This window comes from Salvelinus fontinalis, chromosome 15, assembly GCF_029448725.1.
Source record: "Salvelinus fontinalis isolate EN_2023a chromosome 15, ASM2944872v1, whole genome shotgun sequence".
Lineage (NCBI taxonomy): Eukaryota > Metazoa > Chordata > Actinopteri > Salmoniformes > Salmonidae > Salvelinus > Salvelinus fontinalis.
In genome coordinates, this window is record NC_074679.1 from 7,199,549 (window position 1) to 7,343,727 (window position 144,179).

The following is a 144,179-nucleotide window of genomic DNA, read 5'->3' on the forward strand; positions in this document are numbered from 1 at the left end:
GCAAATAAAGACTGTGGCTAAATGGAGGGCAGCCTCCCCTACATCTAATAAGGAAGCAAATAAAGACTGTGGCTAAATGGAGGGCAGCCTCCCCTACATCTAATAAGGAAGCAAATAAAGACTGTGGCTAAATGGAGGGCAGCCTCCCCTACATCTAATAAGGAAGCAAATAAAGACTGTGGCTAAATGGAGGGCAGCCTCCCCTACATCTAATAAGGAAGCAAATAAAGACTGTGGCTAAATGGAGGGCAGCCTCCCCTACATCTAATAAGGAAGCAAATAAAGACTGTGGCTAAATGGAGGGCAGCCTCCCCTACATCTAATAAGGAAGCAAATAAAGACTGTGGCTAAATGGAGGGCAGCCTCCCCTACATCTAATAAGGAAGCAAATAAAGACTGTGGCTAAATGGAGGGCAGCCTCCCCTACATCTAATAAGGAAGCAAATAAAGACTGTGGCTAAATGGAGGGCAGCCTCCCCTACATCTAATAAGGAAGCAAATAAAGACTGTGGCTAAATGGAGGGCAGCCTCCCCTACATCTAATAAGGAAGCAAATAAAGACTGTGGCTAAATGGAGGGCAGCCTCCCCTACATCTAATAAGGAAGCAAATAAAGACTGTGGCTAAATGGAGGGCAGCCTCCCCTACATCTAATAAGGAAGCAAATAAAGACTGTGGCTAAATGGAGGGCAGCCTCCCCTACATCTAATAAGGAAGCAAATAAAGACTGTGGCTAAATGGAGGGCAGCCTCCCCTACATCTAATAAGGAAGCAAATAAAGACTGTGGCTAAATGGAGGGCAGCCTCCCCTACATCTAATAAGGAAGCAAATAAAGACTGTGGCTAAATGGAGGGCAGCCTCCCCTACATCTAATAAGGAAGCAAATAAAGACTGTGGCTAAATGGAGGGCAGCCTCCCCTACATCTAATAAGGAAGCAAATAAAGACTGTGGCTAAATGGAGGGCAGCCTCCCCTACATCTAATAAGGAAGCAAATAAAGACTGTGGCTAAATGGAGGGCAGCCTCCCCTACATCTAATAAGGAAGCAAATAAAGACTGTGGCTAAATGGAGGGCAGCCTCCCCTACATCTAATAAGGAAGCAAATAAAGACTGTGGCTAAATGGAGGGCAGCCTCCCCTACATCTAATAAGGAAGCAAATAAAGACTGTGGCTAAATGGAGGGCAGCCTCCCCTACATCTAATAAGGAAGCAAATAAAGACTGTGGCTAAATGGAGGGCAGCCTCCCCTACATCTAATAAGGAAGCAAATAAAGACTGTGGCTAAATGGAGGGCAGCCTCCCCTACATCTAATAAGGAAGCAAATAAAGACTGTGGCTAAATGGAGGGCAGCCTCCCCTACATCTAATAAGGAAGCAAATAAAGACTGTGGCTAAATGGAGGGCAGCCTCCCCTACATCTAATAAGGAAGCAAATAAAGACTGTGGCTAAATGGAGGGCAGCCTCCCCTACATCTAATAAGGAAGCAAATAAAGACTGTGGCTAAATGGAGGGCAGCCTCCCCTACATCTAATAAGGAAGCAAATAAAGACTGTGGCTAAATGGAGGGCAGCCTCCCCTACATCTAATAAGGAAGCAAATAAAGACTGTGGCTAAATGGAGGGCAGCCTCCCCTACATCTAATAAGGAAGCAAATAAAGACTGTGGCTAAATGGAGGGCAGCCTCCCCTACATCTAATAAGGAAGCAAATAAAGACTGTGGCTAAATGGAGGGCAGCCTCCCCTACATCTAATAAGGAAGCAAATAAAGACTGTGGCTAAATGGAGGGCAGCCTCCCCTACATCTAATAAGGAAGCAAATAAAGACTGTGGCTAAATGGAGGGCAGCCTCCCCTACATCTAATAAGGAAGCAAATAAAGACTGTGGCTAAATGGAGGGCAGCCTCCCCTACATCTAATAAGGAAGCAAATAAAGACTGTGGCTAAATGGAGGGCAGCCTCCCCTACATCTAATAAGGAAGCAAATAAAGACTGTGGCTAAATGGAGGGCAGCCTCCCCTACATCTAATAAGGAAGCAAATAAAGACTGTGGCTAAATGGAGGGCAGCCTCCCCTACATCTAATAAGGAAGCAAATAAAGACTGTGGCTAAATGGAGGGCAGCCTCCCCTACATCTAATAAGGAAGCAAATAAAGACTGTGGCTAAATGGAGGGCAGCCTCCCCTACATCTAATAAGGAAGCAAATAAAGACTGTGGCTAAATGGAGGGCAGCCTCCCCTACATCTAATAAGGAAGCAAATAAAGACTGTGGCTAAATGGAGGGCAGCCTCCCCTACATCTAATAAGGAAGCAAATAAAGACTGTGGCTAAATGGAGGGCAGCCTCCCCTACATCTAATAAGGAAGCAAATAAAGACTGTGGCTAAATGGAGGGCAGCCTCCCCTACATCTAATAAGGAAGCAAATAAAGACTGTGGCTAAATGGAGGGCAGCCTCCCCTACATCTAATAAGGAAGCAAATAAAGACTGTGGCTAAATGGAGGGCAGCCTCCCCTACATCTAATAAGGAAGCAAATAAAGACTGTGGCTAAATGGAGGGCAGCCTCCCCTACATCTAATAAGGAAGCAAATAAAGACTGTGGCTAAATGGAGGGCAGCCTCCCCTACATCTAATAAGGAAGCAAATAAAGACTGTGGCTAAATGGAGGGCAGCCTCCCCTACATCTAATAAGGAAGCAAATAAAGACTGTGGCTAAATGGAGGGCAGCCTCCCCTACATCTAATAAGGAAGCAAATAAAGACTGTGGCTAAATGGAGGGCAGCCTCCCCTACATCTAATAAGGAAGCAAATAAAGACTGTGGCTAAATGGAGGGCAGCCTCCCCTACATCTAATAAGGAAGCAAATAAAGACTGTGGCTAAATGGAGGGCAGCCTCCCCTACATCTAATAAGGAAGCAAATAAAGACTGTGGCTAAATGGAGGGCAGCCTCCCCTACATCTAATAAGGAAGCAAATAAAGACTGTGGCTAAATGGAGTGCAGCCTCCCCTACATCTAATAAGGAAGCAAATAAAGACTGTGATTTAAAACTACTCCAAATGGAGTGCAGCCTCCCCTACATCTAATAAGGAAGCAAATAAAGACTGTGATTTAAAACTACTCCAAATGGAGTGCAGCCTCCCCTACATCTAATAAGGAAGCAAATAAAGACTGTGATTTAAAACTACTCCAAATGGAGGGCAGCCTCCCCTACATCTAATAAGGAAGCAAATAAAGACTGTGATTTAAAACTACTCCAAATGGAGGGCAGCCTCCCCTACATCTAATAAGGAAGCAAATAAAGACTGTGATTTAAAACTACTCCAAATGGAGGGCAGCCTCCCCTACATCTAATAAGGAAGCAAATAAAGACTGTGGCTAAATGGAGGGCAGCCTCCCCTACATCTAATAAGGAAGCAAATAAAGACTGTGGCTAAATGGAGGGCAGCCTCCCCTACATCTAATAAGGAAGCAAATAAAGACTGTGGCTAAATGGAGGGCAGCCTCCCCTACATCTAATAAGGAAGCAAATAAAGACTGTGGCTAAATGGAGGGCAGCCTCCCCTACATCTAATAAGGAAGCAAATAAAGACTGTGGCTAAATGGAGGGCAGCCTCCCCTACATCTAATAAGGAAGCAAATAAAGACTGTGGCTAAATGGAGGGCAGCCTCCCCTACATCTAATAAGGAAGCAAATAAAGACTGTGGCTAAATGGAGGGCAGCCTCCCCTACATCTAATAAGGAAGCAAATAAAGACTGTGGCTAAATGGAGGGCAGCCTCCCCTACATCTAATAAGGAAGCAAATAAAGACTGTGGCTAAATGGAGGGCAGCCTCCCCTACATCTAATAAGGAAGCAAATAAAGACTGTGGCTAAATGGAGGGCAGCCTCCCCTACATCTAATAAGGAAGCAAATAAAGACTGTGGCTAAATGGAGGGCAGCCTCCCCTACATCTAATAAGGAAGCAAATAAAGACTGTGGCTAAATGGAGGGCAGCCTCCCCTACATCTAATAAGGAAGCAAATAAAGACTGTGGCTAAATGGAGGGCAGCCTCCCCTACATCTAATAAGGAAGCAAATAAAGACTGTGGCTAAATGGAGGGCAGCCTCCCCTACATCTAATAAGGAAGCAAATAAAGACTGTGGCTAAATGGAGGGCAGCCTCCCCTACATCTAATAAGGAAGCAAATAAAGACTGTGGCTAAATGGAGGGCAGCCTCCCCTACATCTAATAAGGAAGCAAATAAAGACTGTGGCTAAATGGAGGGCAGCCTCCCCTACATCTAATAAGGAAGCAAATAAAGACTGTGGCTAAATGGAGGGCAGCCTCCCCTACATCTAATAAGGAAGCAAATAAAGACTGTGGCTAAATGGAGGGCAGCCTCCCCTACATCTAATAAGGAAGCAAATAAAGACTGTGGCTAAATGGAGGGCAGCCTCCCCTACATCTAATAAGGAAGCAAATAAAGACTGTGGCTAAATGGAGGGCAGCCTCCCCTACATCTAATAAGGAAGCAAATAAAGACTGTGGCTAAATGGAGGGCAGCCTCCCCTACATCTAATAAGGAAGCAAATAAAGACTGTGGCTAAATGGAGGGCAGCCTCCCCTACATCTAATAAGGAAGCAAATAAAGACTGTGGCTAAATGGAGGGCAGCCTCCCCTACATCTAATAAGGAAGCAAATAAAGACTGTGGCTAAATGGAGGGCAGCCTCCCCTACATCTAATAAGGAAGCAAATAAAGACTGTGGCTAAATGGAGGGCAGCCTCCCCTACATCTAATAAGGAAGCAAATAAAGACTGTGGCTAAATGGAGGGCAGCCTCCCCTACATCTAATAAGGAAGCAAATAAAGACTGTGGCTAAATGGAGGGCAGCCTCCCCTACATCTAATAAGGAAGCAAATAAAGACTGTGGCTAAATGGAGGGCAGCCTCCCCTACATCTAATAAGGAAGCAAATAAAGACTGTGGCTAAATGGAGGGCAGCCTCCCCTACATCTAATAAGGAAGCAAATAAAGACTGTGGCTAAATGGAGGGCAGCCTCCCCTACATCTAATAAGGAAGCAAATAAAGACTGTGGCTAAATGGAGGGCAGCCTCCCCTACATCTAATAAGGAAGCAAATAAAGACTGTGGCTAAATGGAGGGCAGCCTCCCCTACATCTAATAAGGAAGCAAATAAAGACTGTGGCTAAATGGAGGGCAGCCTCCCCTACATCTAATAAGGAAGCAAATAAAGACTGTGGCTAAATGGAGGGCAGCCTCCCCTACATCTAATAAGGAAGCAAATAAAGACTGTGGCTAAATGGAGGGCAGCCTCCCCTACATCTAATAAGGAAGCAAATAAAGACTGTGGCTAAATGGAGGGCAGCCTCCCCTACATCTAATAAGGAAGCAAATAAAGACTGTGGCTAAATGGAGGGCAGCCTCCCCTACATCTAATAAGGAAGCAAATAAAGACTGTGGCTAAATGGAGGGCAGCCTCCCCTACATCTAATAAGGAAGCAAATAAAGACTGTGGCTAAATGGAGGGCAGCCTCCCCTACATCTAATAAGGAAGCAAATAAAGACTGTGGCTAAATGGAGGGCAGCCTCCCCTACATCTAATAAGGAAGCAAATAAAGACTGTGGCTAAATGGAGGGCAGCCTCCCCTACATCTAATAAGGAAGCAAATAAAGACTGTGGCTAAATGGAGGGCAGCCTCCCCTACATCTAATAAGGAAGCAAATAAAGACTGTGGCTAAATGGAGGGCAGCCTCCCCTACATCTAATAAGGAAGCAAATAAAGACTGTGGCTAAATGGAGGGCAGCCTCCCCTACATCTAATAAGGAAGCAAATAAAGACTGTGGCTAAATGGAGGGCAGCCTCCCCTACATCTAATAAGGAAGCAAATAAAGACTGTGGCTAAATGGAGGGCAGCCTCCCCTACATCTAATAAGGAAGCAAATAAAGACTGTGGCTAAATGGAGGGCAGCCTCCCCTACATCTAATAAGGAAGCAAATAAAGACTGTGGCTAAATGGAGGGCAGCCTCCCCTACATCTAATAAGGAAGCAAATAAAGACTGTGGCTAAATGGAGGGCAGCCTCCCCTACATCTAATAAGGAAGCAAATAAAGACTGTGGCTAAATGGAGGGCAGCCTCCCCTACATCTAATAAGGAAGCAAATAAAGACTGTGGCTAAATGGAGGGCAGCCTCCCCTACATCTAATAAGGAAGCAAATAAAGACTGTGGCTAAATGGAGGGCAGCCTCCCCTACATCTAATAAGGAAGCAAATAAAGACTGTGGCTAAATGGAGGGCAGCCTCCCCTACATCTAATAAGGAAGCAAATAAAGACTGTGGCTAAATGGAGGGCAGCCTCCCCTACATCTAATAAGGAAGCAAATAAAGACTGTGGCTAAATGGAGGGCAGCCTCCCCTACATCTAATAAGGAAGCAAATAAAGACTGTGGCTAAATGGAGGGCAGCCTCCCCTACATCTAATAAGGAAGCAAATAAAGACTGTGGCTAAATGGAGGGCAGCCTCCCCTACATCTAATAAGGAAGCAAATAAAGACTGTGGCTAAATGGAGGGCAGCCTCCCCTACATCTAATAAGGAAGCAAATAAAGACTGTGGCTAAATGGAGGGCAGCCTCCCCTACATCTAATAAGGAAGCAAATAAAGACTGTGGCTAAATGGAGGGCAGCCTCCCCTACATCTAATAAGGAAGCAAATAAAGACTGTGGCTAAATGGAGGGCAGCCTCCCCTACATCTAATAAGGAAGCAAATAAAGACTGTGGCTAAATGGAGGGCAGCCTCCCCTACATCTAATAAGGAAGCAAATAAAGACTGTGGCTAAATGGAGGGCAGCCTCCCCTACATCTAATAAGGAAGCAAATAAAGACTGTGGCTAAATGGAGGGCAGCCTCCCCTACATCTAATAAGGAAGCAAATAAAGACTGTGGCTAAATGGAGGGCAGCCTCCCCTACATCTAATAAGGAAGCAAATAAAGACTGTGGCTAAATGGAGGGCAGCCTCCCCTACATCTAATAAGGAAGCAAATAAAGACTGTGGCTAAATGGAGGGCAGCCTCCCCTACATCTAATAAGGAAGCAAATAAAGACTGTGGCTAAATGGAGGGCAGCCTCCCCTACATCTAATAAGGAAGCAAATAAAGACTGTGGCTAAATGGAGGGCAGCCTCCCCTACATCTAATAAGGAAGCAAATAAAGACTGTGGCTAAATGGAGGGCAGCCTCCCCTACATCTAATAAGGAAGCAAATAAAGACTGTGGCTAAATGGAGGGCAGCCTCCCCTACATCTAATAAGGAAGCAAATAAAGACTGTGGCTAAATGGAGGGCAGCCTCCCCTACATCTAATAAGGAAGCAAATAAAGACTGTGGCTAAATGGAGGGCAGCCTCCCCTACATCTAATAAGGAAGCAAATAAAGACTGTGGCTAAATGGAGGGCAGCCTCCCCTACATCTAATAAGGAAGCAAATAAAGACTGTGGCTAAATGGAGGGCAGCCTCCCCTACATCTAATAAGGAAGCAAATAAAGACTGTGGCTAAATGGAGGGCAGCCTCCCCTACATCTAATAAGGAAGCAAATAAAGACTGTGGCTAAATGGAGGGCAGCCTCCCCTACATCTAATAAGGAAGCAAATAAAGACTGTGGCTAAATGGAGGGCAGCCTCCCCTACATCTAATAAGGAAGCAAATAAAGACTGTGGCTAAATGGAGGGCAGCCTCCCCTACATCTAATAAGGAAGCAAATAAAGACTGTGGCTAAATGGAGGGCAGCCTCCCCTACATCTAATAAGGAAGCAAATAAAGACTGTGGCTAAATGGAGGGCAGCCTCCCCTACATCTAATAAGGAAGCAAATAAAGACTGTGGCTAAATGGAGGGCAGCCTCCCCTACATCTAATAAGGAAGCAAATAAAGACTGTGGCTAAATGGAGGGCAGCCTCCCCTACATCTAATAAGGAAGCAAATAAAGACTGTGGCTAAATGGAGGGCAGCCTCCCCTACATCTAATAAGGAAGCAAATAAAGACTGTGGCTAAATGGAGGGCAGCCTCCCCTACATCTAATAAGGAAGCAAATAAAGACTGTGGCTAAATGGAGGGCAGCCTCCCCTACATCTAATAAGGAAGCAAATAAAGACTGTGGCTAAATGGAGGGCAGCCTCCCCTACATCTAATAAGGAAGCAAATAAAGACTGTGGCTAAATGGAGGGCAGCCTCCCCTACATCTAATAAGGAAGCAAATAAAGACTGTGATTTAAAACTACTCCAAATGGAGTGCAGCCTCCCCTACATCTAATAAGGAAGCAAATAAAGACTGTGATTTAAAACTACTCCAAATGGAGTGCAGCCTCCCCTACATCTAATAAGGAAGCAAATAAAGACTGTGATTTAAAACTACTCCAAATGGAGTGCAGCCTCCCCTACATCTAATAAGGAAGCAAATAAAGACTGTGATTTAAAACTACTCCAAATGGAGTGCAGCCTCCCCTACATCTAATAAGGAAGCAAATAAAGACTGTGATTTAAAACTACTCCAAATGGAGGGCAGCCTCCCCTACATCTAATAAGGAAGCAAATAAAGACTGTGATTTAAAACTACTCCAAATGGAGTGCAGCCTCCCCTACATCTAATAAGGAAGCAAATAAAGACTGTGATTTAAAACTACTCCAAATGGAGGGCAGCCTCCCCTACATCTAATAAGGAAGCAAATAAAGACTGTGATTTAAAACTACTCCAAATGGAGTGCAGCCTCCCCTACATCTAATAAGGAAGCAAATAAAGACTGTGATTTAAAACTACTCCAAATGGAGGGCAGCCTCCCCTACATCTAATAAGGAAGCAAATAAAGACTGTGATTTAAAACTACTCCAAATGGAGGGCAGCCTCCCCTACATCTAATAAGGAAGCAAATAAAGACTGTGATTTAAAACTACTCCAAATGGAGTGCAGCCTCCCCTACATCTAATAAGGAAGCAAATAAAGACTGTGATTTAAAACTACTCCAAATGGAGGGCAGCCTCCCCTACATCTAATAAGGAAGCAAATAAAGACTGTGGCTAAATGGAGGGCAGCCTCCCCTACATCTAATAAGGAAGCAAATAAAGACTGTGGCTAAATGGAGGGCAGCCTCCCCTACATCTAATAAGGAAGCAAATAAAGACTGTGATTTAAAACTACTCCAAATGGAGTGCAGCCTCCCCTACATCTAATAAGGAAGCAAATAAAGACTGTGATTTAAAACTACTCCAAATGGAGGGCAGCCTCCCCTACATCTAATAAGGAAGCAAATAAAGACTGTGATTTAAAACTACTCCAAATGGAGTGCAGCCTCCCCTACATCTAATAAGGAAGCAAATAAAGACTGTGATTTAAAACTACTCCAAATGGAGGGCAGCCTCCCCTACATCTAATAAGGAAGCAAATAAAGACTGTGGCTAAATGGAGGGCAGCCTCCCCTACATCTAATAAGGAAGCAAATAAAGACTGTGATTTAAAACTACTCCAAATGGAGTGCAGCCTCCCCTACATCTAATAAGGAAGCAAATAAAGACTGTGATTTAAAACTACTCCAAATGGAGGGCAGCCTCCCCTACATCTAATAAGGAAGCAAATAAAGACTGTGATTTAAAACTACTCCAAATGGAGTGCAGCCTCCCCTACATCTAATAAGGAAGCAAATAAAGACTGTGATTTAAAACTACTCCAAATGGAGTGCAGCCTCCCCTACATCTAATAAGGAAGCAAATAAAGACTGTGATTTAAAACTACTCCAAATGGAGGGCAGCCTCCCCTACATCTAATAAGGAAGCAAATAAAGACTGTGATTTAAAACTACTCCAAATGAAGGGCAGCCTCCCCTACATCTAATAAGGAAGCAAATAAAGACTGTGATTTAAAACTACTCCAAATGGAGGGCAGCCTCCCCTACATCTAATAAGGAAGCAAATAAAGACTGTGATTTAAAACTACTCCAAATGGAGTGCAGCCTCCCCTACATCTAATAAGGAAGCAAATAAAGACTGTGATTTAAAACTACTCCAAATGGAGGGCAGCCTCCCCTACATCTAATAAGGAAGCAAATAAAGACTGTGGCTAAATGGAGTGCAGCCTCCCCTACATCTAATAAGGAAGCAAATAAAGACTGTGGCTAAATGCCTGTTATGTCATATTGTTTCACGATTCGGCGTACCACAAAGTTATAATAAAGATAGGGGGACACTTTTCACCTGGAAGATAATGAAAGAATTGTGTGACGTGATGCAAGTTAAGAGAAATTTGCATGTACCGTTTCACCTGGAAGGTTCTGGACTTGTAGAACGCTACAATGGTGTTCTGAAAAATAAAACGGACAAAAAAATATGTGCGAAAACAGGACTTACCTGGGTGGATGTGCTACCCATTGCCATGTTTCAATATGTTTCACCTCAGTCCAGGAAACTGGCCTCAGTTCACATGAGGTACTGATGGCCCATCCCTTGAGGACCCCCGCGTCACCACCAGCTACAGTCCCAGATCTGCATCTGTTGGATGACACTATGATGAAGTATACCTCTGACCAACTGTATTCCAGCTGTTCAGTCACAGGTCTCTGCTGCCCAAACTCCCCTTGATGACCGTCCCCATCCCGATCTCCAGCCTGGAGATTGCGTAGTGGTCAGGAGGCAACAAAAAGGTAAAGAACCTTTAAAACCCAGGTGGAAGGGACCACTTCTGATTGCCCTCACCACCCCAACAGCGGTAATGTGCATAGGGAGACACCTGGTACCACACCTCCCACTGTAAGCAAGTAGCAGAGCCAGAAGAAGACTATCTAAAAGAAGAAGATGTTACTCCTTTTACTCCTACAAGAAGGGTCACTCTGCTTACCCTGGCTGTGGGCATCCTCTGGGTGGTGGCAGACTTTGAGCAAGAGGCAGGTGAACGTGCTAGTAACCTCTCCCCTACATATCTGCTCCAACGAGGCCCGCATTCCACAGGGGGAAGCCCAGAACCAGATGACCCCGCTGACCTGAACCCTGATCCCCAACTAAAATGTCCATAACTAAAGGTCCGTAAATTAAATATACGTCACAAAAGCTCCGTCACAAAAAAAGGTCAGTAACTAAAAGGTCCGTAACTAAAAGATCCCCAACTAAAAGGTCCCCAACTAAAATGTCCCCAACTAAAAGGTCCCTAAGTAAAAGGTCCCCAACTAAAAGGTCCGTAACTAAAAGGTCCGTAACTAAAAGGTCCCCAACTAAAAGGTCCCCAACTAAAAGGTCCCCAACTAAAAGGTCCGTAACTAAAAGGTCCCCAACTAAAAGGTCCCCAACTAAAAGGTCCGTAACTAAAAGGTCCGTAACTAAAAGGTCCCCAACTAAAAGGTCCCCAACTAAAAGGTCCCCAACTAAAAGGTCCGTAACTAAAAGGTCTCAGATTACACCTGCTCACTTTCGGTTGTTTGAAAAGGAAATAATCTCCAAAATATCTTTATTTTTTAAACAAGCCTTAACTTTCTAATTTGCAATTTCAGTTTAATCCACCTGAAAGGACGGAACAAATAGTACAACAAATATTGTGGTTAAATTCAAATATAGTAATTGATAAAAAAACTGTATTTATCGAAGAAATTTTTAAAAAGGGTGTAATTTTTGTGAATGATATCATAAATAGGACTGGTGGAGTAATGTCACACATGCAGCTAACACAGACATATGGAAATGTCTGCTCTACCCAAAATTACAACCAATTAATTGCGGCATTACCACAAAAATGGAAGAGGCAGGTGGAAGGGGATAAAAGTAAGGAACTTGTATGTCGGCCCTGTATTAAAGAACATAAATGTTTAAAGAAAAGTGTGATAAATAAAAACATATACCAATTTCATTTAAGGACCAAAAAACTGACAGCTGTGCCATATAAATTGCAAAATAGTTGGGAAGAGATTTTCGATGTACCCATTCCATGGCACATGGTTTATGAATTGATACGCAAAACAACGCCGGATTCAAAACTTCACATTTTTCAATTTAAATTATTGTACAAAATTCTTGCAACTAATAGAATGTTATATATATGGGGGATACAATCTTCCCAGCTCTGCAGATTCTGCTGTGAGGAGGCAGAGTCATTAGACCATTTATTTTGGTATTGTCCGCGTGTAGCTCGTTTTTGGTCACAGGTCCAGGAATGGCTGAAGAATTGCAACATTTGCGTAGAACTAACGCTACAGATAGCAATACTGGGGGATTTGAAAAGCCATAGTCAATCAATCAATAATATAATAATTATTTTAGCAAAAATGTTTATTTTTAATTTACAATCCGTGGAAGCTATGAGAATAGGAAGATTCAAATCTTTTGTGAAGCATCACAGCACAGTTGAAAAATATATGGCAAATAAAAATCCGAAATGGATGATGTTGGAAGATAGATGGGAAGGGTTGAGTGGAGCTGAAGGGTGGGACTAATAACAAGATAAACAATGTAGGGCATACGGGATCTGTGAAATGTGTATAGGTGCGAAGCTATTGTGAAATAGCACAGTTACAAGTGGAAATCAAACTGGATGGACAACAGAAATAGAGGAAGGACTAAGAACAAACAAGAGAGAACTATTATAAAGTAGACTGTGTCTGTAAAATGTGTATAAGATGTATAAATTGAAGGTAAAAACAGAAATGTTTATCAGTTTACTCCAATTGGGGGATTGGTGGTAGGGTTTGCGGGGAATAATAATAAAGGTATATTCTTTAAAAAAGTATGTATGTCTATATAGGTATGTGTATGTATATATGCGTATGTGTATGCATAGGTGTATGGATATATATATGTACCCCAAAAAATATGGGGGATTGGAAATGATGCATACAATTACATTGGAAGCAACATTCTTTCCGCAATATTAAGCTGATCCACCCCCCCCCCTAAAAAAATAATAATAATAATAATAATAATAATAAATAAATTAAAAAAAATGTAAAAAAAGTTCCGTAACTAAAAAGTCCCCAACTAAAAGGTCCCCAACTAAAAGGTCCGTAACTAAAAAGTCCCCAACTAAAAGGTCCCTAAGTAAAAGGTCCCCAACTAAAAAGTCCCCAACTAAAGGTCCCCAACTAAAAGGTCCGTAACTAAAAGGTCCCCAACTAAAAGGTCCCCAACTAAAGGTCCCCAACTAAAAGGTCCATCACTAAAAAGTCCCCAACTAAAAGGTCCGTAACTAAAAAGTCCCCAACTAAAAGGTCCCCAACTAAAAGGTCCGTAGCTAAAAGGCCCCCAACTTAAAGGTCCCCAACTAAAAGGTCCGTAACTAAAAGGTCCCCAACTAAAAGGTCCGTAACTAAAATGTCCCCAACTAAAAGGTCAGTTACTAAAAAGTCCCCAACTAAAAGGTCCCCAACTAAAAGGTCCCCAACTAAAAGATCCCTAACTAAAAGGTCAGTAACTAAAATGTCCCCAACTAAAAGGTCCCCAACTAAAAGGTCCCCAACTAAAAGGTCCCCAACTAAAAGATCCCTAACTAAAAGGTCAGCAACTAAAAGGTCCCCAACTAAAAGGTCCGTAACTAAAATGTCCCCAACTGAAAGGTCCCCAACTAAAAGATCCCCAACTAAAAGGTCCGTAACTAAAATGTCCCCAACTAAAAGGTCCGTAACTAAAAGGTCCATCACTAAAAAGTCCCCAACTAAAAGTTCCCCAACTAAAAGATCCCCAACTAAAAGATCCCTAACTAAATCATGTATTTTATGTCCCTCTAGCTATAGGGTATTTCCCATTTCATTTGATGTAATGTACCCTCCTAACGTACAATATATTGTGTACACAGGTCATTGGATTGGTCTAACAGAACACATATGTAATGGGATGCCTTTTCTCTTTCAGAAAGCCACTCCCCTCACCCCAAGGGGGATATTCTATTACCAAGACAAACAGCCTCAATGAAAGGCTTGGCCAACAAGTGTCTCGCTGATTTGGAAATATTCTTTCTCTCTCTGTGAGGAATTCTCTTTTCACTCCTCTTCTTTCCTCTCTTCTGACCAGATCCCATGACAGGCAGCAATGGTTCTTTCTCCTAGCTGTTAGCCTCATGTTACCTGCACACCTGGGTTCAAATATTATTAGAAATCTTTCAAATACATTGAGCGTTTGCTCTAGTCTTCCTGGAGTGCCAGATGGGCGGGGTTTGCCGTTTGAGATTATTCTATTGGTCCATTGAGCTAGGCAAGCTCAATCAAGCACAGATTAAGTATTTTAAATGATTTCAAACAGTATTTTTGACCAGGTATATTTACCTGTGCGAGGCTAGGTGGTGGCCCTCTAGGACTCCAAACCTATTTACTTACTTTACCTCTTTTGTGAGAAAGTGTAACTGAGTCATTAAACTTGACAGGAATTGTTCTTCTGCCCGCTCCCAATGGGCTAAACTCTGTTTGCCTGTTTGCTTGAAAAGTTCCCATACGGGAAAAAAATGTTGTTTAACATAAGGGTTATTAGATAAGCCACTTCTGAAGATCTAAATTAGATTTCACACAGATGCAGGAGAAGAATGAATGCATCTTTCAAAATGGCATCCCTTTTATGTTGATCTCACTCCAGTACAAACAGACGGTGGGTGATGCAGTGACTTTGGATTGTTGATTTCTTACTGATTAATAGCTTGAAATTCATTAACGATTAATCATTGAAAATGAACACCATGCTACTCTGCAGAGATTGGTTATGTCATATTCTTTAATATATGTCAGTATTAATTTTTGCTTTGTTGCCATTGAGATATCACACCACTATATGGCTATTTTGATTGCTAGTTCAGCCCCTACATACAGAACTAAATATCTCTTACAGTACGTATCATGTTTCCTATGATAGTTTCCATATATTCTACACAAACAGAAATCTGCTACTTCAGTACAGTCAAAGGGGAGTCAAAGCGGCTTTACAATAGCAAGTCAACGTTTGTGCACTTCTCCCACCGGAGGTGTAGATTAAAGTGTTGCCATTAGCCTCCTTCCTCTGCCTTTATCTCTTCATGGCATTAAAAGCTTCTTCTCAACACGGTCAAGGCAGACAGACGAGGTGTGACATGACAGGGACCTGCAATAAATACATATTTGTCCTATTTTTTTCTAATGTAGGCCTAGTGTTCATTGAACGATTTAGCTAATACTCCAAAACATTATGGGCCAGTTTCCCAGAAACAGATTACAGTAAACCTACTCCTGGACTAAAAAGCAAGATCAGAGAGAATCTCCATTAAAAAAGTATATAGGCTCAATCTGTGCCTGAGAAACCGGCCCAATTAGAATTTGACGGTACTGAAAGAATACATGGTCAATGTACAATTCAAACAATGAGGAATCGTGAGGGCCTTCTACAACCTTCAAAAAAAGGCCTAAGAATAAAAAAAAAAATTGTTATAGTTTTAAAATACACATTTCAATTTAAATTCAGTTTAATCTTTTCAATAATATTTCAATGGGTTTCTAATTATATCATTATTTTTCAATTATATTCTGATGTCATTTCTTCAGGTTGTGTTGGAAAGGAAAGGGTGACACTGAAGAGAAAAAAATATCCAAATCAGGATTTTTCTTTTGTGATCTCAGCCATTAGCTAGGCCCTCAGAAGCTAGATTAAAGGCATCTGACTTGTAATGGCTGGGACCATTTTTACAAAAATATATGGAAACGTCCACCTTCTCGAAGGCCGAAATGTCAAATAAAATAAAGTCGTACAAAGATTTGCAGATGTTATCGCAGGTTTCTAGCTTCAACAGTGCCGTTATAATATCTAGAAAACAATATGCACTTAATCCAAAAGTAAAAAGAAAGAAATCCTTAAAAGCTGGTGTAACTGAGTCAGGTTTGTAGGCCTCCTTGCTCGCACACACTTATACAGTTCTGCCCACAAATTTCTATAGGATTGAGGTCAGGGCTTTGTGATGGACACTCCAATACCTTGACTTTGTTGTCCTTAAGCCATTTTGACACAACTTTGGAAGTATGCTTGGAGTCATTATCCATTTGGAAGACCCATTTGCGACCAAGCTTTAACTTCCTGACTGATGTCTTGAGATGTTGCTTCAATATATCCACATAATTTTTCTGCCTCATGATACCATCTATTTTGTGAAGTGCACCAGTCCCTCCTGCAGCAAAACACCCCCACAACATGATGCTGCCACCCCGGTGCTTCACGGTTGGGATGGTGTTCTTCGGCTTGCAAGCCTCCCCCTTTTTCCAAACATAACGATGGTCATTATGGCCAAACAGTTCTATTTTTGTTTCATTAGACCAGAGGACTTTTCTCCAAAAAGTACGATGTTTGTCCCCATGTGCAGTTACAAACCGTAGTCTGGCTTTTTTTATGGAGGTTTTGGAGCAGTGGCTTCTTCCTTGCTGAGCGGCCTTTCAGGTTATGTTGATAAAGACTTGTTTTACTGTGGATATAGATACTTTTGTACCTGTTTCCTCCAGCATCTTCACAAGGTCCTTTGCTGTTGTTCTGGGATTGATTTGCACTTTTCGCACCAAAGTACTTTCATCTCTAGGAGACAGAGCGCGTCTCCTTCCTGAGCGGTATAACGGCTGCGTGGTCCCATGGTGTTTATAGTTGCGTATTATTGTTTGTACAGATGAACGTGGTACGTGGTGTTTGGAAAATGCTCTCAAGTATGAACCAGACTTGTGGAGGTCTACAATTTTTTTTCCTGAGGTCTTGGCTGATTTCTTTTGATTTTCCCATGATGTCAAGCAAAGAGGCACTGAGTTTGAAGGTAGGCCTTGAAATACATCCACAGATACACCTCCAATTGACTCAAATGATGTCAATTAGCACATCAGAACCTTCTAAAGTCATGACATCATGTTCTGGAATTTTCCAAGCTGTTTAAAGGCGCAGTCAGCTTAGTGCATGTAAACTTCTGACCCACTGGAATTGTGATACAGTAAATTATAAGTGAAATAATCTGTCTGTAAACAATTGTTGGGAAAATTACTTGTGTCATGCACAAAGTAGATGACCTAACCAACTTGCCAAAACTATAGTCTGTTAACAAGATATTTGTGGAGTGGTTGAAAAACGAGTTTTAAGGACTCCAACCTAAGTGTATGTAAACTTCCGACTTCAACTGTAGTGTAGCATATGTCGTATATTTGAAGATACAGTACATTCAGGGCAAAAGGAAAAATGGATTATGCCGGAGCTTAAAAAACACAAACTCCAAACATCTTTAAGAATAGTTATTTATGTATTTCTCATGTGAAACGAATGACAATCATACCACACAAATATAAGCAAGTACTGTTGTAACAGTCAGAGAAAACAACTCTGGAAATTAGTACACAACATAAAATACAGATACCTGTATATACCTGTAAATTATTGCTTGATTGCTACTTCGTTTTCTGGATAACTACAGTACTAGACATAATATTCAGATTTCAACAGAACAGTATACAACAGTAACGGACGGTATTGACCGTTTTGTAGACGTTCCAAAAAAACAAACATTTAAACTGAGTCAATTTTTAACACGACACAATAAGAATTGATTTGATCGAGCATTTCAGAACTTTTTATTTATTTGTATCTTTACATCAACATAAAATTAGAAGCCCACATTTTTTTAGCTGCATACTGGAACTGGCGTCGGCAACAAAATCACTATAAATGTTTCTCGTTTCGCCTGCGACCCAAAATGCTCGAGTTTCAGAGACAGCAGTCAGTAGAAAACATCAGATCAGCCTCGTCAACGTAATCATTATCTTAGTCATCAATCAGCAATATTATCACCAGAAAGTGACTAGAAAGACTAGAAAGTGTCTGTGCCATTGCATTGTGTTTCAACACTCGCTGGCTGCTTGATTTTTAGAAGTCACCTCTGAAAGAACAAAGCTTGCACTTGAAATTATGTTCCAGGGACAAACACTAACAAAAACACACATGTGTTCTGTGGGTGCAACCAACCATCATCTCAAAAGACACATTTTCCTGTTCTTCCTACCACACCTATTCAGTAGTACACTCCTGCACATATATCCAAAGGCCTCCGAGCCTTCAAACCCCCACTAGCGAGAGATGATGAGTGTTAAACGCACGCTGCTCTGCTAGTGAGAAGGCTACCCGGGTGTTTATTTTGAAAAACAGAAGATTTTTTTTTTAAAGAACAAAAGAAATATAGAACATTCTCTCTAGCAAGACTGCCTTTACAGTGAGAAGAAAAAAGACTGCCTCTACAGTGAAAAGAAAAAAGACTGCCTCTACAGTGAGAAGAAAAAAGACTGCCTTCACAGTGAGAAGGAAAAGACTGCCTTCACAGCGAGAAGGAAAAGACTGCCTTTACAGTGAGAAGGAAAAGACGGCATCTACAGTGAAAATAAAAAAGACTGCCTTTACAATGAGAAGGAAAAGACTGCCTCTACAATGAGAAGAAAAAGACTGCCTTTACAATGAGAAGAAAAAGACTGCCTTTACAATGAGAAGAAAGACTGCCTCTACAGTGAAAATAAAAAAGACTGCCTTTACAATGAGAAGGAAAAGACTGCCTCTACAGTGAAAATAAAAGACTGCCTTCACAGTGAAAATAAAAAAGACTGCCTTTACAGTGAAAATAAAAAAGACTGCCTCTACAATGAGAAGAAAAAGACTGCCTTTACAATGAGAAGAAAAAGACTGCCTTTACAATGAGAAGAAAGACTGCCTCTACAGTGAAAATAAAAAAGACTGCCTTTACAGTGAGAAGAAAAAAGACTGCCTTTCCAGTGAGAAAAAAAGACTGCCTTTATAGTGAGAAGAAAAAAGACTGCCTTTACAGTGAGAAGAAAAAGACTTCCTTTACAGTGAGAAGAAAAAGGCTGCATTTACAGTGAGAAGAAAAAAGACTGCCTTTACAGTGAGAAGAAAAAAGACTGACTCTACAATGAGAAGAAAAAAGACTGCTGACAATAAAGTGCTCGCATGCAGACAGACCATCTTTTGTTTACTAATATGAGCAAAAATATCTGTCATTTTTCATGCACGGAAACACGGAAAAGGTTTAGGTTAACCGCCGAGGCCCACCGGAACACTCCCCCTCAACGGTTGGGCTTTTATTTTGGAATGAAAAAAAAACACTGGTTTCAAAACACCTTTTCAGGTTGGGAATGAAATCATTGACTCTTACATGGAAAATGCTGTATACAACAGACTACATGGAATTGTCTGTATACAACAGACTCACTATATGGAGAATGTTTGTGAAAAAACTAAAACATGAGGGACTTTTTATGGCATCAAATCATTGTAATAACAGACACATGACATTATAGTTGACATGTTATGCTTGTTGTTATTCAAAGTGCATGGTCAGGAGAAACGTCTATCATTCTGGTAAAAGTTACTCTTAAATTTAGATATTTAGGATTAAAATGAATGACTAAAAGCACACTTAATTAATTAATTCTTAATTTTATTTGGGAGTTGGAAAAAAACTTGTTGTGAGCAAATAAACAACTGTTAATGCAGCAGTATTCCAAATTGGAGTAATTTGCTCTAGGGGCGCTGTACTACTATGGCTGACCCTGTAAAACACATTTCATGTGACAATAAAACTCATTTTTAATAACATTTTTAAAAACTTTCTCTTTAGTTTCCAAAGGTTTGTGCTGTGACTGCAATGTGAGATGAAGGCATTGGTTGCTATCTCCAGAGGCTGGGTGGCTAATTAAACTTTTTCAATTTCTCAGCAACGCTTAATGTCAATCATTAAAACCTAATGGACTATTTCCACCTACTGACTATTGAGCTATTTACAGCAAGAACTAAGAAGCAGTCTTCAACTTTTAAGAGCTGACAGAGGAAAGTCAGGACATTCCTTTAGTATAGCTCCAGAGATAGAGAGATTCTCAGTGTAAAACAAGCCATATAGGTCTGAGAAGAAGACAGCTGTGTTGATATCATAACAAGACCCCAAAACATTACCGGAAAGATGGAATAAACATAAATGCCCTCCGAAAATGTCAACACTCCTGTAGGAGATTAGTCTTAGCCTCTACTTCTATCCTAAAGCCCAACTCTTAGGCGTTACTCCTATCCTAAAGCCCAACTCTTAGGCGTTACTCCTATCCTAAAGCCCAATTCTTAGGCTTTTACTCACACTGTAAAGGTCTCATTCACTCTGTCTTTTCACTCACTCAGCCAGCCTCCCCCCTCACACCTGACACTATAAAACTAGAGATATGCGTGTCGTCAAAAGCGTCATTCCATTTCCCTGTCGTCTTGACCAGTATAAAATGCCTCAGCTCCCGACTACGTTAGTAAGCATGCAAAAAAACAATTGTTTGTGGTATCAAATACATTTTAAGAAGAATGCACACCTAGTTCAGCAACACTTCAATAGACACCTCTCTGATTAAAAGGACATAAGCAGACCCTCCCCAAAATGTAAATAAAATGCAAACACCACCATAACTTTGATGTTACCACATGGCCACCTGTTGCTATGTAGTGTGACCTCCGTAGGTTCCTTTGCTTTATACAACAGTTTAGTATTTGAGTCTCTGTAGGAGTATGTTCTTATATATACATGAAGACAAGAAGAGGAATACCAGACAGTCATCCTCATTCTGTGTTAGCAGAAACAACCAATCAGCTGATATCATAAATAGCAGAAGAAGAACAGACTAACAATCAGAAGAACAAATTTATATAAAAAAAGTAAAGAAACTCAAAAACCTTGTTAGAGGTATTGCATGTCCCCGAAAGACCACTGCGCGACACAACTAACCAGTGACAGTAAGCAGGAAGGAAATAAGTACTACTAGAGAGGAACTACTACAGATGAGAGCTGAGTGTATAATCTATGACAGGGTGCCTGCTTTAGGAGGACAAGGTGTTACATACCCGCCCCTGGCTGATCCGAGGTCAGGGGTCAAGAGTTAGGCACCCCCCCCCCTCCCTTTCCTTTGAGTGTGATGAGTGTGTGTAAATCTCATCCATCCTCCATCGTCCATACAGGCCGCCTCATCCCATCCAATAGCCATGCTCCCTCCACAAACACCACCAACTGTCTGCTGTTTGTGTGTTTTGGGTTGAACTGAAATGAGGGGCGTTGCCTTGCTGTGCTGTGCGACTGCAGAGACAGAGAAGACAGGGCTTGGTGCGTGTGTGTGTTGCGGTCGTAGGAATGGGGTCTGTAACGAGCGTCCTAGTTCAGGACTTGCGACGGGCCGTCGGGGCGCCGGGTTTGGACGATCTGCTGTTTCTGCTTGGGCCGCGCTTCGTCGTTGTCATCCTCTGCATCGCTGTCGCACACATGAACCACAACGCTGGGGGTTGACTCAGTGCCCGCATGCAGTTCATACTTCTCCCCTAAAGAAGGAGAGGGTAGGGAGGGATGGAAGGAGAGAGACAGGGAAGGATGGAAGGAGAGAGAGAGAAAAGGGGTAGAAAGGGGTTTGAGAAAGAGAAGAGAGCGTGAAAAAGAGAGAGGAAGAAAAACCGACAAAGACTTTAATCCACCAGACTTGATTTGCCTTTAGAATGCTACACATCCATCAACAGCCCTACAGCCGCATTACAGGTTCAATCTCTTGATTAGATGGCCAATGAAAGTCTGATCTACAATTGAAGCAGATTGATCAGACTGCAGGACAGATCCAAGTCTATAGTACCAGAGGTAGAGGAGCCTGTAAATAAGCCCGACAGACATTAAAAAAACAACGCTAACCACTAAGCCGCAGGATCAGAAAATAAAAATGAAATCACATTTGATTGGTTGCATACACATATTTAGCAGATGTTATCGCAGGTGTAGCGAAATGCTTGTATAACATGGCTCCTCTAGAACTATGAACTGAGTGTTAGCCTAGCACTAGATGAAAGAGGGAACCTCCCCTGCGATGGCTGACGTTATCAGCTGGAATAACACTGGCTGTGTTAATGAAATGTACTTCAGGCTAGGATAGGTTCACACTGGCTCTTGTTGCTATCGTGTGCCAAACTACTCCAATAGAGGAGACAGAATACATATATATATATATATATATATATATATATATATATATATATATATATATATATATATATATATATATATATATATATAGAGAGAGAGAGAGTTGAAGTAGGAAGTTTACATACACTTAGGTTGGAGTCCTTAAAACTTGTTTTTCAACCACTCCAAAAATGTGTTGTTAACGAACTATAGTTTTGGCAAGTCGGTTAGGACATCTACTTTGTGCATGACACAAGTGATTTTTCCAACAATTGTTTACAGACAGATTATTTCACTTATAATTCACTGCATCACAATTCCAGCAGGTCAGAAGTTTACATACACTAAGTTGACTGTGACTTTAAACAGCTTGGGAAATTCCAGAAAATGATGTCATGGCTTTAGAAGCTTCTGATGGGCTAATTGACATCATTTGAGTCAATTGGAGGTGTACCTGTGGATGTATTTCAAGGCCTACCTTCAAACTCAGTGCCTCTTTGCTTGACATCATGGGAAAATCAAAAGAAATCAGCCAAGACCTCAGAAAAAAATTGTAGATCTCCACAAATCTGGTTCTTGGGATCAAATTCCAAAAGCCTGAAGGTACCACGTTCATCTGTACAAACAATAGTACGCATGTATAAACACCATGGAACCACGCAGCCATCATACCGCTCAGGAAGGAGACGCGTTCTGTCTCCTAGAGATGAACGTACTTTAGTGCGAAAAGTGCAAATCAATCCCAGAACAACAGCAAAGGACCTTGTGAAGATGCTGGAGGAAACAGGTACAAAAGTATCTATATCCACAGTAAAACGAGTCCTATATCGACATAACCTGAGAGGCCGCTCAGCAAGAAAGAAGCCACTGCTCAAAAACCGCCATAAAAAAGCCAGACTACGGTTTGCAACTGCACATGGGGACAAAGATTGTACTCTTTGGAGAAATGTCCTTTGGTCTGATGAAACAAAAATAGAACTGTTTGGCCATAATGACCATCATTATGTTTGGAGGAAAAAGGGGGAGACTTGCAAGCCGAAGAACACCATCCCAACCGTGAAGCACGGGGGTGGCAGCATCATGTTGTGGGGGTGCTTTGCTGCAGGAGGGACTGGTGCACTTCACAAAACAGATGGCATCATGAGGCAGGAAAATTATGTGGATATATTGAAGCAACATCTCAAGACATCAGTCAGGAAGTTAAAGCTTGGTCGCAAATGGGACTTCCAAATGGACAATGACCCCAAGCATTTTTCTAAAGTTGTGGTAAAATGGCTTAAGGACAACAAAGTCAAGGTATTGGAGTGGCCATCACAAAGCCCTGACCTCAATCCCGTAGACAATTTGTGGGCAGAACTGAAAAAGTGTGTGCGAGCAAGGAGGCCTACAAACCTGACTCAGTTACACCAGCTCTGTCAGGAGGAATGGGCCAAAATTCACCCAACTTATTGTGGGAAGGTTGTGGAAGGCTACCTGAAATGTTTGACCCAAGTTAAACAATTTAAAGCCAATGCTACCAAATACTAATTGAATGTATGTAAACTTCTGACCCACTGGGAATGTGATGAAAGAAATAAAAGCTGAAATAAATCATTCTCTCTACTATTATTCTGACATTTCACATTCTTCAAATAAAGTGGTGACCCTGACTGACCTAAAACAGGGGATTTTTACTAGGATTAAATGTCAGGAATTGTGAAAAACTGTGTTTAAATGTATTTGGCTAAGGTGTATGTAAACTTCCGACTTCAACTGTATATATTAATACTATATACTACTAAACTACACTTATCATTTTTATTTATTTGTCACATGCTTCATAAACAACAGGTGTAGATGAACAGGGAAATGCTTACTTACGGGCCCTTCCCAACAAACAACTGTATATATATATATATTTACTACCATTCAAAAGTTTGAGGTCACTTAGAAATGTCCTTGTTTTTGAAAGAATAGCAATTTTTTTGTCCATTAAAATAACATCAAATTGATCAGAAATACAGTGTAGACACTGTTAATGTTGTAAATTACCATTGTAGCTGGAAACGGCAGATTTTTTATGGAATATTTACATAGGCATACAGATCTACATTGCATCATGGAGTCGCCTCCACTGTTGACGTTGAAACTGGTGTTTTGCGGGTACTATTTAATAAAGCTGCCAGTTGAGTACTTGTGAGGCATCTGTTTCTCAAACTAGACACTCTAATGTACTTGTCCTCTTGCTCAGTTGTGCACCGGGGACTCCCACTTCTCTTTCTATTCTGGTTAGAGCCAGTTTGCGCTGTTATGTGAGGGAGTAGTACACAGCGTTGTACAAGTTCTTCAGTTTCTGGCAATTTCTCACATGGAATACCCTTCATTTCTCTGAACAAGAATAGACTGACGAGTTTCAGAAGGAAGTACTTTGTTTCTGGTCATTTTGAGCCTGTAATCGAACCCACAAATGCTGACGCTCCAGATACTCAACTAGTCTAAAGAAGGCCAGTTTTATTGCTTCTATAATCAGAACAACAGTTTTCTGCTGCGCTAACATCATTGCAAAATGGTTTTCCAATGATCTACTAGCCTTTTAAAAGTATAAACTTGGATTAGCTAACACAACGTGCCATTGGAACACAGGAGTGATGGTTGCTGATAATGGGCCTCTGTACGCCTATGTAGATATTCCATAAAAAAATCTGCAGTTTCCAGCTACAATAGTCATTGTGCTTATACAGGTTCAGGAGTAATGCTGGGAAAGGTACTTTCTTGTATACCGGAGCCTCAGAATGGAATGAGTTGCCTCTGCCTATAAAAACAACGCCCTCTCTGGACAGCTTTAAAAATAAAGTACAAATATGTTTGATGTCCTCTGTGCCCATATGAATAACCCCTATGATGTAACTGGAATGATGAGATAGATGTTCTTCTTTTATGTTTTTGTTTTATTATTTCACTGCCATACTGTGTTCGATCTTGTCTAGCCATCTTGTCTCAAGAGGACCACAATGGAAATAAGTCCCAGACTTTATTGTGTGTTATCCTCTATGATTTTATTCATGTTTTTTTAAATGGTCAAATTAATAAACTAAAACATTTTTTTACAACATTAACAATGTCTTCTCTGTATTTCTGATCAATTTGATGTTATTTTAATGACATAAAATTAGCTTTTCTTTAAGAAACAAGGACATTTCTAAGTGACCTCAAACATTTGAATGGTAGTGTGTATATTTATACATACACACATTTAATCCATGCCATAATGGTAATGTCCTGGCATGGATTAAATATTATACGATTCCTAAAAAATACAGCCAGTATCAGTACATCAAATTGAGGTATCACAGATAAGATTTGATGTAGTCGGTGCTGTTTGATTCCGGAGAATTCCAGGGTTAAGCAACACAAATGCCCCTCATCACAACCTCCTGAAATACATATGCAGATTGCATCACAGTTGCCATGGAGACCAGACAGGGCCAAGAGAAACATGAGAAGAGGTTTCCCACACTGCCGTCTGACAGAAAAAAGTCCTGTTTTGTTTTGGGAAGGTCACTACCACAGGCGGCCAGCAGAGAGCGGCAGCGGGCCACACTGCAGCAGAGCACTAATATGATTTAGAGGCAGGCTAAAGAAGCCCCAGCAAGAGCCAAGGCCTATTTCCTGATGCCTTCTGGTGTTACCATAGTAACAGCACCGTGGTGGTGGGTCTTCACTGCAACATGGTAAATCATGTAACGTAGGAATCATGATTTTTCCTGTAATGCATTATGCTTAGGGGCTGGGGGCGGTGCATAAAAGATTAAGCCAAGTCAAAGCAATGCTCAATGACATCATCTTTGACAGCCGTTCAGGTTTGTAGGTAGACCAAATAGAGGCACTCAAAGTGCTGCAATATTCAGATGTCTGGATTTCCAGACAACCACAGACAAGAACCCAGGCTGGGATTGGCCAAGACAATCTCTTTGCCTCCTGAACCTACTAAATCATATAATTGTGTAACTAACTATAGCGTCTGTCTGCCGTTAAGTTCGCATATTACTGGTGAGGAGGCTTTCCTTTCCACAGATAACCAGGGTCTATACCATCGTAAAACAAATACAATAATAATCTGTACATTCTTCCGAAGTGTGCACTTGTTCACTTTCCTTCATAGGGATCTCAATAGCATACTCCTTGCATCCATTCTCCTCTCTCCTCGTCTCAAAGCCCATTGGCGGAGAAGTTCAAAGGGGAGGAGACGAGGAAGGAAATGGCTGAAGTAAGAAACATGGTGGAAACTCCTTCTAGCTCAATGCTTTTACATTTGTTGGGGAGTTGTGTACGAGTGCACACTTCAGAAGAATGGACACAGTATTGGGCCACACAGACAAGACTCCAAATGACACAGTGAAGCATTCTGAGAACTCGGTGACCTCTTGAACCGTGTGACCCTACTGCCTTGTCTCCAGTAGAAAGAACACTCCCTGTTTGATATGGCTGGCATTTCTAAAAGGTCACCTCCTGACTGCAAGCGCTAGCCCTTTACCTAGCAAGAGAGACAGGGACAGAGTATGGCCAATGCTAGCCCTTAACTCAGCCATACAGACAGTCCCTGAGAATGGCCAATGCTAGCCCTTAACTCAGCCAGACAAACCAGCTCAGAGTGTGGCACACGCTAACCCTTAACTCATCCAGCCAGACAGTATGGTCAATGCTAGCCCTTAACTCAGTCAGACAGACAATTACAGAGTATGGTCAATGCTAGCCCTTAACTCAGCCAGACAAACCAGCTCAGAGTGTGGCACACGCTAACCCTTAACTCAGCCAGATAGAGTCTCAGAGTATGGCATTAGGAAGTATGTGTGCCATACGAGAGAGCCATTAAAGAAACAGAATAGCGCTCATGTAACCGAAAGGTCGCTGATCTGAATCTCCGAGCCGACTAGGTGAAAAATCTGTCGATGTGCCCTTGAGCAAGGCACTTAACCCTAATTGCTCCTGTAAATCGCCCATGGATAAGAGCATCTACTAAATTACTAAATTGTAAATATTGTAAGGATGAATCTCTTTTTCTGATACACATTCATACTTAGATAACCGTCCAGCATACTGCACAAAGAAATTGGATGTGTTTAAGCTACTTGGTGCACTTTCTGGGATCTTACCGTCATCCTAGGATTCTCACAATAGCACAGCACATGGAGCTGATGAGCTCAGTTCAGATAACAGTGCCAGTAGATACATGCTATATGAGTTTGTAGGGTGTGTAGACTGTCAATATGTATGCATGTGTGTGTATGTATGTACTGACCTGGGCCCAGCTTGGCCACCGCACACAGCAGGTCATAGTTGATACCAGGCGTGGCGTCTTCGCTCTGGCTCCAGCCCACGGGCGGCGAGGCAGGGGGCGAGATGAGGAACTGTTTGACGGGCGCAGGAGGAGCCAGGTACGACTTGTCTATATCCTCCCCAGAATTCTGAACCTATAGAAGGTGGAAAGGAGAGTGGGACATGTCAGAATGGATGTCAGTGATAAAATCTGGGTCATGTTCATTTGGAATGGAAAATGTTGAAAACGTTTAGCAACTGAACATGTAACAAGTCTAGGTAACAAGTTGGGGACTAAAAGGTCCCCAACTAAAAGGTCTCAGATTACACCTGCTCTACTTTCGGTTGTTTGAAAAGGAAATAATCTCCAAAATATCTTTATTTTTTAAACAAGCCTTAGAAAGTTGGTTGCAATTTCAGTTTAATCCACCTGAAAGGACGGAACAAATAGTACAACAAATCTTGTGGTTAAATTCAAATATAGTAATTGATAAAAAAACTGTATTTATCGAAGAAATGTTTAAAAAAGGGTATAATTTTTGTGAATGATATCATAAATAGGACTGGTGGAGTAATGTCACACATGCAGCTAACACAGACATATGGAAATGTCTGCTCTACCCAAAATTACAACCAATTAATTGCGGCATTACCACAAAAATGGAAGAGGCAGGTGGAAGGGGATAAAAGTAAGGAACTTGTATGTCGGCCTTATATTAAAGAACATAAATGGTTAAAGAAAAGTGTGATAAATAAAAACATATACCAATTTCATTTAAGGACCAAAAAACTGACAGCTGTGCCATATAAATTGCAAAATAGTTGGAAAGAGATTTTCGATGTACCCATTCCATGGCACATGGTTTATGAATTGATACGCAAAACAACGCCGGATTCAAAACTTCGAATTTTTCAATTTAAATTATTGTACAAAATTCTTGCAACTAATAGAATTTTATATATATGGGGGATACAATCTTCCCAGCTCTGTAGATTCTGCTGTGAGGAGGCAGAGTCATTAGACCATTTATTTTGGTATTGTCCGCATGTAGCTCGTTTTTGGTCACAGGTCCAGGAATGGTTGAAGAATTGCAACATTTGCGTAGAACTAACGCTACAGATAGCAATACTGGGGGATTTGAAAAGCCATAGTCAATCAATCAATAATATAATTATTATTTTAGCAAAAATGTTTATTTTTAATTTACAATCCGTGGAAGCTATGAGAATAGGAAGATTCAAATCTTTTGTGAAGCATCACAGCACAGTTGAAAAATATATGGCAAATAAAAATCCGAAATGGATGATGTTAGAAGATAGATGGGAAAGGTTGAGTGGAGCTGAAGGGTGGGACTAATAACAAGATAAACAATGTAGGGCATACGGGATCTGTGAAATGTGTATAGGTGCGAAGCTATTGTGAAATAGCACAGTTACAAGTGGAAATCAAACTGGATGGACAACAGAAATAGAGGAAGGACTAAGAACAAACAAGAGAGAACTATTATAAAGTAGACTGTGTCTGTAAAATGTGTATAAGATGTATAAATTGAAGGTAAAAACAGAAATGTTTATCAGTTTACTCCAATTGGGGGATCGGTGGTAGGGTTTGCGGGGAATAATAATAAAGGTATACTCTTTAAAAAAAGTATGTATGTCTATGTAGGTATGTGTATGTATATATGTGTATATGTATGCATACGTGAATGGATATGTATATTTACCCCAAAAAATATGGGGGATTGGAAATGATGCAGACAATTACATTGGAAGTCTAGGTAGTCCCTGCCTGTTTAGTTTTTTTACTGTTTGCTCCAAGTCTTTTTACTGTTTGACCCTGTCTCCACTTATCCCTATTGACCCTTATCCCTATAGACTCTTACCCCTATAGACTCTTACCCCTATAGACTCGTATCCCTATAGACTCTTATCCATATAGACCCTTATCCCTATAGACTCTTATCCCTATAGACTCTTACCCCATATAGACTCTTACCCCTATAGACTCTTACCCCTATAGACTCTTACCCCTATAGACTCTTATCCCTATAGACCCTTATCCCTATAGACCCTTATCCCTATAGACCCTTATCCCTATAGACCCTTACCCCTATAGACTCTTACCCCTATAGACTCTTATCCCTATAGACCCTTATCCCTATAGACCCTTATCCCTATAGACTCTTATCCCTATAGACTCTTATCCCTATAGACTCTTATCCCTATAGACTCTTATCCCTATAGACCCTTATCCCTATAGATTCTTATCCCTATAGACCCTTATCCCTATAGACTCTTATCCCTATAGACCCTTATCCCTATAGACCCTTACCCCTATAGACTATTACCCCTATAGACTCTTACCCCATAGACTATTACCCCTACAGACTCTTACCACTATAGTCTCTTCATGTAGATCTGAGAGGATTGGATCAGTATAATATATACATGATCTTCCTGTTGGCTCCCTGGACTGAATACAATGTCCTGGATTATATCTAATACAAGACACACACACCTTGGCTCGTCCCTTATGGAACCTACACCTCAGAACACACACTCAGAACAAACACATGCCGAGTACACACACAGACAGGCATGCATAATTACACAGAACACGCACGCACGCACGCACGCACGCACACACACACACACACACACACACACACACACACACACACGCGAACACACACACACAAACAATACACAGCTACAACCCCACACAAACATACACAACCCCTGTAGAACCACATACAAAGACAGACACTGCAATGACTCAAAGCTCTGTCTGACTGAGGGACCTGAAGGAGGATGAGGTCAAGTTTGGCTTAGAGGCCCCTACCTTCTCAATGGGGAAAGTACAGTAGAGAAATACAACTACATTCTCAATGGGGAGACTACAGTAGAGAAATACCACTACATTCTCAATGGGGAGACTACAGTAGAGAAATACCACTACATTCTCAATGGGAGTGTACAGTAGAGAATTACCTCTACATTCTCAATGGGGAGACTACAGTAGAGAAATACCACTACATTCTCAATGGGGAGAGTACAGTAGAGAAATACCACTACATTCTCAATGGGGAGACTACAGTAGAGAAATACCACTACATTCTCAATGGGGAGACTACAGTAGAGAAATACCACTACATTCTCAATGGGAGTGTACAGTAGAGAATTACCTCTACATTCTCAATGGGGAGACTACAGTAGAGAAATACCACTACATTCTCAATGGGAGTGTACAGTAGAGAAATACCACTACATTCTCAATGGGGAGAGTACAGTAGAGAAATACCATTACATTCTCAATGGGGAGACTACAGTAGAGAAATACCACTACATTCTCAATGGGAGTGTACAGTAGAGAATTACCTCTACATTCTCAATGGGGAGACTACAGTAGAGAAATACCACTACATTCTCAATGGGGAAAGTACAGTAGAGAAGTACCACTACATTCTCAATGGGAGTGTACAGTAGAGAATTACCTCTACATTCTCAATGGGGAGACTACAGTAGAGAAATACTACTACATTCTCAATGGGGAAAGTACAGTAGAGAAGTACCACTACATTCTCAATGGGAGTGTACAGTAGAGAATTACCTCTACATTCTCAATGGGGAGACTACAGTAGAGAAATACCACTACATTCTCAATGGGGAGAGTACAGTAGAGAAATACAACTACATTCTCAATGGGGAGACTACAGTAGAGAAATACCACTACATTCTCAATGGGGAGACTACAGTAGAGAAATACCACTACATTCTCAATGGGAGTGTACAGTAGAGAATTACCTCTACATTCTCAATGGGGAGACTACAGTAGAGAAATACCACTACATTCTCAATGGGGAGAGTAAAGTAGAGAAATACCACTACATTCTCAATGGGGAGACTACAGTAGAGAAATACCACTACATTCTCAATGGGGAGACTACAGTAGAGAAATACCACTACATTCTCAATGGGGAGACTACAGTAGAGAAATACCACTACATTCTCAATGGGGAGACTACAGTAGAGAAATACCACTACATTCTCAATGGGGAGAGTACAGTAGAGAAATAGAGAAAGGATAAAAGTCTGCACACAAAAATGCTCCTCCCGAGTGCTTTGATTCAACCTGCACCACAAGTGCCTTCAGAAAGTGTTCAAACCCTTGACTTTTCCCACATTTTGTTGTGTTACAGCGTGAATTCAAAACAAATTCACCCATCTACACACAATACCCCACAATGACACAGTGAAAACATTTTGTAAGAAATTTTAGCAAATGTATTGAAAATTAAATACAGAACTATCTAATTTACATAAGTATTCACAGCCCTGAGTCAATACTTTTGTAGAAGCACCTTTGGCAGCAATTACAGTCTATAACAACCTTGCACACCTGGATTGCTCAATATTTGCATATTATTCTTTTCAAAATTCTTCAATCTCTGTCAAATTGATTGTTGGTCATTGCTAGACAATTATTTTCAGGTCTTGCCGTAGATGTTCAAGTAGATTTAAGTCAAAACTGTAACTCGGCCAGTCAGGAACATTCACTGTCTTCTTGGTAAGCAACTCCAGCATAGATTTGGCATTGTGTTTTAGGTTATTGTCCTGCTGAAAGGTGAATTCACCTCCCAGTGTCTGATGGAAAGCAGACTGAACCAAGTTTTCTTTTAGAATGTTGCCTGTGCTTAGCTCCATTCCATTTGTTTTTTATCCTGAAAAATTCCCCAGTCCTTAACGATTACAAGCATAGCCATAACATGATGCAACCACCACTATGCTTGAAAATATGGAGAATGGTACTCAGTAACGTGTTGTATTGGATTTGCCCCAAACATACACTACATGACCAAAAGTATGTGGACACCTGCTCCTCGAACATCTCATTCCAAAATGATGGGCTTTAATATGGAGTTGGTCCCCCTTTTCCTGCTATAACAGCCTACACTCTTCTGGGAAGGCTTTCCACTAGATGTTGGAACATTGCTGAGGGGACTTGCTTCCATTCAGCCACAAGAGCATTAGTGAGGTCGGGCACTGATGTTGGGCAATTAGGCCTGGCTCGCAGTCGGCGTTCCAATCATCCCAAAGGTGTTCGATGGGGTAGAGGTTAGGGCTCTGTGCAGGCCAGTCAAGTTCTTCCACACCGAGCTTGACAAACCATTTCTGTATGGACCTTGCTTTGTGCACGGGGCATTGTCATGCTGAAACAGGAAAGGGACTTCCCCAAAGTGTTACTGAGCTCTTCAGTGAGGCCATTCTACTGCCAATGTTTGTCTATGGAGATTGCATGTCCGTGTGCTCGATTTATACACCTGTCATTAAGGGTGTGGCTGAAATAGCTGAGTCCACTCATTTGAAGGTGTGTCCACATACTTGTGCATATATAGTGTAACACTGTATTCAGGACAAAAGGTGAATTGCTTTGCCACATTTTTTTGCAGTTTCACTTTAGTGCCAATCCCTGAGTGGTTTCCTTCCTCTCCGGCAACTGAGTTAGTAAGGATGCCTGTATCTTTGTAGTGACTTGGTTTATTGATACACAATCCAAAGTGTAATTAATAACTTCACCATGCTGAAAGGGATATTCAGTGTCTGCTTTTTTTTTTTTTTTTTTTACCCATCTACCAATAGCTGCCCTTCTTTCCAAGGTATTTCAAAACAGGATGCATGTTTTGGAATATTTTATTCTGTACAGGCGTCCTTCTTTTCAATCTGTCAATTAGGTTAGTATTGTGGAGTAACTACTATGTTGTTGATCCATCCTCAGTTTCCTCCTATCAGATTTATTAACCTCTGTAAAAACAGTTTTAAAGTCACCATTGGCCTCATGGTGAAATCCCTGAGTGGTTTCCTTCCTCTCCGGCAACTGAGTTAGTAAGGATGCCTGTATCTTTGTAGTGACTTGGTTTATTGATACACAATCCAAAGTGTAATTAATAACTTCACCATGCTGAAAGGGATATTCAGTGTCTGCTTTTTTTTTTTTTTTTTACCCATCTACCAATAGCTGCCCTTCTTTCCAAGGTATTGGAAAACATCCCTGGTCTTTGTGGTTGAATCTGTGTTTGAAATTCATTGCTCGACTGAGGGACCTTACAGATAACTGAATGTGTGGGGTACAGAGATGAGGTAGTCTTTCATGTTAAACACTTATTTCACACAGAGTGAGTCGATGACTTAAGACTTAAGAAATTACTTAAGAAAATGTGTACTCCTAAACTTATTTAGGCTTGCCATAACAAAGGGGTTGAATATTAATGGGACATATTTTCATTTTTAATTAATTTGTAAAAATTGCAAAAAAACATAATTCCACTTTGACATTATGGGTTATTGTGTGAAGGCCAGTGGCAAAACATCTACATGTCATCCATTTTAAATTCAGGCTGTAACACAACACAATGTGGAAAAAGTCAAGGGGGGAAATCAATTCAGAAGGCATTGTAGTGATCACATTCTGGAAATTAGATCACTAGAAGCGGTTGATCACAATAATTACAGTAAGCGCATTCACTATAGCAGAATGCAATGTATTTGTTGTTGGGGCCAGTGTTGTTGGGGCCAGTGTTGTTGGGGCCAGTGTTGTTGCGGCCAGTGTTGTTGGGGCCAGTGTTGTTGGGGCCAGTGTTGTTGGGGCCAGTGTTGTTGGGGCCAGTGTTGTTGGGGCCAGTGTTGTTGGGGATAGTGTTGTTGGGGCCAGTGTTGTTGGGGCCAGTGTTGTTGGGGATAGTGTTGTTGGGGCCAGTGTTGTTGGGGCCAGTGTTGTTGGGGCCAGTGTTGTTGGGGATAGTGTTGTTGGGGCCAGTGTTGTTGGGGCCAGTGTTGTTGCGGCCAGTGTTGTTGGGGCCAGTGTTGTTGGGGCCAGTGTTGTTGCGGCCAGTTTCACACCCTTGGAGAGTAGAGTGCATGCCCTAGGATTCAGTACACTGCTCTGAGTTTAGCCTCTGTAATACCTGGGGTCATGCTCATTATGCACCAAATTAAAGAAAACAGACTAACTGGAAGAAAACAGACTAAAAAGGCAGGTCTAACCTGGACTGTAATGACTCCCATATCTCCCAACAGGCCCCAGTACCGGCCCAAACCTTCCCCCAGGAAGAGCTCACTCACCTGGGCAAAGTAGAGCTTGAGCTGCTTGCCGTTGAACTCGGTCTCGTGGAGCTCGATGCGAGCGCGGGCGGCCGCCTCCGGAGTGCTGAAACTGATGCGGACTCGCCTGAAGCTCTTAAACATCTGGAAGGACGTCTGCTCGTCGTAGATCCTGAACAGGGCCTCGAACCTCTCCTGGGAGAGAAGGAAAGAAAGAGAGGATGGCCATTTTAGCCTACAGATGACCCAGCACCTGTCCTGAAATGTCTCCGTTAAAGGAAAAATCCATTAAAAAACAGCATTCTGTTGTATGTTACAAGATGTTGATTATGTAGTTCTACTGTTTGCTGTAGTTTTAGCACTACTAACTTCCTGTTTACATAGCTATTAAATAAAATAACAATTCATGTTTCTAGCTCTATCACAGGTTTGTGCTTGGAAATGCCTAACTATGACATTGCATTGATGTTCCTTGTTTGATATGTTGGTATTTACTTATGATACCAACATGTTTTGCATGTTAGTAATCCATTTTTCACGAAACACGACTTTCAAGAAGCTACGTGTAGCATGCCACATCATGTTGGGCATTGTTTGTTAGGTAACAAAGCCCAAGGGCACTGCTACGTGGCTTGCCCACATTTCCGTTTCTCACAAAAGGGACAATAATGTATCTATTTTATTCATTCGTCAAAGGGAGCAGAAATACAGTGGAAGAGATGGGAGTAGCGGAAAGGGTAGGTGAATCATTCAGCCATTTGAAACAGGATATGATCCTGTCATTTGAGCAATAGGGGACATAAGGGTGTCCCATGTCATAGATCCTCTTGTTGTCACCCCCGTCCTCTGTTGTGGTGGCACTCTAGGGGCATATGCTACAGTTAGTGGATTTTCAAGGAGCAATCAAGGAGACTATTCTTTCTGTCTCATCAAACCTGTTGCGGAGGGTGGGAAGACAAGTAGCCATGAAACTAGGCAACGTTTAAACTGTGATAGAATTCGGCTGAACAGAAAGGCTCTAAATCACATACATACTGTAGTTTTTACTAAAAGGACACAGTTGAATGAATGAAGCATATACTACGACACAAAATAAGAATTAGTCCTCAAAATGAAACTAACTAAAATAATATTGGCATGTGTACTGTAGGCGTATGTGTCAGACTTTACTATTGGTACAAGACCATATCATGTAATTCACCTCTTGTTCCAATAGTATCGTCCAACACATAGAGCTTTAGGGTCTATATACAGTGTATTCGGGAAGTATTCAGACCCCTTGACTTTATTTTTTGTTACATCACAGCCTTATTCTAAAATGGATTAAGTAAAAAAAATCCTCAGCAATCTACACACAATACCCCACAGTACCCCAGACTCGGGCTCCTGAGTGGAGCAGCGGTCTAAGGCACTGCATCTCACTGCTAGAGGCGTCATTACAGACTCTGGTTTGATTCCAGGCTGTATCACAACTGGCCGTGATTGGGAGTCCCATAGGGCGTCACACAATTGGCCCAGCGTCGTCCGGGTTAGAGTTTGGCCGGGGTAGGCCATCATTGTAAATAAGAATTTGTTTTTAACTGACTTGCTTATTTAAATAAAGGTTAAACAAACAAAAAAACAATGACAAACAAAAACAGGTTTTTAGACATTTTTGTAAATTTATAAAAAACGTAAAACAGAAATACCTTATTTACATAAGTATTCAGACCCTTTGCTGTGAGACTCGAAATTGAGCTCAAGTGCATCCTGTTTCCATTGATCATCCTTGAGATGTTTCTGCAACTTGATTGGAGTCCACCTGTGGCAAATTCAATGGATTGGACATGATTTGGAAAAACACACCTGTCTATATAAGGTCCCACAGTTGATGGTGCATGTCAGAGCAAAAACCATTCCATGAGGTCAAAGGAATTATCCGTAGAGCTCCGAGACAGGATTGTGTCGAGGCACAGATCTGGGGAAGGGTACCAAGACATTTCTGCAGCATTGAAGGTCCCCAAGAACATTCTTAAATGGAGAAGGTTTGGACCCACCAAGATTCTTCCTAGAGATGGCCGTCTGGCCAAACTGAGCAATTAGGGGAGAAGCACCTTGGTCAGGGAGGCCAAGCATCACGTCTGGAGGAAACCTGACCCCATCCCTACGGTGAAGAATGGTGGTGGCAGCATCATGCTGTGGGGATGTCTTTCAGTGGCAGGGTCTGGGAGACTAGTCAGGATCGAGGCAAAGGTGAACGGAGCAAAGTACAGAGAGATCCTTGATGAAAACCTGCTCCAAAGCGCTAAGGAACTCCGACTGGGACGAAGGTTCACCTTCAAACAAGACAACGACCCAAAGCACACAGCCAAGACAATGCAGGAGTGGCTTCGGGACAAGTCTCCTTGTCTCATGTCCTTGAATGGCCCAGCCAGAGCCCGGACTTGAACCCGATTGAACATCTCTGGAGAGACCTGAAAATAGCTGTGCAGCAACGTTCCCCATCCAACCTGACAGAGCTTGAGAGGATCTGCAGAGAAAAATGGGAGAAACTCCCTAAATACACTTGTGACAAGCTTGTAGCGTCATACCCAAGAAGACTCAAGGCTGTAATCGCTGCCAAAGGTGCCTCAACAAAGTACTGAGTAAAAGGTCTGAATACTTTTGTACATGTGAAATTTCAGTGTTTTATTTTTAATAAATGAGTAAAAATGTCTAAAAATCTGTTTTTGCTTTGTCATTATGGGGTATTGTGTGTAGGATGATGAGAAAACAACAATTTAATCCACTTTAGAATAAGACCGTAACATTTTGAAATACATTGATTGTTTTGTGTTTTTCAGTATGATCCAAAGGTTGCCTCCCACGCAGAATAGCAGAATATTATCAGATGCGCAGGAAATTGCCATTGTTGACATGGTAATTGGCAACAATGCAATAAAAATGCGGGAAAACCGGGACAGAGTGCTGGCAGACAATGTCACTGTTGGGAATGTGAATACAGTCAGCACAACGACAGTTGCCAGAGTCGTAGAGAAACATAAAATAAGGATGAAGCAGATGTACACTGTACCCTTTGATAGAAACGGTGAACGTGTGAAAGAACTCAGGTATCAATATGTTCAGGTAAGACGTCTGTTCAATAACCAAACAGGGTACATACACAGCTGTACATAATGTAAAGAACTGGGAAACTGTGGATTTACTTTATTTTAGAGAGTAAAGGAGATTCAACCTGGCAAAAAAAACGCTGCAGGGGAAGAAATGTGATTGGACAGAGAGCAACTGTGGATGTCCCAGGCCAGAGAGGAGCTGACATCACAATGTGTGCAGCACTGTCCAATGATGGTTCGCTGTTACACAAACCACTCATTGGCCCCTACAATACAGAGAGGCTCATTTCTTTTCTGGATGACCTGCATAATCAACTTGTGCCAGCGGAGGAGAGAGGGGCAAGAAACTCCCCTACCTTCGTTGTGTGGGATAATGTGGCATTTCACCACTCTGCTGCAGACTGGTTTGCTGCAGACTGGTTTGCTGCACATCCCAGGATGTCAGTACTATTCCTGCCTCCATTCTCCCCCTTCGTAAACCCCATAGAGGAGTTTTTCTCTGCGTGGAGGTGGAAGGTTTATGACCACCATCCACATGACCAGATGTCCTTACTGGATGCCATGAATGCAGGGTGTGGAGACTCTTCTCCTGAAGACTGCCAGGGTGTGGAGACACTTCTCCTGAAGACTGCCAGGGTGTGGAGACACTTCTCCTGAAGACTGCCAGGGTGTGGAGACACTTCTCCTGAAGTCTGCCAGGGTGTGGAGACACTTCTCCTGAAGACTGCCAGGGTGTGGAGACACTTCTCCTGAAGACTGAAGACTTGATTATTTTATTTTATTATTATTGCAGCCCTGCAATTTCAAATAAATAGTTTTTTGTTTCAACTTTTTATTTTTCACATGTAAATTACTATCTCCCCCAGTTCAAAGGGGGGGACACTCTAGACCCAAACTGTTATAGACCTACTGTATGTGTAAATGATAGATGCCCAAATACATGACATGTTAATGTTTTTAAATGTATGTAAATTGTGAAGTCCTTTGTCTGTAATGTCTTTTTCATTATGTGTCGGACACCAGTAAGACTAGCTGTCACCATTGGCGTCGGCTAATGTGGATCTTAATAAATCATATAAATGACAGGAAGTGTAGTTAATTGAGGTTTTATTCATGGTTACCACGTTGTTGCCATGTTGTTGCCAGGTAAAAGTATCATCTGAAGTAAAAATGTCAGATCTTTCTTTGGATAAGGCACCAGTACCTTTAAAAAACATACAGTTGAAGTCGGAAGTTTACATACACTTAGGTTGGAGTCATTAAAACTCGTTTTTCAACCACTCCACAAATGTCTTGTTAACAAACTATAGTTTTGGCAACAAGTCAGTTAGGACATCTACTTTGTGCATGACACAAATAATTTTTCCAACTGTTTACAGACAGATTATTTCACTTCTAATTCACTGCATCACAATTCCAGTGGGTCAGAATTTTACATACACTAAGTTGACTGTGCCTTTAAACAGCTTGGGGAAATCCAGAAAATGATGTCATGGTTTTAGAAGCTTCTGATAGGCTAATTGAGATAATTTGAGTCAATTGGAGGTGTACCTGTGGATGTATTTCAAGGCCTAACTTCAAAAGTGCCTCTTTGCTTGACATCAGAAAATAAAAAGAAATCAGCCAAGACCTCAGAAAAAAAGTGTAGACCTCCACAAGTCTGGTTCATCCTTGGGAGCAATTTCCAAACGCCTGAAGATACCACATTCATCTGTACAAACAATCGTACGCAAGTATAAACACCATGGGACCACGCAGCCGTCATACCGCTCAGGAAGGAGACGTGTTCTGTCTCCTAGAGATGATCGTACTTTGGTGCGAAAAGTGCAAATCAATCCCAGAACAACAGCAAAGGACCTTGTGAAGATGCTGGAGGAAACGGGTACAAAAGTATCTATATCCACAGTAAAACAAGTCCTATATCGACATAACCTGTAAGGCCGCTCAGCAAGGAAGAAGCCACTGCTCCAAAACCGCCATAAAAAAAGCCAGACTATGGTTTGCAACTGCACATGGGGTACAAAAGTATCTACATCCCCAGTAAAACAAGTCCTATATCAACATAACCTGAAAGGCCGCTCAGCAAGGAAGAAGCCACTGCTCCAAAACCTTTTGGAGAAATGTCCTCTGGTCTGATGAAACAAAAATAGAACTGTTTGGCCATAATAACCATCGTTATGTTTGGAGGAAAAAGTGGGAGGCTTGCAAGCTGAAGAACACCATCCCAACCGTGAAGCACGGGGGTGGCAGCATCATGTTGTGGGGGTGCTTTGCTGCAGGAGGGACTAGTGCACTTCACAAAATAGACGGCATCATGAGGCAGGAAAATTATGTGGATATATTGAAGCAACATCTCAAGACATCAGTCAGGAAGTTAAAGCTTGGTTGCAAATGGGTCTTCCAAATGGACAATGACCCCAAGCATACTTCTAAAGTTGTGGCAAAATGGCTTAAGGACAACAAAGTCAAGGTATTGGAGTGGCCATCACAAAGCCATGACCTCAATCCCGTAGAACATTTGTGGGCAGAACTGAAAAAGCATGTGCGAGCAAGGAGGCCTACAAACCTCACTCAGTTACACCAGCTCTGTCAGGAGGAATGGGCCAAAATTCACCCAACTTATTGTGGGAAGGTTGTGGAAGGCTACCTGAAACATTTGACCCAAGTTAAACAATTTAAAGGCAATGCTACCAAAAACGATTTGAGTGTATGTAAACTTCTGACCCACTGGGAATGTAATGAAAGAAATTAAAGCTGAAATAAATAATTCTCTCTACTATTATTCTGACATTTCACATTCTTAAAATAAAGTGGTGATCCTAACTGACATAAGACAGGGAATTTTTATTAGGATTCAATGTCAGGAATTGTGAAAATCTGAGTTTAAATGTATTTGGCTAAAGTGTATGTAAACTTCCGACTTCAGCTGTAGTATGCCAATATATCCAGCCCCATTTTAATTTTATTCTCAAGGACTCATTTGATATTTATCTGCTAACAAGGGACATTGTATGTTCAATTGAGTTATTTGATGTCTAGTTGGAGTTCTACCATCCCTAGCTATGATTATTTCACAACTAAGGTAACACCAGGTGGCACGCCAGGTAGAGAGCTTCATTGCATTTTCTGCCAAGGCTTAAGATGAGATTGACCTAACGTCACAGCACCTTGCGAGGGACGGTAGATAGCATTATATGGCCGTCAGGGCTACATCAACCATAGGAAGTTTGGAGAGGATGATGATGATGAAGATGAAGATGTGAAATACCTAAATTACAGATTGGTAATAGGATTAACGCTCCCCACGCTATACCCTGATTTCTATCTCTGTGGAACGGAGCGAGTCCCCAGGGGCATTACATCTCATCCGTCGATACCGTTCCCACTCCCATATTGACCCCACAACAATAACAAAACCACTGTCAGGCAGCCTCAGTTGCAGTTTGTAGACTCACAGTCATATTGTCATGAGTTGGTTAGCTGTTTTGCCAGGTTTTTTGTTGTTGCAGTGAATACTAAGGCTTATTGCGGCTAGGGTATCGAAGGTGTGTTTTAGTTTTATCTGCATTAGCATAAGCCTCTGAGGGAGGTAAATGTGAGTTGTTTTGCAAGTTTCTAGCGCTGAAGGCTAGGCTAAGGTTTAAGTGCAGTGTGTTTTTTGTTATAGTCTTTAGCATTAGCACGTGAGGAATAGCTACCCACTCTGAGGTAAATGCTCATCATAGCGTCTGGTGGAGTTGTACAGACTAGTCTGTGGTCAGTAGTTCCCACCGTTGCCAACCTCAGGCCTCGCTCAGTCTGTCTGTGGTGAAGGTGACGGTCACTCTACCAACGGGCAGAATCAGACAGTAAACTAGATGTTAGCCTGGGCGCTAACACTCACCTCTGTGCTCCACAATCCTACCAGTTAGTATGGGGGTGATAGCATTGTGCTATCTTGTTTCCACACCAAACAAACACTCCTGTTGTTCATTATGAGATGCATCCGTTTCTTTTACAGCCGTGATATTCTAATCTAGACTCATTCAAAGCTACCCTTTCCTACCAAGTACCAACCTTTCCTACAACTGAACACACGTTTGATTCTAGGCTAATCTGAGAATAGGGACAAAGCACAAAGGCAAACAGTAGATGGCTGATATTGTCAATGTAAATATCGTAAAATGTTGCAGTTTGTTCACTATTGCATGGTGGGTGAGGTTAGTGATATATCCTATTAACTAAACCCCTGTTAACTAAAGTCATGTTAACTAAGGCCCTGTTAACTAAAGTCATGTTAACTAAAGCCCTGCATTGATGGGTTTGTCCTTAACTAAAGCTCTGTTAACTAAAGCCCTGCATTGATGGGTTTGTCCTTAACTAAAGCCCTGTAAACTAAAGCCCTGTTAACTAAAGCCCGACATTGATGGGTTTGTCCTTAACTAAAGCTCTGTTAACTAAAGCCCTGTTAACTAAAGCCCTGTTAACTAAAGCCCTGCATTGATGGGTTTGTCCTTAACTAAAGCCCTGTTAACTAAAGCCCTGTTAACTAAAGCCCTGCATTGATGGGTTTATCCTTAACTAAAGCCCTGTTAACTAAAGCCCTGTTAACTAAAGCCCTGCATTGATGGGTTTGTCCTTAACTAAAGCCCTGTTAACTAAAGCCATGTTAACTAAAGCCCTGTTAACTAAAGCCCTGCATTGATGGGTTTGTCCTTAACTAAAGCTCTGTTAACTAAAGCCCTGTTAACTAAAGCCCTGCATTGATGGGTTTGTCGTTAACTAAAGCTCTGTAAACTAAAGCCCTGTTAACTAAAGCCCTGCATGGATGGTTTGTCCTCAACTAAAGCCCTGTTAACTAAAGCTCTGTAAACTAAAGCCCTGTTTATTAAAGCCCTGCATGGATGGTTTTGTCCTAAACAAACCCCTGTTAACTAAAGCTCTGTAAACTAAAGCCCTGTTTATTAAAGCCCTGCATTGATGGGTTTGTCCTCAACTAAAGCCCTGTTAACTATATTTTTACATTGACATTTTAGTCATTTAGCAGATGCTCTTATCCAGAGTGACATAGTTTTTTTCCCCTGTACCCCATGGGAATCGAACCCACTACCCTGGCTTTGCAAGTGCAAAGCCACTACCCTGGCTTTGCAACTACCCTGGCTTTGCAAGGTGCGCGACGGGTTTTGTACCCATTTGTTTGTGGTTCTGGTTACCGGTGGTTTTATGAATAAAACTGCTCCGTTGATTACCAAGTTTTGCTCTCCTGCGCCTGACTTCCCTGCCGCCAGTTACGCACTCCCTTACACAATGGGTGTTATTCCCAAAGGCGGGAAGGCCTTTGTCCTTAACTTAAGCCCTGCGTCAATGGGTTTGGCCTTAACTTAAGCCCTGTTAACTAAAGCCCTGTTAACTAAAGCCCTGCCTCGATGGGTTTGTCCTCAACTAAAGCCCTGTTAACTAAAGCTCTGCCTCTGTCACGCCCTGGCCTTAGTATTCTTTGTTTTCTTTATTATTTTAGTTAGGTCAGGGTGTGACATGGGGAATGTTTGTGTTTTGTCGTTTTGGGTGGTTATATGGTAAAGGGGGTGTTGGGTGTAGTGTATGAGTTTGTGTTGAGTGAATGTTTCTAGGTATGTCTATGGTTGAGTTAATGTTTCTAGGTATGTCTATGGTTGAGTGAATGTGTCTAGGTATGTCTATGGTTGCCTGAGTGGTTCTCAATCAGAGACAGATGTCTTTCATTTGTCTCTGATTGGGAGCCATATTTAAGGCAGCCATGGGCATCATGCATTTGTGGGAAATTGTCTATGTCTAAGTGTTTAGTGTCTGCACTTATGTTGAATAGCTTCACGGTCGTCTGTTTTTGTTGTTTTGTTGTATAGTGTTCGTGTCGTTTTCGTCTTCTTTCTTTAATAAAGAAGATGTACTTTCCACGCGCTGCATGTTGGTCCTCACTCTCTTCGCAAGACGATCGTGACAGCCTCGATGGGTTTGTCCTCAACTAAAGCCCTGTTAACTAAAGCTCTGCCTCGATGGGTTTATCCTCAACTAAAGCCGTGTTAACTAAAGCTCTGCCTCGATGGGTTTGTCCTCAACTAAAGCCCTGTTAACTAAAGCTCTGCCTCAATGGGTTTGTCCTCAACTAAAGCCCTGTTAACTAAAGCCCTGTTAACTAAAGCTCTGTTAACTAAAGCCCTGTTAACTAAAGCCCTGTTAACTAAAGCTCTGTTAACTAAAGCCCTGTTAACTAAAGCCCTGTTAACTAAAGCCCTGTTAACTAAAGCTCTGTTAACTAAAGCTCTGTTAACTAAAGCCCTGTTAACTAAAGCCCTGTTAACTAAAGCCCTGTTAACTAAAGCCCTGTTAACTAAAGCTCTGTTAACTAAAGCCCTGTTAACTAAAGCCCTGTTAACTAAAGAACTGTTTTTTTTTTATTTATTTTTTTTATCCCCTTTTCTCCCCAATTTTCGTGGTATCCAATCGCTAGTAATTACTATCTTGTCTCATCGCTACAACTCCCGTACGGGCTCGGGAGAGACGTAGGTCGAAAGCCATGCGTCCTCCGAGGCACAACCCAACCAAGCCGCACTGCTTCTTTAACACAGCGCGCCTCCAACCCGGAAGCCAGCCGCACCAATGTGTCGGAGGAAACACCGTGCACCTGGCCCCCTTGGTTAGCGCGCACTGCGCCCAGCCCGCCACAGGAGTCGCTGGAGCGCGATGAGACAAGGAAATCCCTACCGGCCAAACCCTCCCTAACCCGGACGACGCTAGCCCAATTGTGCGTCGCCCCACGGACCTCCCGGTCGCGGCCGGCTGCGACAGAGCCTGGGGGCGAACCCAGAGACTCAGGTGGCGCAGTTAGCACTGCGATGCAGTGCCCTAGACCACTGCGCCACCCGGGAGGCCTCAACTAAAGCCCTGTTAACTAAAGCCCTGTTACCTAAAGCCCTGTTACCTAAAGCTCTGCCTCGATGGGTTTGTCCTCAACTAAAGCCCTGTTAACTAAAGCTCTGCCTCGATGGGTTTGTCCTCAACTAAAGCCCTGTCAACTAAAGCCCTGTTAACTAAAGCTCTGCCTCGATGGGTTTGTCCTCAACTAAAGCCCTGTTAACTAAAGCCCTGTTAACTAAAGCTCTGCCTCGATGGGTTTGTCCTCAACTAAAGCCCTGTTAACTAAAGCCCTGTTAACTAAAGCTCTGCCTCGATGGGTTTGTCCTCAACTAAAGCCCTGTTAACTAAAGCCCTGTTAACTAAAGCCCTGTTAACTAAAGCCCTGTTAACTAAAGCCCTGCCTCGATGGGTTTGTCCTCAACTAAAGCCCTGTTAACTAAAGCCCTGTTAACTAAAGCCCTGTTAACTAAAGCCCTGTTAATTAAAGCCCTGTTAACTAAAGCCCTGCCTTGATGGGTTTGTCCTCAACTAAAGCCCTGTTAACTAAAGCCCTGTTAACTAAAGCCCTGTTAACTAAAGCCCTGCCTCGATGGGTTTGTCCTCAACTAAAGCCCTGTTAACTAAAGCCCTGTTAACTAAAGCCCTGTTAACTAAAGCCCTGTTAACTAAAGCCCTGCCTCGATGGGTTTGTCCTCAACTAAAGCCCTGTTAACTAAAGCCCTGTTAACTAAAGCCCTGTTAACTAAAGCCCTGTTAACTAAAGCCCTGTTAATTAAAGCCCTGTTAACTAAAGCCCTGCCTCGATGGGTTTGTCCTCAACTAAAGCCCTGTTAACTAAAGCCCTGTTAACTAAAGCCCAGTTAACTAAAGCCCTGCCTCGATGGGTTTGTCCTCAACTAAAGCCCTGTCAACTAAAGCTCTGTTAACTAAAGCTCTGCCTTCATGGGAGCACTGATTACCCGCTGACTAGACAGATATGAGTTTTTGGCTCGTCAACCAGGGTTGTATCAGGGTCGTACCGGGGTCATATCAAGGCACATGGATGGAGTATCAAGGCTGTGTTATGCTGAGATCACCACTATCAGTTTATTTCCACTGATGCTTATGTCATCAGAAAACATTTAGTCACCATTATATTATTCATTTAACTCTTTGGACTTTGCAAATATGAAATGTCTGAGGTTTCATCCAGATGAATACCTAGTGTTGTTTTTCTCTACATTCAAGCAGTCGGGAAAACAGCCCTGTTACAGTGTATAGCACTTTGCAATAACAGGGAGACATTGTTTCTGCTTAGAGGAGTACAGCCCAGCTGCTTTTGTATTATCCTGGTTTGACTGCATCAGCGGAGTTTGTGTGTGTGTGTGTGTGTGTGTGTGTGTGTGTGTGTGTGTGTGTGTGTGTGTGTGTGTGTGTGTGTGTGTGTGTGTGTGTGTGTGTGTGTGTGTGTGTGTGTGTGTGTTTAAGTATGGGCCCGCTGCCCTGCTAATCGTCACTGAGCCCGATGCTAAACTAAGCAAACGTCATCCTCCGTTTACATAACACAACAGACAGATACATTGTGTGATGCTGTCGGTTTGTGTGTGTGTGTGTGTGTGTGTGTGTGTGTGTGTGTGTGATGCTGTCGGTTTGTGTGTGATGCTGTCGGTTTGTGTGTGATGCTGTCGGTTTGTCGGTTTGTGTGTGTGTGTGTGTGTGTGTGTGTGTGTGTGTGTGTGTGTGTGTGTGTGTGTGTGTGTGTGTGTGTGTGTGTGTGTGTGTGTGTGTGTGTGATGCTGTCGGTTTGTGTGTGTTGCTGTCGGTTTGTGTGTGATGCTGTCGGTGTGTGTGTGTGTTGCTGTCGGTGTGTGTGTGATGCTGTCGGTTTGTGTGTGTTGCTGTCGGTTTGTGTGTGTGATGCTGTCGGTGTGTGTGTGTGTTGCTGTCGGTGTGTGTGTGATGCTGTCGGTTTGTGTGTGATGCTGTCGGTTTGTGTGTGATGCTGTCGGTGTGTGTGTGATGCTGTCGGTTTGTGTGTGTGTGTGTGTGTGTGTGTGTGTGTGTGTGTGTGTGTGTGTGTGTGTGTGTGTGTGTGTGTGTGTGTGTGTGTGTGTGTGTGTGTATGTGTGTGTGTGTGTGTGTGTGAGAGACGTGCGTGTGTGTTCCTCTCATCCACACTGTAACATCACAGAGACGGCTCATTGTAATTCGATCTCTAACTCATTCCTTGTGTCGCTCCTAGACCAAAGTAGCCGAACAACAAACAGTACATTTGCAATATATTCACAAACCATCGATGTCTTCAGCTTGATCAAGTGTTTTTCGGGTTGATTTCCTTTCGGGAATAATCACTTCCTGTCTTGCTATCTGTGTTGTCTTGATGTTGTTATGGCCATGACAGCTTTTCCATTACCACCAGGAAAATGACCATATTACCCACAGGGCAATCTGCTGAAAGATGAGCGCTGCCTCAGGCGATTGTGTCACTCATCTCTGTCTCTCTCTCTCTTGGCTCCTTTTGACCAGCTCATTGGCCAGTCCAAATCACCTGGAGTTTTACATAAAGGTGGCATAGAGATAGTGGAGGAGCATGGGTAATGTGGTAATGGACACATTTTTTTCTTGGAGTACTTAAGGAGCTAGACTTTGGCTACTTTACAATGTATATGCTATCATAGGCTACTACTTAGAATGGATGCCCAGTGGGTTGCCTCAATCTAAGTGCTATATTCTAGTATAGCTATTGGCTATTGGAACAGAGCCTTTTGTCTGTTTCAGACTTGGCCAAAGACACAAAATATTAGACCAGATGCGTCTTTGCATGGCACTCAGCATTAAGGATAGAGATTGGGGGTAAAACCCTGCTTGACACTCAGCATTAAGGATAGAGATTTGGGGTAAGGTCCTGCTTGACACTCAGCATTAAGGATAGAGATTGGGGGTAAGGTCCTGCTTGGCACTCAGCATTAAGGATAGAGATTGGGGGTAAGGTCCTGCTTGACACTCAGCATTAAGGATAGAGATTTGGGGTAAGGTCCTGCTTGACACTCAGCATTAAGGATAGAGATTGGGGGTAAGGTCCTGCTTGACACTCAGCATTAAGGAGATAGATTGGGGGTAAGATCCTGCTTGGCACTCAGCATTAAGGATAGAGATTGCGGGTAAGGCCCTGCTTGACACTCAGCATTAAGGAGATAGATTGGGGGTAAGGCCCTGCTTGACACTCAGCATTAAGGAGAGAGATTGGGGGTAAGGCCCTGCTTGACACTGACACTCAGCATTAAGGAGATAGGTTGGGGGTAAGGCCCTGCTTGACACTCAGCATTAAGGAGATAGATTGGGGGTAAGGAACTATGATATAAACTCAGCAAAAAAGAAACGTCCCTTTTTCAGGACCCTGTCTTTGAAAGATAATTTGTAAAAATCCAAATAACTCCACAGATCTTCATTGTAAAGGGTTTAAACACTGTTTCCCATGCTTGTTCAATGAACCATAAACAATTAATGAACATGCACCTGTGGAACGGTCGTTAAGACACTAACAGCTTACAGACGGTAGGCAATTAAGGTCACAGTTATGAAAACTTAGGACGCTAAAGAGGAAAAACACCAAAGGAAAGATGCCCAGGGTCCCTGTTCATCTGTGTGAACGTGCCTTAGGCATGCTGCGAGGAGGTATGAGAACTGCAGATGTGGCCAGGGCAATAAATTGCAAGGTCCGTACTGTGAGACGCCTAAGACAGCGCTACAGGGAGACAAGATGGACAGCTGATCGTCCTTTGCGTTTATCGTTGAAGGAATGAGCGTTACACCGAGGCCTGTACTCTGGAGCGGGATCGATTTGGAGGTGGAGGGTCCATCATGGTCTGGGGCGGTATGTCACAGCATCATCGGACTGAGCTTGTTGTCATTGCAGGCAATCTCTATGCTGTGCGTTACAGGGAAGACATCCTCCTCCCTCATGTGGTACCCTTCCTGCAGGCTCATCCTGACATGACCCTCCAGCATGACAATACCACCAGCCATACTGCTCGTTCTGTGCGTGATTTCCTGCAAGACGGTAATGTCAGTGTTCTGCCATGGCCCTCGAAGAGCCCGGATCTCCTATTGAGCATGTCTGGGACCTGTTGGATCTGAGGGTGAGGGCCATTCCCCACAGAAATGTCCGGGAACTTGCAGGTGCCTTGGTGGAAGAGTGGGGTAACATCTCACAGCAAGAACTGTCAAATCTGGTGCAGTCCATGAGGAGGAGATGCACTGCAGTACTTAATGCAGTTGGTGGCCACACAAGATACTGACTGTTACTTTGATTTTGACACATTATTCAATTTCTGTTAGTCACATGTCTGTGGAACTTGTTCAGTTTATGTCTCAGTTGTTGAATCTTGTTATGTTCATACAAATATTTACACATGTTAAGTTTGCTGAAAATAAACGCAGTTGACAGTGAGAGGACGTTTCTTTTTTTGCTGAGTTTACTGGCATCCTGTTGTCCAGGGTGGGTACTTGTACATCAAGCTGTCTCACGCTGCAGAAAACAGGCTCCTGCTCCTATGAGCCCTTCTGGCTCACACAAGCCAAGGCTATTTACCTACTGACTTATCTACAGTACATTCATATGATCCAACCAGCCCATAGTTTTAACGTCCCCCATGTTTGGAATAATTTACTAACCACATGACATCTTCAGTCCCTGGTGCCAATAGGGTCGTTTAAAATGAGGAATGAATTCACTGAGGTTTGCGAGTGTTTTGGTTGATTTTAATAATGTATTTGTGTTGTTGAAATGTAGTGTGTGTTGTTTTTTGTTGTTGCTGTTTTATTGAATTCGTTTGATTTTAGCATTTTTGTTGTTGTCAGGGCACCATTAAGAATGAGTCTCAATTGGGCCCCTGTGAATAAATAAATGTCAAAAATAACAAATCCATTGCTGTTTGCTGTCATTGTCAAGCCAAAAATGTTTAGCATGAAAATGATGGACAAGAAGTTGGCATGATGGAACAAACAGACTGGCACTCAAACATACATTTACATGTAAGTAATTTTGCCTTATTACTATCATAGGCAATCTTATTCAGAGCGACTTAAAATCATAGACAAGCAGAGCATGAGTCTGGTATCTAATATCTATGACAAAGAAAGGGCCATTTTGACAGTCAGGACAGCAGGCCACAGAGCAGCTGTGGTGCCTGTACATATAACTTCAGTTCTCCTCTGGGCTCTGGTGTAACCTGAGAATCTGTTCTCTCATAAATAAGGGGTCAAGTCCGCATGTGAGCTCGGGCAAAATAATGTGACAGTTAACGCGCCTAAAACCCGATGGGAGCTGACGGAGGACCACGGGGCTTTCAAGGAAGATCGACCGGACATTTTAATCCAAGGTGTAGAATATACACACAATCACGCATCTGCACACACACACACACACACACACACACACACACACACACACACACACACACACACCAGACCTGGGTTCAAATAATTTTTTAAATATTTAAATTACTTTCACATACATTTATTCCAATATGTTTTATACTCAAATATATTGACTGAAATACACTCCCATGCATTTAACCCAGGTATTTGAAAATAGTTTTTGAAAATACAAAAATACACAGAAAATAAGTCTTGAAACAGAAAATAAGTATTGAAATAGCATGCACGAATACACACACACACACACACACACCTCTACATTCACAGACATACTGTATAAACACACACACACACACGCATTTCACTACACTCGCATTAACATCTGCTAACCATGTGTATGTGACCAATGAATGTGATTTGATTTGACACAACTCTACGTTAACAGACATACTGTATACACACACATATACATTCACAAACACACACACAACGTACTGTATAGGTGTGTGTTTGTGAATGTATAGTTGTGTGTTTTTGTGTGTATAGGTGTGTGTTTTTGTGTGTATAGGTGTGTGTTTTTGTGTGTGTGCCCATGAATTAGTTATCCACGTCCGCTTGGGTTACACAACCCAGAACACACACACACATACACATGATCTATGGGTTAAAAACAAACTGCTCAATCCATTATCAAGGGTTGCCACCTCATTCATCTCCAGTAGCAAATTATTTATTACCGTTTTTTAAAATTGCTAACAAGCATCGGTCAATACTGAAACCACTTTTTAAAAACACTTCACACCGTCTGCATTACCAACATGCATCTTGGACAAACAGTTAATCTCACCTCCAAAACTCACGCAAACCACTGTTAGGTTCTTATTCTCAGAGTCAAAAACTCAACAGACACTATTAAAGCTCAACCAAGTTTATTAGACATGTTCCCACCAACACAAGTAAATATACTCCAATTTAGATGCACTCCTCCTTCTCTCCAACCCGTACATCTGTTATGGTTCGGCACGAAGACAAAGTGATGGGGTAATAAACCGGTTCTCCTCCCTTAAGGTGACCTGACCTGACCTCAGCCCCCTTGATGCCTAATCCAAAGCTCTCCACCAGTATCACCTATAGCAATCATGTGACTGCTTCCCCTCTACTCAGCACATTCCGAAGCCATCCGGCTCCTACAGATAACCATTAACTTCTGGTGTGAAAACCAGTCTCTATCACTCCTCAGATACTATAGTATTACTTCTGATGTATCATGTCTCTAGTATAACAATGTTTCAAGTTTGAGAAGTCAGAACCCAGAATCTAAAACCAACAAAACCCTTAATACTTGTGTTTAACTAAGCTTGTTCGACTGTAACACTGGCAACAATTCTCCCTCAGAAAGCATACATTGTCACTCATAACACACTGACCCAAAAACCACTAACAGCCGGGAGCATTACATAAATTAACTTTACCCTTTGAGGTGTTAGGTTCTTATTTTTCAGAGTAAATAACCCACGGACACTAGAGAAGCTTTAACCAAGTTTATTTCTTCCCAAAGGTTCTGTACAGCTGTATTCATACAACCCAACATGTCTCTCCATCACAGTTAAATCGATCCTACTTAAGACACTCCCTCTCTCCAATCCTTACATTTATGGTTTAACAGGAAAAGAGAAACAAGATCCCAAACCCTTATTAGTCCCTTCAGGTGACCTGTCCTCACCTCCTGACCTCAACCCCTCCTTCACCTAATCCACAGATGTCAATCTGTCTTTCCTGTGTCAACACGGTGCTCTGCTCCCATCCCCCAACACATTCCAACACATTCCACAGCTATCTGTCTTTCCTGTATCAACATGGTGCTCTGCTCCCGTCCCCCAACACATTCCAACACATTCCACAGCTATCTGTCTTTCCTGTATCAACCCGGTGCTCTGCTCCCATCCCCAACACATTCCAACACATTCCACAGCTATCTGTCTTTCCTGTATCAACACGGTGCTCTGCTCCCGTCCCCAACACATTCCACAGCTATCTGTCTTTCCTGTATCAACACGGTGCTCTGCTCCCATCCCCAACACATTCCACAGCTATCTGTCTTTCCTGTATCAACCCGGTGCTCTGCTCCCATCCCCAACACATTCCACAGCTATCTGTCTTTCCTGTATCAACCCGGTGCTCTGCTCCCATCCCCAACACATTCCAACACATTCCACAGCTATCTGTCTTTCCTGTATCAACCCGGTGCTCTGCTCCCGTCCCCAACACATTCCACAGCTATCTGTCTTTCCTGTATCAACCCGGTGCTCTGCTCCCGTCCCCACATTCCAACACATTCCACAGCTATCTGTCTTTCCTGTATCAACACGGTGCTCTGCTCCCATCCCCAACACATTCCACAGCTATCTGTCTTTCCTGTATCAACCCGGTGGTCTGCTCCCGTCCCCAACACATTCCACAGCTATCTGTCTTTCCTGTATCAACACGGTGCTCTGCTCCCATCCCCAACACATTCCAAAACATTCCACATCTATCTGTCTTTCTACAGACATTCTATGCTTCTTCTCTATCATTTATTTAATATCTCAATGTTCAAAATGTCGAATCCAACAGAGGTTTGAATGATTTTTCACATAAATCAGTATTTCATTATAGAAAAAGAATAACACCTTTTAACTTTATTGACTGTACTAAAGTATATGTAACAAGAATGAATCAGAAATGCAGCAATTTGCTTCAATAGCCTTGATTTTCTATATCTTTGCATATAGTAATTAAAAATAAATGTATTTCACCTTTATTTAACCAGGTAAGCTAGTTGAGAACAAGTTCTCATTTACAACTGCGACCTGGCCAAGATAAAGCAAAGCAGTGCGACAAAAACAACAACACAGAGTTACACATAAGCAAACATACAGTCAATAACACAATAGAAAAATCTATGTACAGTGTGTGCAAATGTAGAAGAGTAGGGAGGTAAGGCAATAAATAGGCCATAGAGGTGAAATAATTACAATTTAGCATTAACACTGGAGTGATAGATGTGCAGATTATGATGTGCAAGTAGAGATACTGGGGTGCAAAAGAGCAAAAAGATAAATAACAATATGGGGATGAGGTAGTTGGGTGTGCTGTTACAGATTGGCTGTGTGGAGGCACAGTGGTCGATAAGCTGCTCTAACAGCTGATGCATAAAGTTAGACAGGGAGATGTAAGACTTCAGCTTCAGTGATTTCTGCAATTCGTTCCAGTCATTGGCAGCAGAGAACTGGAAGGAAAGGCGGCCAAAGGAAGTGTTGGCTTTGGGGATGACCAGTGAAATATACCTGCTGGAGCGTGTGCTACGGGTGGGTGTTGCTATGGTGACCAGTGAGCTGAGATAAGGCGGGGCTTTACCTAGCAAAGACTTACTGATGATCTGGTGCCAGTGGGTTTGGCTACGAATATGTAGTGCGGGCCAGCCAACGAGAGCATACAGGTCGCAGTGGTGGGTAGTATATGGGGCTTTGGTGACAAAACGGATGGCACTGTGATAGACTACATCCAGTTTGCTGAGTAGAGTGTTGGAGGCTATTTTGTAAATGACATCCCCGAAGTCAAGGATCGGTTGAACAGTCAGTTTTACGAGGGTATGGTTGGCAGCATGAGTGAAGGAGGCCTTGTTGCAAAATAGGAAGCCGATTCTAGATTTAATTTTGGATTGGAGATTCTTAATGTGAGTCTGGAAGGAGAGTTTACAGTCTAACCAAACACCTAGGTATTTGTAGTTGTCCACATATTCTAAGTCAGAACCATCCAGAGTAGTGATGCTAGTCAGGCGGGCGTGGGCAACAATCGGTTGAAGAGCATGCATTTAGTTTGGCATTTAGAGGCCACGGAAGGAGTGTTGTACGGCATAGAAGCTCGTTTGGCGGTCTGTTAACACAGTGTCCAAATAAGGGCCAAATGTATACAGAATGGTGTCGTCTGCTAAGAGGTGAATCAGACAATCACCAGCAGCAAGAGCAACATCACTGATATATACAGAGAAAAGAGTCGTCCCGAGAATTGAACCCTGTGGCACCCCCATAGAGACTGCCAGAGGTCCGGACAACAGGCCCTCTGATTTGATAGACTGAACTCTATCTGAAAAGCAGTTGGTGAACCAGGCGAGGCAGTCATTTGAGAAACCAAAGCTATTGAGTCTGCCGATAAGAATGCGGTGATTGACAGAGTCGAAAGCCTTGGCCAGGTCGATGAAGACGGCTGCACAGTACTGTTTTTTAAATGATGGCGGTTATGATATCATTTAGGACTTTGAGTGTGGCTGAGGTGCACCCATGACCAGCTTGGTAACCAGATTGCATAGTTTTTATTTTTTATTTTTTTATTTCACCTTTATTTAACCAGGTAGGCTAGTTGAGAACAAGTTCTCATTTGCAACTGCGACCTGGCCAAGATAAAGCATAGCAGTGTGAACAGACAACAACACAGAGTTACACATGGAGTAAAGAATAAACAAGTCAATAACATGGTAGAAAAAAAGAGAATCTATATACAATGTGTGCAAAAGGCATGAGGAGGTAGGCAATAAATCGAATAATTACAATTTAGCAGATTAACACTGGAGTGATAAATCATCAGATGATCATGTGCAAGTAGAGATACTGGTGTGCAAAAGAGCAGAAAAGTAAATAAACAAAAGCAGTATGGGGGGTGAGGTAGTTAAATTGGGTGGGCTATATACCGATGGACTATGTACAGCTGCAGCGATCGGTTAGCTGCTCGGATAGCAGATGTTAAAAGTTGTTGAGGGAGATAAAAGTCTCCAACTTCAGAGATTTTTGCAATTCGTTCCAGTCGCAGGCAGCAGAGAACTGGAAGGAAAGGCGTCCAAATGAGGTTTTGGCTTTAGGGATGATCAGTGAGATACACCTGTTGGAGCGCGTGCTACGGGTGGGTGTAGCCATCGTGAGCAGTGAACTGAGATAAGGCGGCACTTTACCTAGCATAGCCTTGTAGATGACCTGGAGCCAGTGGGTCTGACGACGAACATGTAGCGAGGGCCAGCCGACTAGGGCATACAGGTCGCAGTGGTGGGTCGTATAAGGTGCTTTAGTAACAAAACGGATGGCACTGTGATAAACTGCATCCAGTTTGCTGAGTAGAGTTTTGGAAGCTATTTTGTAGATGACATCGCCGAAGTCGAGGATCGGTAGGATAGTCAGTTTTACTAGGGTAAGTTTGGCGGCGTGAGTGAAGGAGGCTTTGTTGCGAAATAGAAAGCCGACTCTAGATTTGATTTTGGATTGGAGATGTTTGATATGAGTCTGGAAGGAGAGTTTGCAGTCTAGCCAGACACCTAGGTACTTGTAGATGTCCACATATTCTAGGTCGGAACCGTCCAGGGTGGTGATGCTAGTCGGGCGTGCGGGTGCAGGCAGCGAACGGTTGAAAAGCATGCATTTGGTTTTACTAGCGTTTAAGAGCAGTTGGAGGCCACGGAAGGAGTGTTGTATGGCATTGAAGCTCGTTTGGAGGTTAGATAGCACAGTGTCCAAGGAAGGGCCAGAAGTATACAGAATGGTGTCGTCTGCGTAGAGGTGGATCAGGGAATCGCCCGCAGCAAGAGCAACATCATTGATATATACAGAGAAAAGAGTCGGCCCGAGAATTGAACCCTGTGGTACCCCCATAGAGACTGCCAGTGTGTGTGGAGTGGAGTGTGGAGAAGTGGAGAAGTGGAGAAGAAGGTACGGTGGGATTCAAAATGGTCGGTGATCTGTTTGTTAACTTGGCTTTCGAAAATTTTTGAAAGGCAGGGCAGGATAGATATACAGCTGAAGATGGAAGTTTACATACACCTTAGCCAAATACATTTAAACTCAGTTCAAATGCTTTACCAAAGCTGGGGTCACTTGTGTAATATGTGCCAATGTCTATTAACCAGTTCCTTGATCGACCTTGAAATGGGACTGTAGGTGGACACCAAAGTTGCTGAGGGAAGAGAGGGATTCCTTTGACGTGGTTGCAATAATGCATTCTGCTCAGTTTGACTCTATTAAGACAATTGTCCAATAATTCTTCTTTATACCCTCTTGTTTAAATCGTTCACATAAATCTTTGGCATGTACATCAAATGATAAATCAGAGTCACAAATGTGCCTAATGCCAAGGAGTTTGCTATATGGTGTCATGATTTGCCCTCTTGGGTGAGGATCATAGGCGCCAGATTCCCCACTCTCTCTCTCCCACCACAGTTTTAAGACGGTCGTAAATACCTAAAACTCTCTCTCCCACTGCAGAAATGGAAGTTAAAAATCCCTTTGTTACCACAGAGAGAAACTTTGCAGTACGGTAACGTCAAAAGGTGGAATAATGAAACAATATTTCTGTAATCCAAACAGTTGAAATGGTCCGTGGGTACTTAAAGAACGATTATGTCAGATCAGTTGTTGTTTTGGGATCTCATTAAGGACGGTATAACAACATAACTGTATCCCTGAATGTGTATACTTCCCAGTTGTCAGGTTTACATTCAAATGTTGTGGAATTTATAGGTTTAAATATGAAACTATTTGTGAGAAGATGAAATGTGATGTTAGCCTTCTAAATGAGAGTTGTTTTTCATATAAAAGTTCTACCCAGTCAGTGACCACACCCACGTGAGTGTAACAGTTTTAACTTTAGTCCGTCCCCTCGACCCCGACCCGGGCGCGAACCAGGGACCCTCTGAACACAAATACAACAACAGTCACCCACGAAGCATCGTTACACAAAAGCCGCGGCTGTTGCAGAGCAAGGGGAACCACTACTTCAAGGTCTCAGAGCAAGTGACGTCACCGATTGAAAGGCTATTAGCGCGCACCACCGCTAACTAGCTAGCCATTTCACATCCGTTACATGAGCACAGACATTATGTCGGCGCCATGGAACGCCCCCTTTTTGCCAGAGTGCATAAAACCCCTCCTAATGAAATTTACACTAAACCAAGCAGGCGGACGGTGTGAACTGGACGTCACGAATGGTTAGAATCTACGAGACCAGAAAAACGTGGAGCGTGGCTGCACGTTGAAATGGTAGGAATTTAAACGAGAAAGCGTGAGCTCAAAGGTATGAAATGGTTAGAAACTCTGAAACTCTCTCTCTCGAAGAAGAAGAAGAAGACTACACAGGAACATTCAGTCTGAAGCTGTTTAAGTACTTTAGTCTAGTAAAACTTGACCGAGAACCACCGGGTGGTACTCTGAAAAAAACATTCTGCAGCTACAAAGGACATGGTGACCTCTGGTGGACAACTAGAGACATACACAACCAGATACTTTCTGTTGAATTACTCCCCGTAGATGGATCGAGTTTCAACAGAGAGACAGCAAAGGCATACCCATGTAAATAGGTACATTGCAATTCTCCCGAATGAGCGGCCGTTCATTTGCAAAGTATTCACATATCCATGAGCATAGTTATCAGCTGTATGCACAATAGTGGAATTCCTTTGTCTCTTATTACTGGCCACCCATTCCAAAACTGACTGCAACTCCTTGTTAAGGGTTTCAGTGACTTCATTAGCTGTGGTTGCTGATACGTATATGGTTGAATCATCAGCATACATGGACACACATTCTTTGTTTAATGCCAGTGGCAGATCATTGGTAAAATTAGAAAAGAGTAGAGGCCTAGAGAGCTGCCCTGCGGTACACCACACTTTACATGTTTGAGATTAGAGAAGCTTCCATTAAAGAAAACCCTCTGAGTTCTATTAGATATATTACCAATTTCTGTCAACCAATCATCAGTAATTTGTGTCAGTGCAGTACATGTTGAGTGCCCTTCTCTCTAAGCATGCTGAAAGTCTTTTGTTAATTTGTTTACAGAGAAATAGCATTGTATTTGGTCTAACACAATTTTTTCCAACAGTTTGCTTGGGTGGCGGAATGACTTTTGGCTTTCCTCCAGGCCTGAGGACAAACACTTTCCTCTCGGCTCAGATTAAAGATATGACAGATAGGAGTGGCTATAGAGTCAGCTACCATCCTCAGTAGCTTCCATCTAAGTTGTCAAAGCCAGAAGGCTTGTCATTACTGATCGATAACAATCATTTTTTCCAGCTCTCCCACACTAAATTTACAAAATTCTAACTTAAAATGATTTTCTTTCATTATTAGTTTTTTTTAATGCATGAGTATGATGGCTCACTGTTCCTTGTTGGCATTTCCTGCCTAAGTTTTCCCCCTTCGCCGATGAAGTAATCATTCAAATACATGGTAACATTAAAAGGTGATGACTAAGTCATCTGATTCGAGTTGAATGTCTTTCTGCCAATAATTTCATTTAAAGTACTTAAAATTGTTTTTCCATTATTCTTCATATCAATGATCTTGGCTACATAATATAGTTTATTAATATTTATTTTTCATTTAGTCACATCATTTCTCAATTTGCAGTAAGTCAGCCAGTCAGATGTGCAACAGGACTTATTAGCCAATCCTTTTGCCCCATCTCTTTAACCATACAGTTTTTAAATTCCTCGGCAATGCATGGAGCCTGAACAGCTCTAACAGTCAGTTTCTTAACAGTTTCTTTATCAATAATTGGAAGAAGCAATTTCATAAATTCAGCAAGTCATCCCTAAACACACTGTTTGAAGCAATGTTGTTTTCACATAATTTCAATGAAATTACGTAGAACTAACATGGAAAAGATGTTGAATTGACGTCCACATCAATGAATAAAAAGCTTTGTCCCACATTCCATTTGCTTAGCTTAAAGTTTTTCCTTTAGCCTTCGCCTTATCGTCTCACAACCCTGTCATCCTGGCTCTCGTAACCCGACACACCGGCAATGATAGAAGCCAGAGTTAGAGACAGACCTTTGTTTTTTGTGCTCATTCTTCTACGTCACTCCAGCGGACATAGTTCTAACCTTTCTAACGTGACACTCGAAACCCAGAGCCTCTCTAAGGTTTTGGGGGAATGTGAGCCGACCGTGGCCCAGTTCGACATGTCCCCAGAATGGGAGAAGTAAAAACCTGAGCCCCATGCTCCCTGGCGTGGTCCACCTGCCAGGGCCAGATCTGGTTTCCCACCTGGACAGAACATAGTACAACCGTCCGCATCGTCCGCCACTCTTCCCCCTCTCCTTTACCGGTCCGTCTGACACACTCTGTTTGTCTCATCTCTACTATAGCCATGCAAACATCTACACAGCTGTATTGGAATGGTTATATCATCGAGCAAGTGCTGCCCTTTGTGACGGCTTGCTGAATGCAACCTTGCTTAAAGGTGATTTGCTGATTGTTTGAAATATGTATTGACTTTTATCACTGCAGGTTGTTTTATATGATATGGATGACCTTGCAAGCCAAACAGCAATCCAAATGTTCCATGTTTTCAATAAAATATAATTTCATAATCTCAAACATGACGTTTTGACACATTTCATTTTAGCTGATGTACTGTACTAGGGCTGGGCGGTATACCGTATTTTACTACCGGTATGGATGCACTGACCGGTTTGGGTTTTTACTTTACCTTCTATAACGGTATTTCACTTGGCGCGTGTAATGTACGTTTTTTTAGTTTCTCCATTTTCTACTTGAGTTGTTTTTCTCCCTTCTGCTGCATGCCACTTCCCACACCAAGCCCCGCCCCAGTCATTCATGGAGAGAGCTGTTGCTCGACCTCGGAGTCACAAACACTTTCCTGCCATTGGTCAGATAGATGCAGTACGATGTTGGTGACATGCTGCTTTCCACAAGTGTTCCATAATTACACTTATAGTTTGTGTATTCTACTGTCTGCAAACTACTGTCTCCTAGTTTGTATTTTCTTAGCAAGTTGTGGCTAAAATAAATATTGTTAGCCGCTAATGCTAATTGACAGTTAGCTAGCTAGCTAGCTAGCTAGCTTGGTAAATGTACTAGTCAGAACAAGCGATCTAATACAGCCTGTTACCATTGCTGGTGTCGGCCTTGATACGCATTTTGTTTGTGCAACTGTATCTTCTAAATCAGAGAGCAATATGTGAAGCATGAATGGGGTGTCAGATAGCCTAGTGGTTAGAGCGAAAGGTTGCAAGATCGAATCCCCGAGCTGACAAGATAAAAATCTGCCGTTCTGCCCCTGAACAAGGCAGTTAACCCACTGCTCCTAGGCCGTCATTGTAAATAACACTTTGTTCTTAACTGACTTGCCTAGTTAAGATAAAATGAATATGTTAGCTAGCTACATGTGGTAAGACAGAGAGGAAGAGGTGATGCGAGAGGTTGGACCAAAGCTTGTTGCCTGCCTTCCCGCCTTTGGGACAACAACTCCTATTGTTAGGGCGGAGAAATTAGCATCTCGTCATTATATACAGATCTCTGGCAGTGGAGGCTCCTCAGAGGAGGAAGTGGAGGACCATCCTCCTCAGTGAATTTCATAAGAATAGTGAAACATTAAAGTTATATTTTTTTTAAATAAAACTATATTAAATATATTCACATCACCAAATAAATAATTAATTATAGTTGAATTGAACAGTATAAAACAACCAGAATGGAGAAAGGGATGAAGAATGGAGAAAGATTGAAATCACTTATAATGTATGTGTTGCCACCCTAGGGTCATGAACTTTTATTATTAAAAAACATAAAAATACCACCCCAAATTTGAAAAATATCATATGATATTTTGGCCATATCACCTAGACCTGTACTGTACCATGAGTATATGCTTGATAAATAGTCAAGAGACCAAAACACAGATCTCAGCAAAAACATGGACCTTATAGGAGTCGAAGTGAGCTGGCCAGGCATCAAAACAGGTGTGGCTGCTCAAAGCTCTACGCTGAGTTTCCAGGACGACAGTCAGAGGTGACACAGACAACTGCCATTGTTATGATGGTAGGCTTGGGAACAGACCAGCAGGCCTCAACTGCTGATGGAAAGAAAGTAGGGTTCTTCAGGCCTGGGATTTAGTTTGGATGGATGGAGGTTTGCTGACAGAACAGTAACAGAGACGAAATTGACAACAGCTACCTTTTTCCATCCTGCTGAGTCACTGAGAGAGAGAGAGTCTGTGTGTGTGTGTGTGTGTGTGTGTGTGTGTGTGTGTGTGTGTGTGTGTGTGTGTGTGTGTGTGTGTGTGTGTGTGTGTGTGTGCGTGCGTGCGTGCATGTGAGTAATAGGATGTCTAGTATCTAGTGTGTAGCTCACAGAATATGTTGTTTCTCTCCTACCTTTAGTTTCCTAATAATGGGTTTCAGTGTTTTAGGAAGAGGTCATGTCTTAAACAGCCTACACGTTTTGTTGTCCTCTAATGCTTAAACGTAACCAGCTTACAATCCATCAGTGAACTTAACACACTTAGTGCATTTATTGATTTACCTGGTAATTACACTAAGGGGAAGTTATATATCTATATGTATATATAGTTATATATCTTAGTAGTAAAACAGAATGTATTGGTGTGTGTGTGTGAAAGTCATATGCATGTGTGTATTTTTTCTCTGTGGTGTGTGTGCGTAATGTGTATGTTCATGCGCACGTGTTTTTGCATGTATGTGTGTGTATACTGTATGATGTCTGACATGTACCATGTGAGAGAGCCGGTTCATCTAGCTCATTCCTTACGCATGTTAATCTGCTGATGCTGCTCTATATTCTCCAGGTAATAACACAACACAACACAGATGAACAAATCAGCAATCTCTGGTCCTATAGCAACTGCTAAGGCCAGCAATCCACTTAAACTAACCCTGTTAGCATCAGCTATCTCCGGTACTATAGCAACTGCTAAGGCCAGCAATCCACTTAAACTAACCCTGTTAGCATCAGCTATCTCCAGTACTATAGCAACTGCTAAGGACTAGGCCAGCCATCCACTTAAACTAACCCTGTTAGTATCAACTAGCATCGCAAGCACAACTAGACCAGGCACAGGATTCAATTAACTAGCCTGGTCCTAGATCTGTTTGACACGGCATGACAATAACCATAGGAATTGGCAATACAGCACAAATAGATCTGGGACCAGGCTACCAATTAACCCTTACTAACCTAGAATCACCGGTTCAGTTTATAGCGCACTATTGACTAAAGCACCAACCAGTGCTTCAGACTGACTAATCCAAGACCGGAGGCTATCTGAGAAAACATAGTATGGTGGTTGGTGGCGGTAGCCTAGCGGTTAACAGCGCTGGGTCAGTAACCAAAATGGTTGCTGGTTTGAATCCCCAAGCTGGCAAGGTAGAAAAAGCTGCCCGTTCTGCCCTTGAGCAAGGTAGTTAACCCCCAACAACAACTGCTCCCTGGGACCCGATGATGTGGACGTTGATTAAGGCAGCCCCCCGCACTGCTCTGATTCAGAGGGGTTGGGTTAAATGCGGGGAAAACACATTTTGGTTGAATGCATTCAGTTGTGCAATTGACAAGGTATCTCCCTTCCCTGCCCTAGTCTGATCCTATCCAAACAGGCAGCAAGGTTTGGGTTACTAAGGTTCCTCTACCAATGCCGATACAGGGTGTTAGTAGAGGAATGCATAGTTACACCCTGCACCAGAGCTAGATAGAGGTCAAGTATGATATTGTAGGTGGCAATTCCTCAATATGGCAGAATCAGAACCCGTATCAGTTTCAGGTTGGCCATGAACCCTCACAAGATGGACAGAGTATCCTTCACAAGCAGACACTGTATCACTATGACCAACAACAATAGAATCACACACTGCCCCTCAATTCCTACCACCTCAACAAGCTCACAAGTGTTTTTTCTTAGAATGTAAATGGGAAAGTTGTTTCTCAAATAACCAAAGGAGAACTTTTAGGGAAGGTTACGGGAACATTTTGTGTTAGCTCGGTAACATTCATATCTCACCTATAGCTTAGAACGCCATGCTGAAATATGAATGTTATTGACTGTGAATCACAGTGATCCATTGCGTGGTCCATCACAGCCCATAGTAGTTCAGTTCACCCAGATACACAGCTCTAAATCAGAGGGGGATGATCAGGCATCTGTATATTACAGTTGTGGTCAATTGCTAACATGCATTGGTCAAAACTGAAGTCTCATTGACAAAACACTTCACACAGTCAAGCGAAACAGAAGTGTATGTGGACCAAACTGTGAATCATGTTACATTGTTTTCACACAAAATGTATTCAATGACCACATTCTCTGAAATCCATCAACTCTTTTCTCATTCATATAAGGTGTTATTCTTATTCTAAAATGAAATACTGATTTATGTGAAAAATCATTCAAACCTCAAAGAAAAACGTTTATCATTTATGTAATGCTCCCTATTGTTAGTGTTTTTAGGTCAGTGTGCTATGTATGCTTTCTGAATGAGAATTGTTGCCAGTGTGATGGTCGAATGAGGTAATTTTGAGACATGTATGACATGTTTTGGTGGTTTGAGTGAGTTTTGGAGGTGAGATTAACTGTTTGTCCAAGATGCATGTTGGTAATGCGGACTGTGAAGAGTTTTGAGAAAGTGGCTAAAGTATTGACCGATAGAAAGTGGCTACAGTATTGACCAATAGAAAGTGGCTACAGTATTGACCAATAGAAAGTGGCTACAGTATTGACCGATGCTTGTGAGCAATTGAAAGAAAAGCTGTAATAAACGAAGACACACAGGGAACAGATGAGATGAATTGATATGAAAACAACCGACTGCAAGCTGCCTGGGAGAGATGAGCTCAATCAGAGCCTTCCCTAACCATGTGCGTTCCCCACTAATCCCCCCCCCCCCCCCCAACCTAATGTCCTCTTGTCCCTAGAATGTGCCAGAAACCAGGATTAGTTCAGATCTATCTGCCATCCTCCCCCAAAGTCAGCCCATTCGCTTCCCTTTCTCTCTCTCCCCCACAACGATGTTTCTGAAGGCTGCACTCAGATCAGTCTCAGTGCAGATTAGGACCGATCGGGATAGTAGGATGAGGAGTTGTTGTTTTTCCCCATGACATAAAAAAATGTGCACTTGCATAACATGCACAACAAACATAGGCAAGCATAAACATAGGGCTACTCTGCCAAGAAGTGGGACGTCTGCGTTGCATGATTTTACGCTCATCCTCAGGCAAGAAGTGGAAGTAGGGTTTTGGGAGTCTGTCGTGAAGAGTTATAGGCAGAGCTCGGGTGCTGCAGGGGAGAATGTGGACTTGGAGATGAGCTGCTGTTTATCAAGACAAGGTGGTGTGAGCCTGTCTGTTCTGTTTACTTGTCAATATGCTTTCTCTGTGTGTGTCTGTCTGTCTGTCTGTCTGTGCGTGCGTGCGTGCGTGCGTGCGTGCGTGCGTGCGTGCGTGCGTGTGTGGTGTGTGTGTGTGTGGCAGTGGTTGGAACCGATCTAGGGAACAGAACAAAAAAACGAAAAATAACAAACACACAAAGTGCCTATGCAAAGCCCTCACTCTGTCACTCAGACATGTATTCCACATTCATACTAAACCTATGACAATGTTTGTATTGGTTGTAGTATGAGTTGGGATTATGCTGGTTGATTGTTTAGCTAGTTAAACAAAAGACTCCACTTCGCCAGATGACTACAGTGCATTCGGAAAGTATTCAGACCCCTTCTCTTTTAACACATTTTGTTTACGTTACAGCCTTATTCTAAATTGATTAAATAAATTCAGATCTTCATCAATCTCAATCTACTCACAATACCCCACTTTAGCAAATGTATGAAAAATGCAAAACAGAAATACCTTATTTACATTATTATTCAGACCCTTTGCTATGAGACTCGAAATTGAGCTCAGGTGCATCCTGTTTCCATTGATCATCATTGTGATGTTTCTATAACTTGATTGAAGTCCACCTGTGGTAAATTCAATTGAATGGAATATGTTTGGAACCACCAAGACTCTTCCTAGAGCTGGCCGCCCGGCCAAACTGCGCAATTGAGGGAGAAGAGCCTTGGTCAGGGAGGTGACCAAGAACCTGATGGTCACTCTGACAGCGCTCCAGAGTTCCTCTGTGGAGATGGGAGAACCTTCCAGAAGGTCGACCATCTCTGCAGCACTCCACCAGGCCTTTATGTTAGAGTGGCCAGAAAGAAGCCACTTCTCAGTAAAAGGCACATGACAGCCCGCTTGGAGTTTGCCAAAACACACCTAAAGATTCTCAGACCATGAGAAACAAGATTCTCTGGTATGATGAAACCAAGATTGAACTCTTTGATCTGAATGTCAAGCGTCACGTCTGGAGGAAACCTAGCACCATCACCAAGCATGTTCGTGGCATCATCATGCTGTGGGGATGTTTTTCAGCGGCAGGGACTGGGAGACTTGTCAGGATTGAAGGAAAGATGAACGGAGCAAAGTACAGAGAGATTCTTGATGAAAACCTGCTCCAGAGTACATAGGACCTCAGAATGGGGTGAAGGTTCACCTTCCAACAGGACAATGACCCTAATTACACAGCCAAGACAATGCAGGAGTGGCTTCGGGACATCAATCAATCAATCAAATGTATTTATAAAGACGTTTTTACATCAGCCGATGTCACAAAGTGCTATACAGAAACCCTGCTTAAAACCCCAAAACAGCAAGCAATGCAGATGTAGAAGCACGGTGGCTAGGAAAACCTCCCTAGAAAGGCAGGGACCTAGGAAGAAACCTAGAGAGGAACTAGGCTCTGAGAGTTGGCCAGTCCTACTCTGACATGTCTCCGAATGTCCTTGAGTGGCCCAGCCAGAGTCTGGACTTGAACCCGATCTAACATCTCTGGAGAGACCTAAAAATAGCTGTGCAGCGACGCTCCCCATCCAACCTGACAGAGATTGAGAGGCTCTGCAGAGAAGAATGGGAGAAACTCCCCAAGACTCGAGGCTGTAATCGCTGCCAAAGGTGCTTCAACAAAGTACTGAGTAAAGGGTCTGAATACTTATGTAATTGTGATATTTAAGTTTTTTGTTTTTAATACATTTGCAAAAATGTCTAAAAACTTGTTTTTGCTTTGTCATTAAGGGCTATTGTGTGTAGATTGACACAATTTTAGAATAAGGCTGTAGCGTAACAAAATGTGGAAAAAGTCAAGAGGTCTGAATACTTTCCGAATGTACTGTACGTGACCCATCAAGTTAGCCAGGTGTGTCTGTGGGTGATTACGGCCATCTATTGTATTTCAAGAACATGTGTACATGTCTGGACAATAGTGACCCATCCACTTAGCTAGATGTATCTGGGGGTGGTTATAGCAGTTCCTTCACATGACCCATCCATTTAGACCAGTGTGTCGGGTACTGTACACGTCATCTAATACTTATGAAATATTTTTATCTGGACACTTCCTGTTTTTGATATTGCTACTATGCAAGTAACCATTTCACTGTACCGTTTACACCTTCTGTATCTTGTGAATGTGACAAATTAACTTAGATTTTATTTGATATAATGTGTTGTTGTTTTTTAACCAGAGACGGTAATGTGAAGAACATGACCTGCACAAAAGTCAGATTAGGATATAGGCCAAGGACTAGATCAAGTATATTTTTACCTGGAGTTTTTCCTTATTGTAGGCTACTACTTTTACCACTTTTATTCTTGAAATCTAAACTACTCACTCGAATTAGCACATGGCCTCACATGTGAATCCTTAAAGAAAGAGATGGGTGGAGCTAAGGCTTAAGACGGTGTGAAGGATGCTGAATGGGTGTAGACAAAGAAGAGCTCTCCAGTAGGTGTACCAAAACATTCAAGGGCCATTTTCTCAAAAGTGGGGTTCCAAGTTTATCTACTTTCAAAGCAGAATTACTTTCCCATTGTTCCTCAACGGCAGTGTATGATATACAATTTTCTAGCTCTGAGTCTCTACTTTAATCCAATGTAAAAAACACAATTTCCCATTTTTCTACATTTTCTACGAATCGAGGTGGTCGCTCACATATCACCTCACGATTGTGCATTCTCTATTCTGGAACAGGCATAAAAGTATATAAGTAGATGTGCAATTGATTATAGTCATTGTAGTTAATTACCACGTTTAATATGCTAAACTATGTAGAATAATAACCTGTTGGAAACTACAACTCCCTATTACATCGCACAGTTCAGGCTGGATCTGATTTATCTCTAGAGAAACTACAACTCCCTACTACATCACACAGTACAGGCTGGATCTGATTTATCTCTAGAGAAACTACAACTCCCTACTACATCACACAGTACAGGCTGGATCTGATTTATCTCTAGAGAAACTACAACTCCCTACTACATCACACAGTTCAGGCTGGATCTGATTTATCTCTAGAGAAACTACAACTCCCTACTACATCGCACAGTACAGGCTGGATCTGATTTATCTCTAGAGAAATTGTTTGATGTGTGCATTGAGCTCACAGAAGAAAACAATAACGAAATCGCTCAGCACTAGTGTGTGTGTGTAGGCTACCTGCCACTCCTCCTCCTTAGCATAAGCTACTAGCCTACTGAAGTTACAAGCGCGATTCAGAAATGATGGAGAGAGATTTTATTTGAGAATGGATTCACTTTTGCAATGCTAGTCAAGGATACTATAGTTATTACGTTTCACATTGGATTTTTCTTTTTACTACAAAAAGGTAAGAAGTGTTTTAATTTTAATTCCGGTGCTGCTCTGCACACACAATCTTGTTAGATAGCTAGCTAGTTAGCTCTGGTCCAATGTTAAGCCAACTCTCAGAAGTTCACACATTCAAAGTTCCTTCATAGAAGCCAATCCTCCTCTGTAGGTTTAATTATGCCCAACACTTCAAGCCAAGTACCCTCCTCCACTCTTTCTCTCTCTCTCTCCCTATCCGCAAAATGTCAGTCGCATCTCATGCCATACACTTGTCTGTCCAATGCAGGTAAACAACTGTTATAGTTTACCTGCTCCATAGCAAGATGCTCTATCGGTACTGTTTGGTGAAATAATTTAATGTCGAGCTAAAAAAAATAATATATATATATATATATATATATATATATATATGATTTCAGAGGTTTAAAAAGGAACAGGAAGGAATGATATTAACCATTACTTTTTGGGGATTATAACCAGTTCAGAACGTTATGTTGTTGGTCGCAACAGTGGAACTGAATGAAAAAAATTAATGGTTCTGTTCACAATTAAATGATTGGGGGAAAAAAGTGGGTTTCCAACCCCTGGTGTGCAGACATGTGCACAATGTTTATGTTTTCTGAGGACATGGCAGCATTACCTTGTACTTTGACTCATAGCATAGGATCTCTGTTCAGACTCATGAACTGTATTAAGGAAAGGACTTAGGATAACGGAATCTTAATAAGTTATTGTTCTGGTACGGCATGTGCTGGGCTCTGTGCTGTACAACAGACTACAATGGATGGCCAATGGCCTCAATCCACAATAACAGTCTGTGGATTGGAAAAATGTGGCTAAGGAATTTTTAAAGGATTCAGTGGGTAAGCCATGGCTTTGACCACCATCTGTTTGGCATTTAAAGTAAACACTGGCACTTTCTAATGTCAAGGCTTTAGGCATCATAGTACCATCTGCCTCCGTGACTGTTGTATTCGATGCATGCACTCTTATGTATCTGGCACACCTGCAATGCTGAAATGCAATGCTGAAAGGGAGGTCAGACTCTGACACTGCGTCTAAACTGCTCCTCACTTCTGTTCTGTGCTCTTCCACATGTTCAATTCAACAACCCCCTCCTCTAACCCCCTGCATTTAAGCATGTAACTTGCATAGGCCTACTAAAATTGACCAGTGATGCGACAGCAAGATGTAGTCTATAGCGCATACAGTAAAAACAAAAGTCTGCTCCCCCCATCTCCCCCCTCTCGTCCACACTTCAGCAAACCCACAAACGTCAATCAATGGCACCGAGGGCATCCATGCGCATTCAGGGCGTGCATTTTTGATGAGCTGCGGTTTCATTGATAAAAAAATAAAAAAAATAAAAACAGGGTGAACGTAAGCAAGACAGGCACTTTGGGACATGCAGAAAAAACGGGTCTTTGCTACTTCGGAGTATGAACAGACAAAAAAGGAAGAAATATTCAACGTGCGGTTTTATGAAACTGTAACGTCATAGGCCTACCTGCAGCTTGTCTGACGTAAACACCTCTGTGTCTACCTCGCAGGCGATGATGGTCACCAACTCCAGTTTCATATTTATTGATGGCATTCCCTTTCGTAGCTGAGAAAAAGATAAATAAAATAAATTATTTCGTTCGGTCCTTGTCTGCTTCAGAGAAAGCGCAGTCGCAGCCTCGCAAGTGATTGTAACTCCAATGAGTTCGCTTCGAATGAGGTGGTATCGTCACAGTTTGGGTGCGCTATTTGAAGTGAGTGATGCTGCAGTGGAAAACTCGCTCTCGCCGCTCCAACACAGAGCGGCGGTCAGAAACATTCGCGAGCGCACCAACCAGCGCGCGTTCGGGCACAACATTGACGTCATTATCAGCCTCGTTTGTTAATTTGCGATGCCGTTTGGTCGGAGCACTGCAGCTTGTAGAGCTTCGGTTATGTTATTTATTTTTCCTTCTCATTTAGCCCATGAACATAACTGCGGCAATAGCTCTGAAATTATGTATTCTAGGTCTACTTCTAACCCAGCAACAATAAATCAGGACTGCCTATAATGAAGTCCACAAAAAATATCCTGGAATAGAATTTGACTATTTTCTTGGTTACATAAATGCAGCTTTTTTTCTTTCTTCAGAAACGGAATGTACCATCTAATGTTTTACTCTAGGCTAGTAAGTTTGAGTCTGTTCCATTGAAATAATGTTCCATGTAGGACTATTCTGTTATTGAAATATCAGAGTTGCTTCAAAAAGTAAAAACAATGCAGATAAATCCAGTATAGCCTGCTAATTTACTGTATAACGTAGTGGACGTTGCAGAAGCAGCCTGTAGTGTAGTAAACTACAGTAAAAACAGTTGTCATATGTCCCTTACTCGTTCAGCCTTATCCGATTGGTCCAAACTTCCAACAGACTTCAGCATTGCATAACCTCACACTCATCAACTCTGGCACAAGCTCTCCGTTTCATCATTCACCAGCTAAGACAATAAGCCACGATGAGTAGGCAAAAGGCTGGAAGAAGCAGCAGGCTATTTCTGTCTATCTGTGTGTCATGTCATTCATCACAGGGCACATTGTCCAGAGAGACAGACAGTCAGATAGACAACCACATGAGCCAGATATGACGATCTGTAACTATAGGGTGGCTCAAGCTGGTTCTGACAGACCTGAGGCAATGGAGGGTCTCTGTTAGGGTGTGAATAGACTAAGAGGCATTTTTCTGTGCACTCCTCTAGAGTTTTCTTCCTCCTCATTTCAAATTCTATCAGTTAGTCAGCATTCTCTCAGCATTCTATCAGTTAGTCAGCATTCTATCAGTTAGTCAGCATTCTATCAGCATTCTATCAGTTAGTCAGCATTCTATCAGTTATATCAGCATTCTATCAGCATTCTATCAGTTAGTCAGCAATCTATCAGTTATATCAGCATTCTATCAGCATTCTATCAGTTAGTCAGCATTATCTCAGCATTCTATCAGTTAGTCAGCATTCTATCAGTTATATCAGCATTCTCTCAGCATTCTATCAGTTAGTCAGCATTCTATCAGTTCTATCAGCATTCTATCAGCATTCTATCAGTTCTATCAGCATTCTATCAGCATTCTATCAGTTAGTCAGCATTCTATCAGCATTCTATCAGTTCTATCAGCATTCTATCAGTTAGTCAGCATTCTATCAGCATTCTCAGTTAGTCAGCATTCTATCAGCATTCTATCAGTTAGTCAGCATTCTATCAGTTCTATCAGCATTCTATCAGCATTCTATCAGTTAGTCAGCATTCTATCAGCATTCTATCAGCATTCTATCAGTTCTATCAGCATTCTATCAGTTAGTCAGCAATCTATCAGCATTCTCAGTTAGTCAGCATTCTATCAGCATTCTATCAGTTAGTCAGCATTCTATCAGCATTCTATCAGTTAGTCAGCATTCTATCAGCATTCTATCAGTTAGTCAGCATTCTATCAGCATTCTATCAGTTAGTCAGCATTCTATCAGCATTCTATCAGTTCTATCAGCATTCTATCAGCATTCTATCAGTTAGTCAGCATTCTATCAGCATTCTATCAGTTAGTCAGCATTCTATCAGTTCTATCAGGAATCTATCAGTTAGTCAGCATTCTATCAGTTCTATCAGCATTCTATCAGCATTCTATCATTTTCAAAACCCATCTTAAAACATAACAGTCATGTGTCATTGTGTGTTTTGGTTGTCGAGCTGCAAGGAGCAAGGGCTCTAGGGGGGAGGGACTGGGAGACAGTATGAGCCCTGGGCATCGTGCATGTGTACACAGCAGGCATGGAGGCAGTAGCAGCATCAAAACACACAGACACAATACACGCACACACATATGCACACACAAACATAGTCACACATACACACCCCCCTCCACACACACACACTATTCCTGCGCCTTCCCAGCGATGGAGGCTGCCAGTGCCCCACCACCTCACTCGGCCCTGCCCAGCCACCCCCTGGTGCCACTGCAGCTGCCGTAATCTAGGCCAAGCTATTTATAAAGCAAATCGGCCATGTACAGGCGAAGGGAGCCAGGGGAAACTGAGAGAGAGAAGGAGAGAGTGTGGGGAGCGAGGGAAAGGAAATGAGAGAACAATTATGAAGAGAGGAGTGAGAGAAAAAACACAGAGCGATAGAGAAGAGAGTGACAGAGAGAAAGAGGAAAGAGAGTGACAGAGAGAGAAAGAACACAGAGAAAGAGAAGAGAGTGACAGAGAGAGAGAGAAGAGAGAGAAGAGAGAGAACACAGACCGAAGGAGAAGAGAGTGATGGAGAGAGAGAAGAGAGAGATAGGGGGGAGAAAGAGGCAGAAGGGGGGAAAGCAAAAATGAGAAAGAGAGAGCGAGAACAAGAGATGCCAGGTGGGGGACAACAGATATAGAGATTGATAACGCAGTGCATGAGGAGACCTGGCCGAGAGCACTGCCCAGAAACACTCTGACCAGGAAGAGACCTGGCCGAGAGCACTGCCCAGAAACACTCTGACAAGGAAGAGACCTGGCCGAGAGCACTGCCCAGAAACACTTGACTAGGAAGAGACCTGGACGAGAGCACAGCCCAGAAACACTCTGACTAGGAAGAGACCTGGACGAGAGCACTGCCCAGAAACACTCTGACTAGGAAGAGACCTTGACGAGAGCACTGCCCAGAAACACTCTGACCAGGAAGAGACCTGGACGAGAGCACAGCCCATAAAGACGCTGACCAAATGATAGGAAGAGACCAAGGAATATACTTTAAAATGCACTAGCGCACATATTGTAGGAAAGATTTTGGTTATGGTACTGGTTACTCTGTTCATCTCGTCAATACCAGTTCTTATGTTGAATGAGGAGCATATTTAATCAATAGTCTAATATTGTTTTATTGTACAGTACCGGTCAAAAGTTTGGACACCTACTTATTCAAGGGTTTTTCTTAGTTTTTACTATTTTCTACATTGTAGAATAATAGTGAAGACATCAAAACTATGAAATAACACATATGGAATCATGAAGTAATCCAAAAAAGTGTTAAACAAATCAAAATATATTTTTTATTTTAGATTCTTCAAAGTAGCCACCCTTTGCCTTGATGGCAGCTTTGCACACTTCACTTGGAATGCTTTTCCAACAGTCTTGAAGGAGTTCCCACATATGCTGAACACTTGTTGGGTGCTTTTCCTTCACTCTGTGGTCCAACTCATCTCAAACCATCTCAATTGAGTTGAGGTCGGGGGATTGTGGAGGCCAGGTCATCTGATGCATCACTCCATCACTCTCCTTATTGGTCAAGTAACTCTTACACAGCCGGAGATGTGTTGGGTCATTGTCCTGTTGAAAAACAAATGATAGTCCCACTAAGCACAAACCAGATGGGATGGCGTATCGCTGCAGAATGCTCTGGTAGCCGTGCTGGTTATGTGTGCCTTGAACTCTAAATAAATAAATCACAGACCGTTCACCTTCTCTGCGTCTCACAAAGACATTGCGGTTGGAACCCCCCCCCAAAAAAACGCAAATTTGGACTCCTCAGACCAAAGGACAGATTTCCACCAGTCAAATGTACATTGTTCGTGTTTCTTGGCCCAAACAAGTCTCTTCTTCTTATTGGTGTCCTTTGATAGTGGTTTCTTTGCAGCAATTCGACCATGAAGGCCTGTTACTTGAACTCTGTGAAGCATTTATTTGGGCTGCCATTTCTGAGGCTGGTAACTCTAATTAACTTATCCTCTGCAGCAGAGGTAACTCTGTTTCTTACTTTCCTGTGGCGGTCCTCATGAGAGCCAGTTTCATCATAGCGCTTAATGGGTTTTCCGACTGCACTTGAAGAAACTTTCAAAGTTCTTGAAATTTTCCGGATTGACTGACCTTCATATCTTAAAGTAATGATGGACTGTCGTTTCTCTTTGCTTATTTGAGCTGTTCTTGTCATAATATGGTCTTTTACCAAATAGGGCTATCTTCTGTATACCACCACTACCTTGTCACAACACAACTGATTGGCTCAAACGCATGTGTAGAGAAAGACAGCACAGCTTTGAAGACAGCACAGCGTTGAAGTCTGCACAGCGTTGAAGACAGCACAGCGTTGAAGACAGCACAGCGTTGAAGACAGCACAGCGTTGAAGTCTGCACAGCGTTGAAGTCTGCACAGCGTTGAAGACAGCACAGCGTTGTAGACAGCACAGCGTTGTAGACAGCACAGCGTTGTAGTCAGCACAGCGTTGAAGTCTGCACAGCGTTGAAGTCAGCACAGCGTTGAAGTCTGCACAGCGTTGAAGACAGCACAGCGTTGAAGACAGCACAGCGTTGAAGACAGCACAGCGTTGAAGTCTGCACAGCGTTGAAGACAGCACAGCGTTGAAGACAGCACAGCGTTGTAGACAGCACAGCGTTGTAGTCAGCACAGCGTTGAAGTCTGCACAGCGTTGAAGTCAGCACAGCGTTGAAGTCTGCACAGCGTTGAAGTCTGCACAGCGTTGAAGTCTGCACAGCGTTGAAGTCAGCACAGCGTTGAAGACAGCACAGCGTTGTAGACAGCACAGCGTTGAAGTCAGCACAGCGTTGAAGTCAGCACAGCGTTGAAGTCAGCACAGCGTTGAAGACAGCACAGCGTTGAAGACAGCACAGCGTTGAAGACAGCACAGCGTTGAAGACAGCACAGCGTTGAAGACAGCACAGCGTTGAAGTCTGCACAGCGTTGAAGACAGCACAGCGTTGTAGACAGCACAGCGTTGTAGACAGCACAGCGTTGAAGTCAGCACAGCGTTGAAGTCAGCACAGCGTTGAAGTCAGCACAGCGTTGAAGTCAGCACAGCGTTGAAGACAGCACAGCGTTGAAGACAGCACAGCGTTGAAGACAGCACAGCGTTGAAGTCTGCACAGCGTTGAAGTCTGCACAGCGTTGAAGACAGCACAGCGTTGAAGTCTGCACAGCGTTGAAGTCTGCACAGCGTTGAAGACAGCACAGCGTTGAAGACAGCACAGCGTTGAAGTCTGCACAGCGTTGAAGTCTGCACAGCGTTGAAGTCAGCACAGCGTTGAAGTCTGCACAGCGTTGAAGTCTGCACAGCGTTGAAGACAGCACAGCGTTGAAGACAGCACAGCGTTGAAGACAGCACAGCGTTGAAGACAGCACAGCGTTGAAGACAGCACAGCGTTGTAGAAAGCACAGTGTTCCGAGACTAAGTGTGCCATTTTCAACAGGCAAAGAAACAGAGAGAGAAGGAGCGTTATTGTTTACGGAACTCACAGACTGAATGAAGGGATGGAACTTCGCTCAAGGATAGAAAGTGTTCCCATTTCTTCATCTCTCTCTCTCTCTGTTTTTAACAATGCCATTAAGAGATACAGTATCTAGGGGATACAGACAGATAACAAGCCATGGGAATAAAAATAGAGTGTACCTTCAGAGAAAACGTGCGAGAGAGTTAGAAATGACGAGGACGAAATAGAGGACGAGCTTGAGAACGGCTGAAAAAAAGATGGAGAGCCTCCTGAGGGCCGCGTTGCTTGAGGCGTCACTACAGATCCGGGTTCGATCCCAGGCTGTGTCACAGCCGGCTGTGACCGGGAGACCCATGAGGCGGCGCACAATTGGCCCAGCGTCGTCCGGATTAGGGGAGTGTTTGGCCGGCCGAGATTTCCTTGTACCACCGCGCTCTAGCGACTCCTTGTGATGGGCCGGTTCGCTAGCTTGACAGTATTTCCTCCGACATATTGGTGCGGCTGGCTTCCGGGTTAAGCAAGCAGTGAGTCAAGAAGCAGTGCGGTTTGGCGGGGTTGTGTTTCGGAACGCACGGCTCTCTCCCGAGTCCATAGGGGAGTTGCAGTGATGGGACAAGCCTGTAACTACCAATTGGGTAAAAGTACATAAAATATATATTTTTTTTTAAGAGATGGAGAGCAAGTAAGGACAAGAGGGGGGATACAGACAGTGATATGTGTAGAAAAAGAGATGAAAAGAGAGTAATACATTGACATGTTATCCTCCAGCAAGACTCCCGCCTGACAAATTGCAAGCGCCCTCAAAAGCATAAGCCTGTTGTCGATATATCTTTTCTCCAAAGGGCACAAGAGAAGTGTACTTTAAATGTCACCCCCTCCTTCTTCAATAACAACAACCTGCACACCACTTTGGAGGCCAAACCATGGCAGACTTCCCAACACAATACTTCTAACCACTGCCAGACTCCAACAAATTTACGATGTAAGTAAAACTACAAGCTATTGACACTGAAGATGCACCCTGTGTTGATTCTTTTGATTACTCATGCTCAGCCGAGCTACACACCATTCAGCAAGTAGCCTAGCGGTTAAGAGCGTTGGGCCAGTAACCGAAAGGTTGCTGGTTCGAATCCCTGAGCCGGAAAGGTGGAAAATTCTGCTGTTCTGCCTTTGAGCAAGTCAGTTAACCCAAAACCACAACTGGGTGCCGATGATGTCAAATAAGGCAGCCCCCCACACCTCTCTGATTCAGAGGGGTTAAAGCCCCCTCACCTCTCTGATTTAGAGGGGTTAAAGCCCCCTCACCTCTCTGATTTAGAGGGGTTAAAGCCCCCTCACCTCTCTGATTCAGAGGGGTTAAAGCCCCCTCACCTCTCTGATTCAGAGGGGTTAAAGCCCCCTCACCTCTCTGATTCAGAGGGGTTAAAGCCCCCTCACCTCTCTGATTTAGAGGGGTTAAAGCCCCCTCACCTCTCTGATTTAGAGGGGTTAAAGCCCCCTCACCTCTCTGATTTAGAGGGGTTAAAGCCCCCTCACCTCTCTGATTTAGAGGGGTTAAAGCCCCCTCACCTCTCTGATTTAGAGGGGTTAAAGCCCCCTCACCTCTCTGATTTAGAGGGGTTAAAGCCCCCTCACCTCTCTGATTCAGAGGGGTTAAAGCCCCCTCACCTCTCTGATTCAGAGGGGTTAAAGCCCCCTCACCTCTCTGATTCAGAGGGGTTAAAGCCCCCTCACCTCTCTGATTCAGAGGGGTTAAAGCCCCCTCACCTCTCTGATTCAGAGGGGTTAAAGCCCCCTCACCTCTCTGATTCAGAGGGGTTAAAGCCCCCTCACCTCTCTGATTCAGAGGGGTTAAAGCCCCCTCACCTCTCTGATTCAGAGGGGTTAAAGCCCCCTCACCTCTCTGATTCAGAGGGGTTAAAGCCCCCTCACCTCTCTGATTCAGAGGGGTTAAAGCCCCCTCACCTCTCTGATTCAGAGGGGTTAAAGCCCCCTCACCTCTCTGATTCAGAGGGGTTAAAGCCCCCTCACCTCTCTGATTCAGAGGGGTTAAAGCCCCCTCACCTCTCTGATTCAGAGGGGTTAAAGCCCCCTCACCTCTCTGATTCAGAAGGGTTAAAGCCCCCTCACCTCTCTGATTCAGAAGGGTTAAAGCCCCCTCACCTCTCTGATTCAGAGGGGTTAAAGCCCCCTCACCTCTCTGATTCAGAGGGGTTAAAGCCCCCTCACCTCTCTGATTCAGAGGGGTTGGGTTAAATGCGGAAGACACATTTCGGTTGAATGCATTCAGATGTACATTCATCTGCTGCAGGTCATGAAAGCCAAAGATAGCACAGTACAACAAACATAGAATGTTGCCTGTTTTAACTGAATGTTGTACAGTTATGTAACTAACTACAACATATTATAACACTATATCATAGGAATGATGTAATCTGGCCTCCCTGATTCATTACTAGATTATGATATTGTAAGGTCATTGTTATCGATCAAGGCAATCCATGATATTTCATATGTCGCATCCTATAATCATTACGTTGCTTAAATCGAAAAGGTCAGCGCGAGAAATGATCCTTCTCTCCAATTATGTTGAGGTCTGATGTGGGAAAAGCTCTATAAACTTCACTTTGATAGCAGTGTAGTGTCAGCCATCACCTAGTGTCTCCTGACAGACCTGCTGAAGATTTGCTTCTGGATGTCGAGATTAGAGATTTTCCATTACAAGACCATGGATTTGACCCAGAGGCAGGCTCACCTCACCAAAGAGATTAGCCATTACATAACCATGGACTTGACCCAGAGGCAGGCTCACCTCACCAAAGAGATTAGCCATTACATAACCATGGACTTGACCCAGAGGCAGGCTCACCTCACCAAAAAGATTGGCCATTAGATAACCCTGGACTTGACCCAGAGGCAGGCTCACCTCACCAAAAAGATTAGCCATTAGATAACCCTGGACTTGACCCAGAGGCAGGCTCACCTCACCAAAGAGATTAGCCATTAGATAACCATGGACTTGACCCAGAGGCAGGCTCACCTCACCAAAGAGATTAGCCATTAGATAACCATGGACTTGACCCAGAGGCAGGCTCACCTCACCAAAGAGATTAGCCATTAGATAACCATGGACTTGACCCAGAGGCAGGCTCACCTCACCAAAGAGATTAGCCATTAGATAACCATGGACTTGACCCAGAGGCAGGCTCACCTCACCAAAGAGATTAGCCATTAGATAACCATGGACTTGACCCAGAGGCAGGCTCACCTCACCAAAAAGATTGGCCATTAGATAACCCTGGACTTGACCCAGAGGCAGGCTCACCTCACCAAAGAGATTAGCCATTAGATAACCATGGACTTGACCCAGAGGCAGGCTCACCTCACCAAAGAGATTAGCCATTAGATAACCATGGACTTGACCCAGAGGCAGGCTCACCTCACCAAAGGCTTCCAGAAGGCCGCAGGAGGGATGGAAGATGGATGCAATCTGCGCTGCATCATGGATAACCTTAGGGCTGGGCGGTATATCGTATTTTACGATATACCTGTATTGATGCACGGACCGGTTTGGGATTTTACTTTACCTCCTATATTGGTATTTGAATGTTTGGTTTGTTAAATGTGATATGTCATGACTAAGGTCCATTTTTATAGTTTACTTTGCTACTTGAGTCATCTCTCTCCACTCTCTTTCCATGCCGCTTTCCATTCAGACCTAGCCCCGCCCCACACAGACCTAGCCCCGCCCCACACAGACCTAGCCCCACACATCACTCAAGGAGTACATTTGTTGTTCCTTGAGCACGAGACACTTGCATTCAGTCTACATGATCAATGCAGTACATGCAACAATGTTAATGACAATGATGCTGTTTTCACTTTGCTTCTTAATATAACAGTGCATTCAGAGAGTATTCAGACCCCTTGACTTTTTCCACATTTTGATAGGTTCACACTTTATTCTAACACAAATTTAAGAAACTTGACACATATTACCCCATAACGACAAAGCAAAAACAGGTTTTTAGACGTTTTTGCTAATTTATAAAAAATAAAAAAATGTAAAAATCTGATTTAAATAAGTATTCAGACCATTTACTCAGTACATTGTTAAGGCACCTTCGGCAGCGAATACAGCTGCAAGTCATCTTGGCTATGAAGCTACAAGCTTGGCACAACTGTATTTGGGGAGTTTCTCCGATTCGCTGCACAGCTATTTTCAGGTCTCTCCAGAGATGTTTGATCGGGTTCAAGTCCGGGGTCGGGCCGGGCCACTCCAGGACATTCAGAGACTTTTTCAGAAGCCATTCCTGCGTTGTCTTGGCTGTGTGCTTATAGTCGTTATTCTGTTGGAAGGTGAACCTTCGCCCAGTCTGAGGTCCTGAGCGCTCTGGAGCAGGTTTTCATCAAGGATCTCTCTATACTTTGCTCCCTTCATCTTTCACTCAATCGTGACTAGTCTTTGGCGCTGAAAAACATTCCCAAAACATGATGCTGCCACCACCATGCTTCACCGTAGGGATTGTGCCAGGTTTCCTCCAGATGTGACACTTGGCATTCAGGCCAAAGAATCTTGTTCCTCATGGTCTGAGAGTTCTTTAGGTGCCATTTGGCAAATTTGGCAAACTCCAAACCATCGGGTTCTCGGCCACCTCCTTGACCAAGGTCCTTCTCCCCCGATTGCTCAGTTTGGCCGGGCAACAAGCTCTAGGAAGAGTCTTGGTGGTTCCAAACTTATTCCATTTAAGAATGATGGAGGCCACTGTGTTCTTGTGGACCTTCAATGCTGCAGAAAGTTTTCTGTACCCTTCCTCAGATCTTTTCCTCGAAACAATCCTGTCTCGGAGCTCTACGGACAATTCCTTTGACCTCATGGCTTGGTTTTTGCTCTGACATGCACTGTCAACTGTGGGAACTTATATAGACAGGTGTGTGCCTTTCCAAATCATGTCCAATCAATTGGATTTACCACAGGATGACTCCAATCAAGTTGTAGAAACATCTCAAGGATGATCAATAGAAACAGAATGCACCTGAGCACAATTTCGAGTCTCATAGTAAAGGATCTCAATACTTATGTAAATAAGGTTTTAATACATTTGCAAAAAATTCTAAAAACCTGTTTTCACTTTGTCATTATGGGGAATTTTGTTTAGATTGATGATGAAAATGTTTAATTTAATCAATTTTAGAATAAGGCTATAACATAACACAATGTGGAAAAGGTAAAGGGGTCTCAATACTTACCTATTGCACTGTAAATCCACTACTGTTCTATAATTACACTATTAGTTTGTTGTTTGTTACATCTGCAAACAGCTGGTTTATCTTTTTATAGCAACTTGGGCCTAAATCTTGTTAGCTGCTAATGATAGTTGCTAGCTCACTAATAAATGTACTGAGTCTGCGCAAACATAATTAGCTAAACAGCATGATAATACCAGTGATGGTGCAGACCTACGTACACGACCGGTCAAAAGATTTAGAACATCTACTCATTCAATGTTTTTTCTTTATTTTTACTATTTTCTACATTGTAGAATGAAATGTTTTATCATTTTTATTTCACCTTTATTTAACCAGGTAGGCCAGTTGAGAACAAGTTCTCATTTACAACTGCGACCTGGCCAAGATAAAGCATAGCAGTTAGCTGCTATGCTTTAATATATAACACATATGGAATCATGTAGTCACCAAAAAAGTGTTAAACAAATCAAAATATATTTGAGATTTGAGATTCTTCAAATGGCCAACCTTTGCCTTGATGATATTTTTGCACACTCTTGGCATTCTCTCAACCAGCTTCACCTGGAATGCTTTTCCAACAGTCTTGAAGGAGTTCCCACATATGCTGAGCACATGTTGGCTACTTTTCCTTCACGCTGCGGTCCAACTCATCCCAAACCATCTCAATTTGCTTCTGATGAAGCTCTCCATCCATGACTCTCCTTCTTGGTCAAATAGCCCTTACACAGCCTGGAGGTGTGTTGGATCATTGTCCTGTTGAAAAACAAATGATAGTCCAACTAAGCACAAACCAGATGGGATGGCGAATTCTAAATAAATCACAGACAGTGTCACCAGCAAAGCACCCCCACATCATATTACCTCCTCCATGCTTTACGGTGGGAAATACACATGCGGAGATCATCTGTTCACCCACACCGCGTCTCACAAAGACACGGCGGTTGGAACCAAAAATCTCCAATTTGGATTCCAGACCTAATGTCCATTGCTCGTGTTTCTAGGCTCAAGAAAGTCTCTTCTTATTGGTGTCCTTTAGTAGTGGTTTCTTTGCAGCAATTCGACCATGAAGGCCTGATTCACGCAGTCTCCTCTGAACAGTTGATGTTGAGATGTGTCTGTTACTTGAACTCTGTGAAGCATTTATTTGGGCTGTAATTTCTGAGGCTCGTAACTCTAATGAACTTATCCTCTGCAGCAGAGGTAACTCTGGGTCTTCCATTCCTGTGGCAGTGAGTTGACTCTTCACATTGGATGATTTCACTGAACAACAAAAGAAAGGGAATATCAAATGATCTCCAATGATCCATCGCATCTACCAAAAACGTTTTCAACATACATCTGTAAAATGATAGTCTAGAAACTAAAGCTTTGGTTGTCTTCCTCTTAGGCTTCCATGTCTTCTCCCTGGATGTCCACCTCTTGAGGCCTCAGAGTCTGATGTTCTTCTTCACTGTCACTTTCCAACCTTGTTGAGGATAGCTCGTTGTCAGGCTCAAAAAGCCCAACATTTCCCCGGATGGCAACCAATTGTTCAACCCTTGTATTGGTCAGCCTGTTGCGTGCTTTGGTGTGTGTGTTCCCAAACAAGGACCAGTTGCGCTCTGAGGTGGCTGATGTTGGTGGGATTTGGAGGATGATGAAGGCAACAGGGGAAAGAGCCTCAGATCCACAAAGTCCCTTCCACCAGGTGGCTGATGAGATATGTTGGCACGACTGCCATATTGCCTCCCCATCCCAAAGCCCTTGCTTGGAAGTGTACTTCACCAGACTGCCAAGAACCTTGCACTCATTCAGGCCAAGGTGGCGAGACATGGTAGTGATGACATCATAGGCCTTGTTGATCTCTGCACCAGACAGGATGCTCTTGCCAGCATACTTGGGGTCCAACATGTACGCTGTGGCATGTATGGGCTTCAGTCAGAAGTCTTCGCGCTTTTTGATTTATTTCAGAACTGCAGTTTCCTCTGCTTGGAGCAACAGCGAAGTGGGCAGGGCAGTCCGGATTTCTTCTCTTACATCTGCAAGCAGAGTCTGAACATCAGACAGGATGGCATTGTCTCCCTCGATCCGTGCAATGGCTTCTGCTCTAGGTTTTAGGAGTTTCATGCTGCTTACCACTCTCTCCCAAAATACATCATCCAGGAGGATCCTCTTGATGGGGCTGTCCATATCGGCAGACTGTGATGTAGCCATTTCATGGAGAGACTCCTTCCCCTACAGGAGACTGTCAAACATGATGACAACACCACCCCAACGGGTGTTGCTAGGCAGCTTCAATGTGGTGCTCTTATTCTTCTCACTTTGCTTGATGAGGTTGATTGCTGCTATATCTTGATGACCCTTCACATACCTAACCATTTCCTTGGCTCTCTTGTAGAGTGTATACATTGTTTTCAGTGCCATGATGTCCTTGAGGAGCAGATTCAATGCAAGAGCAGCAAAGCCAATGGGTATGATGTGAGGGTAGGACTCCTCCACTTTAGACCAAGCAGCCTTCATGTTCGCAGAATTGTCTGTCACCAGTGCAAATACCTTCTGTGGTCCAAGGTCATTGATGACTGCCTTCAGCTCATCTGCAATGTAGAGACCGGTGTGTCTGTTGTCCCTTGTGTCTGTGCTCTTGTAGAATAATGGTTGAGGGGTGGAGATGATGTAGTTAATTATTCCTTGCCCACAAACTTCAACCACCCATCAAAGGTGATTGCTTGCAATACGGTCTGCTTTCTCTATGATTTGCTTGACCTTCACTTGAACTCTGTTGAACTCTGCATCCAGCAAATGAGTAGATAAAGCATGTCTGGTTGGAGGGGTGAAGATAATTCCGAAATCTCTTCCAATACACAATGTCTGTGAGCATCAGATGTGAACCAGTTGCATACACAGCTCGAGCAAGACATTCATCCCTAATAATGTATGTGCTGCCACCCTAGGGTCACGCGCTACTCATAAAGCACATTTATAACTTTTGTTATTAAAAAACATAAAAAAAACATAAAATTATTATTATTAAAAAACCCTCAAAACCACCTTATTTAAAAAAACATATTGTGATATGATATTTGTCCATATCGCCCAGCCCTAGGTGACCTTCAGCCCACTGCGCACCCTCCCGCACGTTCCCCCTCGGGGACAGAGTCCCAAAAATAGAACGACAACTTAACACATGCAGCACAGTAGCTCTCTCTCTCCACAATCCCCTCTATCCTTCTCTCTGGTGTCATCTCACTGTTCTATATACAAACAAACACAGTGGCCATGACACTATCCTCTGCACTATATGGCTCTTCTGCTCACATAGCTGCGGGAAGTAGTTTGGGGGTGGGGGTGCTGTGTAGATTGTTTTTTTTACATATATTTTTTACTGTATTTTCAAAGGGGGTGCTGAAAAAAAATGATTGCCCGCACTACAGACGCTATATCGGTCCGCTAATGCAGCACTATTAAAGGCACTACTTTTGTGAAACAATTTTTTAAATAAAAATAATCAAATAAATAAATATATATATATATATACTGTATATATATTTTTTAAATAAAAATGTATATATATATACACTGTATATATTTTTTTCTTCTTCTGTTTTTCAGGGGGTGTTGCAGCACGCTCAGCACTCCTACTTCCTGCTGTTATGGATGCTCACAAACAGCCAATGGGGTGCTTTCACTGTAGCCTACCAGTGGTGCAGTGGAGGGTAAATGCAAGTAAACGCATTTTACCCACTTTTTTTTTGCAAGACATTTTAATCACTTTTTTTACCGTGACCGGCAATCAGAGTTTACCTATCTTTTCTTTGTTTTACCACTACATCACTATAGCCTACTATAGCACAGGTTGCAGGGTTGGGGTCAATTCCAATTTAAGTCAGTCAATTTAGAAAGTGGTTTTAATAAAAATAAATAAAACAATTTAAAATGAATAGTTTATCCTTTTCAGGTTTATTAAGAAGACATTGAAAATAAAAGCACCATTTTAAATTATTGAATTGGAATTTCAGTTTACTCCCTGAATTGACTGACTTTACTTCGAATAGACCCCAACCCTGATGTAAATGAGGAGCTGACCCCAACCCTGACGTAAATGAGAAGCTGACCCCAACCCTGACGTAAATGAGGAACTGACCCCAACCCTGATGTAATGAGTAGCTGACCCCAACCCTGACGTAAATGAGAAGCTGACCCCAACCCTGACGTAAATGAGGAACTGACCCCAACCCTGACGTAAATGAGGAACTGACCCCAACCCTGACGTAAATGAGGAACTGACCCCAACCCTGATGTAATGAGTAGCTGACCCCAACCCTGACGTAGTGAGGAGCTGACCCCAACCCTGACGTAAATGAGGAGCTGACCCCAACCCTGACGTAAATGAGGAGCTGATCCCAACCCTGATGTAGTGAGGAGCTGACCCCAACCCTGACGTAAATGAGAAGCTGACCCCAACCCTGATGTAATGAGCTGAGGTTTACATGCCACAGTGCACAGTGCACAATGGCAATACAATGCCATCATGGTAATGATGTTCTCTGATTATAGTTAAAGGGATACTTCAAGATTTTGTCAATGAGCATTCTAGCAGATACCCATCAACTTCCAGTCATTGCGCTAACGCTAGTTAGCATTGGCTTGTGAAGCTACTTCTAACTTCCTTCATACTGGACACAGAAACATAAAAATGGTATCCACAAATTCATCTGACTCTGGTGAGTTAATCCTGCCAAAATCCCGATGTGTCCCTTTAAGCTTGATATAATTACTTTAGATTAGGATTTTCCTGGTGTTCAAAGCACTTTACATCGTGCGGGGTTACTAAGAATGGACTTTTCCCTACACTACCGATGCTTCACTACTGTTCCATGGCAGTGCTGCATGTCTGCACCAGAAAAAGCATTGTGCTATTGTTTTGTGATAGGGAGTCTTCCTGAATCACCATAGGCAGCGAAAGTAGCCTACAAGTATTGTTCCCGCCAGCAGCACTGAAAGCATCTGAAAACCTTGCGGTTTGCTGATTAGGCTGCTGGCATAGACTGTCTGAGAAACGGGCCGTCTTAATAGCCTTCCTGACCTTTCCATATCCCACTCCGCCGCCACCCTTCCTTCTCTCTCGTTACTAACCGAATACTCCCTCACACACCCCTCATATTCTGATACCACATCGGATCGAACCCGGATCTGTAGTGACGCCTCAAGCACTGCAGTGCCTTAGACCGCTGCGTCACTCGGGAGGCCCCGGTAGTTACTATTCTGATACCAAATGGTAATACCAAATAATGTTGAATCCTTTCAGGTAAGTACCAGATAGCATTCATTGTTACCACAACATTTCTTAGTTAATACAAGTAAGGTACCAGCTTTAACCGGGCAGTAAAATAAAGCATTAGCATAAGGCCGTTACTCCATAACGACGGGATGGAAGACTGGTCCTCAACTGGCAGCTTCATTAAATAGTACCCGCAAAACACCAGTCTCAACTATGCTGGCATTCTAGGCAGAGTTTCTCTGTCCAGTGTCTGTGTTCTTTTGCCCATCTTAATATTTTCTTTTTATTGGCCAGTCTGAGATATTGCTTTTTCTGCCTAGAAGGCCAGCATCCCGGAGTCGCCTCTTCACTGTTGACGTTGAGACTGGTGTTTTGCGGGTACAATTTAATGAAACTGGCAGTAGAGGACTTGTGAGTCATCTGTTTCTCAAACTAGACACTCTAATGTACTTGTCCTCTTGCTCAGTTGTGCACCGGGGCCTCGCACTCCTCTTTATATTCTGGTTAGAGCCAGTTTGCGCTGTTCTGTGAAGGGAGTACTACTGTACGAGGACTTCAGTTTCTTGGCAATTTCTCGCATGGAATAGCCTTCATTTTGCAGAACAAGAATAGACTGATGAGTTACAGAAGAAAGTTATTTGTTTCTGGCCATTTTGAGACTGTAATTGAACCCACAAATGCTGATGATGTCAATGTAATAGTCCGGTGGCCATTTTATTAATTGTTCAGCAGTCTTATGGCTTGAGGGTAGAAGCAGTTAAGGAGCCTTTTGGTCCTAGACTTGGAGCTCCGGGACCGCTTGCCGTGCGGTAGCAAATAAAACAGTCTATGACTTGGGTGACTGGAGTCTCTGACAATTTTATGGGTTTTCCTCCAACACCGCTTATTATATAGGTCCTGGATGGCAGGAAGCTTGGCCCAAGTGATAAAGTGGGCCATACGCACTACCCTCTGTAGCCCCTTATGGTCAGATGCCGAGAAGTTGCCATACCAGGCGTTGATGCAGCTGTATAACTTTTTTAGGATCTGGGGACCCATACCAAATCTTTTCAGTCTCCTGAGGGGGAATATGTTTTGTCGTGCCCTATTCACGACTGTCTTGGTGTGTTTGGACCATGATAGTTCGCTAGTGATGTGGACACCAAGGAACTTGAAACTCGACTCGCTCCAATACAGTTAGCAATTAGCCTATCAGAAGCTTCTAAAGCCATGAAATCATTTTCTGGAATTTTCCAAGCTGTTTAAAGGCACAGTCAACTTAGTGTATGTAAACTTCTGACCCACTGGAATTGTGATACAGTGAATTATATGTGAAATAATCTGTCTGTAATCTTTTGTTTGCAAAATTACTTGTGTCATGCACAAAGTAGATGTCCTAACCGTCTTGCAAAACTATAGTTTGTTAACAAGAAATTTGTGGAGTGGTTGAAAAACGAGTTTTAATGACTCCAACCTAAGTGTATGTAAACTTCCGACTTCAACTGTATATGTGTGTGTGTGTGTAAATATATACGTGTGTGTGTGTGTGTGTATATATATATTTACGCGCGTGCGTGTGTGTGGAGAAGACAGGGGGGTGTGAGACTTGCTCCTGAATGTAGGTTTGCGATGTTCTGTCTCACCAGTAGGTAGGCTGAGTTTGGGATGTGAGTTCTTACAGATGAGAAAGAATCATTGCACCAGAGATTTAACCAGGGAAGGTGAACGAACAAAGGGATTATGTAAATATGGGGCCTTCAGTGCACGTGTGTATGTGTTTTGTGTGTGTGTATGTGTTTTGTGTGTGTGATTTATGTTTTGTGTGTGTGATTTAGGTTTTGTGTGTGTGTGTGTGTGTGTGTGTGTGTGTGTGTGTGTGTGTGTGTGTGTGTGTGTGTGTGTGTGTGTGTGTGTGTGTGTGTGTGTGTGTGTGTGTGTGTGTGTGTGTGTGTGTGTGTGTGTGTGTGTCTGTGTTCATGCATGTATGTGCTTGTCTGTGTTCATGCATGTGTGTGTCCTTGTGTGTGTTCATGCACAATGAACCAGACAACGACCAAAAATGATCACCTTCTCTCTTACCTACAACATTCGGGGGTGTCGAGAGTTTTTGCATAACCTTTGAGAGGTTTTCTCATTTTGCTGCCAGTTTTTGAATATTCAAATAAGTGTCAAAATGGTTATTGTTTTAGTCAGGCTTATTCAAATGAAGTGTACAGTGAACAATATATTGACATCCACTAACTGAAGTGTGAGGGGGCATCTCCAGAACCCATGTGTGTCTTTGAGCAGGAGTTGTGCCATTCTGTAGCGAGAGTCTTCACTGTTGCGCAGATATGGGATACACAGTACATTTTTTAATTAAAATATATATTTAGCTTATTTTTTGTCCTATCATGATGGAACGGTGCCAACCCTATATCCTAGACACCGACCTGAGCGACCCCTAAGGACCTACGCAGCCGTGACAGAAAGGTGAACGAGGTCAGAGATCCACTAAAGCAGAACCGCCCTCTCAAGATTCTGAGCCCTGACAGGGTTGGTCCAAAAGCCAAAGCCCCCCGGAAGGGTGAACATAATACACAAGGATTTTTAAAAGCTGCTAATGAGAATCTTGACGTCCTCGTACCTGGTCGGTAGGAATTCCAGTGGAGTACACCCGCCCAGATAGTGGCTGTGCTGGCAAACACTGGCTGCAGTAACCCATAGGAAGGGACTCACACTCGGACAATTAAAGAGGAGGTATATTATTGTGGTCCTGGCGGCACAGAATAATCAAATGGTCTGACTGTACAGAGGTGCTTGTGAAGATGGGTCACAACGGGGGACGAGCGTGTGTGGCTGGGATCCATCTGCTCGGACTAGATATTGGTTAATCAATTTGGCATGCCTTCTTAAACAGTTAAACACATTCACACATCAAGTCTTCTCTTGAGTTGGGGTCGGGGATGGAACAACTGTTGCACATTTGAGTTTGTGCTTGTGTGTGTGTGTGTGTGTGTGTGTGTGTGTGTGTGTGTGTGTGTGTGTGTGTGTGTGTGTGTGTGTGTGTGTGTGTGTGTGTGTGTGTGTGTGTGTGTGTGTGTGTGGGGGGGGGGTGGGGTGTAGGTCGATCTATGGGTGGAAGGGGAGAGAGGGGCAGAGGTGTTTGTTTGGGAGGGGTGGGGTGAGTGAGTGAGTGAGTGTATGAATCCCATATCTGTTAACAAAAATGTAGAATTTCAACTACCGACGGTTGTTATGGGCAACAATCCTTCATAGAAGTGCTTATATTATTATGCATACTATTTGTCAATCTGGAGAGACCTGAAAATAGCTGTGCAGCGACGCTCCCCATTCAACCTGACAGAGCTTGAGAGGCTCTGCAGAGAAGAATGGGCGAAACTCCCCAAATACAGGTGTGCCAAGCTTGTAGCATCATACCAAAGAAGACTTGAGGCTGTAATGACTGCCAAAGGTGCTACAACAAAGTACTGAGGAATGGGTCAGAATACTTATGTACAGTGGGGAGAACAAGTATTTGATACACTGCCGATTTTGCAGGTTTTCCTACTTACAAAGCATGTAGAGGTCTGTAATTTTTATCATAGGTACACTTCAACTGTGAGAGACGGAATCTAAAACAAAAATCCAGAAAATCACATTGTATAATTTTTAAGTAATTAATTTGCATTTTATTGCATGACATAATGTCACTCCCTGGCCTTAGTTATCTTTGTTTTCCTTATTATTTTAGTTAGGTCAGGGTGTGACATGGGGAATGTATGTGTTTTTGTATTGTCTAGGGGTTTTGTATGTTTAATGGGGCAGTGTCTTGTATAGGGGTTTGTATGTCTATGGCTGCCTAGATTGGTTCTCAATTAGAGGCAGCTGTTGTTAATTTTGTCTCTGATTGAGAGCTATATTTAGGCAGCCATATTCATTGAGTTATCGTGGGTAATTGTCTATGTCTAAACATTAGTAGCTTGTGTCTACACTTTCGTTATGTAGCTTCATGGTCGTTTGTTGTTTTGTATAGTTTGTCAGTGTTCTTCGTTTTGTCTTCGTTAAAAATAAAAGAAGATGTATTCACTTCACGCTGCGCCTTGGTCCACTCTTTCACCGAAAGACGATCGTGACACAAGTATTTGATACATCAGAAAAGCAGAACTTAATATTTGCAAAATCGGCAGTGTATCACTGTAAATGTGATATTTCATATATATATTTTTTTAAATAAATTAGCAAACATTTATATAAAACAGTTTTTGCTTTGCTATTATGGGATATTGTGTGTAGATTGATGAGGATTTTTATTTTATTTCATACATTTTAGAATAAGGCTGTAAATTCAAGGGTTCTGAATACTTCCCGAAGGCACAGTATACATGTTTAAATAACTAGATGCAGTAGAACCGAGGTGAAGGCGTTCCAAATATAAAATATATTTTATATTTGAGATTCTTCAAAGTAACCACCCTTTGCCTTGATGACAGCTTTGCACACTCTTGGCATTCTCTCAACCAGCTTCATGAGGTAGGCACCAGGAATGTATTTCCATTAACAGGTGTGCCTTGTTAAAAGTTAATTTGTGGAATTTCTTTCCTTGTTAATGCATTTGAGCCAATCAGTTGTGACAAGGTAGGGGTTGTATACAGAAGATAGCCCTATCTGGTAAAATACCAAGTCCATATTATCGCAAGAACAGCTCAAATAAGCAAAGAGAAACGACAGTCCATCATTACTTTAAGACATGAAAGTCAGTCAATCCGGAAAATGGCAATAACTTTGATGCAGAAAATTACATTCATAGATTGTGCCTTTAATCTGCAATATTAAAGCTGGAAAAAAGCAATTGTGAATCTATATAACGCCAGGAATAAAATGATGGGGAGGGAAGGATGTACAAACAACCAAGTTCACAAAGTGAGAGTGATTCATTTAAAGGGGTATTCAAAGTGAGAGTGATTCATTTAAAGGGGTATTCAAAGTGAGTGATTTGTTTAAAGGGGCATTCAAGGTGAGAGTGATTCATTTAAAGGGGGATTAAACGTGAGAGTGATTCATTTAAAGGGGCATTCGGTGCCAATTTTAGTTGCATGATTGTGTGTTGTTTAACACTTGCATGAAGAGACAGAGGGAGGGAACAGAGAGAGAAAAGGAGAGAAAAAAGAGGGAGTGAGGTAACTAGTGATGGAACAGAGAGAATGAGGTAACTAGTGAGGGAACAGAGAGAGTGAGGTAACTAGTGAGGGAACAGAGAGAGTGAGGTAACTAGTGAGGGAACAGAGAGATTGAGGTAACGAGAGAGGGAACAGAGAGAGTGAGGGACCTAGTGAGGGAACAGAGAGAGTGAGGGAACTAGTGAGGGAACAGAGAGAATGAGGTAACTAGTGAGGGAACAGAGAGAGCGAGGTAACTAGTGAGGGAACGGAGAGAGTGAGGGACCTAGTGAGGGAACAGAGAGAGTGAGGGAACTAGTGAGGGAACAGTGAGAATGAGGTAACTAGTGAGGGAACAGAGAGAGCGAGGTAACTAGTGAGGGAACAGAGAGAATGAGGTAACTAGTGAGGGAACAGAGCGAGTGAGGGAACTAGTGAGGGATCAGAGAGAGTGAGGGAACTAGTGAGGGAACAGAGAGATTGAGGTAACGAGAGAGGGAACAGAGAGATTGAGGTAACGAGAGAGGGAACAGAGAGAGCGAGGTAACGAGAGAGGGAACAGAGAGAGCGAGGTAACTAGTGAGGGAACAGAGAGAATGAGGGAACTAGTGAGGGAACAGAGATTGTGAGGTAACTAGTGAGGGAACAGAGAGATTGAGGTAATGAGAGAGGGAACAGAGAGAGTGAGGTAACTAGTGAGGGAACAGAGAGAATGAGGGAACAGAGATTGTGAGGTAACTAGTGAGGGAACAGAGAGAGTGAGGGAACTAGTGAGGGAACAGAGAGATTGAGGTAACTAGTGAGGGAACAGAGAGAGTGAGGGAACTAGTGAGGGAACAGAGAGATTGAGGTAACTAGTGAGGGAACAGAGAGAATGAGGTAACTAGTGAGGGAACAGAGCGAGTGAGGTAACTAGTGAGGGAACAGAGAGAATGAGGGAACTAGTGAGGGAACAGAGAGAGTGAGGGACATAGTGAGGGAACAGAGAGATCGAGGTAACGAGAGAGGGAACAGAGAGAGTGAGGTAACTAGTGAGGGAACAGAGAGAGTGAGGGAACTAGTGAGGGAACAGAGAGATTGAGGTAACGAGAGAGGGAACAGAGAGAGTGAGGTAACTAGTGAGGGAACAGAGAGAGTGAGGGAACTAGTGAGGGAACAGAGAGATTGAGGTAATGAGAGAGGGAACAGAGAGAGTGAGGTAACTAGTGAGGGAACAGAGAGAGTGAGGTAACTAGTGAGGGAACAGAGAGATTGAGGTAATGAGAGAGGGAACAGAGAGAGTGAGGGAACTAGTGAGGGAACAGAGATAGTGAGGGAACTAGTGAGGGAACAGAGAGAATGAGGGAACTAGTGAGGGAACAGAGAGAGTGAGGGAACTAGTGAGGGAACAGAGAGAGTGAGGGAACTAGTGAGGGAACAGAGAGAGTGAGGGAGATAGTGAGGGAACAGAGAGAGTGAGGGAGATAGTGAGGGAACAGAGAGAGTGAGGGAGCTAGTGAGGGAACAGAGAGTGAAAGAGAAAGGAATAGAAAGAGAGTGGGATGTGAAACATGCCAGCTGGAGGGATGGATGCTGTGACGGCCTAATTGGAATAGAGTGGCAGAACATTTTAAAAGTATTGTTTGTTTTGTTTTGTTCCCTCCTTCACTAGACAGCCTGGGCCAAGTGTGTCATCCCTGGTAGATAAAGATGTGACAGGCCTTGATCTGTGTCACAGAGGTGGACAGGGCCCATAGGTTCAGTTTAGGTGTGTGTGTCGGTGTGTGTGCGTGTGTGTGTGTGTGTGTGTGTGTGTGTGTGTGTGTGTGTGTGTGTGTGTGTGTGTGTGTGTGTGTGTGTGTGTGTGTGTGTGTGTGTGTGTACGAACTTGCAATAACTATATCATTGTACTGTATTCAGGCACAGGCCAAGTTAACCCCATGTGCATTCATACAATGATACCATTCTTACACGAGCACACCTAACTCTGACAGAGGTGACTAAATATGGCAAGTGGCTCAGCTAGGGACAGTGTGTGATGTGTGAGTTATCATATCAGACCCCAGCATGGGATGTTTTCAGGCATCGATTGTCACCAATGAACCCTGTTGTGTGCTTCCTGGGCCATTGGCAGCCACTGTGGGAGAGATGACTGAATTTGGCCAGGCTGAGGCTGTGTGAGGTGCAAATTCTAGCTGATAATGACATCATGCTATTTTTGGAACTTAATCCAGAACTAATGTAAGGTAACACACACATGCATGGATAGTGGTGGAGGCTGGTGGGAGGAGCTATAGGACAGGCTCATTGTAATGGCTGGAATGGAATTAATGGAACGGAGTCAAACGTGTGGTTTCCATATATTTGATACAGTTCCATTTATTCCATTCCAGACATTACATTGAACCTGTCCTCCAATAGCTCCTCCCACCAGCCTCCTCTGATGGATAGTCAGATAAAAACCAGGGGGTGTGGTGAAACCGAACCAGGAAGTGACATCATCACTAGTCACTAGTGTCTCACCCGGTGGCGGTACTCCTCGAACACGGCCTCGTGGACGCTGCAGGCGAACAGGGCAGTGGGCAGCTCACTCAGGTCCATCATCTCTTCCTCTCCATCCTCATTTTCCTCACATACCATGTTCTCCTCCTCCTCCTCTTCAGGGTCGCTGCTGTAGGCCTCCGAGACATTGCTCCAGGCCTTGGCCCCCTCCCGCAGCATGGCCACCCAGGTCCAAAGACACAGAGGCAGGGAACAGAGGTGGAGAGGTGAGCTGCTGGGTGGGGGGGGGGGGGGGGACTTTTCTGGTACTTCTAGCAGGGACAAGACTGGAGAGAGAGAAAGATACAAAAATAAAGTATTTTGTTTTTACTTGTCTCAAGTAATCAACTAATCTATCTATTGTATACATTGATGGTGCAATTTCCCTGCTCCTTGCATGGTCTCACAATCTTATGTCAGACAGACAGTTCTAGTCAACAAGTGATGAGAATATTGATCAAACCAAAACACTGCAGATATTCCTATTTGTCCTTATAGGTCTATGGGTGTTTCCCATTATAAGACCTCAACACAAGCATGTATAACCTTCACCAGGGATCCCCAATTACATTCAGCAGTGGGCAGATTTGTCCTTGAGCAGATGGTAGGGGGGGGGGGGGGGGGGGGGGGGGGGGGACCATAGTTATAAATAATTTGTACACTGCAAATTGACTGCAAGAATCCCAACCAGATATAATACTTGACAAAAACAGAATAATTTCAAACCTTGATCACATTGGAATACGATCACGTGTCTCTCTATTTATACGTGGGAATACTTGGGAACAGATTTCCTAAATTAAAATCCATTTGTACTGATTTCCTGGTGATTTCACAGTATTTTATGTCCAACATAAATAAAAGTGTTCAGAAAACATGAAGGGGGGGGCAAATAAAATCAACTGCTGGCCGATTTTGACACGTAGGGCGCCTATTGGTGAACGGGGCCCTAAACAAATACATCAGTTGAGGATAATTTCTAACGCTGTAGTGGGATAGGGTGACATCTGGCGGCCAATAGAAGGATAATTGAAGCACTACCTAACCTGGATTATAAATTAATACATTGTAATAAGAATTTACTATACCGTTCATAATCATAGTTGAGGAAGAAGTGCTTATACAATTTGTACAATTTAATGTATGCTGTCAAGCTGAAATACAATGATGTAGAGTACCAGTCAAAAGTTTGGACACACCTACTCATTCAAGGTTTTTCTTTATTTTAACTATTTTCTACATTGTAGAATAAAAGTGAAGACATCAACACTATGAAATAACACATATGGAATCATGTAGTAACCAAAAAAGTGTTAAACAAATAAAAATATATTTGAGATTTGAGATTCTTCAAAGTAGCCACCCTTTGCCTTGATGACAGCTTTGCACACTCTTGGTGTAACAGTATAACTTTAGTACGTCCCCTCGCCCCGACCTCGGGCGTGAACCAGGGACCCTCTGCACACATCAACAACAGTCCTCCACGAAGCATCGTTACCCATCGCTCCACAAAAGCCGCGGCCCTTGCAGAGCAAGGGGAAACACTACTTCTAGGTTTCAGAGCAAGTGACGTAACTGATTGAAACGCTATTAGCGCGTACCCGCTAACTAGCTAGCCATTTCACATCTGTTACATTGGCATTCTCTCAACCAGCTTCATGAGGTAGTCACCAGGAATGCATTTCAATTATCAGGTGTACATTGTTGTTCTAAGTTAATCTGTGGGATTTCATTCCTTTATTAATGCGTTTGAGACAATCAGTTGTGTTGTGACAAGGTAGGGGTGGTATACAGAAGATAGCCCTAATAGTTAAAAGACCAAGTCCATATTATGGCAAGAACAGTTCAAATAAGCAAAGAGAAATGACAGTCCATCAATACTTTAAGACTTGAATACAGAAAATGTCAAGAACTTTGAAAGTTTCTTAAAGTGAAGTCGCAAAAACCATCAAGTGCAATGATGAAACTGGCTCTCATGAGGACCGCCACAGGAAAGGAAGACCCAGAGTTACCTCTGCTGCAGTGGATAAGTTCATTAGAGTTACCTCAGAAATTGCAGCCTAAATAAATGCTTCACAGAGTTCAAGTAACAGACATCTCAATATCAACTGTTCAGAGGAGACTGCGTGAATCAGGCCTTCATGGTCAAATTGCTGCTAAGAAACCACTACTAAAGGACACCAATAAGAAGAAGAGACTTGTTTGGGCCAAGAAACACGAGGAATGGACATTAGACCGGTAAAAATCTGTTCAAATTGGAGATTTTTGGTTCAAACCGCCGTGTTTTTGTGAGACGCAGAGTGGGTGAATGGATGATCTCCGCATGTGTGGTTCCCACCATGAAGCATGGAGGAGGAGGTACCAGCTTTGCTGGTGACACTGTCAGTGATTTATTTAAAATGTAAGGCATACTTAACCAGCACGGCTACCACAGCATTCTGTTGCGATACACCATCCCATCTGGTTTGCGCTTAGTGGGACTATCATTTGTTTTTCAACAGAACAATGACCCAACACACCTCCAGGATGTGTAAGGGCTATTTAACCAAGGAGAGTGATGGAGTGCTGCATCAGATGACCTGGCCTCCACAATCACCCGACCTCAACCCAATGGAGATGGTTTGGGATGAGTTGGATAGCAGAGTGATGGAAAAGTAGCCAACAAGTGCTCAGCATATGTGGGAACTCCTTCAAGACTGTTGGAAAAGCATTTCAGGTGCTGGTTGAGAGAATGACAAGAGTGTGCAAAGCTGCCATCAAGGCAAAGGGTGGCTACTTTGAAGAATCTCAAATATAAAATACTTTTTTTGTTTACAACATGATTCCATATGTGTTATTTCCTAGTTTTGATGTATTCACTATTATTCTATAATGTATAAAATAGTACAAATAAAGAAAAACCCTTGAATGAGTAGGTGTCCAAACTTCTGACTGGTAACGTAACTGTGCATGCCATACTTTTCTTTCCAAACCACAGAATAGCCTACAGACTACAACAAATTAGTAAACCAAAACTGCACAGCATGTCAACAACGCAAGGCTGTAACATTGTAGCCTAACTGAATATTTACTTATCTCTCTTTAAAAGCTACCGATTTGTTTCAAAACTTGTTACATAAGAGCAGCCAGATAAAAGCTTAGCGCGAGCTGAGTTGTCACTAAGTGCGAAACTCCATCAATGTCAAAATGACACACAGCGACATGTCAACGAATCAAAATCTCGCATATATTTACATATTTTTTTTAGTGGCCTCTTGAAACGACTTACCACTATCATTGAGCAAAAATAAATATTCCAGAATGTCAATATGATTTCTGGTCAAGACAGTCCCTGTCGCCTGAAGAAAAACAGTTGGTTACAGTTGTTGATGTATCTCCCTGACGCAGTGTTTCTTTACATTAGATTATTGTACAATATCTGATGCAGCCTACACCAGCACCGGTCACTGCCAGGTGAGACCAATGATAACCCAGCTGATGCGCTTTTCCACCAATGGTAATTGAGCAAGGGGAGGATGTTCGTGTTCAAGATTGGTGGCACGCACGCAGTAAACACACGGCACACTGTACTTTACTGAAGCTCTTTGGTGACATATAGCGACAGTCACAATGGGTTGTAAATATTTGAGATAGTTAACATACCACAACTGCATGACTAGGAAAATCTCAAGTCTGAAAACTAATATTTCCGCAATTTCAGCTCACCTCAGAGGGCGAGATTCCAAACTGACTTGTTGCAGCTCATCCATCCTAGTGGAAAAACGACGACATTCTGTCATCACCAAAATGATATTCGGTCACCCTCCCAATTTAATGTTTCATATGGTCATATCTATACATGAATCTTTTGCATGAACGTCAGTAGTATATTATTTATTTGCTTACCTAGTTCATAATACAGCAGCAGTGGTGGCAATGAGGTTAAGGGTTACAAATCATTCATTACAGGAAGAAAACAATAGTATACTGTGAGCTCATTGGTCGTGCCAGTGCCACTGGATTTTCTATTCATAGAAAAGACTGGCAGAATGACAAACAAGTGTTGACCAGAGACATTAGTAGTCTATTGTAAATCAGCTCAGTCACTCATGGACATTTCTTCATATTGGTTTAGCTTGCACAGTGATACAAGGAAATTGTCATAACATCTATATAACTTAAGACATTCAGAATCCCATTAGTCCACATAATAAATTGCAGCTAAACTATGGTAGATTCCAACTTAAAAAACATATGTATTTAAAAAGAGCGGAAAAGTGGCGTCACACTCATTGACATTGTTATAAATGGACAGTGTGGTGAGCAGAACAGGGCCACAAAGCATCTCAGAGTTAAAGTGCTGATCCAGGATTACATGGACAGGGTGTACCTGATCCTAGATCAGCTCTCCCAGTCAGACGCCATGTAGATACGAAGCCCGAGCGTCAAATCCATTCCTAACACAAGAAGACCACTTGAATAAAGCCTTCCAACCTTTATCATATGTTTCAAACACAATAAATATGTTTTCTTTTTTACATCTTCCACCATTTCTTTCAGTTTTACATGAAATTCACACAATCATTGTGCATTTAAGACCATAGTCCCAACTACAACTTGCTGATTCAAATGCAACTAAAATAACTTCAAACAATAACAGTTTATAACCATTTTGGTCATTTTCGGATTAAGCAGTCGTACACCGTCTTGCTCGTCAGAGGCAGAATTGTGGGGTGACTTCAACTGCTCAAGCAAAATATACAAGGAAAACTGCAGACAGTATTCATTGGCAAGTCTATTGAAAGAAATCCTGCAGAAATGCATTAACATGGAATAAGTCACTCAATCTTATGTGGCGAACAGACAACAGCAGGGAGAAACAGGCAGGGTGCTTTAGTCTAAGGCACATTAATGTCCAAAGGTATGACATGATGTCTATGGACCTGGATTGCGTGGATCCAGGTCGATGTTTGTCCGTGGTCAGTGACAACTTCAGGATACTTCAGTACCTTTCTTGGAATGATTTGCAGAAGTAAAGCTAATGTATCATTGCAGGAATAAAGCTAAAGTCTCATGGTTGAAATGCCCCTCATTGCAGTCCGGAGATAGGAAGACATTAAAAGAGGCATGTGCAGCTCAGTTCAATTAATGTAGAGCAGGGGTCCCCAAACTTTCACTCAAACACCCCTTCCAGTTTTGGGGAACATCCCCCGCCATTTAAAGCAAATTTTCTCAAATTGCTATACATTTTGTCATGTTTAATGTGATATTTGAGTGACTCAAACATAAAACCTAAGGGCTAAAAAAAAAACTATCTAGAAAATGTTAGCCGACATGGGCTAGTTGATCTGGACATTTCTGACAAGTTATACATAGCTCACTAAGGAAGGCAATGACTGACATGACAAGAGGAACTGATGATGCACTACCCAATTTAGAAATTGCACCTTCTGCATTCTGGGAGCCCCCCCCAAAAAAGAACAGTAATAAATGTTTATTTTTTTGGGGGGGGGGGGGGGCACCCCACAGTTTGGGAACCACTGCTGTACAGAATGATTCTGACAACCCACAAAACACTTCCTTATTGTTATACATGGCCAGATGGGGGTAACATAGTAATGATGACATCATCCTACACAGAGTCTATGGTCACATTCCTATTCTGAACCCTTTTCCAGACATGTGCACCACTTCAGGAGAAGGGTGGAGGATTGTGACGCAGCCTACAAGGGGGAGGGGGGGGGGGGGGGGGGTGGTTTGAAGCACGTCTGAAGGGTGCCTCAGTCGTTCTTTAGGTCAGCCGAACTATAGGGGGCAGCGGTGGGACTGGGTGTGACTGCCAGCTGGTCATGATCCGGCTCTGGTAGAGTGGCGGGCACCACGCTGTCATTGTTAACCAGGGCACCATAGGAAAATGAACCGTTATAGTCCGGCTGCACCGCTCGCCAGCCCTTGTCGTGAATGGTGGGAATACCTGCGTTTAGGAAAAGGGGTGAGAATGACGTAAATTCATAACATAAGGTGAATCTATAACACAAGGCATGTCATTAACTCAATGTGACTTTGAATTCATGGCAATGGTGCAGAGAAACCAATTGACCTATTGGCTTTTTGTTTCTAGATTTGTTTTTAAAATGTTCCCGTTAGATTGCCTGTGTCGCGTGGAGAACACCATGGTGGCATCAATCATAATTCACAGGTAGCTTTTTTTTGTTAACGTTGCTAGACAGTCAAGCGAGTTTTGATATCAAAGTCAGAAGATGCAAGGAATTTACCGTACAACGTCGGCAAGCTATTGAATTGGTATTGGTGACAATGGAGGGGGGGGGGGGGGGGGCATGCGTCGCGGCAAAGGGAACTGTACCTTCATTACCTTGCGACATGTCCATTGTCACATAAGGTTCAAAGGCCTTTAGCCTCTTCCTGTTCTTGGTGATCAGGAAGACTCCCAGGAAACAAGAGAAACATCTAATGAAGGACAGAGATAAGACATTACATGGCTATCAATCACATAGCACTTCCTATCATTAACTAATAGGACAAAACAACCATCTCATTTGTTAAATCGTCTTGATAGCCCTAGTTTTGGGGCCATATCACCATATGTCCAGTCTGACACATGTAAACATATAATAGTGGACAATTATAGAACAGCCTACTCACCCCAACAAAAACATGCATATGTGAAGAATGTCTTCGTGATTAAACTCCAGGTAAAATATGGCTCCTGTAAATGTGAAGGGAAAAAAAGACTGATGTTCACATCTTCTTGAGCTGTGATTCCACAGAGGTTAAATTGACAATGTCAGCAGCTCTCTTACCTGCGACAATGGCAAAGGACGTGGATAAGATGTAGTTTACACAGGCTATCATGGAGGAGTCGTACAGGTGAGTAGCCTGGGAGAGAAACCTGAGAGGATTCACAATGAGGTGGCAGTCAAACACAATACAAGTGTCTTACAAAGCAGAAGACCTTATATATAATATAAACAATACATGTAGTTACCCTGTAGGCTACTCATGGAATACTTACCACATACAGTACCAGTCAAAAGTTTGGACGCATTCATTTCACTGGGACTGTATATGCTCAAATATTTGTATTTTCTTGGAAAATGGAATGAAGGGTTAGCTAATGGTAACTGCCTGTGCACTCACGTAGCCTGGAAGACCACGGTGGCAACCATGCAGACAAACATGACGTAGAAGATGGGGTAGTTGAGCTGCATGGTGCCCTGGACGCTGAGAACCAGCATGCCTGCCACCGCTTTCACTGTGATGACCGTCACAGAACCTGGGGAAGAAGCACCATGCAGTAGGGTGGTTAACAAGCCCTTTAAAAAGAGAAACGTTAGTGAAAAGAGCAACTTTCATGAAAAACGTTTAAAAAAAAAATGAATTCCGTTGTTTAGACCCGAGTTCAATTCCTATCAAGCAAATATTGGACTGTTTTTCACAGCTCTACCTATCAGTGGGTTGAGGTCTTCACACACACACACACACACGCCTCTGCTGTTCTCTGTTGCTGATAGTATTTTGTTGCTAAATATTGAACATGAATATTTTGCCGTCGTCCAACTTACCGAGCAGCGCCACCAGCAGGAGAATGACAACAAGGTAATTAGCGTTGCGCTGCTTGTAGAAGTACAGCAGGAGACAGAAGGTAATAATCTCCAGTAACTGTCGGGAAGAAAAACCCAAACAACAACAGGAGATATTACAAATAGCCAATTTAAATAGTCCATTTATCATAACTAACATAGAGGCGGTGGAAATCGGGTTGCCAAAGAAAACAACCTGGTGAAAAAAAGTTAGGCTCTTGTCCAGAGCGGCGTAAAATCGGATACTTCACCTTTCTGTGCATAATTAGAACGTATGTAGACTTAAAGAGTATTTATGAAATCCCTCAATCCATTCTCCTATACAGAATCAAATGTCTTACCACATACAAGAGGAAGGGCCATCCTACGACCTGTTTCACTATGTTTTCCGCAGTAAGCTTCTGGTGATAGTTGGGTCCGAACGTGGCAAAGAGGTAGGTCCCGGCTACCGTCAAGATACATCCAAGGAAAGACAAAACGTATCGCTCTAGAGTCAAAGACAAGCATTCATGTTAGCATTAACATGCATTGTATAGAAATGCTTTTGGGACACAAACTTTCCAAATATGGGTTTTGTATTTCTAAAATGCTAGGTAAATGGCTGCATATACAGTACATTTTTTTTAATTGTTTTTGAATAACCATCCAAACAAATATTCAGAGACTTTTCGCCTATTTCCCCAAAATGGGGGGAATGGGCGAAAATCCATAGCAAATAGCAGCATGTGTAGTGGGACCAGTATTTGCATTGTCTCAGCATAATTTTCATACAATTTGCCTAAAGCAGAATGTCAGTTCCAACACCGAATCATAAAATGTAAAATACCCGTTGAACTTACTTAAAAATTCTTTTGGCTTCCATTTCTCTCTCAGGAAAATGAAACCTAAGATTGAACTTGCTGAAAAGAAGAAAAAACGAAATGTTCATTAAACATGATTAAAATAAATGCCACATTACATGTAGGCATTGTTTGCTTTCCGAAATATCGATAATATAGTTATAAACAACTTCAATCTGGGACACATTTCCTTTTATTTCATGTCAACATTAAATTCCACATTCAGGGTTGTATTCATAAGTTGACACTGTTGCAAAACGTTTTGCACCGTAGAAAAAACATTAGCAATGGAAAACCGTTTTGTCCAAACGGGAAACGTTTTGCAATGAAAACAAGAGTTTCTTTTGGACAAATTCAGGTAGGTCGCTCCCCGTTCCGTTCACTTCTCTTTGGTTTCTAGTGAATACACCCCCGGCTATGATAGGCCAACCTCCCGAGCAGTGAGAGTGAAGTGTAATTTGCTTACCTATGACAGACACTGCATTCAATGGAGCGATTAGAGATAAAGGTGCAAAGGCATAGGAGACAAAGTTGGCTGCTTCTCCTAGAACGGTAAGTGCCAGGCCACACCACCATGTTTTGGTTCGGTAGAAGGCACGGGGGTCCTTAGTCCCTGCTAATGTTACATGGTTGTATTTCTGGAGAATTCAGGAAAATAAAGACTATTAAATAGAACCACTTGTACAAATAGTGTGTCTCTTTGGACACCCACTCCTTGTTATATCCAAAACATACAACATGAGGGTTGGCAGTTGCCTGAGCTTACCTGAATGCTTACAGCGATGCTGACAAGCAAATTACCAAAAATGGCCAGCAAGGTTCCAATTAGGTTTTCCTGTAAATGCAAACAAACAAATCCATTCACTTAGGGGTCATAAATATTTCAAGAGATACTTCAAATATGTGGGCAGTGACACAGGTGACATGTAGGCCACACCCACATGATGTTATTGCATGGATACAGAGTGTATTAATGGAATGTGATATCTTCGAATGAATAAGACTAATCACAAAACTTTAAACGCCTTAATGTAACTAATAAAACAGCCAGTGGATCTAATAAACATGTTGGACATACTCATCCAGCTGTTTCAAGTTACAGACTGAACATTTGACAAAATGTATCTTAATGCATCGCTCTTTGGCTACATTTGACCATTTCTTTTTTTTTAACTGCTATTTGCGGTTCATAACAGGATGTAACACTCGCCACGACGCATCATATTCTCACCGTATAGGAATCGCCGCCGACTGCAGTATATTCTACTCCCGCCATTCTGGTTGAGGAAAATATCTATTCATCAACAGCAGGCAAACATTTCCAGAGACATCATGTATCTGTCAAAATGCAACTTCAATCAATAAACAATAGCAATAGTTAATTTTCCAGTAAGTCCCTTCTACGAGAGGAACGCCATCTTTGGATGCTTGTACTTCCGGATTCTATTTTACACACAGCTGTTACGCATGACGCACAGAGATACATTTGAATGCCACTGGAAGAAAGACCAAAAACAAACACCGATGCTGTGATAGAAAATGCGAGAGAAACCTTCAACTACAATCCTTTGGATGACTGGCGCGGTGATGGGGGACTACGAGAGCAATTTAGTAGATTGGAGTTGCATGCCCAAATGGTTTGTTCATCTTGCAAATAAAGAAGACAAATTCACCAAAAAAATCAATTCGTGTGATTTATTTTGTGTGTAGGCCTATTGCTAATGGAAATTATTGCCACGAATTTAACAATAGTTATTTTCTTGCCAATGTTGTTTATTTTGCATAATATGCTCCATTCAACTGTCGCACTGTCACATCAGTACAGTAGGCCGCGCCAACGAGCCACTTCTTCAAATAGGCTAAGAAAATGCTACATGAGGGAGGTAACTACCTATGTATGGAGTCAACACGTGCGTTTATTATTTACAATATGAAGTAGTCTAAGTTTTGCGTTTATTATTTACAATATGAAGTAGTCTAGGTTTTTGCGTTTATTATTTACAGTATGAAGGAGTCTAGTTTTTTGCGTTTATTATTTACAGTATGAAGGAGTCTAGTTTTTTGCGTTTATTATTTACAGTATGAAGGAGTCTAGTTTTTTGCGTTTATTATTTACAGTATGAAGGAGTCTAGTTTTTTGCGTTTATTATTTACAGTATGAAGGAGTCTAGTTTTTTGCGTTTATTATTTACAGTATGAAGGAGTCTAGTTTTTTGCGTTTATTATTTACAGTATGAAGGAGTCTAGTTTTTTGCGTTTATTATTTACAGTATGAAGGAGTCTAGTTTTTTGCGTTTATTATTTACAGTATGAAGGAGTCTAGTTTTTTGCGTTTATTATTTACAGTATGAAGGAGTCTAGTTTTTTGCGTTTATTATTTACAGTATGAAGGAGTCTAGTTTTTTGCGTTTATTATTTACAGTATGAAGGAGTCTAGTTTTTTGCGTTTATTATTTACAGTATGAAGTAGTCTAGGTTTTTGCGTTTATTATTTACAGTATGAAGGAGTCTAGTTTTTTGCGTTTATTATTTACAGTATGAAGGAGTCTAGTTTTTTGCGTTTATTATTTACAGTATGAAGGAGTCTAGTTTTTTGCGTTTATTATTTACAGTATGAAGGAGTCTAGTTTTTTGCGTTTATTATTTACAGTATGAAGGAGTCTAGTTTTTTGCGTTTATTATTTACAGTATGAAGGAGTCTAGTTTTTTGCGTTTATTATTTACAGTATGAAGGAGTCTAGTTTTTTGCGTTTATTATTTACAGTATGAAGGAGTCTAGTTTTTGCGTTTATTATTTACAGTATGAAGGAGTCTAGTTTTTTGCGTTTATTATTTACAGTATGAAGGAGTCTAGTTTTTTGCGTTTATTATTTACAGTATGAAGGAGTCTAGTTTTTTGCGTTTATTATTTACAGTATGAAGGAGTCTAGTTTTTGCGTTTATTATTTACAGTATGAAGGAGTCTAGTTTTTTGCGTTTATTATTTACAGTATGAAGGAGTCTAGTTTTTTGCGTTTATTATTTACAGTATGAAGGAGTCTAGGTTTTTGCGTTTATTATTTACAGTATGAAGTAGTCTAGGTTTTTGCGTTTATTATTTACAGTATGAAGGAGTCTAGTTTTTTGCGTTTACTATTTACAGTATGAAGGAGTCTAGGTTTTTGCGTTTATTATTTACAGTATGAAGGAGTCTAGGTTTTTGCGTTTACTATTTACAGTATGAAGGAGTCTAGTTTTTGCGTTTATTATTTACAGTATGAAGGAGTCTAGTTTTTTGCGTTTATTATTTACAGTATGAAGGAGTCTAGTTTTTTGCGTTTATTATTTACAGTATGAAGGAGTCTAGTTTTTTGCGTTTATTATTTACAGTATGAAGGAGTCTAGTTTTTGCGTTTATTATTTACAGTATGAAGGAGTCTAGTTTTTTGCGTTTATTATTTACAGTATGAAGGAGTCTAGTTTTTTGCGTTTATTATTTACAGTATGAAGGAGTCTAGTTTTTTGCGTTTATTATTTACAGTATGAAGGAGTCTAGTTTTTGCGTTTATTATTTACAGTATGAAGGAGTCTAGTTTTTTGCGTTTATTATTTACAGTATGAAGGAGTCTAGTTTTTTGCGTTTATTATTTACAGTATGAAGGAGTCTAGGTTTTTGCGTTTATTATTTACAGTATGAAGTAGTCTAGGTTTTTGCGTTTATTATTTACAGTATGAAGGAGTCTAGTTTTTTGCGTTTACTATTTACAGTATGAAGGAGTCTAGTTTTTTGCGTTTATTATTTACAGTATGAAGGAGTCTAGTTTTTGCGTTTATTATTTACAGTATGAAGGAGTCTAGTTTTTTGCGTTTATTATTTACAATATGAAGGAGTCTAGGTTTTGCGTTTATTATTTACAGTATGAAGGAGTCTAGTTTTTTGCGTTTATTATTTACAGTATGAAGGAGTCTAGTTTTTTGCGTTTATTATTTACAGTATGAAGGAGTCTAGTTTTTTGCGTTTACTATTTACAGTATGTTTTTTTTTTACCTCAATAAAAACTTATTTTATCATAATGGGAGAACAAATTGTAATAAATAACCACTACATTAAAGCTATACGCTTGCAAACCAGAGGTTCATAAAGTTTTATTCCAATGACTGTTCGTCTATCCACCACAACATACCTGTGACATGTGTAATGGTAGGATACAGCAATGTGTTCAATTTGGGATCGGCCTGTGCGTTGTACTTTCTATGGTGTTATTATTAAAACTGGGTGGTAACCGGGGCCACCCTGGAGACAGATCATCATAATCTGATGCCATTCAGTTATTTTTGACGTTGATTAATGAAACGCAAGCTTTGCTATTGTACCATTCAGTCCTACGGGCATTTGACAGGCCCTGCACTGCGTCACAGTCACTGGTTCCATACGCGTTCCCTGCAATTGTAGCTTTAGGCAAGGTCAACAGAGGGAGGGTGTATTGTGCCTGTGAAAGACGGAATGAAAATATTTGGCCCACCAATTTAACACACGGAGATCACGCCTGTACACCTGTTCTAGATGAGTCATGACTAACTAATTTGTTAAATGAAAGTACATTCAGAGGATTTGCAAAGGGGACTGGAGAAAAGCCATGGTCAAATATAAATAATAAAACAAAGGTGAATGATGGAGATGGATACAATAAGCTAGCTATGTCACATTTATGACAAGATTGAGAAGGCTATGTCACATTTATGATAGGATTAAATAGACTACCTATGTCACATTTATGATAAGATTAAATATGTCAGACAGACAGACAGTCTTAATGTGAGGATGTATTACTATTTTTTACTTGTGGTGAATAAGCAAATAGATTACATGTAGTCTATATTTTGTATTTAGTTTGTTGGAAAAAACTGAACATTGTCATCTTCAACTTCAATCACCCACAAGATCTCATAGCAATATATGTCCAGTAGAGGGAGTACCTTTCCTGGGCTTCATTTTGTAGACTATTTGATCATGGAAAGTGTCCTCCTTACCTTGAGTAGGTGAATTCCATTATAAACGCAGACAAATAATATATATATATATATATATATATATATATATATATATATATATATATATATATATATATGTGTGTGTGTGATTTGTATAAGTGATAGTTACAGCCCTGAAGCAAACAATTATTTTGTATTACTAATAACCAGAACAACTCTGCCTCTTGGATTTAACCCACCCATAAACAAGAAGAGAATCAACCCTCATACTGTAGGAAGGATATTCCCTCACACGGGGACACAACAACACAAGCTGAGGGAATTGATGTGATACGTTGTCAATTTGCAGTTGGAAGTGTACTATCACTTTGCATAGAGAGCAGAGTTTTTAGTCAGACGGGAAATTGCCAATAGACTCACTCAATCATTGGGGACATGTAGCCAGTGTTGACAATAACTGACAAAGCCCATGGCAACGATGCTATGAGACACAGTGAATAACAAACTAAAGTTGGCACGTTGACATGGATGAAAGCGAAGGTAAAAGGAGGAGAGGAGGAGAGCGCATAGATGCCAGAAGGAATTATACAATGAGCAAAGTGATCATGCTGTTTGTATGTGCTTGCTATGAAAGTGAACTGTGTTTGCGTGGGATCAGGGGTGTATTCATTCTCAAACGGAAACAAACGGAACGAAACGGGGATAAACATACCTGAATTTGTCCAATAAACTCTCGTTTGTAACTGTTGGTCTAATGAACAGCTAGATGCAGGCAAGTGTGCAAGGCGGTATTGAATGTGTCACTGTCTGTCACCTTGATAACTTAAAAATGTCTTTTGACCTGTGTACCTACATTGAACACTTTCACTTTCGTAGGCTAGGTTGTTGCAACCTCATGATGTGTATAGGGAAAAGTTGAGTATCATGTAGTATCCTAAACCTATCGATGTTACATTGAGCTGGGTGAATGGAATATGAACGACAGTCATCCAATATGCTGTAATAGAAATAAGGCCATGTTTATGAAAATAAATTGTTCTCGCTCATCTTAAACAGCACCGCCTGACACGGATGTGTGTGTGACGCTTACTGCATCCATTTTTACTAAACTATGTTCTAAATAGTATGTAGTACGATTAGTACTCAGTATATAAGTATAAGTAAGTAGGCGAGACAGATTTCGAAACATGATCTGTGACTATGAATGAAATGTGTGTGTGTGTGTGTGTGTGTGAGCGTGAGCGTGTGTGTGTGTGTGTGTGAGCGTGTGTGTATGTGTGAGCATGTGTTTGCATATGAGTGTGTGTGAGCGTGTGTGTGCATATATGAGTGTGGGTGTGTGTGTGTTTGTGAGCGTGTGTGTGCATATATGAGTGTGTGTGCATATATGAGTGTGTGTGTGTGTGTGTGTGTGTGTGTGTGTGTGTGTGTGTGTGTGTGTGTGTGTGTGTGTGTGTGTGTGTGTGTGTATGCATATATGAGTGTGTGTGTGTGGGGGGTCCTGGGGCTATGCGCCAAAGGGGAGAGGGTCCATCTTACTCGGGCCCTTAGAGGGTCATACATACTGCATAGTGGACCGACCAGTTCAGTTTACCACCTGTATCCGCCCACCTATAACAACCGTTGGAGTTTCTACAGCTGTTGAGCTATCTAGCTATGATAGCCCACAGGGGGTAAGGGAGGATCAATCCGCTACTCCAAAAAACAATCCCCTAATATTTTGTCATTGTAATAGCTTTGAATGCAAACAACTTCCTGGTTCTACAGTCGAGGTTAAAGGCGAGCTGCAGGTCGTTTTACTGGGGGGTTGAATGGCAGTCGTGGATGTGGGGGGGGGGGGGGGGTGCATTAAGATGTTGGTCTAATGCGCTATGACGGATGCAGTGTCAAAGTAAAGTGTTGGGATCAGAGGTGATGTGTAGGAGTTAGAGATAGTGTTGGGATCAGTAGGGGTGTGTAGGAGTTAGGGTTAGTGCTGGGATCAGATGTCATGTGTAGGATTCAGGGATAGTGTTGGGATCAGTAGGGGTATGTAGGCGTTATGTTATGTGTTGGAGTCCTCTCGTCACACCATTGTCTTTTTTGCTGCATCTCACATTTAACATTGTTCTGTCTTTGGGGCAAGAGATATTGTGTTTTGTTTTGGATGTTTGGGAGGTAAAGCACATGATTGATGGTGTGTCTGTTTATGTTCATGTGTGCTAATATTTATATTGTCATATATAACATTCTATTATTTATGTTATCATATTTAACTATCTAATATTTATATTGTCATATTTAACTATCTATTATTTATGTTATCATATTTAACAATCTAATATTTATGTTGTCATATATAACTATATATTATTTATATTGTCATTTAACTATCTAATATTTATATTATGTCATATATATTTATTATTTATGTTGTCATATTTAACTATCTTTTATTTACGGTATGTTATGTCATATTTAACTATCTTTTATTTATGTTATGTCATGTTTAACTATCTATTATTTATATATATGTATCCATTTTTTATATTGTCATATATAACTATTGTGTTTAGCTATATGTATGTCACTCATTCTCGTTTGCCATCCTTGGTTGCCATGCGTTGGTTGCCATGCGTTGGTTGCCATGCGTTGGCGATGCCCACCATCTCCGTAGCAATGCACATACGTTGGTGTTGGTGACAAGTGCCCCTAAAGTACACTTTCATCAGACAAACCAGTTTCAAAAAGCAAACAATCCTGCAGGCGGCCAAAACATTCGTCTCTAATCATGGCTGAAGAATCCATGTACATTACAAAACATTCGTCTCTAATGTACATTAGGGGGAAAAAGAGGAAGGAAGGGTATGTTATTACCGTACAGCATGTAACTTTTTCAGGAAGGCTGTTTGGTTTCCTTTTGAGCAATGAGGTGGTACTCCATTTTGCAGAGGAATGTTGTGTCGTTATGAGGTAGTGGCAGAGCAGGAATTTCTTAAATCCTTTCTACCTGTCCCGACTTGTCTCCTTGCACGTTCAGGAATACAGAGGCTTTGATTCATAAAGGTGACGGTGACAGTGGCAATGCTAGCAAGTACATTATAGGAATGGTTTGGGTGGGTGTGATTGTGAATACCTTTGCCTTGAGTGTGACTTTAATTAGGATTCTGCATTGATGGATCATTATGTTTGTTTTAGGACAAGCACCCATCGGGAACATTGCTTTCGGGAGCATGTGCCAATTTAACATTCTCTTAATCTTAAAGACTACCCTCAAATTCTCAGGTAATTTCCTGTTCAATGGGGCTTTTTTTTGAGGTTGAGAAGTCGATAGCCCCATTGAGAGGCTGTTACTTACGCATCTACAACTGTTGATGCTCACTATCAAACTCTTTTCCTTGAGATGTCTTGAAATGTGGAATTCAGGCGGTATGAAATCCTCTTCATTACATTCCTTCTATTCCTTAAATAGCTACTCTGCCAGTCCAGAACATTCTATTATTAGTAACAGCGTGCAACCTCTATGTCCTCGTATCACTGACCTTACATTCGTTTATTTATTTATTTTTACAACCTTTATTTAACTATGCAAGTCAGTTAAGAACAAATTCTTATTTACAATGACGGCCTACAGGGGAACAGTGGGTTAACTGCCTTGTTCAAGGGGAACGACAGATTTCTACCTTGTCAGCTCGGAGATTCAATGCAGCAATCTTTCGGTTACTGGCCCAACGCTCTAACCACTAGGCTACCTGCCGCCCCAGGTTCACTACCTATCATATGCCAGGTCATCTACATAATAAAGCTCATATGTCTTCACTGTATTGAGTTACCAAACAAAACCTCTGAAGCCCAGATTTCTAAAGGCAGCAGCACGATCCCAGCGCCTGGCCATATAGAACATGATATGGATCATTAGTCTCAGAAAGTGTAATCATTAGGACTTGAACAAAACCACTCAAATCCCTGTCCTTCCATCCCGCCAGGCCCATAACCCCGAAAATGTATTGTCCTGCCGTAGGGACAGTGTAGTCGTACCTGCTCAGTAGAAACAGAGGAGTCAACCTGCTCAGTAGAAACAGAGGAGTCAACCTGCTCAGTAGAAACAGAGGAGTCAACCTGCTCAGTAGAAACAGAGGAGTCAACCTGCTCAGTAGAAACAGAGGAGTCAACCTGCTCAGTAGAAACAGAGGAGTCAACCTGCTCAGTAGAAACAGAGGAGTCAACCTGCTCATTAGAAACAGGAGTCAACCTGCTCAGTAGAAACAGAGGAGTCAACCTGCTCAGTAGAAACAGGAGTCAACCTGCTCAGTAGAAACAGGAGTCAACCTGCTCAGTAGAAACAGAGGAGTCAACCTGCTCAGTAGAAACAGAGGAGTCAACCTGCTCAGTAGAAACAGAGGAGTCAACCTGCTCAGTAGAAACAGAGGAGTCAACCTGCTCAGTAGAAACAGAGGAGTCAACCTGCTCAGTAGAAACAGAGGAGTCAACCTGCTCAGTAGAAACAGAGGAGTCAACCTGCTCAGTAGAAACAGAGGAGTCAACCTGCTCAGTAGAAACAGAGGAGTCAACCTGCTCATTAGAAACAGGAGTCAACCTACTCATTAGAAACAGGAGTCAACCTGCTCAGTAGAAACAGGAGTCAACCTGCTCAGTAGAAACAGAGTCAACCTGCTCAGTAGAAACAGGAGTTAACCTGCTCAGTAGAAACAGAGGAGTCAACCTGCTCAGTAGAAACAGAGGAGTCAACCTGCTCAGTAGAAACAGAGGAGTCAACCTGCTCAGTAGAAACAGAGGAGTCAACCTGCTCAGTAGAAACAGAGGAGTCAACCTGCTCAGTAGAAACAGAGGAGTCAACCTGCTCAGTAGAAACAGAGGAGTCAACCTGCTCAGTAGAAACAGAGGAGTCAACCTGCTCAGTAGAAACAGGAGTCAACCTGCTCAGTAGAAACAGAGTCAACCTGCTCAGTAGAAACAGGAGTTAACCTGCTCAGTAGAAACAGAGGAGTCAACCTGCTCAGTAGAAACAGAGGAGTCAACCTGCTCAGTAGAAACAGAGGAGTCAACCTGCTCAGTAGAAACAGAGGAGTCAACCTGCTCAGTAGAAACAGAGGAGTCAACCTGCTCAGTAGAAACAGAGGAGTCAACCTGCTCAGTAGAAACAGAGGAGTCAACCTGCTCAGTAGAAACAGAGGAGTCAACCTGCTCAGTAGAAACAGAGGAGTCAACCTGCTCAGTAGAAACAGAGGAGTCAACCTGCTCAGTAGAAACAGAGGAGTCAACCTGCTCATTAGAAACAGGAGTCAACCTGCTCAGTAGAAACAGAGGAGTCAACCTGCTCAGTAGAAACAGGAGTCAACCTGCTCAGTAGAAACAGAGGAGTCAACCTGCTCAGTAGAAACAGAGGAGTCAACCTGCTCAGTAGAAACAGAGGAGTCAACCTGCTCAGTAGAAACAGAGGAGTCAACCTGCTCAGTAGAAACAGGAGTCAACCTGCTCAGTAGAAACAGAGGAGTCAACCTGCTCAGTAGAAACAGAGGAGTCAACCTGCTCAGTAGAAACAGAGGAGTCAACCTGCTCAGTAGAAACAGAGGAGTCAACCTGCTCATTAGAAACAGGAGTCAACCTACTCATTAGAAACAGGAGTCAACCTGCTCAGTAGAAACAGGAGTCAACCTGCTCAGTAGAAACAGAGTCAACCTGCTCAGTAGAAACAGGAGTTAACCTGCTCAGTAGAAACAGAGGAGTCAACCTGCTCAGTAGAAACAGAGGAGTCAACCTGCTCAGTAGAAACAGAGGAGTCAACCTGCTCAGTAGAAACAGAGGAGTCAACCTGCTCAGTAGAAACAGAGGAGTCAACCTGCTCAGTAGAAACAGAGGAGTCAACCTGCTCAGTAGAAACAGAGGAGTCAACCTGCTCAGTAGAAACAGAGGAGTCAACCTGCTCAGTAGAAACAGAGGAGTCAACCTGCTCAGTAGAAACAGGAGTCAACCTGCTCAGTAGAAACAGGAGTCAACCTGCTCAGTAGAAACAGAGGAGTCAACCTGCTCAGTAGAAACAGGAGTCAACCTGCTCAGTAGAAACAGAGGAGTCAACCTGCTCAGTAGAAACAGAGGAGTCAACCTGCTCAGTAGAAAAAGGAATCAATCTGCTCATTAGAAACAGAGTCAACCTGCTCATTAGAAACAGAGGAGTCAACCTGCTCAGTAGAAACAGGAGTCAACCTGCTCAGTAGAAACAGGAGTCAACCTGCTCAGTAGAAACAGAGGAGTCAACCTGCTCAGTAGAAACAGAGGAGTCAACCTGCTCATTAGAAACAGGAGTCAACCTGTTCATTAGAAACAGAGGAGTCAACCTGCTCAGTAGAAACAGGAGTCAACCTGCTCAGTAGAAACAGAGGAGTCAACCTGCTCAGTAGAAACAGGAGTCAACCTGCTCAGTAGAAACAGGAGTCAACCTGCTCATTAGAAACAGAGGAGTCAACTTGCTCAGTAGAAACAGCGGAGTCAACCTGCTCAGTAGAAACAGCGGAGTCAACCTGCTCAGTAGAAACAGGAGTCAACCTGCTCAGTAGAAACAGGAGTCAACCTGCTCAGTAGAAACAGGAGTCAACCTGCTCAGTAGAAACAGGAGTCAACCTGCTCAGTAGAAACAGAGGAGTCAACCTTTTCATTAGAAACAGAGGAGTCAACCTGCTCAGCAGAAACAGGAGTCAACCTGCTCAGTAGAAACAAGAGTCAACCTGCTCAGTAGAAACAGGAGTCAACCTGCTCATTAGAAACAGAGGAGTCAACTTGCTCAGTAGAAACAGCGGAGTCAACCTGCTCAGTAGAAACAGCGGAGTCAACCTGCTCAGTAGAAACAGGAGTCAACCTGCTCAGTAGAAACAGGAGTCAACCTGCTCAGTAGAAACAGAGGAGTCAACCTGCTCAGTAGAAACAGAGGAGTCAACCTTTTCATTAGAAACAGAGGAGTCAACCTGCTCAGCAGAAACAGGAGTCAACCTGCTCAGTAGAAACAGAGGAGTCAACCTGCTCAGTAGAAACAGAGGAGTCAACCTGCTCAGTAGAAACAGGAGTCAAACTGCTCAGTAGAAACAGAGGAGTCAAACTGCTCAGTAGAAACAGAGGAGTCAACCTGCTCAGTAGAAACAGAGGAGTCAACCTGCTCAGTAGAATCAGAGGAGTCAACCTGCTCAGTAGAAACAGAGGAGTCAACCTGCTCATTAGAAACAGGTGTCAACCTGCTCAGTAGAAACAGAGGAGTCAACCTGCTCATTAGAAACAGGAGTCAACCTGTTCATTAGAAACAGAGGAGTCAACCTGCTCAGTAGAAACAGGAGTCAACCTGCTCAGTAGAAACAGAGGAGTCAACCTGCTCAGTAGAAACAGGAGTCAACCTGCTCAGTAGAAACAGGAGTCAACCTGCTCAGTAGAAACAGGAGTCAACCTGCTCATTAGAAACAGAGGAGTCAACTTGCTCAGTAGAAACAGCGGAGTCAACCTGCTCAGTAGAAACAGCGGAGTCAACCTGCTCAGTAGAAACAGGAGTCAACCTGCTCAGTAGAAACAGGAGTCAACCTGCTCAGTAGAAACAGAGGAGTCAACCTGCTCAGTAGAAACAGAGGAGTCAACCTTTTCATTAGAAACAGAGGAGTCAACCTGCTCAGCAGAAACAGGAGTCAACCTGCTCAGTAGAAACAGAGGAGTCAACCTGCTCAGTAGAAACAGAGGAGTCAACCTGCTCAGTAGAAACAGGAGTCAAACTGCTCAGTAGAAACAGAGGAGTCAAACTGCTCAGTAGAAACAGAGGAGTCAACCTGCTCAGTAGAAACAGAGGAGTCAACCTGCTCAGTAGAATCAGAGGAGTCAACCTGCTCAGTAGAAACAGAGGAGTCAACCTGCTCAGTAGAAACAGAGGAGTCAACCTGCTCAGTAGAAACAGAGGAGTCAACCTGCTCATTAGAAACAGAGGAGTCAACCTGCTCAGTAGAAACAGAGGAGTCAACCTGCTCAGTAGAAACAGAGGAGTCAACCTGCTCAGTAGAAACAGAGGAGTCAACCTGCTCAGTAGAAACAGAGGAGTCAACCTGCTCAGTAGAAACAGAGGAGTCAACCTGCTCAGTAGAAACAGAGGAGTCAACCTGCTCAGTAGAAACAGGAGTTAACCTGCTCAGTAGAAACAGAGGAGTCAACCTGCTCAGTAGAAACAGGAGTCAACCTGCTCAGTAGAAACAGAGGAGTCAACCTGCTCAGTAGAAACAGAGGAGTCAACCTGTTCATTAGAAACAGGAGTCAACCTGCTCAGTAGAAACAGAGGATTCAACCTGATCAGTAGAAACAGGAGTCAACCTGCTCAGTAGAAACAGGAGTCAACCTGCTCAGTAGAAACAGAGGAGTCAACCTTTTCATTAGAAACAGAGGAGTCAACCTGCTCAGCAGAAACAGGAGTCAACCTGCTCAGTAGAAACAAGAGTCAACCTGCTCAGTAGAAACAGGAGTCAACCTGCTCATTAGAAACAGAGGAGTCAACTTGCTCAGTAGAAACAGCGGAGTCAACCTGCTCAGTAGAAACAGCGGAGTCAACCTGCTCAGTAGAAACAGGAGTCAACCTGCTCAGTAGAAACAGGAGTCAACCTGCTCAGTAGAAACAGAGGAGTCAACCTTTTCATTAGAAACAGAGGAGTCAACCTGCTCAGCAGAAACAGGAGTCAACCTGCTCAGTAGAAACAGAGGAGTCAACCTGCTCAGTAGAAACAGAGGAGTCAACCTGCTCAGTAGAAACAGGAGTCAACCTGCTCAGTAGAAACAGAGGAGTCAACCTGCTCAGTAGAAACAGGAGTCAACCTGCTCAGTAGAAACAGGAGTCAACCTGCTCAGTAGAAACAGGAGTCAACCTGCTCATTAGAAACAGAGGAGTCAACTTGCTCAGTAGAAACAGAGGAGTCAACCTGCTCAGTAGAAACAGTGGAGTCAACCTGCTCAGTAGAAACAGGAGTCAACCTGCTCAGTAGAAACAGGAGTCAACCTGCTCAGTAGAAACAGAGGAGTCAACCTGCTCAGTAGAAACAGAGGAGTCAACCTTTTCATTAGAAACAGAGGAGTCAACCTGCTCAGCAGAAACAGGAGTCAACCTGCTCAGTAGAAACAGAGGAGTCAACCTGCTCAGTAGAAACAGAGGAGTCAACCTGCTCAGTAGAAACAGGAGACAAACTGCTCAGTAGAAACAGAGGAGTCAACCTGCTCAGTAGAAACAGAAGAGTCAACCTGCTCAGTAGAAACAGAGGAGTCAACCTGCTCAGTAGAAACAGAGGAGTCAACCTGCTCAGTAGAAACAGAGGAGTCAACCTGCTCAGTAGAAACAGAGGAGTCAACCTGCTCAGTAGAAACAGAGGAGTCAACCTGCTCAGTAGAAACAGAGGAGTCAACCTGCTCAGTAGAAACAGAGGAGTCAACCTGCTCAGTAGAAACAGAGGAGTCAACCTGCTCAGTAGAAACAGAGGAGTCAACCTGCTCATTAGAAACAGGAGTCAACCTGCTCATTAGAAACAGGAGTCAACCTGCTAGGTAGAAACAGAGGAGTCAACCTGCTCAGTAGAAACAGGAGTCAACCTGCTCAGTAGAAACAGAGGAGTCAACCTGCTCAGTAGAAACAGAGGAGTCAACCTGCTCAGTAGAAACAGGAGTTAACCTGCTCAGTAGAAACAGAGGAGTCAACCTGCTCAGTAGAAACAGAGGAGTCAACCTGCTCAGTAGAAACAGAGGAGTCAACCTGCTCAGTAGAAACAGGAGTCAACCTGCTCAGTAGAAACAGGAGTCAACCTGCTAGGTAGAAACAGAGGAGTCAACCTGCTCAGTAGAAACAGAGGAGTCAACCTGCTCAGTAGAAACAGAGGAGTCAACCTGCTCAGTAGAAACAGAGGAGTCAACCTGCTCAGTAAAAACAGGAGTCAACCTGCTCAGTAAAAACAAGAGTCAACCTGCTCAGTAGAAACAGGAGTCAACCTGCTCAGTAGAAACAGGAGTCAACCTGCTCAGTAGAAACAGGAGTCAACCTGCTCAGTAGAAACAGGAGTCAACCTGCTCAGTAGAAACAGGAGTCAACCTGCTCTGTAGAAACAGGAGTCAACCTGCTCTGTAGAAACAGGAGTCAACCTGCTCTGTAGAAACAGGAGTCAACCTGCTCAGTAGAAACAGGAGTCAACCTGCTCAGTAGAAACAAGAGTCAACCTGCTCAGTAGAAACAGGTGTCAACCTGCTCAGTAGAAACAGGAGTCAACCTGCTCAGTAGAAACAGGAGTCAACCTGCTCAGTAGAAACAGGAGTCAACCGGCTCTGTAGAAACAGGAGTCAACCTGCTCTGTAGAAACAGGAGTCAACCTGCTCAGTAGAAACAGGAGTCAACCTGCTCAGTAGAAACAGGAGTCAACCTGCTCAGTAGAAACAGAGGAGTCAACCTGCTCGTAGAAACAGAGGAGTCATTCTGCTCAGTAGAAACAGGAGTCAACCTGCTCAGCAGAAACAGGAGTCAACCGGCTCTGTAGAAACAGGAGTCAACCTGCTCTGTAGAAACAGGAGTCAACCTGCTCAGTAGAAACAGGAGTCAACCTGCTCAGTAGAAACAGGAGTCAACCTGCTCAGTAGAAACAGAGGAGTCAACCTGCTCGTAGAAACAGAGGAGTCATTCTGCTCAGTAGAAACAGGAGTCAACCTGCTCAGTAGAAACAGAGGAGTCAACCTGCTCAGTAAAAACAGGAGTCAACCTGCTCAGTAAAAACAAGAGTCAACCTGCTCAGTAGAAACAGGAGTCAACCTGCTCAGTAGAAACAGGAGTCAACCTGCTCAGTAGAAACAGGAGTCAACCTGCTCAGTAGAAACAGGAGTCAACCTGCTCAGTAGAAACAGGAGTCAACCTGCTCTGTAGAAACAGGAGTCAACCTGCTCTGTAGAAACAGGAGTCAACCTGCTCAGTAGAAACAGGAGTCAACCTGCTCAGTAGAAACAAGAGTCAACCTGCTCAGTAGAAACAGGAGTCAACCTGCTCAGTAGAAACAGGAGTCAACCTGCTCAGTAGAAACAGGAGTCAACCTGCTCAGTAGAAACAGGAGTCAACCGGCTCTGTAGAAACAGGAGTCAACCTGCTCTGTAGAAACAGGAGTCAACCTGCTCAGTAGAAACAGGAGTCAACCTGCTCAGTAGAAACAGGAGTCAACCTGCTCAGTAGAAACAGAGGAGTCAACCTGCTCGTAGAAACAGAGGAGTCATTCTGCTCAGTAGAAACAGGAGTCAACCTGCTCAGTAGAAACAGGAGTCAACCGGCTCTGTAGAAACAGGAGTCAACCTGCTCTGTAGAAACAGGAGTCAACCTGCTCAGTAGAAACAGGAGTCAACCTGCTCAGTAGAAACAGGAGTCAACCTGCTCAGTAGAAACAGAGGAGTCAACCTGCTCGTAGAAACAGAGGAGTCATTCTGCTCAGTAGAAACAGGAGTCAACCTGCTCAGCAGAAACAGGAGTCAACTTGCTCAGTAGAAACAGGAGTCAACCTGCTCAGTAGAAACAGAGGAGTCAACCTGCTCAGTAGAAACAGAGGAGTCAACCTGCTCAGTAGAAACAGAGGAGTCAACCTGTTCATTAGAAACAGAGGAGTCAACCTGCTCAGTAGAAACAGAGGATTCAACCTGCTCAGTAGAAAGAGGAGTCAACCTGATCAGTAGAAACAGGAGTCAACCTGCTCAGTTGAAACAGGAGTCAACCTGCTCAGTAGAAACAGAGGAGTCAACCTTTTCATTAGAAACAGAGGAGTCAACCTGCTCAGCAGAAACAGGAGTCAACCTGCTCAGTAGAAACAAGAGTCAACCTGCTCAGTAGAAACAAGAGTCAACCTGCTCAGTAGAAACAGAGGAGTCAACCTGCTCAGTAGAAACAGAGGAGTCAACCTGCTCAGTAGAAACAGAGGAGTCAACCTGCTCAGTAGAAACAGGAGTCAACCTGCTCAGTAGAAACAGGAGTCAACCTGCTCAGTAGAAACAGGAGTCAACCTGCTCAGTAGAAACAGGAGTCAACCTGCTCAGTAGAAACAGAGGAGTCAACCTGCTCAGTAGAAACAGGAGTCAATCTGTTCATTAGAAACAGAGGAGTCAACCTGCTCAATAGAAACAGAGGAGTCAACCTGCTCAGTAGAAACAGGAGTCAACCTGCTCAGTAGAAACAGAGGAGTCAACCTGCTCAGTAGAAATGGAGGAGTCAACCTGCTCAGTAGAAACTGGAGTCAACCTGCTCAATAGAAACAGGAGTCAACCTGCTCAATAGAAACAGGAGTCACCTGCTCAGTAGAAACAGGAGTCAACCTGCTCAGTAGAAACAGAGGAGTCAACCTTTTCATTAGAAACAGAGGAGTCAACCTGCTCAGCAGAAACAGAGGAGTCAACCTGCTCAGTAGAAACAGTGGAGTCAACCTGCTCAGTAGAAACAGGAGTCAACCTGCTCAGTAGAAACAGGAGTCAACCTGCTCAGTAGAAACAGAGGAGTCAACCTTTTCATTAGAAACAGAGGAGTCAACCTGCTCAGCAGAAACAGGAGTCAACCTGCTCAGTAGAAACAGAGGAGTCAACCTGCTCAGTAGAAACAGGAGTCAACCTGCTCAGTAGAAACAGAGGAGTCAACCTGCTCAGTAGAAACAGAGGAGTCAACCTGCTCAGTAGAAACAGGAGTTAACCTGCTCAGTAGAAACAGGAGTCAACATGCTCAGTAGAAACAGAGGAGTCAACCTGCTCAGTAGAAACAGAGGAGTCAACCTGTTCATTAGAAACAGGAGTCAACCTGCTCAGTAGAAACAGAGGATTCAACCTGCTCAGTAGAAACAGGAGTCAACCTGCTCAGTAGAAACAGGAGTCAACCTGCTCAGTAGAAACAGAGGAGTCAACCTTTTCATTAGAAACAGAGGAGTCAACCTGCTCAGCATAAACAGGAGTCAACCTGCTCAGTAGAAACAGGAGTCAACCTGCTCAGTAGAAACAAGAGTCAACCTGCTCAGTAGAAACAGAGGAGTCAACCTGCTCAGTAGAAACAGAGGAGTCAACCTGCTCAGTAGAAACAGGAGTCAACCTGCTAGGTAGAAACAGAGGAGTCAACCTGCTCAGTAGAAACAGGAGTCAACCTGCTCAGTAGAAACAGAGGAGTCAACCTGCTCAGTAGAAACAGAGGAGTCAACCTGCTCAGTAGAAACAGGAGTTAACCTGCTCAGTAGAAACAGAGGAGTCAACCTGCTCAGTAGAAACAGAGGAGTCAACCTGCTCAGTAGAAACAGAGGAGTCAACCTGCTCAGTAGAAACAGGAGTCAACCTGCTCAGTAGAAACAGGAGTCAACCTGCTAGGTAGAAACAGAGGAGTCAACCTGCTCAGTAGAAACAGGAGTCAACCTGCTCAGTAGAAACAGAGGAGTCAACCTGCTCAGTAGAAACAGAGGAGTCAACCTGCTCAGTAGAAACAGAGGAGTCAACCTGCTCAGTAGAAACAGAGGAGTCAACCTGCTCAGTAAAAACAGGAGTCAACCTGCTCAGTAGAAACAAGAGTCAACCTGCTCAGTAGAAACAGGAGTCAACCTGCTCAGTAGAAACAGGAGTCAACCTGCTCAGTAGAAACAGGAGTCAACCTGCTCTGTAGAAACAGGAGTCAACCTGCTCAGTAGAAACAGGAGTCAACCTGCTCAGTAGAAACAGGAGTCAACCTGCTCAGTAGAAACAGAGGAGTCAACCTGCTCGTAGAAACAGAGGAGTCAACCTTTTCATTAGAAACAGAGGAGTCAACCTGCTCAGCAGAAACAGGAGTCAACCTGCTCAGTAGAAACAGGAGTCAACCTGCTCAGTAGAAACAGGAGTCAACTTGCTCAGTAGAAACAGGAGTCAACCTGCTCAGTAGAAACAGGAGTAAACCTGCTCAGTAGAAACAGAGGAGTCAACCTGTTCAGTAGAAACAGAGGAGTCAACCTGCTCAGTAGAAACAGAGGAGTCAACCTGTTCATTAGAAACTGGAGTCAACCTGCTCAGTAGAAACAGAGGATTCAACCTGCTCAGTAGAAACAGGAGTCAACCTGATCAGTAGAAACAGGAGTCAACCTGCTCAGTTGAAACAGGAGTCAACCTGCTCAGTAGAAACAGAGGAGTCAACCTTTTCATTAGAAACAGAGGAGTCAACCTGCTCAGCAGAAACAGGAGTCAACCTGCTCAGTAGAAACAAGAGTCAACCTGCTCAGTAGAAACAAGAGTCAACCTGCTCAGTAGAAACAGAGGAGTCAACCTGCTCAGTAGAAACAGAGGAGTCAACCTGCTCAGTAGAAACAGAGGAGTCAACCTGCTCAGTAGAAACAGGAGTCAACCTGCTCAGTAGAAACAGGAGTCAACCTGCTCAGTAGAAACAGGAGTCAACCTGCTCAGTAGAAACAGTGGAGTCAACCTTCTCAGTAGAAACAGGAGTCAATCTGTTCATTAGAAACAGGAGTCAACCTGCTCAATAGAAACAGAGGAGTCAACCTGCTCAGTAGAAACAGGAGTCAACCTGCTCAGTAGAAACAGAGGAGTCAACCTGCTCAGTAGAAATGGAGGAGTCAACCTGCTCAGTAGAAACTGGAGTCAACCTGCTCAATAGAAACAGGAGTCACCTGCTCAGTAGAAACAGGAGTCAACCTGCTCAGTAGAAACAGAGGAGTCAACCTTTTCATTAGAAACAGAGGAGTCAACCTGCTCAGCAGAAACAGAGGAGTCAACCTGCTCAGTAGAAACAGTGGAGTCAACCTGCTCAGTAGAAACAGGAGTCAACCTGCTCAGTAGAAACAGAGGAGTCAACCTGCTCAGTAGAAACAGAGGAGTCAACCTGCTCAGTAGAAACAGAGGAGTCAACCTTTTCATTAGAAACAGAGGAGTCAACCTGCTCAGCAGAAACAGGAGTCAACCTGCTCAGTAGAAACAGAGGAGTCAACCTGCTCAGTAGAAACAGAGGAGTCAACCTGCTCAGTAGAAACAGAGGAGTCAACCTGCTCAGTAGAAACAGAGGAGTCAACCTGCTCAGTAGAAACAGAGGAGTCAACCTGCTCAGTAGAAACAGAGGAGTCAACCTGCTCATTAGAAACAGAGGAGTCAACCTGCTCATTAGAAACAGAGGAGTCAACCTGCTCAGTAGAAACAGAGGAGTCAACCTGCTCAGTAGAAACAGAGGAGTCAACCTGCTCAGTAGAAACAGAGGAGTCAACCTGCTCAGTAGAAACAGAGGAGTCAACCTGCTCAGTAGAAACAGAGGAGTCAACCTGCTCAGTAGAAACAGGAGTCAACCTGCTCAGTAGAAACAGAGGAGTCAACCTGCTCAGTAGAAACAGAGGAGTCAACCTGCTCAGTAGAAACAGAGGAGTCAACCTGCTCATTAGAAACAGGTGTCAACCTGCTCAGTAGAAACAGAGGAGTCAACCTGCTCAGTAGAAACAGGAGTCAACCTGCTCAGTAGAAACAGGAGTCAACCTGCTCAGTAGAAACAGAGGAGTCAACCTGCTCAGTAGAAACAGAGGAGTCAACCTGTTCATTAGAAACGGAGGAGTCAACCTGCTCAGTAGAAACAGAGGATTCAACCTGCTCAGTAGAAACAGGAGTCAACCTGATCAGTAGAAACAGGAGTCAACCTGATCAGTAGAAACAGGAGTCAACCTGCTCAGTAGAAACAGAGGAGTCAACCTTTTCATTAGAAACAGAGGAGTCAACCTGCTCAGCAGAAACAGGAGTCAACCTGCTCAGTAGAAACAAGAGTCAACCTGCTCAGTAGAAACAAGAGTCAACCTGCTCAGTAGAAACAGAGGAGTCAACCTGCTCAGTAGAAACAGAGGAGTCAACCTGCTCAGTAGAAACAGAGGAGTCAACCTGCTCAGTACAAACAGGAGTCAACCTGCTCAGTAGAAACAGGAGTCAACCTGCTCAGTAGAAACAGGAGTCAACCTGCTCAGTAGAAACAGGAGTCAACCTGCTCAGTAGAAACAGAGGAGTCAACCTGCTCAGTAGAAACAGGAGTCAACCTGTTCATTAGAAACAGAGGAGTCAACCTGCTCAGTAGAAACAGGAGTCAACCTGCTCAGTAGAAACAGAGGAGTCAACCTGCTCAGTAGAAACAGGAGTCAACCTGCTCAGTAGAAACAGGAGTCAACCTGCTCAGTAGAAACAGGAGTCAACCTGCTCATTAGAAACAGAGGAGTCAACTTGCTCAGTAGAAACAGAGGAGTCAACCTGCTCAGTAGAAACAGTGGAGTCAACCTGCTCAGTAGAAACAGTGGAGTCAACCTGCTCAGTAGAAACAGGAGTCAACCTGCTCAGTAGAAACAGAGGAGTCAACCTGCTCAGTAGAAACAGAGGAGTCAACCTTTTCATTAGAAACAGAGGAGTCAACCTGCTCAGCAGAAACAGGAGTCAACCTGCTCAGTAGAAACAGAGGAGTCAACCTGCTCAGTAGAAACAGAGGAGTCAACCTGCTCAGTAGAAACAGGAGTCAAACTGCTCAGTAGAAACAGAGGAGTCAACCTGCTCAGTAGAAACAGAGGAGTCAACCTGCTCAGTAGAAACAGAGGAGTCAACCTGCTCAGTAGAAACAGAGGAGTCAACCTGCTCAGTAGAAACAGAGGAGTCAACCTGCTCATTAGAAACAGAGGAGTCAACCTGCTCAGTAGAAACAGAGGAGTCAACCTGCTCAGTAGAAACAGAGGAGTCAACCTGCTCAGTAGAAACAGAGGAGTCAACCTGCTCAGTAGAAACAGAGGAGTCAACCTGCTCAGTAGAAACAGAGGAGTCAACCTGCTCAGTAGAAACAGGAGTCAACCTGCTCAGTAGAAACAGAGGAGTCAACCTGCTCAGTAGAAACAGAGGAGTCAACCTGCTCAGTAGAAACAGAGGAGTCAACCTGCTCATTAGAAACAGGAGTCAACCTGCTCATTAGAAACAGGAGTCAACCTGCTCAGTTGAAACAGAGGAGTCAACCTGCTCAGTAGAAACAGGAGTTAACCTGCTCAGTAGAAACAGGAGTCAACCTGCTCAGTAGAAACAGAGGAGTCAACCTGCTCAGTAGAAACAGAGGAGTCAACCTGCTCAGTAGAAACAGAGGAGTCAACCTGCTCAGTAGAAACAGAGGAGTCAACCTGCTCAGTAGAAACAGAGGAGTCAACCTGCTCAGTAGAAACAGAGGAGTCAACCTGCTCAGCAGAAACAGGAGTCAACCTGCTCAGTAGAAACAGGAGTCAACCTGCTCAGTAGAAACAGAGGAGTCAACCTGCTCAGTAGAAACAGGAGTCAACCTGCTCAGTAGAAACAGGAGTCAACCTGCTCAGTAGAAACAGGAGTCAACCTGCTCATTAGAAACAGAGGAGTCAACTTGCTCAGTAGAAACAGAGGAGTCAACCTGCTCAGTAGAAACAGTGGAGTCAACCTGCTCAGTAGAAACAGGAGTCAACCTGCTCAGTAGAAACAGGAGTCAACCTGCTCAGTAGAAACAGAGGAGTCAACCTGCTCAGTAGAAACAGAGGAGTCAACCTTTTCATTAGAAACAGAGGAGTCAACCTGCTCAGCAGAAACAGGAGTCAACCTGCTCAGTAAAAACAGAGGAGTCAACCTGCTCAGTAGAAACAGAGGAGTCAACCTGCTCAGTAGAAACAGGAGTCAAACTGCTCAGTAGAAACAGAGGAGTCAAACTGCTCAGTAGAAACAGAGGAGTCAACCTGCTCAGTAGAAACAGAGGAGTCAACCTGCTCAGTAGAAACAGAGGAGTCAACCTGCTCATTAGAAACAGAGGAGTCAACCTGCTCAGTAGAAACAGAGGAGTCAACCTGCTCAGTAGAAACAGAGGAGTCAACCTGCTCAGTAGAAACAGAGGAGTCAACCTGCTCAGTAGAAACAGAGGAGTCAACCTGCTCAGTAGAAACAGAGGAGTCAACCTGCTCAGTAGAAACAGAGGAGTCAACCTGCTCAGTAGAAACAGAGGAGTCAACCTGCTCATTAGAAACAGGAGTCAACCTGCTCATTAGAAACAGGAGTCAACCTGCTCAGTTGAAACAGAGGAGTCAACCTGCTCAGTAGAAACAGGAGTCAACCTGCTCAGTAGAAACAGAGGAGTCAACCTGCTCAGTAGAAACAGGAGTTAACCTGCTCAGTAGAAACAGGAGTCAACCTGCTCAGTAGAAACAGAGGAGTCAACCTGCTCAGTAGAAACAGAGGAGTCAACCTGCTCAGTAGAAACAGAGGAGTCAACCTGCTCAGTAGAAACAGAGGAGTCAACCTGCTCAGTAGAAACAGAGGAGTCAACCTGCTCAGTAGAAACAGAGGAGTCAACCTGCTCAGTAGAAATAGGAGTCAACCTGCTCAGTAGAAACAGGAGTCAACCTGCTAGGTAGAAACAGAGGAGTCTACCTGCTAGGTAGAAACAGAGGAGTCAACCTGCTCAGTAGAAACAGAGGAGTCAACCTGCTCATTAGAAACAGAGGAGTCAACCTGCTCATTAGAAACAGAGGAGTCAACCTGCTCAGTAGAAACAGAGGAGTCAACCTGCTCAGTAGAAACAGAGGAGTCAACCTGCTCAGTAAAAACAGGAGTCAACCTGCTCAGTAGAAACAAGAGTCAACCTGCTCAGTAGAAACAGGAGTCAACCTGCTCAGTAGAAACAGGAGTCAACCTGCTCAGTAGAAACAGGAGTCAACCTGCTCTGTAGAAACAGGAGTCAACCTGCTCTGTAGAAACAGGAGTCAACCTGCTCAGTAGAAACAGGAGTCAACCTGCTCAGTAGAAACAGGAGTCAACCTGCTCAGTAGAAACAGGAGTCAACCTGCTCAGTAGAAACAGAGGAGTCAACCTTTTCATTAGAAACAGAGGAGTCAACCTGCTCAGCAGAAACAGGAGTCAACCTGCTCAGTAGAAACAGGAGTCAACCTGCTCAGTAGAAACAGAGGAGTCAACTTGCTCAGTAGAAACAGGAGTCAACCTGCTCAGTAGAAACAGGAGTCAACCTGCTCAGTAGAAACAGAGGAGTCAACCTGCTCAGTAGAAACAGAGGAGTCAACCTGCTCAGTAGAAACAGAGGAGTCAACCTGTTCATTAGAAACAGGAGTCAACCTGCTCAGTAGAAACAGAGGATTCAACCTGCTCAGTAGAAACAGGAGTCAACCTGATCAGTAGAAACAGGAGTCAACCTGCTCAGTAGAAACAGGAGTCAACCTGCTCAGTAGAAACAGAGGAGTCAACCTTTTCATTAGAAACAGAGGAGTCAACCTGCTCAGCAGAAACAGGAGTCAACCTGCTCAGTAGAAACAAGAGTCAACCTGCTCAGTAGAAACAAGAGTCAACCTGCTCAGTAGAAACAAGAGTCAACCTGCTCAGTAGAAACAGAGGAGTCAACCTGCTCATTAGAAACAGAGGAGTCAACCTGCTCAGTAGAAACAGAGGAGTCAACCTGCTCAGTAGAAACAGGAGTCAACCTGCTCAGTAGAAACAGAGGAGTCAACCTGCTCAGTAGAAACAGGAGTCAACCTGCTCAGTAGAAACAGAGGAGTCAACCTGCTCAGTAGAAACAGGAGTCAATCTGTTCATTAGAAACAGAGGAGTCAACCTGCTCATTAGAAACAGAGGAGTCAACCTGCTCAGTAGAAACAGGAGTCAACCTGCTCAGTAGAAACAGAGGAGTCAACCTGCTCAGTAGAAATGGAGGAGTCAACCTGCTCAGTAGAAACAGAGGAGTCAACCTTTTCATTAGAAACAGAGGAGTCAACCTGCTCAGCAGAAACAGAGGAGTCAACCTGCTCAGTAGAAACAGTGGAGTCAACCTGCTCAGTAGAAACAGGAGTCAACCTGCTCAGTAGAAACAGGAGTCAACCTGCTCAGTAGAAACAGAGGAGTCAACCTGCTCAGTAGAAACAGGAGTCAACCTGCTCAGTAGAAACAGCGGAGTCAACCTGCTCAGTAGAAAAAGGAGTCAACCTGCTCAGTAGAAACAGGAGTCAACCTGCTCAGTAGAAACAGGAGTCAACCTGCTCAGTAGAAACAGGAGTCAACCTGCTCAGTAGAAACAGAGGAGTCAACCTGCTCAGTAGAAACAGAGGAGTCAACCTTTTCATTAGAAACAGAGGAGTCAACCTGCTCAGCAGAAACAGGAGTCAACCTGCTCAGTAGAAACAGAGGAGTCAACCTGCTCAGTAGAAACAGGAGTCAATCTGTTCATTAGAAACAGGAGTCAACCTGCTCATTAGAAACAGAGGAGTCAACCTGCTCAGTAGAAACAGGAGTCAACCTGCTCAGTAGAAACAGAGGAGTCAACCTGCTCAGTAGAAATGGAGGAGTCAACCTGCTCAGTAGAAACAGAGGAGTCAACCTTTTCATTAGAAACAGAGGAGTCAACCTGCTCAGCAGAAACAGAGGAGTCAACCTGCTCAGTAGAAACAGTGGAGTCAACCTGCTCAGTAGAAACAGGAGTCAACCTGCTCAGTAGAAACAGGAGTCAACCTGCTCAGTAGAAACAGAGGAGTCAACCTGCTCAGTAGAAACAGGAGTCAACCTGCTCAGTAGAAACAGAGGAGTCAACCTGCTCAGTAGAAACAAGAGTCAACCTGCTCAGTAGAAACAAGAGTCAACCTGCTCAGTAGAAACAGAGGAGTCAACCTGCTCATTAGAAACAGAGGAGTCAACCTGCTCAGTAGAAACAGAGGAGTCAACCTGCTCAGTAGAAACAGGAGTCAACCTGCTCAGTAGAAACAGAGGAGTCAACCTGCTCAGTAGAAACAGGAGTCAATCTGTTCATTAGAAACAGAGGAGTCAACCTGCTCAGTAGAAACAGGAGTCAACCTGCTCATTTGAAACAGAGGAGTCAACCTGCTCGTAGAAACAGAGGAGTCAACCTGCTCAGTAGAAACAGGAGTCAACCTGCTAGGTAGAGACAGAGGAGTCAACCTGCTCAGTAGAAACAGAGGAGTCAACCTGCTCAGTAGAAACAGAGGAGTCAACCTGCTCAGTAGAAACAGAGGAGTCAACCTGCTCAGTAGAAACAGAGGAGTCAACCTGCTCAGTAGAAACAGAGGAGTCAACCTGCTCAGTAAAAACAGGAGTCAACCTGCTCAGTAGAAACAAGAGTCAACCTGCTCAGTAGAAACAGGAGTCAACCTGCTCAGTAGAAACAGGAGTCAACCTGCTCAGTAGAAACAGGAGTCAACCTGCTCAGTAGAAACAGGAGTCAACCTGCTCAGTAGAAACAGGAGTCAACCTGCTCAGTAGAAACAGGAGTCAACCTGCTCAGTAGAAACAGAGGAGTCAACCTGCTCGTAGAAACAGAGGAGTCAACCTGCTCAGTAGAAACAGAGGAGTCAACCTGCTCAGCAGAAACAGGAGTCAACCTGCTCAGTAGAAACAGGAGTCAACCTGCTCAGTAGAAACAGGAGTCAACTTGCTCAGTAGAAACAGGAGTCAACCTGCTCAGTAGAAACAGGAGTCAACCTGCTCAGTAGAAACAGAGGAGTCAACCTGCTCAGTAGAAACAGAGGAGTCAACCTGCTCAGTAGAAACAGAGGAGTCAACCTGTTCATTAGAAACAGGAGTCAACCTGTTCATTAGAAACAGGAGTCAACCTGCTCAGTAGAAACAGAGGATTCAACCTGCTCAGTAGAAACAGGAGTCAACCTGATCAGTAGAAACAGGAGTCAACCTGCTCAGTAGAAACAGGAGTCAACCTGCTCAGTAGAAACAGAGGAGTCAACCTGCTCAGTAGAAACAGAGGAGTCAACCTGCTCAGTAGAAACAGAGGAGTCAACCTGCTCAGTACAAACAGGAGTCAACCTGCTCAGTAGAAACAGAGGAGTCAACCTGCTCAGTAGAAACAGAGGAGTCAACCTGCTAAGTACAAACAGGAGTCAACCTGCTCAGTAGAAACAGGAGTCAACCTGCTCAGTAGAAACAGGAGTCAACCTGCTCAGTAGAAACAGGAGTCAACCTGCTCAGTAGAAACAGAGGAGTCAACCTGCTCAGTAGAAACAGGAGTCAACCTGCTCAGTAGAAACAGGAGTCAATCTGTTCATTAGAAACAGAGGAGTCAACCTGCTCAATAGAAACAGAGGAGTCAACCTGCTCAGTAGAAACAGGAGTCAACCTGCTCAGTAGAAACAGAGGAGTCAACCTGCTCAGTAGAAACGGAGGAGTCAACCTGCTCAGTAGAAACTGGAGTCAACCTGCTCAGTAGAAACAGGAGTCACCTGCTCAGTAGAAACAGGAGTCAACCTGCTCAGTAGAAACAGAGGAGTCAACCTTTTCATTAGAAACAGAGGAGTCAACCTGCTCAGCAGAAACAGAGGAGTCAACCTGCTCAGTAGAAACAGTGGAGTCAACCTGCTCAGTAGAAACAGGAGTCAACCTGCTCAGTAGAAACAGGAGTCAACCTGCTCAGTAGAAACAGAGGAGTCAACCTGCTCAGTAGAAACAGGAGTCAACCTGCTCAGTAGAAACAGGAGTCAACCTGCTCAGTAGAAACAGAGGAGTCAACCTGCTCAGTAGAAACAGGAGTCAACCTGCTCAGTAGAAACAGGAGTCAATCTGTTCATTAGAAACAGAGGAGTCAACCTGCTCAATAGAAACAGAGGAGTCAACCTGCTCAGTAGAAACAGGAGTCAACCTGCTCAGTAGAAACAGAGGAGTCAACCTGCTCAGTAGAAACGGAGGAGTCAACCTGCTCAGTAGAAACTGGAGTCAACCTGCTCAGTAGAAACAGGAGTCACCTGCTCAGTAGAAACAGGAGTCAACCTGCTCAGTAGAAACAGAGGAGTCAACCTTTTCATTAGAAACAGAGGAGTCAACCTGCTCAGCAGAAACAGAGGAGTCAACCTGCTCAGTAGAAACAGTGGAGTCAACCTGCTCAGTAGAAACAGGAGTCAACCTGCTCAGTAGAAACAGGAGTCAACCTGCTCAGTAGAAACAGAGGAGTCAACCTGCTCAGTAGAAACAGAGGAGTCAACCTTTTCATTAGAAACAGAGGAGTCAACCTGCTCAGCAGAAACAGGAGTCAACCTGCTCAGTAGAAACAGAGGAGTCAACCTGCTCAGTAGAAACAGAGGAGTCAACCTGCTCAGTAGAAACAGGAGTCAAACTGCTCAGTAGAAACAGAGGAGTCAACCTGCTCAGTAGAAACAGAGGAGTCAACCTGCTCAGTAGAAACAGAGGAGTCAACCTGCTCAGTAGAAACAGAGGAGTCAACCTGCTCAGTAGAAACAGAGGAGTCAACCTGCTCATTAGAAACAGAGGAGTCAACCTGCTCAGTAGAAACAGAGGAGTCAACCTGCTCAGTAGAAACAGAGGAGTCAACTTGCTCAGTAGAAACAGAGGAGTCAACCTGCTCAGTAGAAACAGAGGAGTCAACCTGCTCAGTAGAAACAGGAGTCAACCTGCTCAGTAGAAACAGAGGAGTCAACCTGCTCAGTAGAAACAGAGGAGTCAACCTGCTCAGTAGAAACAGAGGAGTCAACCTGCTCAGTACAAACAGGAGTCAACCTGCTCAGTAGAAACAGAGGAGTCAACCTGCTCAGTAGAAACAGGAGTCAACCTGCTCAGTAGAAACAGAGGAGTCAACCTGCTCAGTAGAAACAGGAGTTAACCTGCTCAGTAGAAACAGAGGAGTCAACCTGCTCAGTAGAAACAGAGGAGTCAACCTGCTCAGTAGAAACAGAGGAGTCAACCTGCTCAGTAGAAACAGAGGAGTCAACCTGCTCAGTAGAAACAGAGGAGTCAACCTGCTCAGTAGAAACAGAGGAGTTAACCTGCTCAGTAGAAACAGAGGAGTCAACCTGCTCAGTAGAAACAGAGGAGTCAACCTTTTCATTAGAAACAGAGAAGTCAACCTGCTCAGCAGAAACAGGAGTCAACCTGCTCAGCAGAAACAGAGGAGTCAACCTGCTCAGTAGAAACAGAGGAGTCAACCTGCTCAGTAGAAACAGGAGTCAAACTGCTCAGTAGAAACAGAGGAGTCAACCTGCTCAGTAGAAACAGAGGAGTCAACCTGCTCAGTAGAAACAGAGGAGTCAACCTGCTCATTAGAAACAGAGGAGTCAACCTGCTCAGTAGAAACAGAGGAGTCAACCTGCTCATTAGAAACAGAGGAGTCAACCTGCTCAGTAGAAACAGAGGAGTCAACCTGCTCAGTAGAAACAGAGGAGTCAACTTGCTCAGTAGAAACAGAGGAGTCAACCTGCTCAGTAGAAACAGAGGAGTCAACCTGCTCAGTAGAAACAGGAGTCAACCTGCTCAGTAGAAACAGAGGAGTCAACCTGCTCAGTAGAAACAGAGGAGTCAACCTGCTCAGTAGAAACAGAGGAGTCAACCTGCTCAGTAGAAACAGAGGAGTCAACCTGCTCATTAGAAACAGGAGTCAACCTGCTCAGTAGAAACAGAGGAGTCAACCTGCTCAGTAGAAACAGGAGTCAACCTGCTCAGTAGAAACAGAGGAGTCAACCTGCTCAGTAGAAACAGGAGTTAACCTGCTCAGTAGAAACAGAGGAGTCAACCTGCTCAGTAGAAACAGAGGAGTCAACCTGCTCAGTAGAAACAGAGGAGTCAACCTGCTCAGTAGAAACAGAGGAGTCAACCTGCTCAGTAGAAACAGAGGAGTCAACCTGCTCAGTAGAAACAGAGGAGTTAACCTGCTCAGTAGAAACAGAGGAGTCAACCTGCTCAGTAGAAACAGAGGAGTCAACCTGCTCAGTAGAAACAGAGGAGTCAACCTGCTCAGTAGAAACAGGAGTCAACCTGCTCAGTAGAAACAGGAGTCAACCTGCTCAGTAGAAACAGAGGAGTCAACCTGCTCAGTAGAAACAGAGGAGTCAACCTTTTCAGTAGAAACAGAGGAGTCAACCTGCTCAGCAGAAACAGGAGTCAACCTGCTCAGTAGAAACAGGAGTCAACCTGCTCAGTAGAAACAGGAGTCAACCTGCTCAGTAGAAACAGGAGTCAACCTGCTCAGTAGAAACAGGAGTCAACCTGCTCAGTAGAAACAGAGGAGTCAACCTGCTCAGTAGAAACAGGAGTCAATCTGTTCATTAGAAACAGAGGAGTCAACCTGCTCAATAGAAACAGAGGAGTCAACCTGCTCAGTAGAAACAGGAGTCAACCTGCTCAGTAGAAACAGAGGAGTCAACCTGCTCAGTAGAAACAGAGGAGTCAACCTTTTCATTAGAAACAGAGGAGTCAACCTGCTCAGCAGAAACAGGAGTCAACCTGCTCAGTAGAAACAGAGGAGTCAACCTGCTCAGTAGAAACAGGAGTCAACCTGCTCAGTAGAAACAGAGGAGTCAACCTGCTCAGTAGAAACAGAGGAGTCAACCTTTTCATTAGAAACAGAGGAGTCAACCTGCTCAGCAGAAACAGGAGTCAACCTGCTCAGTAGAAACAGAGGAGTCAACCTGCTCAGTAGAAACAGAGGAGTCAACCTGCTCAGTAGAAACAGGAGTCAAACTGCTCAGTAGAAACAGAGGAGTCAACCTGCTCAGTAGAAACAGAGGAGTCAACCTGCTCAGTAGAAACAGGAGTCAAACTGCTCAGTAGAAACAGAGGAGTCAACCTGCTCAGTAGAAACAGAGGAGTCAACCTGCTCAGTAGAAACAGAGGAGTCAACCTGCTCAGTAGAAACAGAGGAGTCAACCTGCTCAGTAGAAACAGAGGAGTCAACCTGCTCATTAGAAACAGAGGAGTCAACCTGCTCAGTAGAAACAGAGGAGTCAACCTGCTCAGTAGAAACAGAGGAGTCAACTTGCTCAGTAGAAACAGAGGAGTCAACCTGCTCAGTAGAAACAGAGGAGTCAACCTGCTCAGTAGAAACAGGAGTCAACCTGCTCAGTAGAAACAGAGGAGTCAACCTGCTCAGTAGAAACAGAGGAGTCAACCTGCTCAGTAGAAACAGAGGAGTCAACCTGCTCATTAGAAACAGGAGTCAACCTGCTCAGTAGAAACAGAGGAGTCAACCTGCTCAGTAGAAACAGGAGTCAACCTGCTCAGTAGAAACAGAGGAGTCAACCTGCTCAGTAGAAACAGGAGTTAACCTGCTCAGTAGAAACAGAGGAGTCAACCTGCTCAGTAGAAACAGAGGAGTCAACCTGCTCAGTAGAAACAGAGGAGTCAACCTGCTCAGTAGAAACAGAGGAGTCAACCTGCTCAGTAGAAACAGAGGAGTCAACCTGCTCAGTAGAAACAGAGGAGTTAACCTGCTCAGTAGAAACAGAGGAGTCAACCTGCTCAGTAGAAACAGAGGAGTCAACCTTTTCATTAGAAACAGAGAAGTCAACCTGCTCAGCAGAAACAGGAGTCAACCTGCTCAGCAGAAACAGAGGAGTCAACCTGCTCAGTAGAAACAGAGGAGTCAACCTGCTCAGTAGAAACAGGAGTCAAACTGCTCAGTAGAAACAGAGGAGTCAAACTGCTCAGTAGAAACAGAGGAGTCAACCTGCTCAGTAGAAACAGAGGAGTCAACCTGCTCAGTAGAAACAGAGGAGTCAACCTGCTCATTAGAAACAGAGGAGTCAACCTGCTCAGTAGAAACAGAGGAGTCAACCTGCTCATTAGAAACAGAGGAGTCAACCTGCTCAGTAGAAACAGAGGAGTCAACCTGCTCAGTAGAAACAGAGGAGTCAACCTGCTCAGTAGAAACAGAGGAGTCAACCTGCTCAGTAGAAACAGAGGAGTCAACCTGCTCAGTAGAAACAGGAGTCAACCTGCTCAGTAGAAACAGAGGAGTCAACCTGCTCAGTAGAAACAGAGGAGTCAACCTGCTCAGTAGAAACAGAGGAGTCAACCTGCTCATTAGAAACAGGAGTCAACCTGCTCAGTAGAAACAGAGGAGTCAACCTGCTCAGTAGAAACAGGAGTCAACCTGCTCAGTAGAAACAGAGGAGTCAACCTGCTCAGTAGAAACAGGAGTTAACCTGCTCAGTAGAAACAGAGGAGTCAACCTGCTCAGTAGAAACAGAGGAGTCAACCTGCTCAGTAGAAACAGAGGAGTCAACCTGCTCAGTAGAAACAGAGGAGTCAACCTGCTCAGTAGAAACAGAGGAGTCAACCTGCTCAGTAGAAACAGAGGAGTTAACCTGCTCAGTAGAAACAGAGGAGTCAACCTGCTCAGTAGAAACAGAGGAGTCAACCTGCTCAGTAGAAACAGAGGAGTCAACCTGCTCAGTAGAAACAGAGGAGTCAACCTGCTCAGTAGAAACAGGAGTCAACCTGCTCAGTAGAAACAGGAGTCAACCTGCTCAGTAGAAACAGAGGAGTCAACCTGCTCAGTAGAAACAGAGGAGTCAACCTTTTCAGTAGAAACAGAGGAGTCAACCTGCTCAGCAGAAACAGGAGTCAACCTGCTCAGTAGAAACAGGAGTCAACCTGCTCAGTAGAAACAGGAGTCAACCTGCTCAGTAGAAACAGGAGTCAACCTGCTCAGTAGAAACAGGAGTCAACCTGCTCAGTAGAAACAGAGGAGTCAACCTGCTCAGTAGAAACAGGAGTCAATCTGTTCATTAGAAACAGAGGAGTCAACCTGCTCAATAGAAACAGAGGAGTCAACCTGCTCAGTAGAAACAGAGGAGTCAACCTGCTCAGTAGAAACAGAGGAGTCAACCTGCTCAGTAGAAACAGAGGAGTCAACCTGCTCAGTAGAAACAGAGGAGTCAACCTGCTCAGTAGAAACAGAGGAGTCAACCTGCTCATTAGAAACAGAGGAGTCAACCTACTCAGTAGAAACAGAGGAGTCAACCTGCTCAGTAGAAACAGAAGAGTCAACCTGCTCAGTAGAAACAGAGGAGTCAACCTGCTCAGTAGAAACAGAGGAGTCAACCTGCTCAGTAGAAACAGGAGTCAACCTGCTCAGTAGAAACAGAGGAGTCAACCTGCTCAGTAGAAACAGAGGAGTCAACCTGCTCAGTAGAAACAGAGGAGTCAACCTGCTCATTAGAAACAGGAGTCAACCTGCTCAGTAGAAACAGAGGAGTCAACCTGCTCAGTAGAAACAGAGGAGTCAACCTGCTCAGTAGAAACAGGAGTTAACCTGCTCAGTAGAAACAGAGGAGTCAACCTGCTCAGTAGAAACAGAGGAGTCAACCTGCTCAGTAGAAACAGAGGAGTCAACCTGCTCAGTAGAAACAGAGGAGTCAACCTGCTCAGTAGAAACAGAGGAGTCAACCTGCTCAGTAGAAACAGAGGAGTCAACCTGCTCAGTAGAAACAGAGGAGTCAACCTGCTCAGTAGAAACAGGAGTCAACCTGCTAAGTAGAAACAGAGGAGTCAACCTGCTCAGTAGAAACAGAGGAGTCAACCTGCTCAGTAGAAACAGAGGAGTCAACCTGCTCAGTAGAAACAGGAGTCAACCTGCTCAGTAGAAACAGAGGAGTCAACCTGCTCAGTAGAAACAGAGGAGTCAACCTTTTCATTAGAAACAGAGGAGTCAACCTGCTCAGCAGAAACAGGAGTCAACCTGCTCAGTAGAAACAGGAGTCAACATGCTCAGTAGAAACAGGAGTCAACCTGCTCAGTAGAAACAGGAGTCAACCTGCTCAGTAGAAACAGGAGTCAACCTGCTCAGTAGAAACAGAGGAGTCAACCTGCTCAGTAGAAACAGGAGTCAATCTGTTCATTAGAAACAGAGGAGTCAACCTGCTCAATAGAAACAGAGGAGTCAACCTGCTCAGTAGAAACAGGAGTCAACCTGCTCAGTAGAAACAGAGGAGTCAACCTGCTCAGTAGAAACGGAGGAGTCAACCGGCTCAGTAGAAACAGGAGTCACCTGCTAAGTAGAAACAGAGGAGTCAACCTGCACAGTAGAAACAGAGGAGTCAACCTTTTCATTAGAAACGGAGGAGTCAACCTGCTCAGCAGAAACAGAGGAGTCAACCTGCTCAGTAGAAACAGTGGAGTCAACCTGCTCAGTAGAAACAGGAGTCAACCTGCTCAGTAGAAACAGGAGTCAACCTGCTCAGTAGAAACAGAGGAGTCAACCTGCTCAGTAGAAACAGAGGAGTCAACCTTTTCATTAGAAACAGAGGAGTCAACCTGCTCAGCAGAAACAGGAGTCAACCTGCTCAGTAGAAACAGAGGAGTCAACCTGCTCAGTAGAAACAGTGGAGTCAACCTGCTCAGTAGAAACAGGAGTCAAACTGCTCAGTAGAAACAGAGGAGTCAACCTGCTCAGTAGAAACAGAGGAGTCAACCTGCTCAGTAGAAACAGAGGAGTCAACCTGCTCAGTAGAAACAGAGGAGTCAACCTGCTCAGTAGAAACAGAGGAGTCAACCTGCTCAGTAGAAACAGAGGAGTCAACCTGCTCATTAGAAACAGAGGAGTCAACCTGCTCAGTAGAAACAGAGGAGTCAACCTGCTCAGTAGAAACAGAGGAGTCAACCTGCTCAGTAGAAGCAGAGGAGTCAACCTGCTCAGTAGAAACAGAGGAGTCAACCTGCTCAGTAGAAACAGGAGTCAACCTGCTCAGTAGAAACAGAGGAGTCAACCTGCTCAGTAGAAACAGAGGAGTCAACCTGCTCAGTAGAAACAGAGGAGTCAACCTGCTCAGTAGAAACAGAGGAGTCAACCTGCTCATTAGAAACAGGAGTCAACCCGCTCAGTAGAAACAGAGGAGTCAACCCGCTCAGTAGAAACAGAGGAGTCAACCCGCTCAGTAGAAACAGGAGTCAACCTGCTCAGTAGAAACAGAGGAGTCAACCTGCTCAGTAGAAACAGGAGTTAACCTGCTCAGTAGAAACAGAGGAGTCAACCTGCTCAGTAGAAACAGAGGAGTCAACCTGCTCAGTAGAAACAGAGGAGTCAACCTGCTCAGTAGAAACAGAGGAGTCAACCTGCTCAGTAGAAACAGAGGAGTCAACCTGCTCAGTAGAAACAGAGGAGTCAACCTGCTCAGTAGAAACAGAGGAGTCAACCTGCTCAGTAGAAACAGGAGTCAACCTGCTCAGTAGAAACAGGAGTCAACCTGCTCAGTAGAAACAGAGGAGTCAACCTGCTCAGTAGAAACAGAGGAGTCAACCTGCTCAGTAGAAACAGAGGAGTCAACCTGCTCAGTAGAAACAGAGGAGTCAACCTGCTCAGTAGAAACAGAGGAGTCAACCTGCTCAGTAGAAACAGAGGAGTCAACCTGCTCAGTAAAAACAGGAGTCAACCTGCTCAGTAGAAACAAGAGTCAACCTGCTCAGTAGAAACAAGAGTCAACCTGCTCAGTAGAAACAGGAGTCAACCTGCTCAGTAGAAACAGGAGTCAACCTGCTCAGTAGAAACAGGAGTCAACCTGCTCAGTAGAAACAGGAGTCAACCTGCTCAGTAGAAACAGGAGTCAACCTGCTCAGTAGAAACAGAGGAGTCAACCTGCTCGTAGAAACAGAGGAGTCAACCTTTTCATTAGAAACAGAGGAGTCAACCTGCTCAGCAGAAACAGGAGTCAACCTGCTCAGTAGAAACAGGAGTCAACCTGCTCAGTAGAAACAGGAGTCAACCTGCTCAGTAGAAACAGGAGTCAACTTGCTCAGTAGAAACAGGAGTCAACCTGCTCAGTAGAAACAGAGGAGTCAACCTGCTCAGTAGAAACAGAGGAGTCAACCTGTTCATTAGAAACAGGAGTCAACCTGCTCAGTAGAAACAGAGGATTCAACCTGCTCAATAGAAACAGGAGTCAACCTGATCAGTAGAAACAGGAGTCAACCTGCTCAGTAGAAACAGGAGTCAACCTGCTCAGTAGAAAGAGAGGAGTCAACCTTTTCATTAGAAACAGAGGAGTCAACCTGCTCAGCAGAAACAGGAGTCAACCTGCTCAGTAGAAACAAGAGTCAACCTGCTCAGTAGAAACAAGAGTCAACCTGCTCAGTAGAAACAGAGGAGTCAACCTGCTCAGTAGAAACAGAGGAGTCAACCTGCTCAGTAGAAACAGAGGAGTCAACCTGCTCAGTACAAACAGGAGTCAACCTGCTCAGTACAAACAGGAGTCAACCTGCTCAGTAGAAACAGGAGTCAACCTGCTCAGTAGAAACAGGAGTCAACCTGCTCAGTAGAAACAGAGGAGTCAACCTGCTCAGTAGAAACAGGAGTCAACCTGCTCAGTAGAAACAGAGGAGTCAACCTGCTCAGTAGAAACAGGAGTCAACCTGCTCAGTAGAAACAGGAGTCAACCTGCTCAGTAGAAACAGGAGTCAACCTGCTCAGTAGAAACAGGAGTCAACCTGCTCAGTAGAAACAGAGGAGTCAACCTGCTCAGTAGAAACAGGAGTCAACCTGCTCAATAGAAACAGAGGAGTCAACCTGCTCAGTAGAAACAGGAGTCAACCTGCTCAGTAGAAACGGAGGAGTCAACCTGCTCAGTAGAAACGGAGGAGTCAACCTGCTCAGTAGAAACTGGAGTCAACCTGCTCAGTAGAAACAGGAGTCACCTGCTCAGTAGAACCAGGAGTCAACCTGCTCAGTAGAAACAGAGGAGTCATCCTTTTCATTAGAAACAGATGAGTCAACCTGCTCAGCAGAAACAGAGGAGTCAACCTTCTCATTAGAAACAGAGGAGTCAACCTGCTCAGTAGAAACAGGAGTCAACCTGCTAAGTAGAAACAGAGGAGTCAACCTGTTCATTGGAAAAAGAGGAGTCAACCTGCTCAGTAGAAACAGAGGAGTCAACCTGCTCAGTAGAAACAGAAGAGTCAACCTGCTCAGTAGAAACAGAGGAGTCAACCTGCTCAGTAGAAACAGGAGTCAACCTGTTCATTAGAAATGGAGGAGTCAACCTGCTCAGTAGAAACAGAGGAGTCAACCTGTTCAGTAGAAACAGAGGAATCAACCTGCTCAGTAGAAACAGAGGAGTCAACCTGCTCAGTAGAAACAGAGTCAACCTGCTCATTAGAAACAGAGAAGTCAACCTGTTCATTAGAAACAGGAGTCAACCTGCTCAGTAGTAACAGAGGAGTCAACCTGCTCAGTAGAAACAGGAGTCAACCTGCTCAGTAGAAACAGGAGTCAACCTGCTCAGTAGAAACAGGAGTCAACCTGCTCATTAGAAACAGAGGAGTCAACCTGCTCAGTAGAAACAGGAGTCAACCTGCTCAGTAGAAACAGAGGAGTCAACCTGCTCAGTAGAAACAGAGGAGTCAACCTGCTCATTAGAAACAGAGGAGTCAACCTGCTCAGTAGAAACAGGAGTCAACCTGCTCAGTAGAAACAGGAGTCAACCTGCTCAGTAGAAACAGAGGAGTCAACCTGCTCAGTAGAAACAGAGGAGTCAACCTGCTCAGTAGAAACAGGAGTCAACCTGCTCAGTAGAAACAGAGGAGTCAATCTGCTCAGTAGAAACAGAGGAGTCAACCTGCTCAGTAGAAACAGGAGTCAACCTGCTCAGTAGAAACAGAGGAGTCAACCTGCTCACTAGATAGAGGAGTTAACCTGCTCAGTAGAAACAGAGGAGTCAACCTGCTCAGTAGAAACAGAGGAGTCAACCTGCTCAGTAGAAACAGAGGAGTCAACCTGCTCAGTAGAAACAGAGGAGTCAACCTGCTCAGTAGAAACAGAGGAGTCAACCTGCTCAGTAGAAACAGAGGAGTTAACCTGCTCAGTAGAAACAGAGGAGTCAACCTGCTCAGTAGAAACAGAGGAGTCAACCTGCTCAGTAGAAACAGGAGTCAACCTGCTCAGTAGAAACAGAGGAGTCAACCTGCTCAGTAGAAACAGAGGAGTCAACCTGCTCATTAGAAACAGAGGAGTCAACCTGCTCAGTAGAAACAGGAGTCAACCTGCTCAGTAGAAACAGGAGTCAACCTGCTCAGTAGAAACAGAGGAGTCAACCTGCTCAGTAGAAACAGAGGAGTCAACCTGCTCAGTAGAAACAGGAGTCAACCTGCTCAGTAGAAACAGAGGAGTCAATCTGCTCAGTAGAAACAGAGGAGTCAACCTGCTCAGTAGAAACAGGAGTCAACCTGCTCAGTAGAAACAGAGGAGTCAACCTGCTCAGTAGATAGAGGAGTTAACCTGCTCAGTAGAAACAGAGGAGTCAACCTGCTCAGTAGAAACAGAGGAGTCAACCTGCTCAGTAGAAACAGAGGAGTCAACCTGCTCAGTAGAAACAGAGGAGTCAACCTGCTCAGTAGAAACAGAGGAGTCAACCTGCTCAGTAGAAACAGAGGAGTTAACCTGCTCAGTAGAAACAGAGGAGTCAACCTGCTCAGTAGAAACAGAGGAGTCAACCTGCTCAGTAGAAACAGGAGTCAACCTGCTCAGTAGAAACAGAGGAGTCAACCTGCTCAGTAGAAACAGAGGAGTCAACCTGCTCAGTAGAAGCAGAGGAGTCAACCTGCTCAGTAAAAACAGGAGTCAACCTGCTCAGTAGAAACAAGAGTCAACCTGCTCAGTAGAAACAAGAGTCAACCTGCTCAGTAGAAACAGGAGTCAACCTGCTCAGTAGAAACAGGAGTCAACCTGCTCAGTAGAAACAGGAGTCAACCTGCTCTGTAGAAACAGGAGTCAACCTGCTCAGTAGAAACAGGAGTCAACCTGCTCAGTAGAAACAGGAGTCAACCTGCTCAGTAGAAACAGAGGAGTCAACCTGCTCGTAGAAACAGAGGAGTCAACCTGCTCAGTAGAAACAGGAGTCAACCTGCTAGGTAGAAACAGAGGAGTCAACCTGCTCAGTAGAAACAGGAGTCAACCTGCTCAGTAGAAACAGAGGAGTCAACCTGCTCAGTAGAAACAGAGGAGTCAACCTGCTCAGTAGAAACAGAGGAGTCAACCTGCTCAGTAGAAACAGAGGAGTCAACCTGCTCAGTAAAAACAGGAGTCAACCTGCTCAGTAGAAACAAGAGTCAACCTGCTCAGTAGAAACAGGAGTCAACCTGCTCAGTAGAAACAGGAGTCAACCTGCTCAGTAGAAACAGGAGTCAACCTGCTCAGTAGAAACAGAGGAGTCAATCTGCTCAGTAGAAACAGAGGAGTCAACCTGCTCAGTAGAAACAGGAGTCAACCTGCTCAGTAGAAACAGAGGAGTCAACCTGCTCAGTAGATAGAGGAGTTAACCTGCTCAGTAGAAACAGAGGAGTCAACCTGCTCAGTAGAAACAGAGGAGTCAACCTGCTCAGTAGAAACAGAGGAGTCAACCTGCTCAGTAGAAACAGAGGAGTCAACCTGCTCAGTAGAAACAGAGGAGTCAACCTGCTCAGTAGAAACAGAGGAGTTAACCTGCTCAGTAGAAACAGAGGAGTCAACCTGCTCAGTAGAAACAGAGGAGTCAACCTGCTCTGTAGAAACAGGAGTCAACCTGCTCAGTAGAAACAGGAGTCAACCTGCTCAGTAGAAACAGGAGTCAACCTGCTCAGTAGAAACAGGAGTCAACCTGCTCAGTAGAAACAGGAGTCAACCTGCTCAGTAGAAACAGGAGTCAACCTGCTCAGTAGAAACAGGAGTCAACCTGCTCAGTAGAAACAGAGGAGTCAACCTGCTCGTAGAAACAGAGGAGTCAACCTGCTCAGTAGAAACAGAGGAGTCAACCTGCTCAGCAGAAACAGGAGTCAACCTGCTCAGTAGAAACAGGAGTCAACCTGCTCAGTAGAAACAGGAGTCAACTTGCTCAGTAGAAACAGGAGTCAACCTGCTCAGTAGAAACAGGAGTCAACCTGCTCAGTAGAAACAGAGGAGTCAACCTGCTCAGTAGAAACAGAGGAGTCAACCTGCTCAGTAGAAACAGAGGAGTCAACCTGTTCATTAGAAACAGGAGTCAACCTGCTCAGTAGAAACAGAGGATTCAACCTGCTCAGTAGAAACAGGAGTCAACCTGATCAGTAGAAACAGGAGTCAACCTGCTCAGTAGAAACAGGAGTCAACCTGCTCAGTAGAAACAGAGGAGTCAACCTGCTCAGTAGAAACAGAGGAGTCAACCTGCTCAGTAGAAACAGAGGAGTCAACCTGCTCAGTACAAACAGGAGTCAACCTGCTCAGTAGAAACAGGAGTCAACCTGCTCAGTAGAAACAGGAGTCAACCTGCTCAGTAGAAACAGGAGTCAACCTGCTCAGTAGAAACAGAGGAGTCAACCTGCTCAGTAGAAACAGGAGTCAACCTGCTCAGTAGAAACAGGAGTCAATCTGTTCATTAGAAACAGAGGAGTCAACCTGCTCAATAGAAACAGAGGAGTCAACCTGCTCAGTAGAAACAGGAGTCAACCTGCTCAGTAGAAACAGAGGAGTCAACCTGCTCAGTAGAAACGGAGGAGTCAACCTGCTCAGTAGAAACTGGAGTCAACCTGCTCAGTAGAAACAGGAGTCACCTGCTCAGTAGAAACAGGAGTCAACCTGCTCAGTAGAAACAGAGGAGTCAACCTTTTCATTAGAAACAGAGGAGTCAACCTGCTCAGCAGAAACAGAGGAGTCAACCTGCTCAGTAGAAACAGTGGAGTCAACCTGCTCAGTAGAAACAGGAGTCAACCTGCTCAGTAGAAACAGGAGTCAACCTGCTCAGTAGAAACAGCGGAGTCAACCTGCTCAGTAGAAACAGAGGAGTCAACCTTTTCATTAGAAACAGAGGAGTCAACCTGCTCAGTAGAAACAGAGGAGTCAACCTGCTCAGTAGAAACAGAGGAGTCAACCTGCTCAGTAGAAACAGAGGAGTCAACCTGCTCAGTAGAAACAGGAGTCAAACTGCTCAGTAGAAACAGAGGAGTCAACCTGCTCAGTAGAAACAGAGGAGTCAACCTGCTCAGTAGAAACAGAGGAGTCAACCTGCTCAGTAGAAACAGAGGAGTCAACCTGCTCAGTAGAAACAGAGGAGTCAACCTGCTCATTAGAAACAGAGGAGTCAACCTGCTCAGTAGAAACAGAGGAGTCAACCTGCTCAGTAGAAACAGAGGAGTCAACTTGCTCAGTAGAAACAGAGGAGTCAACCTGCTCAGTAGAAACAGAGGAGTCAACCTGCTCAGTAGAAACAGGAGTCAACCTGCTCAGTAGAAACAGAGGAGTCAACCTGCTCAGTAGAAACAGAGGAGTCAACCTGCTCAGTAGAAACAGAGGAGTCAACCTGCTCAGTAGAAACAGAGGAGTCAACCTGCTCATTAGAAACAGGAGTCAACCTGCTCATTAGAAACAGGAGTCAACCTGCTCAGTAGAAACAGAGGAGTCAACCTGCTCAGTAGAAACAGGAGTCAACCTGCTCAGTAGAAACAGAGGAGTCAACCTGCTCAGTAGAAACAGGAGTTAACCTGCTCAGTAGAAACAGAGGAGTCAACCTGCTCAGTAGAAACAGAGGAGTCAACCTGCTCAGTAGAAACAGAGGAGTCAACCTGCTCAGTAGAAACAGAGGAGTCAACCTGCTCAGTAGAAACAGAGGAGTCAACCTGCTCAGTAGAAACAGAGGAGTTAACCTGCTCAGTAGAAACAGAGGAGTCAACCTGCTCAGTAGAAACAGAGGAGTCAACCTTTTCATTAGAAACAGAGGAGTCAACCTGCTCAGCAGAAACAGGAGTCAAACTGCTCAGTAGAAACAGAGGAGTCAACCTGCTCAGTAGAAACAGAGGAGTCAACCTGCTCAGTAGAAACAGAGGAGTCAAACTGCTCAGTAGAAACAGAGGAGTCAACCTGCTCAGTAGAAACAGAGGAGTCAACCTGCTCAGTAGAAACAGAGGAGTCAACCTGCTCAGTAGAAACAGAGGAGTCAACCTGCTCAGTAGAAACAGAGGAGTCAACCTGCTCAGTAGAAACAGAGGAGTCAACCTGCTCATTAGAAACAGAGGAGTCAACCTGCTCAGTAGTAACAGAGGAGTCAACCTGCTCAGTAGAAACAGAGGAGTCAACTTGCTCAGTAGAAACAGAGGAGTCAACCTGCTCAGTAGAAACAGAGGAGTCAACCTGCTCAGTAGAAACAGAGGAGTCAACCTGCTCATTAGAAACAGGAGTCAACCTGCTCAGTAGAAACAGAGGAGTCAACCTGCTCAGTAGAAACAGGAGTCAACCTGCTCAGTAGAAACAGAGGAGTCAACCTGCTCAGTAGAAACAGGAGTTAACCTGCTCAGTAGAAACAGAGGAGTCAACCTGCTCAGTAGAAACAGAGGAGTCAACCTGCTCAGTAGAAACAGAGGAGTCAACCTGCTCAGTAGAAACAGAGGAGTCAACCTGCTCAGTAGAAACAGAGGAGTCAACCTGCTCAGTAGAAACAGAGGAGTTAACCTGCTCAGTAGAAACAGAGGAGTCAACCTGCTCAGTAGAAACAGAGGAGTCAACCTGCTCAGTAGAAACAGAGGAGTCAACCTGCTCAGCAGAAACAGGAGTCAACCTGCTCAGTAGAAACAGGAGTCAACCTGCTCAGTAGAAACAGGAGTCAACCTGCTCAGTAGAAACAGGAGTCAACCTGCTCAGTAGAAACAGGAGTCAACCTGCTCAGTAGAAACAGGAGTCAACCTGCTCAGTAGAAACAGAGGAGTCAACCTGCTCAGTAGAAACAGGAGTCAATCTGTTCATTAGTAACAGAGGAGTCAACCTGCTCAATAGAAACAGAGGAGTCAACCTGCTCAGTAGAAACAGAGGAGTCAACCTGCTCAGTAGAAACAGGAGTCAACCTGCTCAGTAGAAACAGAGGAGTCAACCTGCTCAGTAGAAACAGAGGAGTCAACCTGCTCAGTAGAAACAGAGGAGTCAACCTGCTCAGTAGAAACAGAGGAGTCAACCTGCTCATTAGAAACAGGAGTCAACCTGCTCATTAGAAACAGGAGTCAACCTGCTCAGTAGAAACAGAGGAGTCAACCTGCTCAGTAGAAACAGGAGTCAACCTGCTCAGTAGAAACAGAGGAGTCAACCTGCTCAGTAGAAACAGGAGTTAACCTGCTCAGTAGAAACAGAGGAGTCAACCTGCTCAGTAGAAACAGAGGAGTCAACCTGCTCAGTAGAAACAGAGGAGTCAACCTGCTCAGTAGAAACAGAGGAGTCAACCTGCTCAGTAGAAACAGAGGAGTCAACCTGCTCAGTAGAAACAGAGGAGTTAACCTGCTCAGTAGAAACAGAGGAGTCAACCTGCTCAGTAGAAACAGAGGAGTCAACCTTTTCATTAGAAACAGAGGAGTCAACCTGCTCAGCAGAAACAGGAGTCAACCTGCTCAGCAGAAACAGAGGAGTCAACCTGCTCAGTAGAAACAGAGGAGTCAACCTGCTCAGTAGAAACAGGAGTCAAACTGCTCAGTAGAAACAGAGGAGTCAACCTGCTCAGTAGAAACAGAGGAGTCAACCTGC

At 43.4% G+C, this 144,179-nt stretch overlaps 2 protein-coding genes across 4 annotated transcripts; both read right to left on the minus strand.

The window, feature by feature from the left end:
* Positions 1-17,227: 17,227 nt before the first annotated feature.
* Positions 17,228-95,974, minus strand: LOC129811351 (calcipressin-3-like). Of its 2 annotated transcripts, XM_055862585.1 has the most exons (6): positions 95,831-95,971; positions 92,545-92,849; positions 68,705-68,803; positions 34,386-34,559; positions 27,250-27,421; positions 17,228-21,346 (listed from the first exon to the last, which is right to left on the minus strand). In XM_055862585.1, exons 2-6 carry the CDS (start codon positions 92,740-92,742, stop codon positions 21,183-21,185), a joined length of 807 nt encoding a protein of 268 aa, XP_055718560.1. In that variant the 5' UTR covers positions 92,743-92,849; positions 95,831-95,971; the 3' UTR covers positions 17,228-21,182. The 2 variants fall into 2 exon arrangements, with proteins under 2 accessions (XP_055718560.1, XP_055718559.1); XM_055862584.1 differs by lacking the exon at positions 68,705-68,803 and having other exon boundaries at positions 95,831-95,974.
* Positions 95,975-96,420: 446 nt separating this feature from the next.
* On the minus strand, positions 96,421-102,466 carry nipal3 (NIPA like domain containing 3). 2 transcript variants are annotated; one of them, XM_055862588.1, is made up of 11 exons: positions 102,213-102,466; positions 101,748-101,816; positions 101,448-101,619; positions 100,982-101,041; positions 100,484-100,629; positions 100,125-100,221; positions 99,700-99,835; positions 99,363-99,451; positions 99,205-99,268; positions 98,915-99,009; positions 96,421-98,515 (listed from the first exon to the last, which is right to left on the minus strand). In XM_055862588.1, exons 1-11 carry the CDS (start codon positions 102,255-102,257, stop codon positions 98,322-98,324), a joined length of 1,167 nt encoding a protein of 388 aa, XP_055718563.1. In that variant the 5' UTR covers positions 102,258-102,466; the 3' UTR covers positions 96,421-98,321. The 2 variants fall into 2 exon arrangements, with proteins under 2 accessions (XP_055718563.1, XP_055718561.1); XM_055862586.1 differs by having other exon boundaries at positions 98,906-99,009.
* Positions 102,467-144,179: the final 41,713 nt, after the last annotated feature.

Coding starts and splice junctions, on each gene's coding strand:
- LOC129811351 (XM_055862585.1), bottom strand. CDS start 92,742: ATGCTGCGGGAGGGGGCCAAGGCCTGGAGCAATGTCTCGGAGGCCTAC. Junction 34,560..68,704: donor TTACGTCAGACAAGCTGCAG/GTAGGCCTATGA, acceptor CTTCTCTCCCAG/GAGAGGTTCGAGGCCCTGTT. Junction 27,422..34,385: donor TCAAGCTCTACTTTGCCCAG/GTGAGTGAGCTC, acceptor CACCTTCTATAG/GTTCAGAATTCTGGGGAGGA.
- nipal3 (XM_055862586.1), bottom strand. CDS start 102,257: ATGGCGGGAGTAGAATATACTGCAGTCGGCGGCGATTCCTATACG. Junction 99,452..99,699: donor ACCGTGGTCTTCCAGGCTAC/GTGAGTGCACAG, acceptor GAATCCTCTCAG/GTTTCTCTCCCAGGCTACTC. Junction 99,010..99,204: donor ATATGCATGTTTTTGTTGGG/GTGAGTAGGCTG, acceptor GTCCTTCATTAG/ATGTTTCTCTTGTTTCCTGG.